The sequence below is a fragment of the Ceratotherium simum genome, chromosome 6, assembly GCF_057802395.1.
Source record: "Ceratotherium simum simum isolate JZ-2026a chromosome 6, ASM5780239v1, whole genome shotgun sequence".
Classification (NCBI taxonomy): domain Eukaryota; kingdom Metazoa; phylum Chordata; class Mammalia; order Perissodactyla; family Rhinocerotidae; genus Ceratotherium; species Ceratotherium simum.
The window spans coordinates 54,458,520-54,598,886 of NC_141905.1; the positions used below are offsets into that span (position 1 = coordinate 54,458,520).

The 140,367-nt window shown below is 40.3% G+C and overlaps 3 protein-coding genes across 10 annotated transcripts; 1 reads left to right on the forward strand and 2 right to left on the reverse strand.

Moving 5' to 3' along the window:
• Positions 1-254: 254 nt before the first annotated feature.
• On the reverse strand, positions 255-9,443 carry RBP4 (retinol binding protein 4). 3 transcript variants are annotated; one of them, XM_087432285.1, is made up of 6 exons: positions 9,325-9,443; positions 8,880-9,008; positions 8,634-8,770; positions 8,373-8,479; positions 2,244-2,456; positions 255-556 (listed from the first exon to the last, which is right to left on the reverse strand). In XM_087432285.1, exons 2-6 carry the CDS (start codon positions 8,988-8,990, stop codon positions 519-521), a joined length of 606 nt encoding a protein of 201 aa, XP_087288411.1. In that variant the 5' UTR covers positions 8,991-9,008; positions 9,325-9,443; the 3' UTR covers positions 255-518. The 3 variants fall into 3 exon arrangements, with proteins under 3 accessions (XP_087288411.1, XP_087288410.1, XP_004427902.2); XM_087432284.1 differs by lacking the exon at positions 9,325-9,443 and adding an exon at positions 9,281-9,296; XM_004427845.3 differs by lacking the exon at positions 9,325-9,443 and adding an exon at positions 9,084-9,151.
• Positions 9,444-17,570: 8,127 nt separating this feature from the next.
• On the forward strand, positions 17,571-68,685 carry PDE6C (phosphodiesterase 6C). 2 transcript variants are annotated; one of them, XM_087432286.1, is made up of 22 exons: positions 17,571-18,029; positions 24,311-24,463; positions 24,568-24,657; positions 25,616-25,756; positions 28,996-29,070; positions 30,079-30,143; positions 30,247-30,313; positions 35,394-35,441; positions 39,087-39,236; positions 39,827-39,970; positions 41,204-41,272; positions 46,009-46,155; positions 46,395-46,502; positions 46,895-47,004; positions 50,789-50,876; positions 61,490-61,590; positions 63,392-63,514; positions 63,600-63,663; positions 65,570-65,644; positions 65,760-65,843; positions 66,212-66,368; positions 68,620-68,685. In XM_087432286.1, the coding sequence occupies exons 1-22, from the start codon at positions 17,571-17,573 to the stop codon at positions 68,679-68,681; spliced, it is 2,580 nt and encodes an 859-aa protein (XP_087288412.1). In that variant the 3' UTR covers positions 68,682-68,685. The 2 variants fall into 2 exon arrangements, with proteins under 2 accessions (XP_087288412.1, XP_004427905.2); XM_004427848.3 differs by having other exon boundaries at positions 63,407-63,514.
• A 2,043-nt stretch (positions 68,686-70,728) lies between these two features.
• LOC101399812 (protein FRA10AC1) lies at positions 70,729-104,032 on the reverse strand. Of its 5 annotated transcripts, XM_087432289.1 has the most exons (16): positions 103,135-103,284; positions 102,954-103,023; positions 101,015-101,091; positions 99,602-99,697; positions 99,423-99,468; positions 96,700-96,776; positions 95,525-95,608; positions 94,858-94,942; positions 92,668-92,713; positions 90,510-90,623; positions 89,308-89,350; positions 86,712-86,830; positions 82,161-82,199; positions 75,801-75,879; positions 73,493-73,567; positions 70,730-71,131 (listed from the first exon to the last, which is right to left on the reverse strand). In XM_087432289.1, the coding sequence occupies exons 3-15, from the start codon at positions 101,089-101,091 to the stop codon at positions 73,525-73,527; spliced, it is 948 nt and encodes a 315-aa protein (XP_087288415.1). In that variant the 5' UTR covers positions 102,954-103,023; positions 103,135-103,284; the 3' UTR covers positions 70,730-71,131; positions 73,493-73,524. The 5 variants fall into 5 exon arrangements, with proteins under 5 accessions (XP_087288414.1, XP_087288415.1, XP_004427906.2 ...); XM_087432288.1 differs by lacking the exon at positions 89,308-89,350 and having other exon boundaries at positions 70,729-71,131; XM_004427849.3 differs by lacking the exon at positions 70,730-71,131 and having other exon boundaries at positions 73,393-73,567.
• Positions 104,033-140,367: the final 36,335 nt, after the last annotated feature.

A 140,367-nucleotide genomic window follows, 5' to 3' on the forward strand; every position in this document is an offset into this window, starting at 1 on the left:
TCTTTTGGCCTTGGGGCCTTGGCCAGGCTAGTAGTTAAGGTCTTCCCGGGTTAATGAGGAAACCCCTTTTTCAGGAAGTTGGGAGAAGCCATAGTCATTAATAATGGGGTTTAGGCACTACAATAGGCCAAAGGTCATAAAGAGCCGGGAGAGAGGGAAGAACGCCTCCTGGTACACAAACGTGCACCCTACCCAACCACCTTCAGGACTTCTCAATTTGACATACACGGGAACACAAATAAGAACCCAAATCGTAGGAAACGGGTGACTATATTTTAATAAATCAAAGTCTGGAATCCTAAGCCTCAAATGATTCCTTAGAAAACTCCAGTAAAGACATACATTTGAATGCACACAGATTCACTTATTCCCACATATATTTTTATGTGACTGAAGGTTTTATGTTTACCAAGGGAAGGGGAGAAGAGAGGGCCAAACTAAACTAAGATAAATAGAGTCGAAGTCTGAGTGAGAGTTAGTGGGAAGTTTTCAAATGAAACTTGACTTCCTCGATGTTGCTAAAAATAATTTCTGTCTGATTTAGCATCACAGTAACCTGAAAGACAGAAAACAAAGCCATTAATGACAGAATGATGGACCCAGTGTCTAATGTAGATAATGAATATCATGGTGCACTCAGCTTTACTCAAATGCTTTTTGTACGGTTACAACTGGATGTGGCTGTAATTTATAAACATCCCCAAGGCTGTTTTTAAAACTCTTTGAATTTCTCTGGGGGCAATAGGGGCTGAGAGAATAGGATCGGCTATATGAAATAGTGTTCTTTTTATTTGTATTAAATTTGCCCCACTGCATTTCAAAGGGTTGGGGGCACATCCTCCTATTTCAGGAAGTGGAGGCCAAGTGAGCCTGTTCTCAGCCAAGTAACCATTAAATTGACTAGTTGGTTACTCTGCTAGTAGTTTTATAGAATGTTCACCATGTCCTATATCATGTGTCACCAGGTGGTGCCACAAGAGGTTTCAGAATCACAAAAACCCTTGGTTTGCATCCAATTCGGCTACCTATTGAAAATCTTGGGCAACTTTTCTAATCTTTCTTGGCCTCCGTTTCCTCATCTGCAGAAAGTGGGTAATCAGAGTATCTACTTCATAAGGTATCTCTGAGGATTAAGTGAGATGATGCAGGCAAAGGGCTTGGCCTGGAGTCTGGCGTGGTGAAATCCTTTACTGGCCTTTCCCGTAGGCTGCCTGAGGGTAAAATATCTAAACCTTACTGATTTATGTTTTTGGTCTGGGTTCATATCGTTTGGTGTAGTGTGGGTCAGCTAGTTAGATGACCAACAGACAAATTCAGTTTTCTTCTTTTTTTCCTACATTTTAGCATTACCCTATTTGGATTTTGAAACTCAGTTTCCCATGAGAGTGAGTGAGTGTCAATTCAAAATAGACTGTGCACTTACTTCCAGAATGTTTCTGGTTTTTAAATCAAGATTAGACAAGGGTAATATCTATAAAAGGATCCAACAGTTGTTCCAAGGGATCTCAAAAAACGTAAGTGAGGAAAACCAACTAGTCAATTTAATGGTTATTTGGTTCCATATGAGAAGAAGAACATCTGTTGAAATCATTCTCTTTTGAACTTGCTATGGTGGTGTCTCTCTAAGTTTTATATCAATGGCCACATTTGCTGCCCAGCTCTTCATGGGGACCACTCAATCCCCAAATAATATTAATCCAGTTAAAATGGCTTTTGGGGCAGTGTACCTAGGACAAAATCATGTGAACAGACTGGGCCTAAGGAAGAAGAAAAAAAAAAAGAAGAGAGTACCCCCTGCAGTTTTACTTAATTAAAAGTGCCACAGTTTGTGGCCAGCCCCGGTGGCCTAGTGGTTAAGTTTGGAGTGCTCTGCTTCAGTGACTCAGGTTCAGTTCCCAGGCACGGACCTACACCATGTGTCCGTCAGTGGCCATGCCGTGGTGGCAGCTCCATACAAAAAGAGGAAGATTGGCAGCGGATGTTAGCTCAGGGCAAATCTTCCTCAGCAAAAAAAAAAGCGCCAGGTTTTGGAAAAAGGCCCTTGCACACTCCTTGAGCATCAGCCCCATGATAAGGCCAGTGAAACACGTGGTCAATAAGGACTTGGGCCCAGAGGGGGCTCCTAAGACTCCCTATTTTCTCTTACACGCAGATGAAGTGCATCTTCGTGGTATGCGGGCCCAAACTCTCTACACACTGCCCCTCAGGGCAAGCCAGGGGTGCCCTGCTCCTGCCCCACTCACCATTGTGAGTGATCAGCCTGTACTGCCTGGCCAGGCACAGCTCCTCCTGCCTCCGCCTCACGATTCTCTGCACTTCCGGGGAAAAGCCGTGCGGGTCACGGGCGAACACGAAGGAGTAGCTGTCAGCACAGGTGCCGTCGAGGTTTAGGAGGCGGCAAGAATACTGCACGGCATAGGTGTCGTAGTCCGTGTCGATGATCCAGTGGTCATCGTCTGCAAGCAGAAAGCCCAGAGCCCATGCCTCTCCCTCAGCGGGCTCGGAGGTCAGGGCAACTCACCACAGAGAAACCAGCGACTTCCTGGAACTGGGTTCATGTCCTTAGGAAGCAGGAGACTACAGAGAATTCTGAGAGCTTGTATAAAATCGGGAAAATGAGAAAAGATCTTTTTCTCCTTTACAGAAAAAAAAAAAATCCTGGAGTGGGGGGAACCTCATTCACTTCAATGATTCTCTTTCACCCTGACAACAAATGTGATAGCATCTTTCCAAAGAACAATGGAGAATGTGGGCCCATCAAAACCACAGAACAGAGCTTTCTACTGTCGTCTTCTCCATCCACCCTCCAAAAATATCTGTGCCTTTGTGGCTGATGTCTGACACCCCAACTTATGTTATCCCCAACATCAGGACGTATCTTTGCACTGATCTCTATTAGCTAGTCCCCGGTCATCTCACTAACCACGAGGCCCTCCCACCTCTCAACCCACTGGAGGACGCCACTCTGATGATCAGGTTCACGGCTTTTCTGGCTCCACCATAATTCCGGCTTAGTAACCTGACTCACTTCTCCATGCTGGCAAAAGAGAGTAGTGTTTGCCTCGGGGGCACAAGATGCCTACCCTCTGACATCAGATATTCTTTCTTAGAGCTTGTATTCTTGCCCCTGATAGAGGCAGAGCTGAGCCCGTGAAGAATTTACATTAATAGAATTTACATTATATTTATTCCTGAGGCTGGGATGTAAGCCATGAAGAACACGTGTAAATAAAGGTGGTAAAAATGTCAACAAAGGCAAGATTAATGGGAAATTATACTAATAAGAACATAGTGAGAGGTTTTCCATGGAGAAACAACAATGCTCAAGTTTATCCAAGTTTTTACTTCATATTTGGTAAAAAGTGCCACATCTCTACTTACTTTAAAATTCTCATTGACATACAACCATGACTAGGACTTTCTGAGCACTTAATTATGTGTCAGTCACTGTGTAGACATTTTCCATGTCTTCTCATTTATTCCTCACAATGACCCAAAAGTGCACACTATTTTACAGATAGGAAACCGAGCACAGAGAAATTAAATAATTCACCCAGGTCACAAAGAGCAGGACTGAAGCAGGATTCAATCTGACTCCGGAGCCCACGTGCCTCACCTCTACACCACACTGTCTCAAGGCAATCAGTAAATTGGGGGGAGAGTGGACAAGGAACAAGAAACAAAACGCCTTTGTGTCTCCATCTTACATCCAGGTCATGAGCAAGTGATGCTCTCTGCTCTATGGGGAGAGTATCTGTGCTGGAGGAACGTAGAGGAACCTGGACCCCCCAGCAGTAGTGGGTGGAAGGGAGATCTCTAATGCTCACCCTAAGTCACCTCTGGGGGTGCCTCTCGGCTCTAAGAACCCCCGGAGTGCCAGCCTAGGAGGGGTTCAGCCCACACCCCAGCCTTGCAGGAGAGCTGCACAGGAGTGGGTGCTGGAGCCCTCTCTTCAGCTCACTCCATGCCCGCCAGGAGGAAGAATGAGCCATCCCTGCATCTCCCAGGCTTTCCCACGGGGAGAGTGTCAGAGGCCAGGGGTGGGAGTGCCCAGACATGTGACTGCTCAGCGGTAGCCACCCAGTTAGTCAGCAGACAGGCCAAGAACAGAAGACGTGGGGCCACCTGCTGGGCCTCACTCTAACCACCAGCTTCCCTCACAGGCTCCCGAGCATCTGAGCAGAGTTTTCCTCCTCTCCGAATAAAGTCATTTCCTCCCTAGTTATGGGGCTCACTGTGTCAGTCACGGGTGACCCCTCAGACACAAAAGCACTCCCCTTTGAAATTCATGAATTCATGATCGAGGTGGCTATTAGCTCAGCAAATCTGCAGCTTAACTTTTTTTTCCAGAATTGTTGCCAGAATGTAAATTCTGACATAGGAACTGAGTAACTTTCAATGCTTGGTTTTAGGAAAATTCACTACTGTTCTTGACTTTAAAAGGGCTAAGTTGGTTTGGTTTATCTCCAAGCTCTTTTTGGCTAAACATTCAGACAAAGAATTTAAATCATAACAATCTTTACCAGACTCTGCCTCCTAAGACAAGAAATGAACTGCCTGAGCGCTGCGCGAAAGAATGAGCTCGGTCCTCCAACCTCCTCTCTCCCAGCAGCTGGGGTGGGTCCCTCTGGAGAGCCAGATACCCCCAACGTTTCTGGACAGCAGCTCCCTGCACGCAGCAGAGCTATGGCCAGAGAGTGATCAAGACAGTGGGCATAAGGCCAGGAGCCCCGACTCCCCTCTACCATCCCAGGAAGTGGGGTTACACTCTGCTGCATCCACTGTACCCACACAGAAGGGTTTAGAGGTTTTGATTGCCAGTCCAAAAGCCAAAGAAAATGCTTGGTAGAGGGATGTCTCTGGTGACATAGCTCCCTTGAAAATCTGTCACTCACTGTGGTGGGCCTGGAACGTGTCCCTTCAGCTGCCTACACCTGTGTCCTCCAATCATCTAAAGTGACAAAACCAGGTGACAAGCTCCCTGCCGTTCTCAAGTCTAACAGTCCAGCTGATCCAGATGGTGGGTGTGATGCTATTTCTGGCTAATTGCTCCCAAAAATCCAACAGGCCCTGCCAAAGTGAGTGGAGTGTGAGGCCTTGAAACTCAAGCAAGCCAAGATAACTTTTTGGATTGAATTATCTAGAGCAGCGGTTCTCAAGCTTCATTGTGCAGAAGGAGCATACCCAAGGAGCATACTAAAAATGCAGACTCTGCGGCCCCACCCCAAGAGTTTCTGATTCAATAAGTCTGGCTTTGGGCCCACAAATCTGCATTTTTAGCAAGCACTCCCCTGATCTAGATATAGGTGGTCCAGAGATCCTGACTTAGAGAAACTGATATAGACAATCAGGTCCACATTGTTACTGAGCCTGAAAGGGCTCTTAACCAGCAAAGTGAGAGACTTTATCTGGAAGGTGGACGAAGCAGAGCCTTTGTCCAGGTCTTTCTGGAAGAGCCCAAACAATGATGGTCATAGATAGTATTTGTTGAGTGATTATTGTTCATCAAGCTAAGCATTTTTCATGCATTACCTTAATTAGTCCTCCCAACAATCTTATGAAATAGGGACTATTCTTTATCCCCATTTAACAGCTAAGAAAATCGAAGTTCAGAGAGGCTAATCAATGGTGAAGCCTGTAATCAACCAAGATGGGCTAATGGCAGCATCCTTAACCCCTGAGACGTCCTGCTTGCTGCTGGTGGAGCTAGAGCAGAAGGAGGCCCGTAGAGAGCATGCCCAAGGCTGGAGCAGCAGCCATGTCAGAGTCTGTTAACACTGAAATTTAATATTCAACTGTAGAAATTGATTACATTTAATTTTAAAATAATTTCACAAATTTAATGAGCATTTGTTCCTGAGTTATTTTGTCTGCATAAGTGTACCTCATTTTAAACATATCTGTTTGGTGAAATGCAGAATATGAAGAAGGGGAGAGACCAAGAATGCAGGCCACTCTCTGAGGCCTTCAAATCCTCCTGACCAAGTCAGTGTTTAATGCTAGACCAAGCTTAAGGAAGGAAGAAATCAGCACAGAGGAATGAAAGCAGGGTTTGTAAAAACCCCCTAAAATCACGTAAAACACAGGAAGGTAGAAACATCAAATCATACAGGAAGGTAGAAACATCAAATCATACAGGAAGGTAGAAACATCAAATCATACAGGAAGGTAGAAACATCAAATCATACAGTTTGTGGGATGCCTGGAAAACAAAGAGACGGTTCACGCCCCTTTACATGCCCTGGGCAAAGAGGTGTCACTAGGTGCCACTAATTAGCTGTATGCCCCTAGGCTAGTCATTTCTCTAATGTGGGCCTCAGTTTCTTCACTTGTAAAATGAGAGATTTGAACCTGATGGTCTCTGTGGGTCCTCTCACCCTGGACCCAGAATATAAAGGTATTATTTCATGACTAGCAAGATAACTAAGCAGCAACAATATCATACACTTACAGAGAACTCATGTCTCAGGCACTGTTCTAAGTGCTTTCTGCATATTAACTCATTGCATCCTCATCACACAAGTCCATGAGGTGGGTGCTGTGATCACCTCCTTTTGCAGATGAGGAAACTGAGGCACACAGAGGCTAAGGAACACATCCAAGGTCCCACAGGTAGTGGGTCGAGTTAGGATTTGAACTCAGGCAGTCTAACTTTAACCCTGCATGCTTAACCACTATACAGCACCGCTTCTTTTCTGAAAAGCAACCTAAGAAGGAATTTATCTTTATGCGTTCCATATAGTAGTTATCTCTCTTAGTAGCTACAGCAATCACTTTCAAGATTTCAATAGTTTTTTCTTCCCTCCAAATGAAATCCTAGATAGAATCTCAACGTACAAGCAGTAAAAGTAGAACTAATCTAGTTTTGTAGGGGGAGGAGGAGGCAAGAGGCAAAACCCTACCCCCTCCTTGGGTCCTCTCCCACCCCTCCCAAATGCATTACCAACAGAATCCTAGTCCTAAAAGAGTGTGTTTCAAAACGCTATGGAGTACTATGTGTTTATGCTTTCTAAAAATGAGTAATCTTGTAACTCCCAGTATTGATTTTTGTAATCCGTCATCAGAAAAGTGTATCTTTTATGCTAAAAGAATCACTTTAGGAAGTTTTGCTGCATTATTTGAAATAATTTTTATTACTTCTAAGGATAAAAGTTTTTGCCCCTTGTTGAACAGCAACTCCATCTGTACAGTGTAAATCAATCCTGAAGATGCAATTTGATAAAAAAATGCAATTTCATCTAACACACAACTTTAGAGAAGTCAAGGAGTATGTGTCAAGTGTCAACGGGCTACATAAAGGACATTTCTGCCCTAGATACCAACCTAAGAGAGTCCCCTGAACAGCTCCCTGGGGCTTCTCTCACAGGAGAGCTTAAACAATACTTTGTAAAAGTTGGGCTGTATTAGGAGGCCCTGCTGTTCAGGGCCACCAAATCCTGGCCTGGGAGTTGGAACACCTGACTTCTGACACTGGCTCTCACAGACTTGTTGCATGACCTTGGGCAAAGCACTTCTCTTGGCCTCAGTTTATTCATCTGTATATTGAACCCCCTTTGTAGGGTTAACTCTCCTTGGTACCTAGAGAATAATGCAGGTTATTATTAGAAAATTATTAGAAAATAGAAAATCAAAAATTATTAGAAAGTCTAATATCCCATGATATATGCCCCCTGGCCTGCATTATTCTCTAGGGACCAAGTAGACTCCAGATTTGAAACTTAGGAGAAATGGGGAAAAAAAGCAGAAAGAGCATATAGATGTGTGTTCTCACCATCAGGCCAAATTTTAGGATGCTCTTCTGAGAGTCCTCAACACTTCTGTCCCCCATCTGAGTTTCAGTGCTTGGGAGAAAGGGAAGAGGTCACTGCCACCCAGAACACTGTGCCTGGCTCAAAATCTCAGCATTGGCAGGCAGGGCACCCAGGAGTGAGCCAGCCCCATGCACAATACTCCCTACATCCTTGGATGAGGGTCTCCCAGCCTCTGCTGGGGCCTCAAATAGTCAAGCTGTTGCAAGGATTTAAGATATGGAAGAAATGCAAACCAAGTTGAGTGGTGATGTGCGCTGTGTCTTGGGGAGGTGCGAGGTCCAAGCATGGAGTGGCTGGACAGAGAAAATGGCAGAAGGAGGTCACCTGATAAGCCCAAAGGTCCTTTTGAGATTGGCCCAGGTTTACTAAACTGGTGGGGGGAGCTAGGGCGGGGCGGGGAGGGGCCTAGCTACTCCCAATCTCACCCCCTAATCTCAAAACCTGCGGAGGTTTCCTGCCATAAGCAGACCATTCTTCCCAAAGGGGCCACTGGAGAAGAAACAGCGATTTGCCCAGGTATGCCCCCATCCCCAAGACAGTCCCACTCAGCTGACTACTCACTTCCTTTCTGGAGAAAAGACGCTACGCCCCAGTACTTCATCTTGAACTTGGCAGGGTCCTCAGTGTCTGTGAAGGTGCCCACCATGTCTGCGCACACGTCCCAGTTACTGCAAAATCCAAGGGGATCCTGAGCCGGGCCGGGCAAAGCATTTCCTCCCACCATCCCACCCCGGGTGCTGCCTTCCCTCTCCACTCAGCGTTTGGCGCTCAGCCCAGGGGACCCTGCAGCACAAAGAGCGCAGCCGCCCAGAGGCCACTGACTTCAAGAGACGAACTCGGCCCTTGGCCGTGGCGCTCATCTGGCCACTCTCGTCCACGGAGAACTCAGCGATGATGTTGTCCTGGAGGAAAAGGCCCTCGGGGTCCTTCTTGGCCATGGCGTACCAGGTCCCGGCGAACTGCGAGAGATGAGAGCAGGGTTTGGTGTCCAGCAGTGCTCGGCCGGCCGGCCGCTGGGAAGGGAGGAGGCGGGGGCCGGGGACCCGGGCCACCTGGGCCGATACCTACGCGCGCCTTGTCGAAGTTCTCCTTGACTCGGAAGCTGCTCACCCGGCAGTCGCGCTCCGCCCGGGCGCTGCCCAGCGCCGCCAGCAGCACGAGCGCCCACACCCACTCCATCTTGCCCAGGATTCCGCCCTGCGGGAAACGCGCGCCGTGAGCGCCCGGCAGCCGGACCACCCGGCCCGCCCCCGGCCGCCCGCCCCGGCTCACCGTCCGGAGATCGCGCAAGCCTGGCCGCGGCGTCCCGGCGCGCGTGGAGCGAGAGGCCAGCGCGCCGCGGGGCCGCCCGGCCGCTTTATAGCTCCGGGGGGAGGGGGTCGCGCTTTCGCAACCGCGCGGGGTGAAAGACCGAGGGGGAGGCGCCGGGGGCCGGCGGGCCAGCCCTTGCATAACGCGCCCTGACTCACCGCCGCCAGGACGCAGGGAGGGTCCCTCTGGGCGAGAGCCTCACCTCCAGTGCCGTCTGGGGCTGGTGGAGCTGCCGCGCGGGGTGGCCTCGGCGGAGCCCAAACTCTCCAGCGGCGACGAACCGCGGGAACAAGTCCTGGCCCAGTTATCCAGCGTTTGTGCCAGCGGCCGCCAGCTGCGGCCTGGGGTGGCCACGGGGCCCAGTTGCTCTGGCTGGAGGCTCAAGTCGGCCTGGCGGGAAGATCTACGATGCTGCCTGGTGCGTTGGTGCCCGGGCGCCGGCCGTGCCAAATTGGACCCTTCGCCCTCAGAGGGCCAGTTGTGCAGGGGTTTGGGAATATTTCGGCCAAGTAGTTTTTCATTTTATAAAGGATGTATTTTACTCTCTTTCAGAAGAGTTGTGGTGCCCTCAGGGTCAATATTTGTTCTTTAGTTTCAACATCCTTAGAAGCTTTAAAACCCTCCCTGTTAAATATTCTCCAGAAACGCAACCCTGGTCAGGACAGGAAATATTTTAGCAACCTTGGTGGTCGCCTACTTAACTCTGTGGCACCTCGCTCAAACCACTTCGAAACACACCTACCAATTGTTTATGATGCAATTTTATTTCAAAGCCGTAGTGGGATTTTGTTTTGTTTTCAAAACAGCTAAGGTGAGTTGGCTGAGAGCGGACGTGAAGGGGGAGGTGAACAAAATTCTATAACGTCAATGGTCAATTAAGTCAAAATGCTGTGACTAGTTACGTTATTTTGCTAGGTGATGGCACAATTTACTGACCGTATTTTTCTCTCTCCATTCAGAGTTAAAGAGTTCCTCTAATCTGACCAAGTAGTCAGAAGATGCTGCTTTTGACTGAATGAGAATTAGTGATATGGCAAAGAAATACGATCTTTTTGCAAGATTCCTTCTATACAATATCAGTTGTGTCTCCATGGCCCAAATGGGAAGGAACCGGATGAATTTGGACCATTTTGCTGCAGCCAGACCTGAAATAAGAGAGGGCAGAGGAAGAGAAGGGTGGCTGGCAAACAGCCAGGAATTGATTGGTCCTCAGACCAGCCCTTTACAGGGATTGGGGCTACTTCTGAGCCTCCTGAAAAGACACGTGTCGCCTCTGTTACCTCGCTGTAACTTTTTGGACATCTCTCTGCCTGGTTCTCTGCTTCTACTTTCCACCTTTCCCTCCTCTCCTGCTCCACATTTGAGTCTCAGCGGTGTCTCTGGAGTGCCAGTGATGATGCATTTAACTCCTTACTGTCCCAGAGCTGGGAAAGCTCTGTTTCTGACCATCCAGCTGACTAGGAGATCTTCTGATTAGGCCAGTTTTATGACAGGATATATAATCCCAAACAGCTCAAATAAGTTCTGCTCCAGAGCCACTCCTCCAGGAACCATGTGTGTGGCCATACGTCTGGTAGTAACTATGCACCCTAGATGGGAAAGGACTTGAGAGCATCTCTCTATCTCCTGTCCAATGCTTGGATCTCCTCTTCGACATTCCGGAGTGGAGAGCTTCCAGCTTCTGCTCAAATACTTCCAGTGATGGAGAGCTCTTGGCTGAGCTCAATTGCTTTTGGACAGTTATTACTGCCAGAAAAGCTCTCCTAATACCCTCAGCATTCCAACCATTTCTCCTAGAACATATTTTGGTGGTCCTTGCACACACCATATGTTGAATAAATGTAGGGCATTTCAATGCATGTTTATGGTGATTGTTTTTGCAGCAACATGTTTTCATTTATTTTTTAGATGCTTAAAAGTTGGTATAACTGTTCCTCCTCTTCTCTCTCTCTCTTTTAATGATAAATCGTGAACCTTGGTGTCCCAGATACCAGCAAAGCAAAACAGTTTATTTTGGCATTCTCTCCCAAATTTCTTCATGATGACAAATACGTGAATACAGGTCAACTGATGTTTTTAACTTCAATGCTTTGAAATTTATCCTCATAAAATAATTTTTCAAATATGCATATATATTATCAACAATTATATATATATATGTAATATCAATGGGAAAAATGTTCACAGTGATTACTTCTGTGTGATAGGATTAGGAACATTTAAAGACTTTTTTTTGCTTTTGTGAACTTTTGTGTTTTCCAAATTTTCCTACAGTGAAAATGTTTAATCAGAAAATAAAACAAATATTCTCTTTGCAAACATTTTTCTTTTTTTTTTCTAGAAGTAAAATTATGTTTTGAATTACATCTTATGGATTGTACATAAAAAAAATACACAAAAGTTCGTTTCCTTGCCATACTTCAGGGAGAGACAGCCCGTGTTTCATTCCTCCTGGTATCCATCCCCCCAACTTTTTCACGGGATTTATCAAGAGACTTTCACATAGTAGGTGCTTGATCAATAGATATTGATTTAATTTGTTTTACTAAAATTAATCACGTTAGGTAAGCTTTGGAAAATGTTTATTCAAAAAGAGCTAGTCAGAGATCACTGTTTCTGAAATATAATTTCTCAGGATTTAGCACTTGTTAACAGAGGTGGCTAGCTGTCCTTCCACCAAAAAATTTGCACCCGTCTTCCATAGTGTAGGGTTGTTGGGAAGAAGTTGCTCTGCCAGAGGGTACCTCCCCACTTCCTGCAGCTTTATAAGGCCACATGCCTAAGTTTTGGCCAATGGATTGTGGACAAAAGTGCTGTGTGTCACTCACTCCCAGACAGAGCTTATAAAAGCTGCCCATCCAATTGTCCTTGGTTCCTCTCTTCCCTCATCTGCCCGAAGTGGAGCCTCCATCAGCCTGGGACCCCACCAGTGATTCAGTTTATGTGAATGAGAAGTAAACTTCCATTGGATTAAGCTGCTGAGATTTGGGAGGATTTCGTATGACAGAGGTTAGTATTACCTTAACTAATACAGCAGCAAACAAGTCACTAACTCCTAGGAAATATTGAAAAATGTTTTACCATAACTGGAAGAAGAGTTAATGCAAGAAATTTATGTCCTTACCCTCATACAAACTAAACATCTCTAACCAGCCCCGTTTTGTACAAACTGACATTTACATCCACATCCTGACAGACAGGCCAAGAAAAATGAAAAACAAGGAAACTGGGTAGCATTTATCTTCTGACTGCATTTAAAAGATGCCAAAATAATTGGTGGAAAAACGAAAAGATTAGTTATTCAGCCAACGTTTTCAGGTACAAAGAGTCAAACTAATTTTTTCAATAAGGTTTTTTCAGGGGATACAAAGGCATCAGTCAGTTTCATCAATTTAGTTGAAAATGACATGGATCCTACCAATTGAGTTATCCCTAAGATACCTGGTCATACCCATCAGTTAGGTGCAGGCAGAGACTCTCATCAGAGCAAATTTGCAAGGTGAAAGGGCCCTTTGAAGTTGGCTGCCAGGATGTGCTTGAAATCCCTGCGTTTAAAGGATCCCTTTCGGTGATTAACATGGTAGGAACAGAGAATCTGGCTCAGGTGGAGCTGAAGAGTGGCTTCAATATAATGATCCAAAATGCACTGAGTTAATCCAGGATATTGTTGTTAGTTTCATGTCGGTACTTCAACCTCATATGCTCACTTTTTGGCTATTATGTAAGCATTACTTCCTGTGGAAATAGTTAACTGCAGCGGAAAATTTTAGCAATGATGGAATTGAATATTACATCTGTTCATTAATATAGTATATTACTGAAAAATGTCAACTCGTTAAGTAGAAATTTTAAGGTAGTTAAATCATTCTTTGATACATTTGTAGGCTTTTAAAAAGAGTTCTTGAAATTTCATTTAACTCTTCTATTGGTGTTTAACATTTTATATGTCTAGATTTTAAATTCCTTAAAGGAAAGGTCTTTGTGTATTCCCCTGTAGCAGTTAGTATGATGTCTCGGACCACTCATGGGTGCACTTTTAATTTAATCCTATTTAAACTGGTAGTTTGGGGGTAGGTCACTATTATTTACTAGCTGTGTGACCTTGAGCAAGTTACTTTATTTCTCTGTGCTTCCATTTCTCACCTGTAAAATACAGATAATAATAGTACCTACCTCATAAGGTTAGTGTAAGAATTAAATGAGATACCATATGTAAGGGTCTTAGAAGAGTTGCTGTCACAAATTATATATTATAATGTTAGCTATTTTTATTATCATTACCTTGTGGCTTATGTTTCTAAAAACATTCTGAGTAAATGGAATGGAGTTTTCACATCGACTTTGTTATTTTTTCAGAGATGTTTTATCTAAATAAATGATTGTCAATGTCTGTACCATCTAAGATATTGACCTTTTTCCTCATTCTCTTCATCAGTTAATGCTCTATTAAAAAATCTATGCTTTAAATGAGCTAGAAATGCTGACATAAAAATTAAGCAGTGAAGTTTAACAAAGTGAACAATTATTTTGTAGGGTGAAAAATTCATTCTAAGTGGTCTGTTTGGTAATTTTTTAAAAATACTACATTTTCTTAAATTTTGGGTTTTTTTTTAATGATTAGGACTGAACAGCCAATAAGAGACACAAAGGCCTTGTCAGCACAGGCCAGAGATTCTGCAAGGACCCCGAGGAAGAAGAGCAGTGGAGACGATGGGGCCCAGTCAGGACAGGAGAGGAAGAGAAGGATTTTGTGTATGTGCTAAAAGGTAGGCTTCCAATATTTCCCTTAAAAAAATCTTTGTCTTTATAAAATGTCATCCAATACTCAAAGCAGTCACCAGAGACCCCTCTTTCCTGCTTGCTTTTTCTAATCAATTGCCTAGTCCTGTCAATTGTTGCCTGGAATTATGTTCACATTTGTCCCTTTCTTTTTCATTCCCAAGCAACCTCACCCATAGCCTATGAAAATAGCCTTAAAAACTTGTTTATGAATGAATGAATTTCTTTATCACATAAATTTTGTATATGTTCATTGCAGATACTCTAGAAAAATCAGGTAAGCAAAAAAGAAGAAAACATTAATGTGTTGAGTCCCACCACTTTGAAATAATCACTGTTAACATTTTGGTGTATGCACCTCCAGATATGTGTGTGTGCATGTGAAATTGTACTGCAATACCATCTTGCAATTTAATGCATATCATAAATATTTGTTCATATCAATAGGCTTATGAATATAATAACATTATTAATAAGTGTATAGTTTCTTATTCTATGGATATAATGCCATTTATTTACTCAACCTCCTATTGTTGAATATCTAGGCTATTTCTAATCTTTCACTTTTATAATGATGCTTTTGATGAACATCCCTGTAACTACATTAATCACATACATTCTTAATTATTTCTGTAAGATAAATTCATAAAAGCAGAATTGCAGGGCAAAGTCTGTGCACAGTTTTAGGATATTTGATAATGAACCAAATGCAATATAACTTCTTAATCTGTATCCCAAAGTCCAATATTTCTTTTCTCCAATTCATCTTTCTAAGCACTATCAGATTAAGTTTGTAGAGAAGAACACTAAAAATGTCATTTCTTACCCCTAAACTTTCCAGGGTTCAAAATCCTCAGTCTAGCCTTTGAAGCCCCTATAATCTGGGCCCAACCTACCTTTCCAGATTCACCTTTCACTGTCCTCTCTGTTACTCTACACTCCATGCTATTGCTTCTGTTATCACCACCTGGAACACACTCGATTTCTACCCCATCTCCACCCACTGTAGGTATGATCCCATTTCTATATCACATGAACTCTTGTAGTCATATGTATGTACCTCACTTCTGGCATTAATCATACTCTGGTCTTTGTTTCATGGCTTTTTATATTCTAGTCTTATCTCCCTTACTACACTACAAGTGCTTGTAAAGCTGAGACAAGGCTTATTCACCCCCTGCCTCCCTGCAGTAGAAGTGTAACAGTCAGGATTGACTTGGTTATGCTGTGGGAACAAACAACCCTCATATTTCAGAGGCTAAAAACAAAAAAGATTTATTTCTCATTCATGCTACATGTCCATCTCAGGTCAGCAGGGGGCCCTCTTCTGTGACATCCTCATTCTGGGATTCAGGAGGCCCCTGCATCTGGAACTGACATGGCAGTAGGGAGAAGGGAGAGCTGGAGGGTCTCACACTGGCAGTTAATTGTTCCTACCTGGGAGAGACATTTATGCCTGCCACCCGTAGGCCAAAATTAGTCACTTGGCCCTACTGGGGGAGGAGGGCAGAGGGGAATAATCTTCCCACATAACTAGGGGGAGAAGAGAATCAGATAACAGGGAACATGAAGTCTCTACCACAGGAGCTGGTATGGTGTCTGCTTATAATGGACAATCAATGGACATGTGTTGAAAAAATGAGCAGATGAATGAATCTAGAAGTAGCTATAAAAACAAAAGAATGCTGACTATAATAGCATATGTTTCATTTTTAAATTAATTTGCATTTTTCTAAGTAGAGGAATGTTAACATATATGGGAATTTTGTTGTTCCTATTAAGTATAAATCTATATATGGAATACAGAGATGTGTTTTTCTCTCTGTTTAAAGAAGGAAGGATGGAATCAGGGAATTGTGAGCACACCACATACTTTTGGGAAAAGTAGGAACTGCACCAAAGTCACACAAAATAACCAGGTAGAAAGTGTCCAAAACTGTGTTAGAAGAAGATGATGGTGCTGCAGGAGGATGACTCAGCTGACTCAATTCCTTTCTCTTAGGAGATAAAGCTCTGCATTATTCTAATTGTAATGAGTTGCTAATAGGGTGTTATGAAGTAATTAGTAGTCTGAGGAGGACCCTCTTGAGACTAGACACGGGTACGACAGAGGGAGGTGGAAGACAATGTACGTGCTTGACAAGGCCCTTTGAGGTAGCAAGTGAACTCAGCCACAAGAAGTGACACAGCTCCACAAATGCCAGTTTGAGTTCTGTCCCCCCGGGAAAACCACGTTCTGACCAAGAATCTCTCATTTCATGACCAAGAACCAGTAACCTCAATGGATCTCTTTTTCTTTTCTAATACGATTATTATCACTCTAGCGAAGTAAGCCTTCAGCCTAGAGAAGTAAATGAAACCCATCGGGTTGCTGTTTTTGAAGTGGACTTAAATGTGGGTATAACAATAACTTTTAGAGTCACTGTAACATTTATGTGTTTTCATTCAAGAGAATTTGTCATATAAAGTTTGTAGGTTTATTGAAATGCTTAAAAGACCTTGACTAAGTTTGAAATCAGTATTTAAATATTCAAGGAAATTGGTTCATGAAATGTGTAGTTAGACTTATTAGTTGCATAATAGTGTTTAAATATTTGGGAAAATGTGCTTAATCGATATAAAAGCTTCATAAACTGAACATTAAACAAAACTAAGTAGTGGTAAGTGTTCTTTCCACTCCAGAAGCCCCTGAGACGTTAAAGATCCTAGCAACAGACAAAACAGGTTTTATCCAGTAGATTTAACAGACTGTACCTTGGAGCAAAACTGCATGAGGTCTGGCTATTACTATTGAAAACAAAATCCAAACTAATATGCTTAGCAGGAGAACCCAGTTAGCAGCTGCATGGGTTGCCTTTTACGATCATGTCTTTTGACAAGGATTATTGTTGAAGTTGTGGCTTGATTAGGCTTGGGCCACAGGCAAATTTTGCCACATTCGCCTCTCTAGAGTAAGCCTAAGGTTTGTTCCTTTAAAACACTTCCAAAGTCAACCTGTTAAGTGAGGGGAATGGAGAAGTGAAGGTTTTAGAGAAAGAGTAGGCCAAGCAACCTGGAGGATCATAGGACATTTAAGAAAATGAAAGATTAATATTCCATTTTGTGTAGCATTGATGCTAAACCCTTCCATCACCCCCAAATGTTCACTAAATTGCCATATAAACAAACACATTTCCGAGGTCTAAATGGTTTCATTACATAAAGCTATCACGAAAGAACAAGTCAAATTGTTAATGGATGCTAATGTAATATAACTAATGGATATGTCGAGGATACTTCTTGCTGCAGAGAGCAGCCAATGTTCAATTATTTTTCTGGAATAGTCCCTTCGACTTGCCACTTGCCTGACTGATCTAAGATGCTCTGAGGATTCTCTCAGGACTTATGAGCTAATAATGCTTAGAGATTTCGTGACCTGAAGAACTCTTTAATCCTATGCTTCCAGAATCCCATTCTAAGCCAGGACCTTCTGTCACATCCCAAGAGTTACAGGCAGTTTGAAAGCTCTGCTGAGCAACCATTCTGCTGGGCATTTGGGGATCCTATGAGGTACCACTTACGGTTTCCTCAGTAGCTTTGATGAGGATGTATTTGCTACTCGGCACTATGCCCCAGGAAGTGCTCTGAGGGTCTTCCTTTCTGAACAACAGCAGCAAAGCAATACACACCATGAGTGACATCAGCCAAGAGGCCGTGGAGAAATATCTCAAGGATAACCCTCAGTTTGCCAAGGAGTACTTCAACAAGAAGCTGCAGGTGGAGGCGCCGGGAGAAGTCTCTGAGCACAGCAGGGCCTTCCCGGGCCTGACGGCAGCGGAAGAGTCAGCCCTGTTCGCAGAGCTGCTGTTGGTGGTGCAAGAAGAGATGGGCAGTGCTGAGCTGGTGGTGCACAGGGCCCTGCAGAGGCTGGTGCAGCTGCTGGGGGCCGACCGCTGCAGCATGTTCATATGCCGGGCCCGCAATGGCACCCCCGAGGTGGCCTCTAAGCTGCTTGATGTCACCCCGACCTCCAAGTTTGAGGACAACCTGGTGGTCCCTGACAGAGAAGCTGTGTTTCCATTGGACATCGGAATAGTGGGTTGGGTGGCTCACTCGAAGAAAGTCCTTAATGTCCCAGATGTGAAAAAGGTAGGTGACCTGATGACAGTGGTGTGGAGATGAGGTCCTGGCCAGTCAGGGAAGAACAATGGGAAAGAGAATTGGTCCAGGGGGCCATCCTTGTGGCTTTGGTTTGGCCCTGGGGAGTGGGGGCAAAGGGGAAGAGGATCATCCAGGCAGTGGGTTACCAGATTTAGCAAATAAAAATACAAGATGCCCAGTTCAATGTGAATTTCAGATAAACAATGAATAACTTTTTAGGGTAAGTATGTCCCATGTAGTGTTTGGTGTTTTATTAGGCAACCTTACCTGGGCCTGGTGCATTCCACACCTGCTCTCTTACACCTCCATGCTCTGGGCACTATCCTTCTGAACGACACCACAAAGCAGGCTGCCCACTGGGGAGATCAGTCAACATGCCAGATGCCAAAACTCCTGAACCGCTCCCCACGCCTCTCATTCCCAACCCTTTGAAGACACTCATTTCTTTAGGATGGATTGGCTCATAAATGGATTCTTTCACCTATAGACCAAATGTGCAAAAAGAAAAACTGATACCGTTTGAAAGTTCAGATGTTCACATTTGGATCACTAGATGTGTGAATTTAGATGATGATTAAGTGCAATTGACCACCCCAATCGCCCATAACTCAGATCTATCAAGAATAAATTCCAATCATGTAAATATGACATTTGGACTCTTCCTAAAACAACAGCATATTGCACAAATACAAGGCATTGCCATGCTCTTTAAAAAAAAGAAAAATTAACTCTTTCCTCTTACCACCGCAATACATGTTCATTTTAGAAAAATTAGAAAATACAAATAAACAAAAAGGAGGAAATGCAAATCACCCAAAATCCCTCTACTCAGCAATAATGGTAGGTAGAGCCTGGAGTTTCTCCTGCCAGCCCTTTTTCTACACACGCATCCCATTATTATGATTTACTGTTAATAAAAGGGGAGAAGTCCATTATGATGGAACGGAGTTGAAATGCTTTCTGCGCGGGGGTTTATTGCCGGCTCGTGAAGGAGGGCAGCTGGAGGCGGGAGGATAATCCCCTACAGGCCTCCCGAAGCTGATTACGGAGGAGGGCTGCATGGATCCATAAGGCGCAGGAGTTGTCAAACATTAGCAACACTCGGCAAACAACCACAGGACAGCCCTCAGGGGCAAGGGTTGCCCTGGGCAGAGTAGGGTGCTCAGTCCTTTAGGACCCCTCCCCTCAGTGAGTTTAGCTAGTTGAAGTTGGCTTTTGAGGCTGCCCACAGTTACTCCAGGTGACTAAACTGATTCATGCCCTTCAGGCAAAATTCTCTGGACACCAGTTAGGAGGCTAAGCCCACACACCCGAGGTTTTCTCATGGGAATGCGCTTCTTGCCAGCCTCCAACTGAGGCCATCTCCAAAATTACTAGGACATCAAACTTAAGAAAGTGACATTCAAGATTTTTTTCTGAAAATTTTTTTTAAAGAAGAGTTGGGTAAAGTGATTTCTACCATAATACTTTATTAATGAGCCCAGTTCTCCAGGTTGAGGAGAAAATAATAGAATGGAGCTTCTTAAAAGCTCAGGTGGCCTTGATCTGTTGCTGTCCATGGTGAGTGTCACGGCATGGATGGGGCAGTAAGTGGGGGTGGGGGGCCACGTCTCTCCTTTCTCCCTTTTCCTGAGGACTCCTGGCTGTCACGGGTGGCACAGAGATGTATGTGTTGAAGACAGACACCCTCCTAAGCTCAAAGGAGAGACAAAGGCTTCATTTGTTCTCCATTTCTACTGCTTCTAGTCATCTTCTTTCTCCTAGAGTGGTGCTTTTCAACTCTGGATGCGCTTTAAATCAAATTGGGAACTTTTAAAAAAGTAGTGATGTCTGAGATTCTCAATAGACCAGTTACACCAGACTCTCAGAGTTTGGGACACAGGCATTAGCATTTTTTAAAAAGCTCTCCAAGTGATCCTAATATGCAGCAAATGTTGAAAACCACTAGTCTATTGGGTGAGCAGATGCAGGAGGAGGAAGTGAATTTCAGATCAATTTCAGAACATTAGCAATGGAAAGGGCTCCCCCAGTCTTTAGTCCAACTCTTTCCCTGGGCAGACAGGAAGTAGAGGTCACAGGAGCTGTCTCTCTCCCCGAGTCCATGGTATGGTCAGTGAATGAGGAGGGCTGGAATAGAATCGAGGACTCTTCACTCTGAGTCCAGGGCTCTTTCCACCCTCCCCCACATCCCTGCAGTTTTGCTGCACTTTAGTTTCTGCGGCAAAATCTGCAAAGAGAAAGGCGATGGAAACTCGTGTTTTAAATGAAATTTCTATTAATTCTTTACCTTTCCACTTGACAATGTATAAGATATTTTCTCATTCTTAATCTCATTTAATTCTGACAAAGACCCTGTGCAGAATGCAGGGACCATATTTTTATTTCCATGCTACATATATAGGAATCTTCTCAAAGTCAATTAGGCAGGATGTGGTGGGTCTGGGACCATAACCCAGGTCTCCTGTGGCTTCCCTCTTTCTACCACACCTCTGACTACACACAATTTGTCTCTGGTTGGCAGTGTGGGTACAAGTGAGGAAAGGACTTTGCACATCTAGGCAAAGAGGCAAAGCCAGATGCTCCTGATGTTGGCGTCTATGAAGGTGGTAACAGGGAAGCCACATGGTGTAGGACGACAGCTTTGGCATCAGACAGACCTGGGCAGAGATCCAGGTCTGAGACTAGGTAGCTGTGTGATGGATTGAGTTCCTGCACCTGAGAAACGGAGGTCACCAAAGGTACAGATCAGATGCATGTAAAGGGCCTGACTGCTAGTAGGTGCTCAATAAAGGACAGCTGGTAATATTATATTTATGCCAAAGAAGGTTTGAGGACTGGGTTTGGGCGGCCAAAAAAGGATCAATGATTATTGCCTGTTTTTAAAACAGGTTAAAGGCAGAAAAACTTTTAATAACAGGAAACTGAGAGAAATCCTTTTCAAGTTAATCATTTCTTTTTCTATTGGGAAAGCTGTTGATTAACTCTGTGAGTGGTTCTCACTCCGACTGTGGTTTAAAAGAAAGCCATGGGAGAAGTCCTAAGTTTTCAATAATTAACAGGGTGCTTATAGCTCCCTTTTCTCCCTCCTCTCTCCTTTCTCTCCTCTCTTGCTGACTCCTGATCGCAAGGGTTAACGGTATTTAATCAGAATTTAACAATGCTGAGGTTGGATGAGAGATCCAGGCAGCCTGCTGCTCTAAACAATGTTCTCTGCTTGCCTGCAGTGGCTTCTTTGAAGAAGGATCATCAAGGGAGTTTAATCCGAGAAATACGGGATTTACTCAAATAAACGTCACTAAGGATTGTTTGAACTAGTGAAAATAAAAACCAGAAAGCCTCACCTCGCCTGGTGGATGGTTTTATCCAGGGTTTTCAGATACAATAATACATTACATTTTGAAACTTATAAGCCATTTTCTCAAAACTTCCAATTGAACTTAAGAACATTTCCTTGTGTTTAGAATCTAGAATAAAATAGCATCGAATGTTGAAGCTGCAGAGTGGAGTATGTTTGCAAAGAAATGCTGCCTGGGGGCTGGCCCTGTGGCTTAGCGGTTAAGTGCGCGCGCTCCGCTACTGGCGGCCCGGGTTCGGATCCCGGCATGCACCAATGCACCGCTTCTCTGGCCATGCTGAGGCCGTGTCCCACATACAGCAACTAGAAGGATGTGCAACTATGACATACAACTATCTACTGGGGCTTTGGGGGAAAAAAAAAAGGAGGAGGATTGGCAGTGGATGTTAGCTCAGAGCCAGTCTTCCTCAGCAAAAAGAGGAGGATTAGCATGGATGTTAGCTCAGGGCTGATCTTCCTCACAAAAAAAAAAAAAAAAGAAAAGAAATGCTGCCTGACTCCATCCCATGTGTAAATGAAGGTGATCACCATCTGTAATGGGTAATAGAATAAGAGGAAAACAGAATGTGAGCTGGCCTGGGCAAGCAGTGGATTAAGAGAAAGAACCTAACAAAGTCTGGAGACATCCTGGCCTGAGAGTGAAGATGCTACAGGAAGCAGGGAGAAGGAACCAAGAGAGTAGTTGGGAAAGAAATGTGGCTGTTGATGGCAGGGGGCAGAGAGCTGGCCCTCTGGAGGAAGTGTCCTCCTATACATAGGAGGCCTCATCAGCTAAGAGCATCTAATTTCTTCAGTGATTAGAATTGGTTAGAAAAGCTAGAACTAGATGCAAAATAGTAATTGCAAAAGAGAACTGCTTCTAATCCAGGGAAGTGCAAAAAAGTCCCAGCTTGTCTTCCCAATATTTATCGAGCACCTACTCTGTGTCAAATACTTTAAGTTCTCTACTCATACTGTTATTTTATCTTCACGACAGGGACTCTAGACAGCAGATAATATCACTATTCCCATTTTCAGATTAAAAAATGAGGACTCAGAGGGAAGTAGCATGCCCAGGATCACACAGATAGTAAATTAGGGCCTGGTTTCAGCCGAGGAAGTCTGATTCCAGAACCTTCTTCACCATTATGTGATGCTGCCTCCTAAATAAATACATAGTTGGTTTGTGTGGTTCCACTTTGGGAAAGATATAGAGGAGATCTGGCATAAGGGGCTGCATTTGATGCCCTTAGTATCTCACGTTTTCTTTGTGAATGGTCCCATTTCTAGGGATCCTCCACTGGAGTGATTCACTTGCTAAAAGTACAGATTCCTGGGGAAGACAGATGCCACTTTAGGAGATGAGGATTCGGTGGGTCTACTGCGAGGCCTGTGAATCTGCATTTATCTGCAGGTGATTCTGACGCACAGCCTGGGACTATTGCTCTGAGCTGAGCTGTGAGCTCTGTTCGCCAAGCAGGCCTTATTCCCCAATAGAAATTCTGGCCTGGAAATTACGCACCAGTGGACTCTCACATTTTTACTTTGGGAAACAACAGAGTCCAGCTTCTAGGTTTTGTGCTGCTTCTAAAAGCCTTATCAACAGAGGGAGATGAAAATAACATGACTTGTGAAAGAAACACCACATTAATTTTGGCCAATGAGTCTCAGAGGCAGACTGAAAATTCAATTCTATTTGAAGAAGACTCAGGTTCAAAGGGGAGATGGTAAGGACCCACAGAAGGCTGAGTCTAACCGCATCTAGAGTGAGTATTCCTCTAAATTACAGCTAATAAGATAACTACCAAGGTTGACCTTCTTCTCAAACCTTCTATTTGTGCATCTCTCCAAACTCATCACTCTGCCCTTTCCATGGTTAGTGTATTAGAATCATCTCTTGCATCTACTACATGAGGCTAGCGTCTGGGATGATCCACTGCTCTTCCCCCAAAGAAAGAAATTAAAAATATGAATGAAAGACTTTAGCTTGGTAAAACATTGAAAAACTGATAAGTTTTTGGTGCTGGCAAGAGGGTGGTCCTCTCACACATGACCAGAAGAAGTAAGAATTTTCAATCTTTTGTAAAAGTAATCCATGTATATAAAAACTGCATATACCTGTTGATCCAGCAAAAAGGGTTTCCACTTTAGGGAATCTATCACATAAAAATAAAAGCAAGAATGATTAGTGCAGCATTGTTTGCAGTGGGGAAAACTATAAACAGACTGAATCAGTGGAGGGTGGTTGAGCGGATCATGGAGCTCCCACACTGTGGAGTAGTATGCAAGAATCTAGAAGATGAGGTCACATCCATGTGCATTGGTCCGCAGGGAAGTCCATAAGATATTGTTAAGTGATGAAAGTATTGTATAAAATTATAAAGGAAAATTTTATTTAAAAAGAAAAGAAAAACCTTTGTCCAAGCACAGAGAAAGACATAGAAGGAGTCATGCTGAGCACTTAACAGATTTCCTCAAGTAGGTGAGATTAGGAATTTGGGGATTGACTGGTTGCAAGTGCACATTTTACTTTGGTAATTAAAAAGAAGAGCTCTATGAAATATACCTGTAACCTCAGCTGTGCTCTCCATCCCAGCACACGCTTTCTGTCCATTGTAATCCTGCACCTTTCCCTCCCCTCCTCTTAGCACCTCACTTTCCACTTGGCCATAATATCACCTCTTTTCTCCTGGCGCAATCTCAGCCTGCCCTAGATAGGCCATAGCTCAGGTGGGAAACGCTCATTCGGAAACAGGCAGTTTCATTCTATGCAATCATAGGATGGGGGCTGGGTGGGAGTGCTTGGGACTGCTGTGCTGAGGCCCTGCTTGTCTGTTGGTACTGCTTGGATTAGAGAGAATGATCTGTTGCCATCCCTAGATCTACGCTCCATGGTTCTGTGCTGCTTTGGCAAACCTGTGGATGTATCTTTCAGAACAGCCATTTTTCTGACTTCATGGACAAACAAACCGGGTATGTCACTAGGAACCTGCTGGCAACTCCGATCGTGATGGGCAAGGAGGTTCTTGCTGTGATTATGGCGGTTAACAAAGTAAATGCATCTGAATTTTCCAAACAGGATGAAGAGGTAATGCTAACCCTGGGCATCCAGTCAGAGGCTCAGGAAGTTTATTTGTTGTATAACAGAAAGAAAGATGTCACACCTAATTCATTTTTCTGTGCCATCTATAGGTCTTTTCCAAATACCTCAACTTTGTTTCTATCATCCTAAAGCTTCATCATACCAACTACCTGTACAGTATTGAATCCCGAAGAAGCCAGGTAAAGAGAAGGTGACATTAATCACTCCACGTGGACTTATTCTGACAAAGGACCCCGAGAAGACAAGCCCAGACCCCTCTTACCCCTTGCAGGGCTTTAAATCACATGAAGCAGACCCTCCCACTTTGGTCCCAGGAGTCCTTTCCTGCTCTGACCGCCTCCCCCCCCACCTCCCTGCCCCTCCATCTGTATGTACAACGTGCTTGCCTTTCTTCGGTCTATATCCCTGGTAGCCATGGTTTCTTCATCTATGAGATGGCGATTATAATTATATACCTACCCCTCTTGGTTGTTGTGACTATTAAAAGGTCATTAGGTGAATTAGTTCATGTAAAGCTCTTAGCAGTTCCTGGTACAGAGTAAAGCTATTAATTTGAGGAGCAAATCACTTCTCTGAAGTCTGTTGCCTCCTTGAGCCAGAGGGATAAAGAACAACACTAGTAGCCAGGATACCTGAGCCTGGACCACTCTCTGGACCTCAGTTTCCTCATAAACACAAGGGTGGGAGAGGATTTGGGATGGAGGGTTTCCAAGGCGCCCTCATGTTCTAACTCTCCAGGTAAGGTTACCTTGACTAGCTAGGATGCACGGAAGGAGGCATGTGGCTTTCTCCTGGGGCCAGCAGGAGCCAGTGGGCCACCAACACTGGACCCCGTGCCTAGGGACTGTCTCTGCATCCAATTTTAAATCACTTGCCCTTTGGAGCCAAAACATTTGGACATGGGGACCAATTGTGGCTTCTCCCCCTTCATAAGCCTGCGCAGCCTTGCAAAGGTCTACTCGTCATCCCACTTAGAGAGTCTGAGTGGTTGTCACAAGTGTACGTGTTCAAAAATGGAATCACATTGTTTAGTGATATGCATTCTGTGTGATGCACCTTCTGTTTCTTCTGGCTAATGCTCTGTCTCTTCATAGTGTCTTTTGTTCTAACTGTTTTCTTTTTAATACCTACTTTCAGATCCTTATGTGGTCAGCCAATAAAGTATTTGAAGAGCTCACAGATGTTGAGCGGCAGTTTCACAAGGCGCTCTACACGGTTAGAACATACCTGAACTGTGAACGATACTCCATTGGACTGCTGGACATGACCAAGGAGAAGGTTCTCACTCTTCCGTACATTTGTCTCACCTAAAACCACCTATCAAACACACATCACGTGAAATGTGATCCATTAAAAAATGGATATACTATGTAAATAATTATGATAGATCACAAGAACCAGTGACAAGAAGGTATGGTACAGAGGCAAAAGTGTGCATTTTGGAGCAAAGAAGCTCTAGGCTTGAATCTTGGCTTTTCCACTTCCTAGCTGTATGTGTCTTCAACAAGTCTTTTTTACTTGTTTTTAAATTAATTAGTAGACTTTATTTTTTTTGATAAGTTTTAGGTTTACAGAAAAAATGAGCAGAAAGTTCAGAGAATTCCCGTATATGTCCTCTTCTCCCCGTGCCCCACAGTTTCCTCTGTTATTAACATCTTGCGTTGGTGTGGTACATTTGTTACCATTGATGAATCAATATATTATTATTATTAACTAAAGTCCATGGTTTACATTAGGGTTCAGTCTTTGTGTTGTGCAGTTCTCTGTTTTGACCAATGCATAACGTCATAGCTACCATTACACTTTCATACAGAATAGTTTCCCTACCCTAAAAATCTCTCTGCTGTACCTGTTCATCTATCTCTTTCTTCTCTCTAAACTTCTTGCAACCACTGATTATTTTACCGTCTCTATAGTTCTGCCTTTTCCAGAATGTCATATAGTCGGAATCCTACAGTATATAGCTTTTTCAGATTGACTTCTTTCACTTAGTAATATGCATTTAAGTTTCCTCTGTGTCTTTTCATGGATCGATAGTTCATTTCTTTTTATTGCTGAATAATATTCAATTCTCTGGTTATACTAGTTTGTTTTTCCATTCACCCACTGAAGGGCATCTTGGTTGCTTCCAATTTGGGGCAATTATGAATAAAGCTTCTATAAACATTGTGTATAGGATTTTGTGTGGACATAAGTTTTCAACTCATTTGGGTAAATACCAAGGAATGCAATGCTGGATAGTATGGTAAGAGTATGTTTAGCTCTGTAAGAAACTGCCAGACTATCTTCTGAAGTGGCTGTACCATTTTGCATTTCCACCAGCAATGAATGAGAGTTCCTGTTGCTCCACATCTTTACCAGCAGTTGGTTGTGTTAGCATTTTGGATTTTAGTCATTTTAATGGATGTGTAGTGGCATCTCATTGTTTTAATTTGCATTTCTCTGATAACATATGATGTGGAGCTTCTTTTCGTATGCTTATTTGCCCTCTGGATATCTTCTTTGGTGAGACGTCTGTTCATATCTTTGGCCCACTTTTTAATTAGGTTGTTTATTTTCTTATTGTTCAGTTTTAAGAGTTCTTTGTGTATGTTGGATACAAGTCCTTTATCGGATATGTGTTTTGCAAGTATCCTCTCCCAATCTGTGGCTTATCTTTTTATTCACTTAACAGTATCTTTTGCAGAGCAGAAGTTTTTAATTTTAATGAAGTCTATTTTCTCAATTTTTTTCTTTCATGGATTGTGTTTTTGGTGATGTACCTAAAAAAATCCCACCAAACCCAGCTCACCTAGATTTTCTCCTGTGTCATCATCTAGAAGTTTTATAGTTTTACATTTTACAGTTAGGTCTATGGTCCATTTTGAGTTATTTTTTGTGAAAGGTGAAGGGTCTATGTCTAGATTCATCTTTTTTGCACGTGGATGTTCAAGTGTTCCAGCACAATTGTTGAAAAGACTATCCTTTCTCCACCGCCTTTTCTCCTTTGCCAAAGATCAGTTGATATATTTGTGTGGGTCTATTTCTGTATTCTCTATTCTGTTCCACTGCTTTATTTGTCTGTTCTGTCACCAATACTGTACTGTCTTGATTACCATAGCTTTAGAGTAAATGTTGAAATCGAGTGATGTCATTTCTCTGACTTTGTTCTTCTTTTCAATCTTTTAACCTTCTTGACTCTTGGTTTACTCATCTGTAAAATGAGGACACCTCTCTTATCAGTGTGAGGGTTAAAGATTATTTAGAGATTATTTATATGTATGTATAGTATCTAGCACATAGAAGGGCATAATAATAAATGATAGTATCATTACCAGTTTGAGTATTTATGTTCTGAAAAGTTAAAATTATTTTAAAGTAGAAAAAATAAAATATTTAATATTATCCACACACAATTTAATGCTTATTTCTCATCTTGTTTAATTAATTCTGTTGGAGCTCTCCTAGTTCAACATAACTAATGAATACCATATCATTTATTACCCATGTGATTGGAAGTTATTTTTTCAGAGTAATTGTTCTAAGTGGATAAACATAAGACCAAGCGTCAGGAAAGCTGGGTTCTGATCCTGGCTCTGGGACTTTCTAGCTGAGCGTATTGGTTTGGATGTTTTTGGCTGTGAGTAATATCAGACCCAGATAAAAGCATCATAGCAACATGACAGTTATTATTGCATTTAACAAGAATCCCAAGGTAGAGCAGTTCTAAGGCTGGTTAATTTGGAGCTCAATATAGTCATCAAAGTCCCAGGTGCTCCACATTTTTTCCTGGCAAGGTGCCTGCTATCTTCAGCGTGCTGGTGAGGTCTCCTCTTAAGACGGCTGCTGCAGCTCAAGGCATAGCACACAGACACGACAAAATTGGGAGACATTTCTTATAAATGTCACTTTCATCATCTTTCATCTGAGGAACACCTTTCCCCAGAAGCCCCTTGGCAGACTTCTCCCCCTTCTTCATTGTCCACAACTGGGCCACATACCTGCCCTCAAATTAACCCCCGGCACCTCATACTGACCACTCATGGGCTGTGCAAGGCCCATCTTCTCTGAACAAATTACCACCTGATACCCAAATAAAATCAGGTTCTGTTAGCAAGGAAGAGGAAGAGAATGGATGTTGGGTAAGGCAGCCAACACTGTTTGCCACTCTGCATGACCTTGGCCAAGCCTCTTAACCTATCTGTATTTAGTTTAGTTGTCTATAAAAGAGCTTCTATCTATTAAGTACTTTTAATTATGTATCATGGTAGGTGCTCTGTATGTATTATTCATTTAATCCTCACAAAGACCCTTGAGTATAAGTACAGGATCCACATTTTACAGGTGAAAAAGGTTAAGTGACTTGTTCACTGTCATGAGTTCATAAGCAGAACTGCTGGGAATTATAGGTCTTTTCCAGCTCTAAAATTCCAGAATTGTATAAATTAACATAAAATATGCAAACACACAAATTCATATAAAATATCGTAGGTCATGGAACAGTTTGTTTAATAATGTTTAAATCTAATTGCCTCCAGGAGTTCTATGATGAGTGGCCAATCAAGCTTGGAGAAGTTGAGCCTTATAAAGGTCCAAAGACACCAGACGGCAGAGTAAGTGCAAATGTCATTCTTGATGATATCTGTGCATGGTGTAAGATGCTAAAACCAGAGGCGGCTGTCCATAGAGGAAAAAGCACTGGCCTGAGAAGGCCTTGGTTCTAGTCCTGCAACTTTCTGGGGGAACTTGGAGTAGTGGAAAGAGCACTGGACAAGAAGTTTGAGGTTCAAGTCCCAGCTCCGCCCCAAGCCAGCTGGGTGGCCCTTGTCTTAACTCATTGTTTAACCTCTCTGTTTCCTTTTCTGCAAAGCCGGGGCTTAGTGGATCCATGTTTCTCCATAGGGAGGGACACATTAGAGCCACCTGCACAGCTTTTTAAAGACACTGTGCCCAGGCCCTTCTTCTGATGTGCTGGATTGGAATCTCCAGGGAGGGGTTGGATTAGATTTACTTCCCCCCTTGACTGCAAGTTTCATTGGCAGGCACTGTGTTTTACCACTGTGTCCCCAGCTCACAGGAAAGGGAAAGTAAAGTGATGGAATATGTCCAGGCCTCAGGTTCTTCATCTGCCCAAAGAAGTACACAGACTAGTTGTCAACTCCCTTCCAGCTTTGACAACGTATTGGCTGAATCCTCTTTCTGAGGCACTTGGTCTGATAAGCCAGTGCTGGAAGGGGTGAATGCTCACTGTACAGCTGGAAAGAGAAAACATTGACTAAGGTTGAGAAATTACGGGATTTTTCCATCAGCCAGATATTTCTGGACAATAGAAAGAGATCAGTTAAAAGAAAAAACGAGATTCCGTTAAAATCTGTTTGGGTGAATTCAACTTGTTAAATTTAGTTCAACAGGCTTGTTCGTGTAGACAAACAGCTGATAATATTTCCAGTTTTATTACAAGCTTGTAATCAGGACATGATTAGTTTGGTAGTAGTTATGCAGAGAAATGTGGTTGGGAAATAAGGTTCTATTTAAATGAGTTTAAAAGTATAAGTTCGTCAATGAAAAATGTTTTCTTTGGAAAATAAGATTAGTCTCATAATTTCTCCCTTTTCTCTTAGGAAATCATCTTTTACAAAATCATTGATTACATTTTACACGGAAAAGAAGAGATCAAAGTCATTCCGTGAGTACTATCATCAAGTGGCTGCATTAGTTGCTATTGTATTTTTGTACACAGTGCATTTCTCTGTATAGTAATGATTTTCTTTCTTCTAATCTTCCTCAAGGACACCTCCCGCAGATCACTGGACTCTCGTTAGTGGGTTGCCAACTTATGTTGCTGAAAATGGATTTGTAAGTTGTTGAACAGATTCCAATCTTAAATAATATTGAATGAAACTCTTATTAGCTAAGAGACAGAAACAGTTGTGAAAGCAAGAATGTACCAGGTGAGGGTGAGATGGCCACTTCCTTTGGCCCAGAACATAGGAGAGAGGAATCTCGGCAGTCAAAAGTAGGTTAACTAGAGACTCCTAAACTCTACACAAAAATATTTTGTCAATGTGAGAGACTCATCCATCCCCCGATGTCTTATTCTGCAGCCACACAAATTTCAGACGTCCTTTGGAAGTCCGTGACTATGATTCGTGCTGGGTTTAGTTGATCTCAAGTACAGTTACCTTGGTCAAGACTTTTGAAGCATGGAAAACTATTGACAAAAGAGAAAAATAGAAAGAAAACTTTGCCACTGACTGCAATGCAAAATGTAGTGAGTTGATAAAGGAAGTGAAGATTTTTGCCCTGGTCTGGCAGGTGGGATGGGGTGGGGTGGACAGTAGGCCAGGTCTGGCTAAGAGAAGTCAGGCATGGGAAGACAACAAACAAGAGGTCTCTGGTAGGTCCCATAGGTCTCATGTCAGAGGACCAGGGTCACCATAGCTTTCCCACTTGGCCTCAACCACACTTTCCTTCCTTCTTATGGCTGATTTCTCTCCCCAGTTGGGTTTCTCCTCCATCTGTGTCGTTTTTTGGCATCCAGGTGTCTCCCTGCAAGAATATTCGATGCTTGCAACATTTATGTTGACATTTTTCTTTCTTCTCCCTTCAAATCCAAGTTTCTAAAATATATTTATAGCATTTATTTGCATATTTGCTTGTTCTTTAATGTTGTCCTTGTGTTTTTGGCAGTGTTCATCCATCTTCATTATTTAGTAAATGGGCATGTGAATTACAGTGACCAGTAGGGTCACCTGAGGATCATAGAGAAAGTGAAACAAAATCTAGATTGTCTAGTGTTCTCTTTTACTGTCACAAATTTGCCTCTGCTTAAAGTGAAAATTGCTGGCTTTAGAATGGTAACAGAGTGAGGAAAATTATGTATATAACTGCCGGATGATCTTTATATGTAGGGATGCTTTCCTTTGGGGTTTCAAGGAGGAGGCCTAAACCCTGGGCTCAGTGGTTATAGGACAAGGTAGCCTCAATCAGGTGACATGATCCCTTTCCCTAATGTAGAGACATGCCGAAGGGAAGAAAAGAAAAAGAAGAGAAAAACAATTTTATTCCTTTTAGGAGTAAACAGCAGTGTGTATTAACAAATACCATGTTTTCAACATTGCTCCAAAATAATTGAAATTTTTAAAAAATGTCAGTCTTCACTTGATAGTGACTTGGTGGTAATGACCAAACATTCCAGTTCCTTCCTAACTGAATCCACACATATCACGATTTTTCAGCCTCACTAAGTAGCTAAATAGCTTGACCATTGGCCCCATCCTTGGTTTCCTGGCAGGCCAGCTACTAGGCCTCTATTTGAGCTTTTATCACATTTGATACTCCCAAAGCTGCTGCAACCAGTATAAGGGAATTTATGCCCGGATTTTTCAGTACCTGTTCTCTCCTAGGGAAACAGTTTGGAGGAAGGTAATTCATCAAAAGCCAACTGATTGAATGCTTAATTTGCCATATAACCAACTTCCCAAGGGATGGATGGCCAGAACCATTGAGGATTTTTTCCACGTTTTGGTTCTGTCGCAGGTTCCCTGCATTTGCTTTCCTGCTGAGTTTCACGTCTCAGCTCCTGCCCTTGGCCCCACGGCTGCTCTTATCCCTTCTGCTGGTAGGGATGGTGGCCAACTGTTGTAAATAGTTTAAGGTATTTCTTTTATTATTATTATTATTTTTTATTTTATTGAGGTTACATTTGTTTATAACATTGTGTAAATTTCAAGTGTACATCATTATATTTCCTCTTCTGTATAGAGTGCATTGTGTTCACCATCAAAAGTCTAGTTTCCATCCATCACTGTACATACATGCCCCTTTACCGCTTTCACCCTTGACCTTGAGCCAGTTCCTGGAACTCCATAATTAGGATGAACATACATCCCAGTTTCCCTGGGACAGCCTGTCTTTATACCTATTGTCTTTGTGAATTAGTAATAGTCCTCCCTTTCACTCTCAAAAGTAAAATCCTGTAATATGTACTCATGAGAGGCAGGACCTACTAAAAACATATGTATTTTGTGTATAGGACAGGATTTCTCAATCTTGACACTATTGATGTTTTGGGCTAGATAATTCTCTGTAGTAGAGGGCTGTCCTATGCATTGTAGGATGTTTAGCAGCATCCCTGCCCTCTACCCGCTAGATGCCAGTAGCACCACCCTGCTTGTAACAACCCCAAATGTCTCAGACATTTAATGCTAAATATCCCCCGGAGGGCAAAATCAGCCCTTGCTGAGAACCACTGGCGTAGAGGATGATATCAAACATTTCAGCAGACTCAGCCAGAGTGACGCCATTCTGGTGGGGCCTGCTGTAACACGGTGGTGGGTTCTGGTGAAGACAGCAAGAGGCTGTGACTCAGGAGCCCTGGGTGCCTTGATTCGGTCCTACCTTGGCAAATCCCTTGGCAAATCCTTGACCTTGGGCAAATCCCATGACCTCTCTGGGTTTTAACGTTCTCATCTGTAAAATGAGGTTGTTGACCTAATTATTTAAGAGATGGGGTCTTCAAGAATTTTTAAATGCTATTTTCTGGATAATAAAAATGATCTGTAGCTTTAATTATAATTATTTGTAAGTATATGATGCTCCTCTAAACTGCATGAAAACTTTCCCTTTTAGCTTTTTAAAACTTTTCCCTCGGTGATTTTCTCACAAACCCAGAAATACTTCAGCTGGATCTCACTGGACTTAGGGGACTCTCTCACACAGAGTTCTCATTAAAGAAGTAAATCCTGATGGATGTTAACTAGATCATTTCACAATATTTAAAAATACCGAATCATTATGTTGTACACCTGAAACAAATATAATGTTATATGTCAGTTATATCTCAACTAAAAAAAAATTTTTTTAAGTAAATCCCAGCTTTGAACGGGGAAACAACAGACTTCAATTTAGTGATTTCTGATAGCTGAAAACATTTAGACATTAAAAGCAAAAATTAGGTATATTTCTTGAATTGGAGGCATTGAATACAGGATCAAACTAAGCTGGAATCAAGATGACATGTAAATTCAAGAAAGAGAGAGAGAAAGAGAGAGATGGAGGGAGGTGGGGAGGGTGGAAAGGATTTCTGGATCTTGAGTTAAAAGCTTGGCCTCTAAGACCTTGAGCCAGCTGTAGATGTTCTCCAGAGGCCTGAAAGTGTGGACTAAAACACATACTGTTGATGGAAAGGTGAGAAAAGAGGACTAAACAGCTTTTTGCCTCTTTAAAACACACCTGAAGGATGCTCAGCCAATCAATTCATGGTATTCATTCAAATTAGATCATAAAATTAATGAATGGTACAGAAGTTCTTAAATTCATAGGCTGTATATGCTAATAAAAACTTGGAAGGATTTTCACATTTACTTTGCAAGAGTAGCCCCAAAATAGCTGACATGGCTCAACCACCCTCAGAAAGGACTTACCTTGGGCCTGAGGGGCTGGCGGGGTTAGTGCAGAGGGTGTAGAAGCCCGCTCTTACCTACCTTCAAATCTAAATTGTTAGATTTTTCAGGAATTTTGAGAACAAGTTGTTCCATTTTTGGAAGCTTGAAATCCCCCATGGTGGGAGTATTTATACCACAGAAATTGGCAAATGATACAAATCAGGGCTTTCCCCAACCCCTCACCAGGAGAGCTGATTCCACCAGCACCCTCACTGGAGAACCCATTTCTGATTTCATTCCATGATTTTGAACAAAATCACTTAATCTCTTTGGGCTTCTATTTACTCATCTTTAAAAGGAAAAGCTGGGCCGGCCCCGTGGCTTGGTGGTTAAGTGCACGCGCTCCGCTGCTGGCGGCCGGGGTTCGATCCCGGGCGCACACTGACGCACCGCTTCTTCGGCCATGCTGAGGCCGCGTCCCACATACAGCAACTAGAAGGATGTGCAGCTATGACCTACAACTATCTGCTGGGGCTTTGGGGGAAAAAATAAAAAAAAAAAAAAAAAAAAAAAAATTTAAAAGGAAAAGCTTGGGGCAGGCCTGGTGGTGTAGCAGTTAAGTGAGCGCGCTCTGCTTTGGCGGCCTAGGGTTCTCAGGTTCGGATCCCAGGAGTGCACTGACACACTGCTTATCAAAACATGCTGTGGTGGCGTCCCATATGAAGTAGAGGAAGATGGGCACGGATGTTAGCCCAGGGCTGGTCTTCTGTAGCAAAAAGGAGGAGGTTTGGCATTGGATGTTAGCTCAGGGCTAATCTTCCTCACAAACACACACACACAAAAGGAAAACTTGAACTTAATTACTAATGTCTCTTCCAGCTTTAAAATGCTATGATTTTAAGAATCCAATATAATTTTGGTGGGAAGAAAGATATAGTCTCTTATTAAGACCCGTTTGTGGATATGACCTGATGTTCAGATAATTAACAATGACCCAACCTGGAATGCTTTCTTGTCCTTATGGATGTGAGCAATAGTCTCTGAATTCAGTACTTAAAGTGATGTCTCATAGTGAATATTTACTTTGGCATACCTAAAAGGTTGTTTCCTCCTGCTCCCTAGCCACTTTCTTCCAACAGGGATCCCACATCAGAAAAAAAAAAAGAAAAAGAAAATACAGCCTTCCCAGCATAGCTGCCACACCTGCCCCAACAGAACGGCCTTTCTGCTCAGCTGTCTTCTCTCCTTGGCCTAAACAGCTAGTTGCATTGAATTTGGAAGGAGAATCCTTAGAGCTTGGGAGAGTAGGGAGGAGCAGAGATAGATGGTGCTAAATGGCGACCAATGACTTAATTAGCAGAAGAGAAGCTAACTTCGAAATGTTAGCAAATTTGGCCTAGCCGAGGTCCAGTGTGAATAATTTGCTTGCGAGCAGTCGAGAGCTAGTCAAGAAGCCTTCACACCTGATGCGTTCTTTCTTGTTCTGCTTTGTGTGTTGAATGGCTGTACCACACGATGTTTCAGGACTTCCGTCTCTTCTTGCTTTACAGATCTGTAACATGCTGAATGCCCCTGCAGATGAATACTTCACTTTTCAGGTAACCTCACCCTCTGCCAGGCCTCACGGCTCAGTGCAGGGGAGGAGGGGAACAGCACTGTCGCCCCCACCGCCCGTCCCCAGAGTCCGCCTTATGCTCCGGTGTGGCCAGGAGGCACACACGGGGCTTATGTCCCCCTCACCCTGGCTGGGCCAGTGGCTGAGTAGCAGATTCTTCAGTGAAGGGAGAAGAGGCAGGAGGAAAAGAGGGGAGTGAGAGAGGAGACAGGGTGTGTCTCCCCGGCGTGCAGGGGGCCCTGCCCTTCTCCATTCTCCCCCGCTCCTGGTCGTCTAGTGCTAGAAACATGCCTGGCACATCATAGGTCCTCAATAAATATTTTCTGCATGAATCATTGGCACCCGAATTCAGCCCTTTGGGGGATTTTCTCGCAGCCCTTTCCTGCAGTGTATTCCAACTGTCATCAGGAAAAGAGAAACTTCTTATTGGGTGCTTGGGGGCCTCGCCTGCTGCCAAGGCTCTGGGTCTTATCCCTCCTCCTCTAAGATCCAGAGATCCCCCTTCCCCACCTGTCCCTTCTGCCACTCCCCTCCCCATCTGTCACCTCTGCCACCCCCTCCCCACCTGACCATCGGGGATAAACTGGCATTTGGCTCTGCAGCCTCTCCTTTTCTGCCTTCTGGCACTTGTTCTGTATCCTACGTTTAAGGAACATCCAGTTAGAGCCTAGTCCTGGTCAGGATTAGAGACTGCCCTCCCAGTGGGGACCGCGAGTGTCTGTCTTCCTGGCTCTCACTCACAGACACACACACAGAGCCTCAACTATGCGTGGATGGAGAAGCCAGCCTCCTTGGGGGTGAGGGGCGCCTTCTCAGCATCAGAAGCAAACCAGGCCTGGGGAAACCTGTGCACACTTCCTTAGTTATGTGGAAGGTTTCCCTCTGATCTCCCTGCTCATCCCTCTGCTCACTGACATGGAAAACGCACAAACACCATATGGTGCCTTTGCTCCAGCTCCTTCCTCCTTACAGCCAAAGCTTAATCATGACCACGCTGTGCCCAGCCCTGACTCCTATATTATGGCAATTGGGTGCCAGGAAAGAATGCACAAGCGGGAAAAAGGGGACAAGGACTTTCTAAAGTGTCCAAACCTTAAGCAGTCGTTGTCTAAACAGGGAGGGGAGGGCGCTGGCCCAGGAGAACCAGGACTGCACTCTGAGGTTTCAGGGCCTGTACTTTCTCTCGTGCCATGCTGTGGCTACCACAGGAGCAGCCACACAAATGCTCTGATGGCCCTGGCAGAGAGGAGGCTAGGGGTTAACCTCCAGCCCGTAGGAATTTCCCAGCTTTCCAAGAAACATCAGTGTGGTGCCCATGAAAATGTCTTCTCAGCTCTCCAACTATGGGAAGGATAACCATCCAATGGCTGCTGGGCTCAGAAATCCACTGTCACATTTGCACTGAGGCTGGGCTTCCCATGGGCCACTCGCAGCCACTGGCTGAGTGTGGCAGGGATGCTAAAGCAGGCCAGACTCCTCTGACAGCCATGTTGCCCTAGGAATCCCCAGCAGACTCTTCTAGAATGGCACTGCTATCTAAGAGGCTTCCACCCAACACTCCTCCTTTCCCCCTCTCCTTAGTCCTGGGTCAGAATTGCATCTTGATGGTGCTGTAGGCCTCCTCAGGCTCCCTCCCCATTTTTCCACAGGCATCGCTCCTGTGGATCATTCCAAAAAGCAGACTCAGGAGAGGGCGGCTGCCCTCCTCAAGCCTCCACCCTGCTCTGCCTTCCCATTCTCCCTGCACCTGCTCATGCCTCGCCTCTATTCTCCCTAGTCCCTTTTGCACCTGACAAGTTTAATGGAAAAACCAATGACCCAAAGAGAACTACAGTCAGAGCAGACTTGCAAAGGCAGTGGGTCTCAAACTATGTTCCTTGGGATCATGGTGTATTAGTTTCCTATTGCTGCTGTAATAAATTACCACTCAGTATCTTAAAACAACACAAATGTGTTATCTTACAGTTCTGGAAGTCAGAGGTCAGTAAAGCTTGTTTTGGAAGCTTTTAAAAATATACATAGGTGCTTACGGTTCTGAAGTTATTTTGCACACAGATAATATATTTTCTGTTATTGATTTTGTCCCTAGTCCATGTGAGGGTGTAAGTATATAAATATTTCACAGTATTTTCCAAGGATGAAGACTTTGAGAACCACTGTGCACTGCTTTTTTTCCCTAAAGCTTTGAAAATTAGGACACATAAATTGGGGTTTGGTTTCTCTGCTTTTCATTCCAAGTATAAAGATAAGATCTTCAACTAATAAGAAATTATTTATTCAGCACGTGTCATATGCCCAGGACCGTCCCATCACTTACATGGAATTCAACACTTTGTGGAACAGCTCTTTGGTAAGGTTAGAAAATAGCCTCGGAGACAAAAATCAACAATTCTGAAACATTTGGAAAATATCTAAATGCTAAATTGTATGGTCCAGGCTATAACTGCTGTTGGAATTCTGAAAAAGAGAAGTTCCACATGGATGAAAAAAGTTAGAGAAGGCTTCATGGGAGAGGCAAGACTTAACCTGGGCTTCTGAGATGACTGAATAAGCCAAGGGCAGGCTGAAGAAGGAATAACGTAGTATGTTAAGTGCTCGGCTGCCTTTGCCTTGCTGCAAACTGTGCAGGTGCCACACCATGGTTCTCAGACTTCAGAGGGCATCAGAATTACCTGTGGAACTTATTTATGATACGTGCCCGGAGATTATGGAACAAGCTAAAAAAAAAAATATCTCTTGCACGTGGTCCTTGGGCCACACCTTGAGAAACACTCCTAAACTTCTGTGTCTGCATCCCTCACTAGACTGTTATCATCTTGAGCTCAGGGCCTCTGATTTATTCATCTTTGTACCCCCAGCAGCTAGCCCAGGTCTTGGCACGTCATAGGGGCTTGACAGATGTTTACTAAACTTGCCTCATCACAGAACAAAAGACTATTTGGATGGATCAGTCAGGAAAACAGAAACCATATTAGGTATTTCAACAGAGAGAATTTCACGTAAGGAATTAGCTAAACTGGTGTTGGAGGACAGAAAAAGTGAACAGGGAACACTGAGGTAACAGAGGTAAGTGCTTCCCATCCCTAGGGCTGGAGGGACAAAGAGAAGAGGTTAGGGTTGTCACAATACAGACACTTCATTCTAGTACACTTAATCGCATATACTAGAACACTTTTATGGTCTTAGCCATGTTCTGACACAACGTAGGAATTGTGCATCTAACATCCAAAGATTATTCTTTCTTTAAATTAAAAATAACCCAAGTGGAGGGTGTGGCTATAAGGGGGAAGTGCAAGGGAGCCTTGTGGTGATGGATTAGTTCTGTATCTGGATTCTAGTGGAAGTTGCATATATCTACATGTGATGAATTTGCATAGCAGCACACATACGCATGCACAAATAAATATATATAAATCTAATGAAATTAGAATATGCTCTGTGGATTGTACTAATGTCTAGTTCCTGGTTTGGATAGTGTACTGTAGTTACAAGATGTTACCATTGGGGAAACTGGGTGAAGGGTACGTGGGACCACTCTGCAGATTTCTTTTGCAACATCCTGTGAATCTACAATTATTTCAAAATAAAAAGTTAAAAAAATAATCCTAAGTGTCTTTATCGTTTGTAGAAAGGACCTGTAGATGAAACTGGTTGGGTCATTAAAAACGTCTTGTCCCTGCCTATCGTCAACAAGAAAGAAGACATTGTGGGAGTAGCCACATTTTATAACAGGAAGGATGGAAAACCTTTTGATGAGTACGATGAACACATTACTGAGGTAAGTGCAATTATGAAATAATGGAGGTAAATGAAATTCATGAAATAATAGAAGATGCATAATTATTTGTTGTTCTGGAATGATATTTTGGAAGGGCAATTAAGACATGAGTCACACATGGTTGCAGTCAATATGTTGTTATAGTATCATTTCTATTTCCTGATTTCTTTAAACTGCAACATTTTCTACCAAAGTATGAACTTTTGGCTTAATCCAAATTCTTTACGATACTAGGAAATTGGGAAAAACTGTTTCTATCTCTTTTCTCCCCACTCCTTCTTCTATTCCCTCTCCTTCCTGTTATCATCCCCAGTCCTCTCTCTGATTATCAGGTCATACTTTATTCTACTGGATTTTTGTAATTCCCTCCTCTACTAAAGTTTTCATGGTGCGTGGTACACTTTGAAAAGCAAGGGCTTAGCCAATTTTATTGTCTGGGGCTGATTATTAGTATGATTTTTCTTAGATTAAAACAAAGAACTGGGTTGTTGATGGTGGAAGGGAGATTGATAGGAAAACATGCAGGTTGTTGCCTCCAAATTAATTTTCCTCTAATTTTAGAGAATTGAATTACATTTTATCCATTTCAGACTCTCACACAATTTCTTGGATGGTCTCTTTTAAATACTGACACCTATGAGAAAATGAATAAGCTAGAGAACAGAAAGGACATAGCTCAGGAAATGCTCATGAGCCAGACCAAAGCTACTCCTGATGAAATCAAGTCTATTTTGGTAAGTGGGTAATTCACTCCTGTGGACATTAGGTAGTATCTAACCATGGATTCTGGAATTTGTCTAATTATTCAGAGATCTGACAAATGGGAATAGGTTTAGTCCTGGTCTAAGGAAGGGGAGACAAAAAAAAGAGGAGTAGGGGGAAGACTTGGGTGGCCCAGTGTACACAGAGCCTTATGGGACTTCCAGGCTGCTTGGTTGGAATATCACTTTGTTAAAAAACAGCTCCTGGGTCTATAGGAGCTAGAGTAGTGACATCTAGATTCAAGTGTGTTAACAAGCAAAAAAAATATTTTCAGGAAGGGAAATGTATCAGTCAGCTATTTCTATATAATTTTGCATAACAAACATAACATCTCAATGGTATGTAACAATAAGCATCTTTTCTCACTTGTGCATTTGTGGGTTGACCAGGCTTCGATTGATCTTGGTTGAGTTTGGCTCCAAGCTGTGAGTTTGGTTTGCTCTATGCATCTCTCATCCTTCTGGACCAGTAGCTACCTTATAGATGTTCTTCTCATGATAATGACAGGAGTATAAGAGAGCAAACCCAACTGTGCAAGCACATTTTAAGTCTTTACTCACATTATATTCACTAAAATTCTCACTGGCCAAACTTGACCAAGACTAACATCATGGATGATGGGAGAGCAAGTAGATATTTGCTCACAGTGTTCTAATTTTCACTAAATGAAGTGCAAATATCACACACCCACTATTTCTACTCCTTTCATTTCCCTAGCCTTTAGAGTGTATGCATAGGTATAGTTTTGCTGGGGTGGTTTCTTTGTTTTTGACTTTGCTGGGTGATTTGAGAATTAAGAGAATTTGGTTTGAGAGTCTGTGATGTTGAAGATGAGAAGGTCAAGGGAGAATAAAGGGAAATTGCTATAAACTAAGAAAAAACAGATGTAAGCTACTCATTTTTCTCTTTCTTTCCTACCTACATACAAACAACCCACATCTCTCTTTTTTTTTTTTTAAGACAGCTACTGATACATTTTTGAGGAATAGAGAAATTCCCCCAAATTATGTTTTTTATAAGAGATTATTTCTTGGAGAAAACTCTTCAGAATCAGGTGCTTTAGGTCTTTTTTGTATCCAGAATGTATCTTTGTCATGTAACTCATTACAGCCTATTTTAAATATATTTTAACTGATTTTAAGATTAGAGGAATCAGATAGAAATCTTCTTTGTAGTACTTTCACTCAATTGCTTTTGCATTCTAGAAATATAAAGAGAAGTTAAATATAGATGTAATTGAAGACTGTGAAGAAAAACAACTTGTCACAATTTTGGTAAGTGTTTTACTTCTATCCTTAATGCCTTTTTAATAAGATATATTAGGACATACTTTCCCATTTTTCAAGCAAATGTTGAGTTTCCTCATCTCTGGTACCTTTCAAGGCTAAAAAGAAAGGGGATTTCTTCTAAAGAGTCATCTTCTAGCTCCCTGCTTTTCTTCCTCTTTGTCTCCTACAGTCCAGTCCACACAGATAATTTAGAATCATGGCTAAACTAGACTATGGCATAAGGGACTTCAGGCACAGACTCCAGAGATAGCACGGCCTGGTTTAGTTTAACAACTCTAGATTACACCATGGCCAGCCCAGAAGACACGTCAGGATTACAGTAGAACATAGACCCTTCTAGAAGTCACAATTATCATCTGCCATCTCTAGCTTCTCTCTGGGAGCCTGGAGGACTTCAGCTTTTTCCTATTGTTATTAGGCCACCCCTACTATTTCTGGTTGAAATTAACTTCTTTTCCAGTTCATTAATTCTATATTTTGTTGTGTCTAGTGTTAAACTCACACAAACCCGTTTTCTACAGTTTACTGTTAATCCCATCCAATAGATTTCTTAATTTCAGAGATTATCTTTTTTAGTTCTAGAATGTACAATTCATTTTTTTAAAGATTCAAACTCTACGTTAAAACTTTTCATCATTTTATCTATCTTCCCCTCTATTTTCCTGAATTTATTGACCATAATTATTTTAAGTTCTCGATCTCAATACCTGAATCACCTATAGGTCTGCTTCTACTGTCTATTTTTACTCTTGGGTTTCAGTCATTTAATCATTTTAAAACATAGTTCATATTTTTTTTCATTGAGAACCAGACATTGTGGATAAAAACCTGGAGGGGCTCTGGGTGATATTATCTCTCTGCAAAGAGAGTTTGACTTTATTCTGACAGGTGAATGGAGATGGCTTTAGATTTTGTTAGGGAGGTCTATTTCAGTTTGGCCCTTGCTACTAGGATAGAGCCCTTATTTCTAGAGTGTGGCCCTTCTGGAATTCCAACTGAAAGCCTGGGATATTTACCAAGGCCCCTAGACCTTGAATTTCAGAGGCTTGAATTCCATCTGCTTGAAATTGAAATAATATCACATTTATTTCCCTCACTAACTATCTCATCCTGTTTTCCACCGCCCCTTTCCAATCTGTGATGTAAGTCTTTCTAAGCTAAGATACACCGAATATCTCACCTTCCCTCTTCCCATCTTTTATGAACTCTGTCCTCCCATCCTATCCCTTGGTTCTGCTACCACAGAGCCATTGGCCTTTGACGCCTTCTTGAGGGTCCCATTCCCACTGTGCATATTTTCATGTCACCTCAGTCTCTTCTGCCTTCTCCTACTCTCCTTGGCTTCACCTCTGAGCACTTTCCTCTCACACTTGGCCTGGAAGACAATGCTTCTTCTGCATGTTTTACATGCATCTTCTTGTAAAACAAAACTTTAATTGACATCCATGACACTTAGGAAATTCTCTAGTTCTCTATTTAGAGGAGAAAGGACTTTATGCTGGAAAAGCAATAAAATGGACAAAGAACCAGTAGCTTTGCTAAAAGATAGCCTATTTTGAATGTAAAATCTGCTCTAGGCTCATCCCCAATAATTGCTGCAAGAGACAAATAAATATTTCAGAAGTGTTCTCCAAAATTATCTTGGCATAATTTCCCAGCTACATAATTATTTATGCATCTCCATTTACCAGGATTCTTTCTCCAGGTGTGCACTTTAAGTCTAGGTTCAGAGGAGGCCCGTCCTCTTTTCTAGGTGAAACAGCAGGCGCATGTCACTGGGAAGGACCGAGGTAGCAGTGCACAGACCCAGGCAGAGGAAGTGAGGCAAGTCCTCCTCCTACCTTTCTCCTGCTATCCAGGACATTTAGGTCACTCATAGATAGACGATCTGGAGAGGACTTCCCAGAGAAGTACCTCACTCACTCATCCTTTATTCATTTTTTTTCATTCATTAGGTAATTATTGAGATGTATTATAATACAAGGAAGCCTAGGTCCTGAGGGCAAAAGATAGTATGGTCTAGTTCTTATGTGGTTCAAGAAGCCCCAGTTTATTAGGGAGACAAAAATATAAGCCATGACACTGCCCTGCAAGGACGAGCTCACAGAGCATGACCACTAAGTGCCCAGGGGAGGCCAAGGGCCTGATAGAATACGAGATGATAGCCGTGGCCCTGAGACTTGAAGGGAAAAAAGGAGTCGACTGGGCAGGTTGATGATGGGGGCTTGGAGATGCCTGGAGATGAGAAGGGAAGCAAGACAGTACAGATTGGGGCCTGGAGACACAAGGTCGCACGTTGTCTCAGGAAACTGATGACGGCTGGGTGTGGCCAGAGCCCCGGTGAGCAGAGGAGAGGAGCAGCCTGTGAGGCCTGGCAGGGAGGCGGGACAAGACCAAGACAGCGTGGCACGCTAGGACCCGGGAAGTGACCTGATCAGATGTTCAGGGGGATCCTTCTGGGAGCAGATGGAGCAAGCCAGCCTTGAGGCAGGAGGCCAGTGGGGCCACTTGATGGCCAAGGGGGATGGCAGCAGCTCCCTACTCCACCCATTACACCCCAGTCGTGTGATTCCTGCAAAGAGGAGAAAAATCAGCCTTGGGCACCAGAGTCCCGACCTACCAGATCAATCAAACGCCTTTATTTTTCTCAACCTCTCTGTATCACAGACTGAAAAACAGCTGTTCTTCAAAACCTGTGATTTTAGTATTAAAGTATTATTTTATTGGTTCTCCTGTAACTGCAGATGGGGCCTGGGAATCATAATTCTGAGAACTCCTTACTTTGTTTCCTGCTAAAATGCACATTTACACTTTAGTGTGACTGACCCTGTGATGCATTAAAAAGCACTTTCACATTTTATCTTTGCATCACACTCTGAGAACCATAGGGCAGAGACGAGAGGCCATGTGGCACCCCCTTGCACCTCATAACTCTCTTCTCTTACTTTGATTTTTAAAAGATGTGCTTATTGTCTGTCTCTCCCCATGAAAATGTACGTTTCAGGGGCAGTGACAATGTCTGCTTTATTCATTGCTTTACCCATAATGATTAGAACACAGATGGGAATCAATAAATGTTTGTTGAATCAATAAATAAAATGAATAAGTGAAAAAGAAGAGCCTATATGGGCAAGAAATCTGGGAGGATTTGGAGAGAAAAAGAAAGTGATAAGAAGGAGTAGCAAAGGGCATAGGAGGGTCCTATGAGAAATGGAGAAAGGAGTTTTGTGAAGTGTTACTATGGGCCATGAGTTGAATCCCCTCTAATTTTCGAGACATACAAGTAAAATGGGAATTGCTTTTTAACTAAAACAATAAAGACAAAAATGTTATTACTATTATTCCCATTTCACAGATGAGAATACTGAGGCTTGTTCAGTCTGGGATATGTAGCTAATCCAAACCCGGAACTGAACACTAGTCTCCTGACTCCCAGCCATTGCTTTGCAGGAAAAAAATCTCTGCCTAAAGTGACGGTCTGAGAGTGGCATTGGTGAGAAGAGAGCCCCAAGGAGTGGAGAGGAGGGCAAGGGTGTGATGGGGCCAGCCAGGACTCAGGGGATAGGGGACCAGAAACTATAATTTTACTTAAAATGGCCATATACCATTTGGTGTTGAAATTTGTATAAATAGAGTGTGAGCCGTCCCCTGGGAAACTTTAAACTTACTGAGGGAAGTGACCGCAGCACATGGGTGAGCACACACAATGGGCTCAGTAAATCCCTATTGAACTGAATTGCTCATCTGGTCAATAGTCCAGATGTCTAGTCCTTGCTAACGCCTGCATCCGGGAGCTTTCTCTCCTCCCACTGGATCTACTCTTCTCTCCTCCCTGCCTCCTACCAAATCAGCTGAATGCACCCCCTTCCAGAAGCTCTCCTCCTTTAATTCCCCCCAGCCTGCCTTCAACTTCCCCCACAGTCATGGGCACTTACACCATGCTCTGTGAGTATTCTCAGCTCTCACTTTCACTGGTCTGTATTGTATGTATAACCATTTCAATAATTTCAGTTCCTTAAGGGCAAGATCCATATTTTTATTACCTAAGCCATGTCAATACTCACGTGCCTAGTTCACTGTTTTTTCACCTAGTCCTATATCCTAACAAGCTGTGGGTTAAATGAGATGTCTGCAATTGTACCAATACACTTCATTCATTCGTTCATTCATTCATCCAACAAAGTTTACCTAGCACCTCCACGGGCCAGGCCCTGCAGGGAGGATACCCCAGCAAACAAGACAGACGCGATCCCACCCTTGTCAGCTCACAGTCTAGTGGGAAAGCGCCACTGAGCATGTAAAGAAAATATGATAGATTGAATTAAGCCATTATTTACTGTTGAGGGAATATTTCTCAAATAGGAAAATAGAGAAGTTGAGTATTGAAAATGGGTAAGGCTGCTGCAACTAAACATTTTATTTTGCATCAAAGAAAGAAAATAGCCATTGGAGTTGGATTTGGAATTGAATTCCGTCACTTAGAAAGTTTTGTAATATAGCTGAGTCTCAGTTTCACCATCTGGAAACGGGATAACTGTGCAGGTTTGTTGTGAGGATAATACATGTAAACTGCAGAAGCCAGTGCCAGGCACTTGGAGGCTCAGTGAAGTGCGCGTGGTATCCTTTCATTGTCATTTTGTTTTACGCCCAGTGCTGGATATGTGCCACTAAAGGGAAAAAAGATGCATGTAATCTGAAAAAGTTCATCCTTGTTTCAACAGAAAGAGGACTTGCCGGACCCACAAGCAGTCGACCTGTATGAATTCCGCTTCAGCGACTTCCCCATTACTGAGCACGGGCTGATTAAGTGTGGACTGCGACTGTTTTTTGAAATAAATGTGGTGGAGAAATTCAAAGTACCCGTAGAGGTCAGATGGTATCTAATTTAAAATACTGTGAGATCCTGTTGCTGACTTCACTCGTGGTTCCTGTGGCTCAAAAGATTTAACCTCAGTTTGGATATTACATTATTATTAACTTTGTAAATATATCAGCTTAAACCCTGTAAACAAGACAACCTATCTTTTCAGATAAGATTGTCACAGACCTTCTGACCTTTAGAATTCTATTCCAAAGTCTGACGGGTGTTGTCTTCTTCTGGGGACAGGTCCTGACCAGGTGGATGTACACCGTGAGGAAAGGGTACCGGTCCGTCACTTACCACAACTGGCGGCACGGCTTCAATGTGGGGCAGACCATGTTTACCCTGCTGATGGTGGGTACAGAGCGCTGTCGCTCACCGTAAACCTGCGCAGGCCCCTCTTGAGCCTGGTGAGAGATAGATCCGGTCCATCATTTTGGATAGTAATTTTGGAATTCATGGCCACAATCCATACACCCCAAACTCCCCTGTAGAAAATGCCAGGGGACACGGGTACCCAGCACCTGGCTGGACTGTCACTCTGACATTCGAATACTTACCTCCTTAGAGGAAAACTCAGTTACCTGCTGGGTTTTGTAATCGCCCGAATGAGCTACAATATCCGCAAGAAATAAATCCAACTTGCTCTGAACACACAGCAGGTCCCCTTCTCCATTGCAGGCAGGCCTCTCTGCACGTGTTGCGGAGGTGTGTTAATCCAAGTAAATATACGTATGTATTTTTAGACAGGAAGACTAAAGAAGTACTACACGGATCTTGAAGCCTTCGCCATGCTCGCTGCTGCTTTCTGCCATGACATTGACCACAGAGGCACCAATAATTTGTATCAGATGAAGTAAGTCAACACATGCAGCAACAGTGACATGTACTGGTGATGTTTGAAAGCGCCTGGGGGGGTGAAGAAAATTTTTCCCTGTTCCTTAGCCCAATCGGTTCCTCTTAGTCATGTTGAGGAATCACAGGGCGGTGTTCTGTGCCTTCTGAGCTTCAGCCCTCATAATGTTCTCCCTTTCTCTCTGGCTGCTTGCCTCCCCTTTCCCTTCTGTTTCCGTCTCCAAATGTGCCCCTGCCTTATTGGTGAATGCTTTCACTCCTGTTTTCAACTTTGTTTAATCAGAGTATTGACTTCGTGCACTAAAGTGCATTGATCTTAGGCTGACACTTGTACATACCTGGGGAACGCCACCTAGCTCAAGCTAGAGAACATTTCTTCCTGGGCTCACCACCTCTCATGCCCCTGGTCCTTTTGCTTCTGTGAAACGCTCCTTGAGCCGGCCCTGCCTCTTAATATCGCTGCCATCTTCCTCTCTTGTCCCAAGAAAGGGCAGTAATAAGGGTGCAGGCTCTCAGCTCAGACAGATTTGAGTTTGCTGGGTTCACAAGTTATTTAAACTATCTAAGCTTCGATTTCCTCATCTGGAAAATAAGAATTATAGTAATGGTATCTAACAGGCAAGGCCATTGTATAGATTAAATGAGGTCATGCATATAAGGCACTCTGCTCATGGTAGGCTCTTGGCAGTTAACAAATATTAGGCATTATTATCATTACTGTTATTATGTCATTGGCGGTCTTCAAAATTCATCAGCAATGCCCATGGCCAGCCTAGCTGCCTGATAATGGTTTTTAAGATGCTCTGTCTGCCTTAGCCACACTCTATCCTCATCTCTGTCACACAACCTACCCCTCTCTGGAGGTAGTGAGGTGTTTTAGAGAGATTGAGCTTCTAGAGTCTGGGTTTGTGGGGTCCAACTACTTCCCGGTTGAGGGATCTTGGGAAAATCACTTAGTCTATTTGAGATTCAGTTTCTTGACTGTAAATTGGCTACAATATCAGCCTCTGAAAGACTGTTGTGAGAATCAAATGAAATCATATACGTGATACTACGTAGTAGGTGCTCAAGAAAAATTTATTCAATGAATGAAAAGAGCTTTGTGAGCAGTGGATTCTCACCTTCAGCAACTCTATCTGCCAGGCTTTGTCTTGAAGAGGATCTCCACTCTGGCTTTGGGCAAGGGACGTCTTTGTCTTGGGAGGTTCCAGCCCATGCTGGCCATTCCGCACTCTTGAACACAAGTCTCCTGACAGTCGTTGAGTTCTCTTCCTCCCTCCTAATCAGTAGTGCATTAGCCAATTCAGTTCCAAAGGAACTAACATTTATTGAGCATCTATTGTGTGCTAAAGACCAGGCTAAGAACTTGGTACCCATCACTTCATTTAATCCTCACAGCACTCCCACATGGGAGGAACTATTATCCCTTGCTTTTACTGATGGAGAAACAAGCTCAAAAACGTGAAGTCCACCTTGCCTTAGACTAAAAGAAGTAGCCGAGTTGGATGTGGCATCTCACCTCCAGGTTTGATGCAGCCACATCCCAGACTTCTGCTTTGGCCTGGCATTTGGAGCCTGTGTGGGTCCCTCCATTCATCAGTGATGGGCATACTGACCTTCTACCACCATTTCTGTCTGTAAACTGCACAGCAGGAACATGTAGTGATGGCTTCATTCTTTTACAGGTTTATAGATCTCTTTGTTCCTTTCATCCCCTTTTTCTCATTTAGTTTTTCAGTTCTCCTGTCTTTCAGTCTCCTTTACTCTCCTCCATCTTGTCTCTGAAGAAATGCAATTATCAGAAAAAAATCTGAGGAACTGTAGAATTTATCTCATCTCCCCATCCAGTGTAATCCTCTCCTCTACCGTATTCCCTCCTGTGTCCTCTAGTCTATTCGATTATCTTCCATAGTGGAGAATCCACTTGCTCACAAGGCAGGCCATTCTATTTTTAGATAATTCTAATGGTTGCATGTTCTTCAAGCTATTGAACAGAAATTGGTCTCCCTATAACTTCTGTTTGTCCTAGTTCAGGTCTTTGGAGCTGCCAGGATGCGTATAATTTTTCATCCATAGGCTATTCCTTCATATATTAAAGAGAATTATCATTACCCCCTGCCCTTTTCCTGGTTGAACACACCAACTTGTTTTAACTATTTCTTATATAACAATTTCCATACATATAATTTTGTTTGTTATTCTTCTCTGTACCCACTCTAGTGTTTTTATGTCATTCCTAAATGCAGGTCTTGGGTGTGACACAATAATGCAGACATGATCTGAAGTACTTTATATTTAATCCTAATTAAATTTCATCTTCTTAATTTGATTCTTTATTCCACTCTTAACAGAAATAGCCTTTTAAATCACACTCTGTTAGTCAATGGATTCATTATTTTTTTCAGTTTTTTATCATCTGAAAATTAGATAGTCATGATTTCCATCAATATTCATTTAAAATCTATAAAATTGTGCATCAGGACAAAACTGGATTTAGCTTTATTCATTTTTTAAAAATCTCCAGTGCTGACACAGAGTTGATATTTGAATATGTGTTAAAATTATGATCAATTATAATATTGATCAAACATAGTCTAATTGTTCCCTAACTGGAGTATTTGGTTTACCAGACCTTTTAGTGACCTGTTCATGACTCCTCCCCTCCTTAAAGTTCTTATTAAAAATGCAGATTCCTGGGCCTGAACCCCAGAAAGGCCAGTCAGTAAGTGTGAAATGAAGCCCAGGATCTCCCCAGCCTGCCCACTCGCCCTGTGAACTCGATATTTCTGACAATGTTCCTCCCCTCCTTAAAGTAAAGAAATAAAAGGAAACTTCTCTGCTAAGGCTGCCACCCATATTTCTGATTTCTTCCTTCCTTAAAATTATTTATTCCATATTTCCATAACAAAGTCTTCACATCATCTATGTAGACCTTCGGCCTCATCCTCTCTCCATCTTTTCTTCTTTTCACCTTATTTTCAATGTTGTTTCCCCTTCCTCAGACAGGAAGAACTGAAGAAAGGGTGCCAAAGACTGAGGTCCCCACTTTCATAAAGCTGTGACCTAATGTTTAACAAATGGAAAATTTAAGTTTAAATTTCTGTTCCTGTCTTGGAGGAGGAAAGCAATGTTACTTTATCATCATTTTCATTTTGGTTTCTGGAAATTTTTTTTTTTTTTTATCATTTTATTTATTTATTTTTCCCCCAAAGCCCCCGTAGATAGTTGTATGTCATAGCTGCACATCCTTTTAGTTGCTGTATGTGGGACGTGGCCTCAGCACGGCCGGAGAAGTGGTGCCTCGGTGCGCGCCCGGGATCCGAACCCGGGCCACCAGCAGCGGAGCGCGTGCACTTAACCGCCAAGCCACGGGGCCGGCCCACGGAAATTCTTAATAAACGCTTTCTATGCAAAGAAACATAGGGCTTCAACAGGTTTGCTACATGGTCTGTGAGTCATAGTCCCCCCACCATAAGCTCCAGGGAACTTAAAGACTTTAGATGCAGGGCATGAAGCAAACTTCCTAGTTTAAAGAATTCAATCATTTTATGCATTCAACAAATTAGGGACTTTTTTAAGGATTTTTTTTTAAAGAGCATATTCTCATCTTCTAAACCTAAAAAATCTTTTCCAATATGTTACTTTTGACCATTTCACAGGCATTAGGGGAGAGGGAGGAGAGGGAATAAATGAGAAAAATCCTCAGATAGTAAAGATTCTATATTGTATGGACTTATGTGTAATCTTTAAACAGCTAAAATTATGGCAAATCCTTTTCCTCTTAGATCCACATCTCCATTAGCAAGGCTTCATGGATCTTCCATTTTGGAGAGGCACCACCTGGAGTACAGTAAGACTCTACTGCAGGATGAGGTACGTGAGCCTCTCTCCAGGCCAGCTCACAAGCTCTGGATCAAAGTGCTAACCCACAGAAAATGCTTAGAAGGAGGATGGCCTTGAGTTATGGCGGTTGACAGTGTGTACCCTTATTGAAGTCAATTGAGAGAAATTGCTATACTGAAACAGTATAATTTTGAACAAGCAAGTTGGAAGTAGCTGAGATAGAGAAAAGAGCCGTGGAAAGTCATAGAATCTCTGTGGGTCTGTGGAGAAAGAAGAAAAAACTTAAGGTGGATGTGAGAGAGCTCTGTGCACCCTAAAGTATGTATGAATGTAGAGGGGAAAGGAGGCTACATAACCAATGATTTTCTTATTCATGGGGCCCACGCCGTAAGGCATTGTCCATATCTTTGAGAAAGTCAAGCTTTGGTAGTGGAGGTAGGCATGAAATTGGGATATAAGACAGAATTGGACAGCTGCCATCAGAGAAGCACTAAGTAAAGCTCGGAGAGTTCTGGAGGGAGATGCTGCATTCAGAAGTGGGCAGAGCATAGGGTAGCGGAGGGCTAGGATCCAGGATGGCTTTATGCAGGAAGTGGCTTGCGCTTGGTCTTGAATTCACTTAGCATGTACTGCTTACATTCCATAGAAGGTAGTCATTCTTCTTCCCTATCGATTTTATTTGAGGGTATATAGGCTTTCGGAAAAGTTGTGGATATAATCTAGTTATACTTTTAAAAAATCTCTTGAGAAAGTTCCAAACCAAAAATGATTAAAATGAGTCATTGTTAGATGGAGGACAACACTATTTTGTCATTACAGAGAACTTGTTTAGAATCACATGTGCTAATTAGGATAAACAAGCCCTCTGGAGAGTGGAGCTTTTCTCAGTTTCTAGAATAATCCTTTTATTAAAAGACTCAGAGGAGAGACTACACAGAAACATGTCCAAGTTTAGAGACAACATTACATTCTTCTAGGTAATGAAAAGCTAAGTGGGAAAACTTGTAAGGCAGAGTGATCAGGCAGAAAAGTGGAAAAAGAAAAAGAAGTACTTGAGTGTTTTTAATAGCCTGTGATTGAGGCTGTGCCCAGACACGGGGACCCAGACCAACTGCGTCAGACACATGGATTTCACAGGGCGGGTGGGCAGGCTGTTAAAAACAGACCCTGGGCTTCATTTCACACTTAGCTGACTGGGCTCTCTGGGGTTTGGGCCCAGGAATCTGATTTTTAATAAGAACTTTAATAATTCTGATGTATAGCCAGAACTTTTCCCTGCAGTCGGATTCACACCATAACAATGATGATGATATCTGTTTTATGAAAATTAGAAGAAGTAGACTTGAAAGAAGATAAGAGTAAATTGTTATTATCCAACTTGTTATGAGTCTTTGTTTTACCGGTTGGGACAATCTTATGTTTTTGAGTGAGAATTTTCTATACATCCCAGTGATTATGTGATACTAAAGGCAAGTAGTGTCAAATATAATTTATTATTTAATTTTACATTTACTTACTAAAGGAAAATATATTTTAAAACTACAGTTAAATATTGAAATGCTTAACATTGGAAGGCTCCTAGTGTCTCTTATGTTTTTCCTTCTGGGATTTGAGAGTTTATAATAGAGTTATGGTTTTCCATCTTAATTTTTTTTAAATGTTATTTACTCTGCAGTCTGAAGTGGTTTTGATGGCTTTATAAAGACGTATTGTTCTTTCTAAAAAGGAATATTGCATCTCGGTAATCCATGCTACCTTGGCGAGGACTTGTCTACAATGCTATTCAACCTGCTAATTGCAGACTTTTAAGGCCTGTAAATAGTGTCTCCAGGCAATGCAATTATAGAGCTTCTTATGAGCAGGCCACTTGAACACTGAAAAAACTGAAATTTTTAGCCATCAGATGTTCTTTTTACATTTTTGGAAGACAATCTAGTTCTTTTATTTATTTTTTGTATAAAGAAAATATTTACATTTAAAAAAACTTTAATTTTTTTAAATAAGAGAAATTCTTAGGATTTACCTAGCAATTTTGGCAGTTTGTGGGCATGACTCAGACATTTTGTTTGCATATTATAAGGCTTTGACCTCAAGTGTCCTTATATCGCAGCAGAGCTGGAGTCACTGCTTTGAGGATTAAACTACCTGGATTCTAACCAGACAGAAAACAACCCTTTAACCTGTGAACAGATGGAAAACCCTTGTTAGTCAAATTTGTAAGAGTGTAAATTTTAATGCTATAATGTACCGTAGAAATGACAAAATAAATTGCTCAGCATAAATAACAGAACCCGTTTATTATTCAAGACACTTCTTTATGAAGGTCACGAAAATTTTATGTTTTGTCATACCAACTCCATCTTATAAAAAGAAGGCATGAAGAAGAAATTTAATATCTTGTGTATGGTCACGAGTGAGCCAGGAACGTGTTGGCAATGTTCCCTTAGGGGCGTGGCGGGTACCACCCCGAAGACTAGAACCGCCTGTGCTTTCTCTGGCCTCACCTCACCTGAGAGCCCTAATCAGAATGAATTAGAGCCATTTCTGCCTATTTTCGTGTGCTACACAGAATTTATATTTTTATTGCCATTTTAATAGTAGGGGGAGAACAAAAATAGACTCTTTCTGTGAGCAAGTGAAACCAGCTGAGCAAGTGGGCACCCAGATGGAACGGGGCTGGGACAGGGGCCTCCTCTCCTGCTCTGGTGCACCTGTCTCTACATCATATTTTCAGCACAAACCTCAGGAAAACAAATGGAATATTATATACTTCTATATTTTTTAATTAATGACAACAATTTTTGTAAAAATTATACATACCCACGATAAAAATTCAAGCAGTAGGAACAATTTCAAAGACAAATATAAAAAAATCACTTCAAATCCTATCACTCAGAAACAGAGGGCCGGCCCCGTGGCTTGGCGGTTAAGTGTGCGTGCTCTGCTGCTGGCGGCCCGGGTTCGGATCCCGGGCGCGCACCAACGCACTGCTTCTCCGGCCATGCTGAGGCTGCGTCCCAAGTACAGCAACTAGAAGGATGTGCAGCTGTGACATACAACTATCTACTGGGGCTTTGGGGGAAAAAATAAATAAAAAAAAAGAAACAGATACTTCATTAACCTTTGATGAACTTCATTGCAGCCACCCTGTGAATATATACAGGCAGGATGGAGAGAAACTATTTTAGAAAAATGGGATCATACTATCCAAGCTATTTTTTTAAGTCAGAGTTATGTTTTTTTAATCAACTTTATTGAAGTATAATACGTGTACAATAAACTGCATCCCTTTACTGTGTACAATTCTATGAGTTGTTAGTTTTATACATCTGGAAAAGCACCACCACAATCAAGATACAGAATGTTTCTATCACCCCAAATGATTCCTCGTGCCCCTTTGCAGTCCATGCCTCTCTCTGTTCCCAGCCCTAAGCAACCATTGAAATGCTCTTAGTCACTATAGATTAGTTTGAATTTTCTAAATTTTACATAAAGACAATCCTACAATAAATACTCTTCCATGCTGCCTTCTTTCATGTTGTGTAATAGTTTTGAGATTTGTCTGTGTTGTTGTATATATCAGTGATTCATTCCTTTTCATTGCTGAGTAGTATTCCATTTATCTTAAAATATATGTAATTTTTACTTGAATTTAGCAGAAGAAACATTTTGGAAATAGAAGGAATTGCAGAACTTCAGGTAACTGTCTTTATCACAAGGGATATTAGTTCTTAAAGAGCCCTCTAAAATGAATAACAAAGGACTATGAGAAATTATGAAAAACTATAGCTGAACATTTAAACATTTGATATTTTTAGACTGTATATGTTGACTTTACACTATCTAACTCCCTGCTTTGAAACATGAAACAATTAGAATGCTTTTACTTCTTCTCACATCTCCACCTCTGTTTTGTAAGGTATTTATAATCATTAGTATTTCTTACCATTACCAGTATTTATAAAATTCACATTTTGCTCTGTAATTTCCACAATTGTTTATTCCTAATTCTACTTTTAAATGGGCCCAATACTTATCATTAGTCCTTTTATCACGGCTTCTCCACTCCTGTGTATTTTATTTTGATTCACATCTCGATTGGCTAGATTTTTGTCATCTGATAGTTTTTCCAGGAGAGGCTAATCTAAGTACATGATTAAGAATATCTGTTACATTTGTTTTTGAAGGTCAGCTTGGCAGGATGTAAAGGTTTTGGGTCATACTTTCTTTTTCTCAGAAATAGGAGGACATTGTTCCAATGTCTTCTGGCATTAATGGGTATATACGGGCAGTCTGATTTTCTCCCTAGCATGTATTGCTTTTCTGCATGGATGCTCATATGATTCTTTATTCTTCACATTTTAGTAACTTCACCTGAATGCCTTCATGTTGATCGTTCCGCTTTGATTTTTTTCCTGATTATGGGTGACACTTGTGATCCATAGATTCTTTTTTTTTTTTTTAATTTCAGGAAAGTTTTCTTTCATTGTATCTTTAAACATTTTTCTAATAGATTGGGAACATCAATTATGTATATGTTGAATCTCCTTTGCCCTTCATATCTATTTTATTCTTTATGCCATTTTTATATATTTCTTCTTTTCCATTTTGTTTTGTTTAATTTCTTCAATCTTATGGACTATGTCTCCCAAAATTTCAGTTGTTTATTCTGAGTAGCTTTTAATGTGAATTTCATCAATTATAATGCTTTTATTTTCAGTTTCATTTTTTTTTCATTCTAGTACTGAGCTTCACTAGTTCATTTTTTATTTTACTATTTTTATCCGACAATATCCTCTTTGAATTCTTGAGTTTTTGAGACAATGCAGAAGTATTGGTGTGAATTTTTCACATTTCATTGGATATTTCCTTTGATATGTTTTTCATCTGCCTTTTATTTGTGTTCCTTTCTTCCTTTGTTTTTTCTTAAAGTTTGGAGTGGGGAGTGTGTGTGTATGAATACACTACATTTGTTTATTCAGTCAACTAGGGAAAGACATTTTCTGGTTCAGGGCTATTATGTATAGTGCTGCTATGACTATCTAGTACGTGTCTTTTCATGAACACATGCATGCATTTCTGCCATATTCTTGGGAATAGAATTGCTTGGCCATAGGTATGCATATATTCAGCTTTAGTGGATACTGACAAACAGTTTTCCACATGGTTGTACTAACGTATGTTCCTATCAACAGTTAGTTCCAGTTGCTCTACATCCTCTCTAAAACTTGGTACCTTCCATCTTTCTCATTTTAGTCATTAGGGAATGCAGTGATATTGCATCAAATTTAACCTGTATCAAATCAAATAGCATTGATCAATACATAAGCGCTATAGTTCATATGTTTATTGGCCTTTTGATATTCTCTTTTTTGGGTGGCTTGACTTTGCTTTCAACTTAACTTGTAGGAATTCTTTATATATTCTGGTTTACATATCTTTTGTTGGATATGTGTATTGCAAATATCTTCTCTCTCTGAGTTGCCTTTTTACCCACTTAACGGTGGATTTTGGTGAACAGAAGTTCTTAATTTTAATATAGTCCATTTGATCAACTTGTTTAAGACTAGCTCTTTTTTTTCCCTCTTAAAAAATCTTTGCTACTCGAGGTCACAAAGATATTTTTCTGTAAAAGCAGTATTGTTCCACCTTTCTCATTTAGATCCACAATCCTTTTACAATTTATCTTTATACATGGTGTGAGATAGAGATCAAAATAACATTTTTCTTTCCGTGTGGACCCAGCATCATTTATTTAAAAGGCCACTCTTGGGCCGACCCTGTGGCTTAGCAGTTAAGTGTGCGCGCTCCGCTACTGGCGGCCCAGGTTCGGATCCCGGGCGCGCACCAACGCACCGCTTCTCCGGCCATGCTGAGGCCATGTCCCACATACAGCAACTAGAAGGATGTGCAGCTATGACATACAACTATCGACTGGGGCTTTGGGGAAAAAAAGGAGGAGGATTGGCAATAGATGTTAGCTCAGAGCCGGTCTTCCTCAGCAAAAAGAGGAGGATTAGCATGGATGTTAGCTCAGGGCTGATATTCCTCACACACACACACACACACACAAAAAGGCCACTCTTTTTCCACTACACTTCAGTGCTACTTTTGTCATAAATCAGGTAACTATGGGTGTGACTCTGTTTCTGCACTCTCCGTTCTGTTCCACTGATCAGTTTGTTTCTCCTTTGTCAATACTGTTATCTTATTGCTATAGCTTTGTAATAAGTCTTAATGTCTTATAGTATAAATTCTCCAGCTTTGCTCTCCTTCAAGATGGCCTCGGCTTTTATTAACCTGCGTTGGCTTTTATTAACTCTTTGCACTTCCATATGAATTTTAAAATCAGTTTGTCAGTTTACAAACATACACACACACACACAAACCTGTTGGTATTTTGGTTGGAATTGCATGAGTCTATAGATTCTTTTGTGTTCTTGTGGTGTTTTGCAGAGGTTTTAGCTGTTCCCTTTTGAAAATTACTCGTCCCTTAATGGAACCAGCTATCTGCTGAAGAATACCGTGGGAGAAGGGCAGGAATGAGCTGAGGAAACCCTGAGCTTCCTGTTTATTATCTCAAACACTCTCTCCCAATTCTATTTCTTTTGTCTGGGGAGCACACCTCTTTGATTTTGGCTTTCCAGAAGCTGTCAACGCTCATGTTGAGCAAAGCCCACGAAGCTACGGGCTCTCTGTGTTGGGATCTGGCCATTGCTGCCTGCCTGCCTTCCCTCCCTCCTTGTCACCCGCGGGCTTCTCTTGGGCCTAGGAGACCAAGTGGTGGTTGTCAATACAAATGTCTATCAGCGTAGCTTTTCCATCAGCTCCTCCTCTGCTGCTGTTCTGTGGTGTCAAACTGGGTCCTCAAGGGACATCCTTACTTCCCCGTGTGCTGTCCACATCCTAAGACCTCTTGGTCTAACTGAAAGATCACTTTGGCCTTTGCTTACTTAAAAAAAAATTTGCATGCGTGTGTATGTGTTTAAAAGAAATCCTCAATTTTGTCCAAAAAGGATTTAATGGAGCTTCCAAAAATACATAAAACATTAAAGAAAAAGAAAACAAGGGCTAATGGAAAAATAAGATGAAATATGGTAAATTCCCAAAATGTGCCAAAAATGTGTATAGTGGGGTAAAAACATTTATTAGACACGGGCCTCAAATTTAGTCAAGAGCTTTCTAGCAACTAATACAAAACAAAAGCAGGGTCTTTTATGTGACTCCTTATCCATAGCTTAAAAAGAAACCACTTAGAAGCTCTTCTTTTAAGAACCTTAGCTGTGAAAGGAAGAAAAGAGAACATATAAATAAATATAGAATTAAGAAAGGGTTTTTCAATTAGGAGACTTGTACGTGTTTTTAGACCAAAGTGAAAATGAGTGATAAAAAAAGGTAAGAGTGAAATTCAGGTATATTGTGCTATCAACAAAGGAAGCAGTACTGAAAAGGTGAATGTACACTGTTTTCCTAATTTTACCAATTTTAAAGGTATGTCATTATTCATCTTTTTTTTTGTTTTTGTGAGGACGATCAGCCCTGAGCTAACATCTGCCAATCCTCCTCTCTTTTTTGCTGAGGAAGACTGGCCCTGGGCTAACATCTGTGCCCATCTTCCTCCACTTTATATGGGACGCCGCCACAGCATGGCTTGACAAGCGGTGCGTCAGTGCGCGCCTGGGCTCCAAACCTGCAAACCCTCAGGCCGCTGAAGTGGAGCACGCGCACTTAACCGCTGTGCCACCAGGTGGACCCCGGTTTATTCATCTTTTTTTAAATCCAATATTGATTTACTTTGTAAAGTGAAAGACCTTTTGACAATCTGTCAGTTTTAATACAGTTGTTTTATTATTTTGGATTGGAAAAAGGTATGACTTGGGAGTAAAAAAGTATTAGTCATTTTTATTTTTATATCTCTATATATAGCTTTTTCTCTCTGACACACATATATTTAGCAAATAGCAACAGGTATCCAGGTTTACAAATATAAGCAACATGCATTAAAATAACTGGTGCATAAAAAAATAAGTATTGATTTATTTGATCAATGGTTGTAGATTATGTACTCTGTACAATCTGACACTTGCTAGAGGCAAGGTCTATCCTAAGGGATTATTTATTTAAATTCAGCAGCCTGTTTTGCCGCCCTCCCCTCTGTTTTTATTTGGTTCTTTTTTATAAACTTTTTATTTTTTTAAATTACACATATTTAAGGTGTACAACATGATGTTTTGATACGCAAATACATAGTGAAATGATTACTACAGTCAAGCTAATTAACAAATCCATCTCCTCACATTGTTACCTTTTTCTGTTTGTGTGTTGAGAACACCTGAGATCTACTCTTAGCAAATTTTCAGAATACAAGTATTAAAATGACTTCATGTGCTATTAATATTAATTTGTCTAGAAGTTTAAGGCATTTCCACACGTACCCCCCACTTTTTCCCCTAGTGCTGTCATCAAGGATGACTTGAAGCATTACTGGATCTACAAAGTATATGTGTTGAATCACATAATACTCATTACTTTTGGAACATAACAATGTACATCAGTGGACAAGGCAGTTACTCACTGATGTAAATATGCTACTTGGTCACCACCAGTCCAAAGGAAGGCCACCATTGTACCACAATCAGGGGCAGGTTAAGTGGGATTAAAATTGCAAATGCCTCACTTACTCTTCCTTCTTCCTGGCCAATCCAGCCCCGGTTGAAAATAACCTGTATCCAGATTTGGTTCACAGATTATGCCTAAGGGGCTGCTGTGAAGTGTCTCAAGAAGGAAATTGGGTTTGATCTAGACAAGCTTTCTTTTTATTTTAATTTGGAGTGTTCAACAGCCATTTTTTTTCATTCTATCCATCTAAAAAGACTAACTATAGTTGCTGTTATGAACCCATTACTTTGTTTATTTATTTTGGCAAGAAAGATTAGCCTGAGCTAACATCTGTCACCAATCCTCCTCTTTCTGCTGAGGAAGATTCGTCCTGAGCTAACATCTGCACCCATCTTCCTCTATTTTATACTAGGGATGCCACCATAGCATGGCTTGATAAGCAGTGCGTAGGTCTGCGCCTGGGATCCAAACCTGTGAACCTCAGGCCGCCGAAGCGCAGAGCACGAACTTAACCACTACACCACAGGGCCGGCCCCTGAACTAAAAATATCACAGCTTCCCTTTCTATTATTTATATCAGCTGTGTAAAATACCATCTTTCTTGTCCTGTTGTTTAAAAAGTTGTTAAAAAAAGATGACTTAAATGGAGGTTTGTATAATATATAGTATGGCATCTAAAACTTGAGTTCTTGTCCATTTCTTCCTTTCTAATATTTCAGTCTCCTGGAATGACAGAGAGCCATATTTGGTCTTGGGTTTGCAATTCTATTTTAACCTGGAGCTAGCCTCAAAACTTTATATAACAATAATAACGACACAGCGATAATTAAATTTCCTAGCAATTTATAGTTTTGAAATGCATTCCCAGTTATCGTCTCATTTGAGTCAACATTCCACAAATATTTAATGGTCATAGACTAAGCGCTAGGCAGTTAGCAGGGCAGCTGTTATGATCCCCATCTGAGAAAACAAATACTCATAGATGTTAAGTGATGTGTCCAGGATTATTCAACTACCAAGTGGTGACACTGGGAACTGAACTTGGGCTCCTCATTGAGAGGCAGTGTAGTGCCGTTGCTGTATTGGCTTAGACACCAACTCTGCCGTGTACTAGCTGTTTAACCTTGAGCAAGTTACTTAACCTCTCTGTGCTGTGGCTTGTTGTGAGGTTAAGAGTATTCATAAAGCGCTTAGAACAGTGCCTAGTAAGTAGTAAGCATTATGTGAATGTTTGCTATTATTATTTAGTGCTTAGTCCAGTATTCTTTTCTACATTTTGCTGCCTCTATCTCTACATAGGTTAATAGACTATTTCTTTTTTCTTTCCAGTGGAATTTTTCTGTATTTCATAACTGTCAAGCTCATTTGGAAAAACACTATACATCTGTCCTTTGGCCTGTATGCCTAAAATGGTCTATTTGAAATATCAGACCTTTTAAAAACCACTCCCAGATTTAGACTCTCATTTTCTAGACCACTAAGAAATGAAGCTGACCCATATGTGAAGAGATTATTAGTGGGCAACTCTTTGAAGAAACGTCTGGTTAAGTCTTTGTAAAATATAATTGCAAGAAAACATTTAAGAACAACTTGGAAGGATTTCATCATTTCTTCCTATGTACACATGAGTACTAGTGTAATTTGCAGGTTCTAAAAGTTTTCCAACGGTTTCTATAATTGCTCTGAAATTATCTGGTGGATGATTCAACATGTCTAACAATCTATTGTTATTTTTTTAAATGGTCCTGGAAGAAAACACTTTTATTTACTCCAAAAGCCTATACATTGATTACATGAATATTTGCTAATAGTATCTCTTTTTATAGTTTAAATTACCTTACTCAAAGTACAGTAGAGAGGTAACTTAACCCAAGAGAGAAAACTGAAAGCAAAAAAAAGTGAGAAAGACCTAGTTTTTCTTCTCTCTGTATTAGAATAATCTTTATTTTGTTAAGCATAGTTTGGTTTGTTTGTTGAATCCAAGGCAAATTAATGATTGCACTTTGTGAATTTTCATCTTACAGAGTTTAAACATCTTCCAGAACCTAAATAAACGCCAGTTTGAAACAGTTATTCATTTGTTTGAAGTTGCAATAATAGCAACTGACCTGGCTTTATATTTCAAGTAAGTACAGAACTCCCTTATACTTTGTGTGGTTCTGCCTTCCATAAACGATCCATTGCATTACAGTTAAAAGGCATTTATTCATTTTCCTTTTGGATTATCAATAGAATACCCTCAAGATGCTTGATAGTGAATTTACTAGACATCTGGAAACATATTTTAAAAAGCGAAGCCCCCTAATATTATTTAGTTTGTTATCTGAAGAAGTTTGAATTGAAGAATATGCAGCGAGTTGGTGCATTGTCAGAAGAGTGACGCCACAAAACCACACAAGGGGGCTATTTGTCCTGGTGAATTCATCGTGGTTCAGAGGCTCGTATTTAGAGTTGCAGACTCAGATACTTGATCCTGCCAGAATCTGGAGCTGAAAAATCTTGGTGATACTGATGCACGTTAACCAAACTCACAAAATTCTGAGTTATATACAGCAGAGCGCCAGCCTATTTATAATACTAATAATTACCAAGGAGACCAGATACTCCAAGCTTCTGTACATTTTCTTGTCAGTGAACTATAAAGTTGCTTGCTGAAAATAGATTAGAACAGGGTGAACTAGTTATAGGATCCAAATATTTAATGACCTGGATGGGCAGTATCAAATTGTGCCTCTCTGATCCTTCTTAAATAAAAATTTAATTATTACATACTTCAAACATGAAGACAGATACTTAGAATAATATAATTGATATCCAAATATCCATAACCCAGATTCAACAAATGCTAAGATTTTGCCACATCTGTCTTAAGTCCCTCTTTATTGTAAGAAAGATTGGTCCTGAGCTAACATCTGTGCCCATCCTAAGGAGGAAAAAAGTGATGCAATTGAGGCATCCCATCCCCGCCACCATGAAAAATCCCTTTTTCTCCCGCACAGATGTCACCGTCCTCACGTTGATGTGTGTTCATTCTTTCGACCCATGTGTTTGTATGGTACTACATGTGTTTTAAAATTTTCCATAAATGGTATCAGACTATACATACCTTTCTGCAACTTGCTTTTTTCACGCAATGTTATGTTTTAAAGATTTACCTTGGTGGTAAATGGAGATCCAGTTCACTCATTTTAACTGTACATTCAACTGTATGATTATACCATAATTAACTTAGCCATTCTTCTATTCATGGACATTTAGATTATTTCCAATTTTTCTTCATTGCCTACAATACTGCATTGTCTATCCTTGTATATATATATGAGAGTTTCTCTAAAGTACATACCCAGAAATGGGATTGCAGTAGGGTTTGCATATCTTCCATTTTATACCACATAGCAAAACTGCACTCCTGACTGGTTGTGCCAATTTAAACTCCCAGCAGCAGTGTTCACATTCCTGTTATCCTGTATCTAGATTACTCTTGATCTGGGCACATTTAAATCTATTTATTTATTTTGTTAATCTGAGTATGAGATGTTATCTTGTTGTTGTTCAAATTTGTATTTTCTTGTTTACCAGTGAGATTGAGCATCTTTTCATATATCTTGGGTTCTAATTTTTTTTTTGTTTTAGGCATTATAATATCTTATCACAGCCTGTGGCCTTTATATTATGACCTCTTTTGTCATATGTAACTTTTAATTTTGCTGTATCCAACCTTATCAATTTTTTCCCTTTATGACTTGTGCGTTGTCTGTCTTAAACCCTTTCTATCCAAGGTTACCCAGTCATTCCCTCTTCTCCTATCCCCTGACCCCTTAGATCCACTATGTGGATTTGATGCAAAGCGAGAACATGAAATCTGAAGAGCACATATTAAAGATAGCTTTTTATCTCGGGTTTTATATGCTAAAATTGTTGCACAGCTGTATCTTTTTTAGGAAGAGAACCATGTTTCAAAAGATTGTTGATGCTTGTGAAAAAATGGAAACTGAAGACGAGGCCATCAAATACGTAACCATTGACCCAACCAAAAAAGAGATTATCATGTGAGTAGTCAGAATTTTATTCCTCTTCTGGCAAAAATAACTCATTTCAGATTTCTATTTTAACAATTTTTGTTTTCTTCCAAAGGGCAATGATGATGACGGCGTGTGACTTGTCAGCTATAACCAAGCCCTGGGAGGTACAAAGTCAGGCAAGTACAGTTATGTGTCCTTTTCTGTCACACTCTCAGGTACTGTCTAGGTCCCATGGAAAAGTGAACATGAAGGTATCTGGCAACCTCAGAATTTTATTATTACTATCAATTATATGGCTATGTATTTTGTAAGCAACTATCTTTCATTACCCTGGACTTGTCGACAACTCTCAAACAATTGGTTTATAATTTAAAAGAAGAAAAAAGGAATTTGAGAAGTTAAGACAAAAATAAAATGTTCCCTGTTGGGTTTCTGCTAATGAAGAAAGGCAAATAGCTTTCGAGAGCTCACAAACATCAATAAGATAAAAAGTCATTTGGTGATGCCCCACAACAGGCCAATAGAAGGAACCTTGGAAAAAAATGCTTTCTGGAAAGAATTCCTTATCATTGAACAGGCTGTAAAAAGTTTATATAAAATTATTTAGGGAATGTCTGAGTTTTTAATAGAGGAGATAAATCAGCACAAGACAAGGATGAATCATTAGTGCTTTCCTCCATCAAGGGTGGTTTTGCTCCTACCATCTCTGCGTCAGTGTGCTGTCAGTTATCAGGAGGCACCGGCTGTGAGTTCAGGATGCCCTCCCAGGGAGTTCTTCCCCAACCTTGGGGAGTGAGAGTGGGCAGCCACTAGTTTACCACTTGATTTCTTACTAATTGGATGAAAGAGGCTTCTCCTTTTCCCTCAGTAACTTCTAGGGATAACCCTAAGCAGAAGAGAGGCCAGAATTGACTGGCTTCAACTATGAATGTGAGTTGTATCTGTAAAGACAGAATAATTAGAACCATCAAGGCCAAAACCAAACATGTGCTGCTTTCACTTGACATGCCTGCTCTTCCTCCTCTAGTCTTTACACAATCACTCAAGCCAGAAACCTGAGGTCTTGCTTGAGTCCGTCTCCCCCATTTCAAAGCCAGTCCTGTCCCTCACCCTCGCTACCACCTTAGTTCAGGCTTTCCTCCTCTTTCATCACAGCTGTGGTGGCAGCCTCCTAAGTGATCCTCTCTCACCATTATCTCCCCAACCTTCCTCTGAACTGCTGCTGGGACTGTTTATAAATAGAGCTCTGCTCAGCCACTCCACCACTAAAAAGCCTTCTAAACTCCCCATTGCTGGAGGTTTTCAACCTTTCTTTAAATGAAGAAAAGCCCATTTTTCCCCTACAAGAAGTTGCACAAAGATCACTTTATAAAAGAGAAAAGAGCAAAATTACTTCAGCTTGTATCTCTCTTGGCCTCCACCCTCTTGGGCTACTAGTGCACTCTAGAGGAACCCTAGGGCTCAAGGAAGGAGAACCACTGGCCTAGACAATCAAGTTCAAACTTCCCAGCAAAGCTCACATGACCTGTCACTACCTGTCCTTCTCACCCTCTCTGGTTTATTTCCCATCACTCTCTCCCATGTCACTACCTCACACTCTAGGCTCCTATTATCATCTCTTATCCTGACTCCATTCTCCTTGATCCGTAGCACTTCATACTATTACTGTTACAGCACTTACATTGTTTACATGACTGTCTTCACTAGACTGAGAGCATCTTAAAAAAAAGGCCACATCTTATTCCTCTTGGCAAGCCTGGCTCACGCCAGTGTAAGGCAGCTAGCAGATGTTCAATAAACTTGATAGATATTGGGTTTTTTAAAACTATACAAATTAACCCTCAAATATCCTCATGCTGTAATCACATAAAGTTGTGTTCTAATCTGTGTGTGCATGCGCACATGCAGATATATGGATGGTCCCCGACTTAATGATGGTTCCACTTTACAATGGTGTGAAAGCAACACACATCCAGTAGAAACCGTACTATAAACTGTATCCTTACATGTCACTCATAGTAATAAAATGCCTATTCTCTCTTAATAAGTCACTTTCATGAACCAAGTCTTTCTCATTTGCAGGTAGCACTTATGGTTGCAAATGAATTTTGGGAACAAGGAGATCTGGAGAGAACAGTGCTGCAGCAACAACCGATTGTAAAAACCTTGAGATAAAAATGCACTACTTTTTACAAATTATCACTACAGATCAGTCTATTTTGTTCACTGAATCTTAGAAATCTATCTTTAAAGGATTTGTTTCTCTTTCTAGCCTATGATGGACAGAAACAAAAAAGATGAACTACCTAAACTTCAAGTTGGATTTATTGATTTTGTTTGTACTTTCGTATATAAGGTAAGTAAAGCAATTGATATTGGAGTGAAGTATATAATCATCTGGATGGGGATTTTTCTTTCAAACTGCAACCAGAATCAAAAAGTCACCCACATGGAAAGCCATTAGGGGTGTCCTTGTTTCTCCAAAGTAGTTTGAGATATTCCCTAATCTCTCATTCAGGGGTAGAATAAGGTGAAGGAACTCAGATGTGAGCAAACAGAACAGACTTACTTAGGCCAGCAGGAAAGTTCCCAAGGCACAGAGTGAAGCTCATTTCAGCAGCTCTGAGCACTGTAACAATTCCTTACATCTCCTTCTATACATATGAAAAGTATTGAAAATCAATGATATGATTTAAGTAGTTTCTGACCTAAGGTTCTCTGTAGGAGTTCTCAAGGTTTCACAAAGAAATCACACCTATGCTGAGTGGTCTTGAGAATAACAGAGTGGAATGGAAATCCCTAGCTGATGAGTATGATGCAAAGATGAAGGTAATTGAAGAGGAGATGAAAAAGCAGGAAGAAGGAAATGCGATCGAAAAAGGTTAGATGGAATCTTGTTTTTGCTTCTTGTAAAGTAGCCAGAAGTTGGGCTGAGCTTAATTTCACATCACAATAGCATAAAAAGTGAATGCAAACTGGAAACGTGCAGTACTGCACACAGACTGGTAATTATAAGAAGCTGATTAGTGGTTTTCATGTTTTTTTCCCCCAAACAAGATCTTATGTATAGTTCCAGATGCAATTGACTGGTCCAGTTGAAGCAGAGGTTGGGGTTAGGCTACTTCATCCACCTAGAAGGTGGTTCCTGGGATACCTCTGCAGAATACTGAGTTTTTAGAAATAGTATGAAAACCACAGAATCAGTGGGATCAGGTTAGGTGAGAAAACAATTTTAGTCCTAACATTATGCATTAGCTGTGAGACTTTGGACAACTTGCTTAACCTCTCTGAACTCAATATTCCTCTCTACATAATGAGGTTTTACAGATCTCCAGCCTCACTTCCAGACTTCAGGAAGCCCTACATGTAAAGTGAAGCTATCCAGCTGAAAGGGGTGACATGACTGGTACTCCCAGACTGTGCTCGTGCCTCAGATGGCTCCACACAGTGCTGTTTTTCCCGATGAACTATCTACTCCTAAAGTCTGTTAGGTTTAACATTATCTTCAGAAAGCCTCTGTTAAGATGCTTAGAATCAAATATTAGTTCATCCGATGACTCAAATGTCATCTTGAAAGTGGAATGCTAATGTCATGACTTCCTATTTTGTCTTGAGAGTTCAGCACTCAAAAGGTTTTTTTAAGAAATTCTCGTTGTTTAACAAAGAAATCATCTCGATCTGGAAAGGCCTTGTAGCACAGAAGATACAACATTCCTTGTAGATGGTTCTATTGTGTTTAGTGGTATTTTAAAAAATTCAGAGAGGGAGAAAGTATTTTGCTTAGAAGGTTAAGGATGTCCTTCAACACGATGAAAATACAAGTTTCTGACTCCTTGATATCCATTCACTTCTGTATTTGTTGAGTGTCTATTCTGTACAAGGCCCTGTGTTAGACAAGCCCTGGGAAAAGATGGGGTCCTTAACTACAGAGCTTACCATCTGGTAGGGGAGCTAGACATGAAACCAATAAATGACGAATTGATTATTTAACTATCACTATCAGAGAAAGCATGAGGTGTGTACCTGGGGCATTGGGGAAGGCTCACCTAAAGAGGGAGGCTTATGCTAAACTCTGAAGACAGGAGGCTTTGCCTAAGAGAGGAGGAGGGGTTGGAGAGGAAGGGAAAGAACAGAACATGCACAAAGGCCTTGAAGTGGACATAGCTTGGTACAGTTGAAGAACTTAAAAACTGGTATAGTTGGAGTCTAGAGAGCAAGGAGGCAAAGTACCAGACGACGCTGGTAATGCTGGCAGCTCTGCCAGATAGGATGTTGCCTTGAAGGCCTTGCTAAGGATTTGTCCTCCAGAAGAGCAAGGGGAAATCATTAACGGGATTTAAACAGGAAAGTGATAAGACCTGGGTTGCACTTCAAAAAGATAACAAAAGTGGTAATTTTTACTGAGCAAGTGAAAAGCAAAGGTATTTATTAGTACAATTAAATTTATTCTTTATCTCAATTTTCTGATGAACAGGGTATCAGGTCCTTTGAGTGGCTCCTGACATTTGCTTTTAATCTTCAGTATATTGGATACAGATCTTCTGTACTTCATTTGCATAAAAAATACTTCTGAATTTTTTTTCCTACTACACTGAAAACTCTCTGTAAACTAGGAACATTATTTTGTATTTGTGCCTGGCACAAAGCAACAACTCAGATTCCCAGACTGTGTAGTTCAGTGGCTCTCTTAAGAAACAGATGTTAACAGGCTAATCACTTATTAGATTCTGTTTTTTTTTTAAAGTTTTATTTATTTATTTTATCCCCCAAAGCCCCAGTAGATAGTTGTGTCATAGTTGCACATCCTTCTAGTTGCTGTATGTGGGACGCGGCCTCAGCATGGCCAGAGAAGCGGTGCATCAGTGTGCACCCAGGATCCGAACCTGGGCCACCAGCAGCAGAGCGCACGCACCTAACCGCTGAACCACAGGGCCGGCCCTAGATTCTGTTTTTTAAATGGACCAATTCTGAATATGAATTCAAGTTTTTAAATGGTGAAACCCTTAGTACTTGCTATATGTTAAAACTATTAATTAGGCTATAAAGTTGATACTAACATCATGAGAGTATTAGAATAAAAACACTACATATCCACTGACTCCGAGTAATCCTGCTTTTCTCCTTTTTACTAGTTGCAGAAGATTCGGGAAGTGGTGGTGATGACAAAAAGTCCAAAACATGTCTAATGTTGTAATAGTCCAACTGGTCGAAATTTCTAATATTGTATCTACTGAAGAAAAACAGAAAACATTCAAAAGAACATCTGCAAATTGCATTCAGCAAACCATCCACTAACAGAGTAAGAGGACCTTCAGAAAAGCTACCCTTGTGACAACCAAGAGAAAATATACCACTAGCCTGAAAACCCTGAGGGTAAAATAAAGTTCAACAAAAGTGCAAAATAAGATGAAAGTAAGTGCATTTTTTTGTGCCAATTTGTTTTAAATTAAAAATATAAAATCCTAAAATTAGTCACCAATTCTTTTTTTAAAAGTTCTTGTTAATTGTATCCATTTTCTAGGGCTACTATAACAAAATACCACAGACTGAGTGACTTAAACAACAGAAATTTATTTTCTCACAATTCTGGAGGCTAGAAGTCCAAGACCAAGGTGTTGGCAGGGTTGGTTTCTTCTGAGACCTCTCTTTTTGGCTTGCAGATGGCCACCTTCTCCCTGTGTCTTCACACGGTTTTCCCTCTTGTGTGTCTGTGTCCTAATCTCCTCTTCTTATGAGGACACAGTCCTACTGGATTAAGGCCACACTCATATGACCTCATTTTACCTTAATTACCTCTTTAAACACCCTATCTCCAAATAGTCACATTCTGAGGTACTGGGGGTTTGAATTTCAACATATGAATTTGAGGGGGGACACAATTCAGCCCATAGCATTAATAATTGTGATTCATACCTCAAATCCCTTACTAAACCAAAAATCTCTCATCAACATATCTGAATGTCAGAGTAAATACAGTAGAGAATGTATAATGTATGTAAATATATAGCAAAACAAAGAAAAAGGATGTCAAATACAATTCCATCTGAAATGCTTATGATCTCTTTTCTCTACTTTTCATCCTTGATAATGGAAGGGTGAAAACCACACCACTTTTGGCAGCTTATAAACTATGTCTTTGTCCTATGCCCATCCCTCTCCCCAGGTCTGAAATCAATTACTTCACATGTAACTAAGAATATTTTTTTATGTTCAGAACTATTCTTCTCATTGAAAGAATTATGAATTTATAAGACACTACCTGGATAATCCTAATGCAAGTTAAATCAGCTAATAAATAGTACGCAATATTAAGAAGCACGTAATTTGATTATGCGAGAACTTGACTATCAAAAGCAATTTTGAAGGACTTCAACAGAGGTTACTTTTAAAAAAATGATTACTAGAACTACCTACCAGGCATTCTAACTATTGACTTGTCAAGAGAAACTAAAGACAATTAACTACTTCTACTACATGGTGCATGTCTGAACATCAGAGAAATTTAAGATTTCTTCCTTTACTTCTCTATAATCATAGACCAAATTAAAAAACAGACCAAATAATAGTAATTATGCCACAGATTTTGCCGTAGATTTTCTTGTCAAAAGATACCTATATTATAATGAATCAAAGTGACGATCTATGAACCTCAAATGCTTTGTTATACAGGAGATATTGTTCAATTTTAGCAGCCAAGAAATAAATCACCATTTGTTATATTTTGACAAGTAAGTTAGTACTTCGAATCATAAGACTGCTCCTCTCATGTTAGAATGTAAGGTCCATAAGAGGAGAGACTTTTTGTCTATTTTTGTCTGTTTTTCTCATAGCTCTATCCTGGCACTTAGAGTAGTGCCTGGTACGAGGTAGGTGCTCAGTAAGTATGAATGAATAGTACTTTGAATCAATGTCATAACAAAAGGTACAAATGAGAAGTGCCTGTAAGTTAAATTTTTAGATTTTTTTTTTTTTTTTAATGTTATGTATATTTTATCACAGTGTTTTTTTTTTTTTTTTTTTTTTTTTTTAATTTTTTGTTTATTGCAGTAACATTGGTTTATAACATTGTAAAAATTTCAGGTGTACATCATTGTACTTCTATTTCTGCATGGACTACATCATGTTCACCACCAAAATACTAATTACAACCCATCACCACACACATGTACCGAATTATCCCTTTCACCCTCCTCCCTCCCCCCTTCCCCTCTGGTAACCACCAATCCAATCTCTGTCCCTATGTGTTTGTTTATTGTTGTTATTATCTACTACTTAATGAAGGAAATCATACAGTATTTGACCTTCTCCCTCTGACTTATTTCACTTTGCATTATACCCTCAATGTCCATCCATGTTGTCACAAATGGCTGGATTTCGTCGTTTCTTATGGCTGAGTAGTATTCCATTGTGTATATATACCACAGCTTCTTTATCCATTCGTCCCTTGATGGGCACTTAGGTTGCTTCCAAGTCTTGGCTATCGTGAATAAGGCTGTAATGAACACAGGGGTGCATGTACCTTTGCAAATTGGTGTTTTCAAGTTCTTTGGATAAATACCCAACAGTGGAATAGCTGGATCATATGGTAGTTCTATCGTTGATTTTTTGAGGAATCTCCATACTGTTTTCCATAGTGGCTAGTGCCTGTAAGTTAATAAAATATTGTTGGGGAGAAAAAAACTCACTCAATATGTACACCCAAATGAGAGCTAAGTCACCACCTTGGGTAAGTGATACATGTACACTTTATTTCCATTGCTTAAAATAATTTTGAAACTCCACTTCTAGGATTATTTTAGGAACCGCATGAGAACCTCTCTTCTTTTAGCCTTACGTAATTTTGGACCCCCAAATATAGGTCAGCTCAAAGAACTGCCCCCTCCCCATTCACTAGAAAGCAAACTGAGGGGTGGAGATGTGCTACCACTGAAGGTCTGCAAAATTAGGAACATTGCTTAAGAGCAAGTATAAGAAAGCATAACTCATATCCCAAGCCAATGGTCCGCTGAACACCACTGACTGCACTGTAGCCAAGTTTGAGTAGGTATTTTGGCGAATTAATCTTTAAACTCATCATCTTGAGGCCTTGTCAAAGACTTCTTAAAAATATGATTCCCATTATCTGCCTCTGTGTACGAATGGATTAAGTGTTGTGATTATATATAATGATCTAAATGAACTTTATAAATGAACTTGATGTCCATAAACCATACTTGCAATACCAAATATATAGATCTATATTAAAAGGATCTTTAGCTATTCTTCCTAGTCATCATTTAATTTTGCAGGAATTCTGTTTTCTGATGACCACTAAACTATGAGTGTATTTTTATCATAAAAGTGTTTTAGCTACATATATTCGATTACTATATTGCTTTTGCTGTCAGACATTTCAACACTTTTTCCCCAGAAATCACAATCCTTTTTATTTGTTATAAGTAGTGACATGAAAAAGACATTTCTTTAAATGAGGGGACTTTCAAACCATGTTTAACATGAAAAACCAATGCTGATGTACTGTCTTCTGACAGTAGAAATGACTGCATAAGTGTTTCCTAGATAGTTCCTCTGTAGCAACGTCCAGCACAGTGCCTCACCCATAACAGAAGCCTGATAGATATTTGTTGAATTAATGAATAACAACTATTTAATAAAAGGAAAATCTCTGATACTAACCATTTAAAAATAAGATACTAAATTACTTATTTTGCAGTTTAATGCCTATCACTCCATGTTTAAGTCATTTAAAATAGTGTATTTTCAACAAAATAATTGGAACACTATGATCATTTTACAGGTCCTCTCTTTTATTCACAAATCACGCATCTTCTCCTCGATCCATCTCTTTGCTCTCTAAAAAAATGGGTCTTACCTTTTTTAAAAAAATAAATACTTTTGAATATTTTATGAAAACTATGGACTCTTTCCCCCAAAAACACACATAATCACAGAAGTTTACACATAGACTTTAGGAGTGCTTAGATCTCCTGAAGCACATCCACTGACTCTTGGGGGTAGAGACCCCAAATTACGAAGTTAATGATTTATAATATATCCCTGCATGTAAGTATATCCATATTTGCATAACTGTATCTGAGACAAGCTCTATGCACACAGTATTATTCAATTAAATTATCTGATTGCATAATCTCTGTTGGAGAGTCAACTTTTGTGAACACATCCTCTGTTTTCGACTACTGGGACCTCATCTGGCCCCCTGTGGTATAATTTACGCTATAATAAATTACCTACACACTGGGAAGTCAAATCGGTTATGATAAACTCCCTTAAGTGGCAGAGGTGAAAAGGAAGCAAGAGAAAGTTAAACTAAGAAAAAAAAGGGCAGCTAGAAACAGGTGGTAATGGGAAAACAGGTGCTTACAAGAGGGCTGACAGTGTATCAAAGGAAAGTAAAGAAGCTGAAGACAGGGGCCTGCCCAGTGGCGCAAGCAGTTAAGTGCATGCACTCTGCTGCGGCGGCCCGGGGTTTGCCGGTCCCGATCCCGGGCACGCACCGACGCACTGCTTGTCAGGCCATGCTGTGGCGGAGTCCCATACAAAGTGGAGAAAGATGGGCATGGATCGTAGCCCAGGGCCAGTCTTCCTCAGAAAAAAAGAGGAGGATTGGCAGACGTTAGCTCAGGGCTGATCTCTTCACACACAAAAAAAACAAGTTGAAGACATACTTAATCTACTTTATAATTTTTGTGAGGCCCAAATAATCCTAATAATTTCAATTAATTGAGGCAAGGAAAGATAAATATGAATCAATAAAAAAACCCTACAAAATATAGGAACAATGGAATCTCTGTACAGGGTACTAGCTCCATCCTTTAAGCAATTAAAAAGATATATAAGGGATGGGAAAAGTGTCTCCCATAGAACTAAAAAACTTCCAAAGCATCTGACATCCTCAGAGTAGCTGGATTTTTATTTCCAAAGACAAACCACTCAAGCTACAACTTGTAGATAAAACTTCTGCGAAGAGTTTCAAAGTATACTTGCACATTAAGGAATGTCGGCTTCTTTCTTCCATCTCACAGAAATAAATCTTGAAAATACTCATCAAATTCTTCTTCCCTATTTAAAAGAAAAAGTATACATATTGATTAAAATCAATAATTAGAGGAAAAACCTACTAGGTAATACATTATATGAGATTAATAAAAATAAAATATTTTATTTCAACATATTTGCTGATTCTTCTGTATATCATTGTATTTCATAATTCAGCTGTCGAATAATTCTTAGCCTCTAGAATAATCATAACTATACCCAGATTGATTGAATTTAAAATGTTTTATGTGTTGGCACCTCTCCCTAAATGTATTTATTACCTAAGATTTTAAAGTACTTTGTGAAACGTCATTGCTTCTCTTGACTATTTTGGTTGACTTTATAACTTCTCTGTTCATTCTCATTTCAAATTATGTTCTGATCAAGAAATGATTGAAAAGGAAACTATTTTAAGGAAAAATACAAATCTTACTCCTAGGAATGGGGAAAATCTGCTTAGGCTACAGATTTTTATTACTCTGAGAACAATAAATATGTATTTATATAAGCAGTAAAGATTGTGTTTAAGACAAAGAACAGAACTCTGAAAGGAGATCTTCTTTTATAATGTGTTAAAATACTATGAAAATTGTAAAGTACTAAATAAATATTAGTGCTAGGAGCCAAAGTGGTACAGGGGAAAGAGCAAAGGTTTTCAAGTCAGACCGTGTCTAAGTCCAAGCTCTGTCACTTGTTAGCTGGATGAGCAAGTTACTTAACTTCTCTGGGCTCAGTTTCCTTATCTGTAAAATGGAGAACGTCTCATCTCCTCAGAGGGCTGCTGTAAGGATTAAATGTATGCACAGTTGCTTTTCTTCTGTCTGGGAACAGGGAATCAAGCTGGACAGTCAAGTTCAGTCTACCAGTCCCTTTAGAAAATGTTCTTTTAGATCAGAGATTCACAATGGGACTCCATCATTTGGTTTTAGATCATGGTGAATGCATAAAGCCATCACAACCATGTTCAAATTAAAAAAAAATTAATTACAGAATCAGATAAAGCTGATTTAAGAATTATCTGCAATTTGGTATTCCCCATGCTACTGTCCCTTTTCCTCAGCATGACAGCAAAATGCAGAATTTTTAAAATGGTAGTAAGAACCTAAATATACAAAATTAGCTGAATCTGTGTGGACTCAGATGTTCAGTATTTGATCAATGTCAAGTTTTTTAAGGTTGCAAAGAGTTTTGGATTATAAAAGCCTTCTTAGGATTTACTCATTCCTGTATCTTTATTGTCTAAAAAGGTGAGTTGACTCTAAGACCTATTCTGTCATTTTCAGCTGTAAAGCTCTTCAAGGGGAAGTTATACAGTTAAGTTTAGTCAACAGTTTAACTAGGATAGCCTTATTTTATTTATAGCAACAACTTTTTTATAATCTGATCTATAATGACCACATATTTTAGAATTCTTTATTTGGCTGGGGAAAAAAAAGGTTAAAGTCACAGAAAAAAAATAATCTTGTTAAAAAAACTTCTTTCCAACATACCCGAAAAACACTGAGAACATACCATATAATTAGCAAGATGTTTTGTAATCAGCTTAAATTAGTGAATTATGATTGCTTCAACAGGTCTCTTCCTATTATGAACCAATATGCCTCAGGACTAACAAAATGGGACTAACATTTATTGAGCACTTACTATATTTGTAGGTATTGTATCAGGTACTTTACAATCTTTATTTCATTAAATCTTCATAATAAAGTCTATGCAGTAGGTATTATTTTATCATCTTTCAAAAGATAAAATTCAAGTGGTGAACATCCCAGTACACGACAGGAGCTCATAACACTCCAGCCCACGTCCAGACAGCTCTTCCAACCCACAGCAGAGAACAATGCAGGCACTGAGGTATCCGCCTATGGGGTCTACGGTGAGTGTTGGCAAGTAAACTTTTACACCTGTATACATCTTCAAGGCGCTTCCCTATACAGGTTTATGATAATCAGAATATCATGGATAGGCTGCTCTGGAAGCTAGTAAACAGCCCTTCTCTGAACGAATCTAAGCAAAGACCACAGGGTCACCTGTTAAGGCAAGCTGAGGAAAGATTTACTCACCAAGAGGAAGCTGAACAAGTTTGCTGTTTATGGTCAAACAATGGTTGGGAATAAACCAGGCTAGGTGGTCCCTGGCATTAAATTGACATTCACGACGCTAAGTTTTTTCATTAACTATTATCAAGAATGGCTGTGGTCACAGCTTCCTAAACTGATGTTAAGGGCATGCAGTATCTATTAATATGAGGACTTACTGTGACTTTTCATCTGTCTCTGGTAGTGGGCCCTTCCAAAGTTCAGATTCTGAAGTACTTTCTTCCTCATCAGAGTTTTCTGTTCATTTAAAACAAGATTTTTTTAAAGATGAGGATTATATTTAAAACACATTTTGAGCTACTCAACAATGCAATTAAATTAACTTTGGATTTAACTGCAGTTTAGTGTCAACTTTTATGGCTCTCTGGAAATTTAATTCACTCTTCCAGACCAATAAATTCTTTTAAAAAATAAATAATAAGCTGAGACATACCAAAGAGTTCTCAGCAAAGAGACCAAGGATTTAAGGGCTCCTGGGAAACTTCTCTAAGTTACACTGAGTTAAGTAGCAATTTCAATATTAACCCTTACAAAGGAATTACCTCTTGCAGTATAGTTGTTTTTGATTTAGTTTCTTCTTTTTCTTGGTCATACAAAAGACATGCAAGTTAAGATTTTTGTAGAGTATACCGACATTAGTATCAAGACCTCAAGAACTGAACTAGTATGTAGGAGCAGCTAGTTAAATTATGAAAAAATATTTGTCAGACAGTTTTTTAAATTAACGCTGATTACATTAATTAGAAGAAGCCTGTTTCTGTGAAGAAACAAGCATTCTCGTACATTGTTAGGAGTAAAAATTCTCTAAACCATAAACCTTTTTCTTCAGGAAAATCTGGCAATATAGATAGTTTAAAACATACGTACCTTTGACCAGCAATGCTGCTTCTAGGAATTTAATTATTACTTAGAATAAATAAGCACCTCAGATATATGTGCAAAGATGTTCACTGTATAACAACACAATGAAAGAAAACAACCTAACGCCCACCAACTAGGGATTCAAGACTGGTTAAATAAATACAATACAGCTGTTAAAAAATATCTTAGTATATCTATATGTATTACCATGAAAAATAACAGTGCTGTATCAATTTTTTAAAAAGTTACAGAAAGTATGCATAGTATAATCTGATTTATGGTTGAAACATTATATATATATATACACACACACACACACACATAGATATATATACAGTAGTGTATATGTATTATGTATATATGTATTGTAAGTTTGTAAGGACCAACCAAACTTAACGGTGATTATATTACCTGTGGGCCTGGGATATTTTTACTTTCTACTTTAAGCATTTGCAAATTTTTTGTATTTTAAACAATAGTCATGTATTACCTTTAAAAATCAGTAAAAACAATAAAGACATTTCTATTTTAAAAATAGACATGTTTCAAACGAATCACCCTATATTAGTCAACTAAAAACTATCAAATACTGAAAAATGTATTATAAGACAATAAAATTATATGCCACAAAGTAATTACATTAGCAAATAATTCCTCTCCAATGACCATTAGTCTAAAAAAGAACGGACACAAATTTGGCCTGTCAATACAGAATGTCCCTTAGTCAAACACAACACAAAAATAAAACAGCACTGATTTGCCACCATGGTTCCAGCCTGTCACCTGTTGGACTTTGATCCTTGGATCAACATGTGCGTCTGAACTTTGGTCCTAACTGAATCTATTCTGGCACAAATTTTTAAAAAACTGCAAAAAAAAAAAAAAGGGGAGGGGTTTGTGTGTTGTATTTCTAATGATCTACATACAGACGATAAAATTATAAAGCCTTGGGACAAGATTCCTGCTCAACGACAGCCAGCACTGGAACTGCCAGTGTCCCAAACTGAATATGACAGAAGAAAAAATACAAGTCTTTTACTCTTATTTTTATGAAAACTCAATAATATGATAAAGCACAGAAAAACTAATTAGTCCTAATGAAGTTATCATGATTGTGTTACCCTGTTAATGATGTCAGAGAACAAAACCTACAAGGCCTTTGAAAGTGGGCAACTGATTTCAAAAGGCCTTACAACCACCTGTTGTCTTGTTCCCCCTCAAGAGTACTCCCCACGTGCCAGCTTTCCTACACCAGTTTTCTGATACCAGACAATCCAGTTTTACTAAAACATATAATCAGTTTAAAGTTGTTTTTTTTTTTTTTGTGAGGAAGATAAGCCCTGAGCTAACATCCATGCTAATCCTCCTCTTTTTGCTAAGGAAGACCGGCTCTGAGCTAACATCTATTGCCAATCCTCCTCCTTTTTTTTTCCCCAAAGCCCCAGTAGATAGTTGTATGTCATAGCTGCACATCCTTCTAGTTGCTGTATGTGGGACATGGCCTCAGCATGGCCGGAGAAGCGGTGCATTGGTGCGCGCCCGGGATCCAAACCCGGCCCGCCAGTAGCGGAGCATGCGCACTTAACCCTTAAGCCACGGGGCCGGCCCCTATAATCAGTTTAGAGTAACATTATAAAATAACTTTTTGAAAGAGCACATGCTGAAAAAGTGACCAAATATTCTTAGAGAATCAAATCTACAAGATTGGACCACATGACCTTTAAGGTCCCTTACAACCCTATGAATCTATAGTATCCTAGTTCCCTGAGGATGAATGTAACTACAAATCATTCCTATGATAACTGCTACAACCTGCTAGGGATGGGAGGGGTGTTGCTTAGGAAATAACAATGAGAAGAATGGGCAATACAAAATGATGCCCTTGCCTCAGTGTCAAATCTAGGCAGTAATTATTGGCAAGTGGGGATCCGAATTAAAGTACAGACTGTGTTGGAAGGGGATCTGGGAGGTCTTTAATCCAATCCTAATCCAATGAATGAATCTCTTATTGCAACACCTCCAGTAACAAGTGACTGTCCAATCTACACTTGAACACCTCACTACTTCCTGAAGCTGCCCATTCCTCCATTCCTTCCTTCGACGAGTTCTAATTGACAAGCTTTTCCTTATATTAAGGCAAAAATCTGTCCTTGGACAGTTTTTATCCATAGACTCTAGTTCTGCCAACCAGTCACCAAAAATACGACTCCTACATTGTAGCAGTCTTACAAATATCTACAGTTTCCATGTCTACCTCCTTACCCTTTCCCTCCCATCCCTTCACCTTTCTCCAAGCTAAACATCTACAGTTCCTTCAGCCTTCTTCCTACGACATAATTTCAAGTTCTGTCAGCATCTTGGTGGTTCTATTCTTGACCTGCTTTAAGTTTTCAATGTTAGAAAGTGATGCAAATTGCTCACAATTTTCTCTATGCTTTGGATAATGAAAACAGGTCTATCATCTTGGTTTTTCTGGATATTATATGATACCTAAATAACTTGGCCTACTGAAGAAGTGGCAACTCTCCAATTATGATAACAAATGGACAGGTCAGACTTCTACAGACTTAACTTTTAATCTGACCAATTCTAGAGAACAAACATCTGTTTAATGTCTGGTATTTTTCTTTTTCTCTGATATAAAATAAAACACAAAAATAAAACAGCTACAGGTTATCAAAACTTACTTTGTGTCAGACACACGCTTAACACGTATATGATCTCATCTGACTCTGACAATAATCCAACAAAATTAAGTCTCTTTATACCCATTTTACAGATAGAACTAGGACACAGATCAAATCATTTAATGTGGATTTGTATAATGTATCTGTCAAAATTGGAGTATAAAGAGTGGACTCACATTTGATTCAGTGATGAGTTATTGATGATATAGGTAAAAGGGCATAGACTTTGGAGTTATAAACCTATGTTTAATCCCAGCTCTGCCATTAACCAACTATTTGACCTCAGGTAATTTATGTAAATTCTCTGGGTCTCAGTCCTCTTGTCTGCAAAATGAGATATTATATGCCCATTATTAAGATTAAATGAAGTAAGACAACTAAACCATTTGCCATTGTGGTCGACAGAGCAGACAATCAACAAATGCAACTTAAAATTCTTTTTCCTCATAGAAATTGGGTTTTTCTTCATGGATTTGGCTTTGATAATCCCTATGTTAAATAGGGGTAAAAGCATAACTGAATATTATCCAAATGGACGTGAAAGAAAGAAATAGCAAAATTTGAGTTCTGAAATTGCCAAGACCATCTGAAACAGATCACAAACCACCTGAGAGGATATCTGGGGTTGGCATGCCATAACGAGGTACTTGTCTCCTACTCGATATGGTAAATGGTTTTCTGGTTGCCATATGAACAGAAGGTCACCTGGAGGTAGATAATTTGTTTCTTCAAGAACTAAACTAAGCTAGAGGTTCTTCAGGTTGGGTACAGGCTGGGTACTTCTCTACTACTAGAAGTTTGACCTAGCTGAGGAGAGGTAAAGAGACTTAGGGCTATTTCTAGGAGATGGGAGAGGCTCGAGAGGGCTGCGGGGAGGACAGTGGGAGGGAGAAGGAAGGAAGAAGAAATGAAAGAATTAATATAAATGAGTAGTCAAGACCTTTCCCCAAAAGATTTTTTAATAATGAAAAATTGGAATTGGAAAAGGGCAATGCTTTTCTTTTCCTACATTAAATAGGCCTTCATACCTCTCATTGCAATGTATTGTTGGAAATAAGTAAAAACTAAAATAAAATTTCCCATTTTAACTTGTGTATGCTTTTTAAAAAAAAACATATATATATATATATCTACTACTTCATTCCCCAGATAGCATAAGACTATCAGTCTCATGCCTGGATATGTTCTAGAAACTGTCACTACACTTCACCTAATTTAAGAGAAGGAGCTACTGATAAATTAGGATTCACATGGAAGAAAGGAAGTGTCATTGCTTTAGGACACTTCCAATATGCTGAAAACAAAATTGGTATGAGTAAAATAATTTATAAGGAATATGTTGTATTTCTAAACTAGAGGAATGCCTCCACTGACACCTCTATTGCCATTAAATTTTTAAACAGTAAATATCTTAAAATTTCTATTTTTCCCAGGGCAAAATTCCTGATTACTGAACACTTAAAAATTCTCCTTAAGAATTATACTAAAATGAGAATAATGTTTATATTTGAATGGTGGGATTTGGAATAATTACTATATTTTTTCCTGAGTTTGCCAAAGTAAATATATATTACTTAAAAATCAGAAAAAAAATTTAATTCTTAAGTTTATAAATTTCCAAGTCAGCCTAGAAGTCTCAAATTTCTAAATTTCTATAAAATAAGTCCAGATATTATAAAATGAATTAGATATGCTATTGAACTACACTTTATTGTTAGGCTCTAAGCCTATATTGCAAGGTCCTTAAGAAGTTCGACATGGTATTACTGTGGAGACGCAAGGCTACTTACATCACAAATGGATGCTCCCTTTTAAGAACCCACAGGGGATTCTGCTCTCAAAACTCTGCTTGCCAAAAGCTGAGCGCCCTGTGAACTCTCTTTATTGTCACATGGATGCTATTAACCCTTCCACTGGTGGTGTCCCTCTGTGGTTTGGTTGTTAGGGAGAACCGTGACAAATCTGTGATCTACCTTTGTAATTATGCAGGACTTTTTGGTAAACATTTGTCTGTATTAATTTTACCTCTAGCTTTACTTTGCTACTATCTTATTTTTCCATTATTCTGAGTTCACCTTTAAAAAAATCTTATTTTAGGGGCTGGCTCCGTGGCGTAGTGGTTCAGTTTGGTGTGTTGCGCTTTGGTGGCCTGGGTTCGCAGGTTTGGATCCCAGGCGTGGACCTACACCGCCCGTCAGCCACATTGTGGCAGCAACTCACAAAAAGCAGAGGCAGACTGGCACAGATGCTAGCTCGGGGCTGATCTTCCTCAAGCAAAAAATGAGGAAGACTGGCAACAGATGTTAGCTCAGCGCTAATCTTCCTCAGCAAAAAAAAAAAAAAGAAAAAAAGAAAAAAAAATCTTATTTTATTGTATATATTTTTGTAAGTCATTGTGAATACTTTTTGGAATGTTGCAGGGAAAAAATAATAAAATTTGCAGCAAATATTCAATGAAATCCAATCTGGTTTAATCCAATCTGGTGAAAACCACAGAACTTACTAAAAACTAACCAGTAGCAACCAGCTGCCAACATTTTGCTTTTCAGGTACAAACCACACACTTCTTTTGATCAATCAAAATCACCAAATGATAGCAATAACTCAGTCTCATGCAATATAAGAAACATTTCTTAAATCTTAATCCACCTCCCCAATTCCTTTTCTATTCCAACTTTATCCCTATGTTTCTCTTCCTTCATATTCTATAATGTGAAATTGAAATGTGTATCCATTGTATTTACTGAAAAAAAAATTTTATGCTCTTCTATACTTAAAATAAGAAACATTTAAATGTTCTAAATTGGGGAAGAAATCATACACATTTGGTCTTCTTTCTATGATTTTTCTCATTTGGTACAAAAAAAAAATAATTTGCATCAGAGCAAATCACAATTCATGGGAAACTCAAATTGCAAATAACTTGAATCTATATATTTTTATTAAATAAAGAAAATACTTGATACTTACTGTTTGCAGAATTTTCTGATTTCTTTGAGGATGAATGTCCTGAAAAGGAAACAGCACTGTTTTAAGAATCATCTTGTAGTGGTGCAATGGTTGTAGCTGTAACCAGAATTCTTCCCAATAGTCTAGTTTACCTTATAGTCTTACAGAAAAGCACTTCACTGTCTTCTACTCTTTCATGTTCCTTAGACTTATCTCCCTAATTAAAATGTTAGGTTCTTTTAGGCAGGGATATTTTATACTCTCGTAAAGCCTGGAAAACCTAGCACAAAGCTAAAATAATAATGAACATCTGAAAAAAAAAATCTCATGTTGCTAAAAAGAAAACACAAAACTTCATAGATTAGCTGCAATATAACCAATATTTTATCTATAGAGATACTCAAAATCTGAAAACAGTTTATGAATAAATACTGATTTTTCACAATATCTTTTCAAAGATCATATACGGGTGAGAATTAATTCTCAGTCACTGAAAATCACACAAAAAATTATGTCATAAAATAAATATCTTCAGTTCTACAATGAGGTTATCCAGTGAGGAAAATGGAAAGAGAAAAGTACTGAAGATCTGTTAACATAATTTTAAAAAATCATCACTATTCAGAGTCTCCTGAAATAAGACCTCAGTGGAAATATTTCTGAAGGCTACTAAATCAAAAAAGGATCGATAACAGACAGAGAGTAACAATTCCTCCAACCTCCCTGGATAAGAGGTCTCATAAGCCAAAGCTGAGGTATGAATGGCCCCTTTAAGGCCAGACCAAGACAGTGCGAGAACTACAGGGTAAAGACTCCAAAGAGAGCAGCAACTGCTTTATATTATTTCTTCACTCCTCCTTATTTCCTAGTCATCAGAGAGAGCATATAAAAACATAGCTAAGCTTCTGGTGGCAAAAGAAACGTATTCTGTCATCTCTGTCATATGAGGAACACAATACCTGCTTCCAAATGTCTATATGTTAAAAAGAGGTTAGGCTTACTCTGGTGGCCTAAGGACATAACTGGAACCAAAGGGAAGAAGTTGTAGGTTTGGGCTGAATGTAAGAGAAACCTGCTAGCAATTACTACTATCTAAAATGTAAAGGAATCTTTTGGATGGTAGTGGGTTCCTTGTCCCTGGAGGTGTTGAAGCAAAAGCAGAACAAGTATGTGATGTAGAGCAGCGCATCTCAAACTTAATTGTGCACACGAATCATCCTGTGAACTTAGAGTGCAACTGTAATTCAGGAGATCTGGAAGGGTGTGAGATTGCGCATTTCTAACAAGCTCACAAGTGACAATGCCAGAGGACCAAACTTGGAAGAGCAAAACCATTGAATATCTTTTCGATCATGACTCCAGGGCTGATCTCTGATGTTCCTTTCGACACTGAGAAACTGGTTGATTTCACTGATTCACTTATTCACCTAACATTTACAGAATGCCTTCTATGTGGAATAAGCTCTGTGCTTAGGAATTGGAGATAAAGAATTAAACGAGTCACACAGTCCCTTCCTTAACAGAAAATAAACAAATTATTCCAAGGGTGGTATGTATTTCTAAAGGAGAAGTGCAGGGTGCTATTGGAATGTGTAACAGGGACTTAACCTTGCCTGGAAGAGTGGGGTGAAGGGTGTCAGGAAAGGCCTTCCCAAGGAACTGAGCTGGGGGATGGGATGGGATGGGGTGGTGGCAAGAGGGCTAAGATCCTGAACTTTCTGCTAAGACAGTCTACCTAAGTACCTTGTTCTGCTCATACCTGCCAAAGCAGACTGGTCCTCAAAGTCAAGCTATTGATCTTTCTTACATTTCCTCTCCATCCCTTCGTTCAGCCATCTAGCGATCCAATTATCTATCCATCCATCCACTTATTTAACATTCTGTATGAGAGTAACCTGAAGCCATGCAAGTAGATGGGATCACACAGGGAGAACAGAGAGAGAAGAGAGGTTCTGTAAGAGCCTTGAGCAACTCCAACACCCTAGAGTGAGACTGAGGATGAACTATAGTCAAAAGAGGCTGAGGCGAGGCTAGAAAGACAGAAAAAAAATCAAGAGAGTAGATTGTTTTGAGAAGGTGTGTCAACAGTCCAAATGCAGCTGAGATATTAAGCATTTATCAATTACTATACAAGTTTGGGCCAAATTAAGGTGCTCTGGCAAGAGTATCACATCAAGATCAACCTAGTCTCAGATGATCCCAGATAAGAAGATATTAAATAGAGTTCCACGTGGTTTTCCTAAAAGTGTGCTAAAATGTTGTCATTTTCTGTTTTATACCATAGAAGCTGAAAAAAAGAGAACTATATCTTGCACTCTCTGCTATCAAAGGTGCTCTGAATTAAGAATAAATAAGAAACAGATGTCTCAATTCCACTTCACTTTGGTTTTTCTATCCCTGAAGTTGCCCTGAAACAATCTTCAAAGTCTTTCATTTTCTCATTCTTTATTTTTATGCCTAACACGTGCTAATGGGGTGCTGGGAATACACCAATGAACACAGCAGACAGAATCCTTGCTCTCCTTGGGGTTTTATGTAACTGTCGTATGTGTAATAAAAGAAAAGTTCCTTTATTACATTATAAAGGATAATATACTATGTGATACCATTATAAATGGGACTCCTAATTTAGATTTGTGGTCGGGGATGGAGTCAGGAAAGGATCTCTGAGGAAGTAACATTTAAGCTCAGACCTGAAGGATGAGTTAGGATGGGACTGGGGGTTTTAGGAAGAGAGGCAGCAGCATCTATATAGTCCCTAAATGGAAATAAGCTTGGCATTTTCTAGAAATTGAAGGGTTATGTGGGTGGAGTGTGAAAGTGAGGTGGAGAGTGGGAAGAAAGAAGCCCTGTATGTCAGATCTTATAGAGACTTTGAGCTCTGTCCAGATTTTGGTTGTATCCTAAGAACAACAGGAAATCATTGTTTTAGCGAGAATGGATTAAGGAGAGGGAAGGCGGGATGACAAGACAGTGGCAGAACCAGTAAGGAGAATATAGAGGTAGCCTAGATGACAAAACATGGTGGTTTGAACTAGGGTGGAGAGAGAACTTGAGAAATATATATTCTGGAAGTAAAAGTGATAGAACTTGGTGACAAATTAAACATAAATAATGAGAAAAAAGAAGGCATCAAGGATAATTCCAAGATTTCTGATATCAGTTTTTAGGCTGACAGAGGTGTCATCTACTGAAATATGGAACACTAAAGGAAAAACATCTAGAAGGAAGATCACATGCATATATATGTATAATCTGAGGGGTCCAACCCCACCCTTATCCCAAGTATCCAGCTACCTAATTACCTGTTTTGAAGGTACTGAATTAACTTTTACAAGGTTGGAATTAGTTCTTCTTTAACTTGGAATATGCAATGATTAACACAGTATCATACTATGATATGAAACTAACAATATTATATCATACAATAATGAATGCAACAAAATTCTCAAACATGATACATTAAATATTGTACTAGCACATGAGGATAAATAAAAATTTTTAAAACTTCAAATTAGATTTTCACATTTAGTAATTAAAATTTATTTCGGAGGTGGGAAATGATTAAGATAGAGACAAAAAGGCATTCTGCTTCAAATACTATTTCCCAATAAACAATAGAATAGCAGTATTTTCCTCTCATCATCTATCAATTTTACCAAGTCTAAAACTTAGTGCTACTATATGCTTGAATATATTATGATATGCAAGAGGAAAAAAAAATGCACATAAGAATATAACATAGCTAATGATCTTCATAGCCGGAGCAAGGGAGCCCTCTCCTGTCCAAGTATTATGTTAGCATTGGCCTGAATCTAATTCAGTCTATTACCTACCTAACAGTCTGATTCAGTTTAAGTTATAGCCAATTTGACTCAACTCAATATGGACTGAAAAAACAACTAGCAGTAACCTTCATGACAGATAACTATGTGCCAAGTACCATGTAAACTGCTCACGTGCATCATCTAATTTCAACTTCTGAACAATCCTATGAACTAGGTATTATTATCATGACCATTTTAGACATGAAGATTAAGGCTTAGAGAGCTTAAGGACTGCTGAGGAAGAAGTTAAGTGGTTGACTGATGGATTTGAATCTAATAATTATTTATGAAAGGTATGTGCACAGCACCATGCTAGGTTCTGAGGACACATATGCATCAATATCACTTCAAGAAGGTCATAAGCTGGTGAGAAAATCACACAGACCATGACAATTGAAATCATAATGTTGTAATTTTATACTGAATTACAGATTATGTACTGTTTTACAGTGTTCAAAGTGTCCTTCACATTTTTATTTGATTCTCCACAATAAGCTCAAGTAGTACAGAGGCCAGGTATTCATATCATTCCTATTTACATGAGGAAAGTAAAACTCAAGAAGTTCAGTGACTTGCTCAAGGTAACAAGTCTATAAGTGACAAAGCCAGGACTTAGTTTCCTTTCAACTACTATAAAACAGTATTCTAAATGTATTCACCAATTAAAGTCTACATTTGCCACATATGGAGATTACACCTCATGTTCAGAAACGTGAGTAGATATTATATCTTAATTTCCTTTTACCTTTATCCTTTTTCTTGGAGGTCTCTTCTGCAGCAGATAACCTGGATTTTTTATGTGATGACTCTTCACAATCTTTTTTGGTTTTACCCTTTCTTTTTTTTGACTTGACTTCTTTTCTCCTTTATGTTGAACAACATAAAATTAAAGTTAACTTTTTCAACTGACCTTTATAAAAAATAAAACCAATGAGCAAAAAAATCAAATCAGTTAAAGTACATATTTTAAGAGTGTAATTTACATAATAAGGAACCCTTAAATGAGTCTGTAAGTATTTTAGGTTAGTAGGTAAATTAAGACAATTCTGTAAGATAATGAAGCCTGAATACTGAGACAAAGAATTATTTTTCATAAGTTCTGTATACAAACCTTGGAAAATATAAATCAGTTTTACTCATTTCCTCCTTTTTATAGTCTATCATTTAGCCATTTAAAAGAAAATTACAAAAAAAAATTTTATTTCTTTCCACATAATTCATATCTACCTATACTTTGAAAAAACAGAAAACAAGAAGAAACCACTTTAACAGTTCTAAACTACCAGGAAATAGAAAACTCTTCTCTTAGGGATAAAAGAATATAGTAAAGGTATAATGGAATGAGGACGGGTTATTGTTAACTCATATGTCCACTTTAGACCATTTATCCTTTTACTGCTATTGCTTGCTTTCTTCTAGGCCAGGTTTACAAGGTTGCTAGTACCACGATTGGCAAGCAATTGATTTGAATTGGTTAAGAAAACTCATACTAAGTCGGAAAAGGTGATAAGGCTGAAACTGGGACTGGGAAGGAGGATGAAGAGACAAGAGAGGATTACTTTAAGAAACTTGCTGGGGCCGGCCCGGTGGCTTAGCGGTTAAGTGCACGCGCTCCGTTACTGGTGGCCTGGGTTCGGATCCCGGGTGCGCACCCACGCACCGCTTCCCGGGTGCGCACCCACGCACCACTTCTCGGGCCATGCTGAGGCCGCATCCCACATACAGCAACTAGAAGGATGTGCAACTATGACATACAACTATCTACTGGGGCTTTGGGGGGAAAAAAAAAAGGAGGAGGATTGGCAATAGATGTTAGCTCAGAGCCGGTCTTCCTCAGCAAAAAAACAGGAGGATTAGCATGGATGTTAGCTCAGGGCTGATCTTCCTCACAAAAAAAAAAAAAAAAGAAGAAAGTGAAAAGGCAAGAAATGGAGTGAAAAAAATTAAAAAAAAAAAAAAAGAAACTTGCTTATCAGACCTTCCAAATTAAGGCACTTAGGGGCTGGCCCCATGGTGTAGCGGTTATGTGAGCGCACTCTGCTGCTGGCAGTGGGCACGCACCAATGCACCGCTTGTTAGGCCATGCTGTAGCGGCGTCCCACGTAAAGTAGAGGAAGATGGACATGGATGTTAGCTCAGGGCCAGTCTTCCTCAGCAAAAAACGGAGGATTGGCATGGATGTTAGCTCAGGGCTGATCTTCCTCTCACACACACACACACACACACACACAAAAGGCACTTACACCAAATGCTATAATACTATTTATGATAACAACCACTTTTTGCCTCTCATAAGAATCATTTCAAATTTGAAATGAAGCTCAAAAGTCAAGGTCAAAAAAATATCTCTGGGATCTTTCAGTATGATTGATGGAGAGAAGAAATAAGTTTAGGCTATTCAAGTAATCTAAAAATTCTGCTAATTTTAAGAATTAAAAATTATTAATTATTTAATATTTATTTTTAATAGCTAAAATACTAGGTAGGGCACATCTATGACAGAGCTGATTTTAAAATTAATATACTAACATATACAAAGTTGCAGAACCTTACTGTTGCACTTTCAACTGTTATTTGGACATGAAACCCAACCACCACAATCACACAGATCTTGTCTGAACATCTTCAAAGCCAGGGACTCCACTATGCCTGACTTACCATATGCCAGACACTATGTCACACACTTTACAAGCACTTTCATTTAATCCCCACAATAACTTTAGTATTCTCATTTTTAGAGATGAAAAAACTGAGTCTTACAGAGGTTAAGTAGCTTACCCAAAAAGATAACTAGCAAGTGGAGTAGCTGAGACAAATAGAAAGGTGTATGATCTCAAAGCCCATGATCTCACATATGCTGCACATCACAGAACACTGATACTCCTCCCCCACTCAATATGGTAGACACATTCTAGCTCATTCAATAGGAGCCCGATTTCAACATCTGAAATGAGTACAGAGGTGTATAACCCCTTGTCAGATGACAAACTCCAATTAAAACACTGTTTAAATGAGACCTAAGAGTCACTTTATGAAGATCTGCTTTATAATATAGTTCCTAAGAATATTATGGTATCTGAACATTGACTCCAACTAAAAATTCTAGCATCTATTTACCACCCTGCACAGGCCTTCACATTTAAAACTGCTTGGCTAGAGTAAGGCGTGGCAAACTTCCAGTTCCCTGGTTTATGTGGTCATACAGTAATGCTAGATACTCTATACAATCAACTAATTAAACCATGAACCATTCAAATCTACATTTACACATCCAGTGCAGATAAGTGACTATGTCCAAGATTATTCAACATTAACAACAGTATTTTAGAAGATAATATTACCTGTGACAAAAATTTAATTTAAAGGAACATTCTGGGCACAATCCTGGAAAAAAAAATTTAACACCACTGAATCACTAAATTTGAATAACTGCTCTGCTACTCTACTTTTAATAGCACAATTTCTCAATTTTACTTATATTCCTTTATTATAAGACGGGAAATAAATAATCTGAAGAAAACAATCTGATCTCCATCTCAAAAAATGCATATATGTAATAAAAATGACATTACAATGCTTGAAGAATTGAAACTATTCTAACATTACTTTAGAAAAATGTGCTGTCAATTTATTCTAAAAGCAAACTGTGTTTCATAGGCAGCATTAACGTGCATCTCACATCCAAGATATCTAATAACAATAGTGTGGGTTCAGTCATTTCCTCTGAAGTGCTCTAAGAGTTTTCAAATGGAAAACAGCTTTTCAAAAAGTTCCACAATTGTGGCCTCTTCTTTCATCTTAATTTCAGTTCACACTAGTTCACTTTTCCTCATGAGCACTGCCAGGAGGAACTCAGAAACCAATCTGAATTGGTGTGCGTTAAGTAGAATATGGGGAAATTCTTGACTTCTATCTGGAGTGGGCAGAAAACTCTGAGGGCGCATTTATTCAGGTCTCAGAGAAAGTTGTTAATGTACTGGAGAGAAGAAGTCGACATAAGACGAGCTTAGGAAAAAAAAAAGAATGAACAATAGATTCTAAAACATGCATATTACGAGAAACCACTGTATTCTGGGGTATCACCCTAAGCTTTTAAGACTGATATCAAGAACAATTATGGCCCCTGAAAATTTTTTCTTTATGGACACAATCAAAGAGAATGTATTTATTTACTATCCACACCACAACAACATTGCTATCAGCTAACCGGAGATTTTACATTGCCTTTTCTGATACTCTGAGTCTCACTCTGCATTGGTGACATTCTCAAGTTAATGAGAAGAGGGTTTCAATTTACAAATTACTGTTTTACATTTGGCATTAGAACTGTTTCACCTATACATCACCATAACCCTGAGAATATGAAAATTTTGGGCTCAAAAGTTCTTTGCAACTTTGGGAAGCCCTGAGAAAAAAAGAGCATTTCCAGGAAGATACATTAAAATTTTTTAATTGAATCTTAAATTAGACTATATATTTTTAAATTTAAATTATTAGATAAACTTTGAAGAAATCAATCATATCCCACCTAAAGTTAACTTACTTAATTTAACAAGGGCATTTCTCTTTTCACCATGCTCAATATAACCAAAATTAACTTCCCAACTCTTTAAGCCTTCTTTTTTATCACAACATTTATTTCCACAGAAAAACTGGCCTGCAAAACAGGAAGGAATGTTAGCTATGATAGTTGGTGACAATATGTATACAATTTGGTATTATCTCTGAAATTTGCCCTTAACATACATAAATTCTTAGTTCTATAAAGTCAGCATTAAAAAACTGACCACAATAATTACAGTATTCTCAACAAATGTGTATGCAAGTATCATCAGATCAAAGAGCTGAATGAACTATTTACAAAAAAAATCAGTCACAGAATTCTTGCTTGATAGATTGATTGTTTACATTTAGATACAGAGTTTTAGTGACTCCCTGTTGGGGAATCTTATACTTTGGAAAATGGGAGTACTAAGAGTATACTCACTAATCCCTAAAAAAAATAAAACTATTTTCCAAAGTACATGCACCTACACCTGGGTGAATCCTTTTCAATATTGAATAATACTAAAATTGATTAAAATTGACATTTTTAAGTATTAACATGATGGTATCTACTTTAAGTACCAGCATAAAACGGCATTTAAAACACATTTTAAAATGCGGGTACTTTAAGTAGCTCTAAATTTTAGAATCACTTGACACTAAAATCAGCCACATTACCATGTCCACTGTATATTAAAACCTGCAAAATAGACTAACATTGATGATCCACGAGAGAAAAAAGGAAGAAGAAACTACTCAACAATTTTTAACTTTGACAGAAAGAGACAAGATCAAACTTTTATTTGTAAAAACAAAGAAAAATTTATATCTAAATAATTTGTATCAACAGGAACCTGAATTTTTCTGAAAAAGAAATTACCAAAACGAATTTTGAAAATTATCAGTCCAAAAGGCTGATAACTTTTTTAAATTGGCATTTTTTACTCATTTCAAATGAATACTTCACTAAATCTGTATATGTTTAGTAATGGCTCTATTGTTAAAACAGCAACAAAATTATAACTTTATAAATCACAATAATAGTTTCTCTCCCCTTCCCAACTAATCCTTTTTTCAGTTATATAAACTTAGAGAATGTCTATCAATTGTTTTTAAAGGCAGCATTACTTACCATCCTCTGAATATTCCATTGAATAAGAGGATAAAATTTTAAAATTGTGATAGACATTTCAATATTTCTCATTGTTTTAGGTAAAACACAAACTAAAGTGTAATCCTAAGAAAAGTTAAAAATAGCTTTAAATTTCTTGTTTTTCCTTCTCCTCTAGAGTAACTTCAGGGCTGATCCTTTATTATCTAAAGAAAAAAATTCCCACTATTTAATTTTGTTTTATTGCCTATCCAATTTCACACCTGACATAGACATCCAATTTATGGAAGATGTTTATGAGCCACACTGGTGGCATAAATGTTTAATCATTTTAAAATGTAACCTTTATTTTAGTTTAAACAATTTTTTAAGTTATTAGTTTAAAATTATTTCCTAAACGCTCCTATATATAGTTTTCAGAAACATTAACACTTAAAAATGCAATTATCAATCAACAGCTAATTTTATAGCATGAATACAGTATCTCTATACTAATAGATATTAAATTTTCAGAAAAATTTTATGAATAGATTAAACAATGTATAGAAAAAGCATTTAGTGACTGCCTACCAAATGCCTGGTCTTTTGTAAGACTAAATATTTGGGCTCAATTTCAGTGACTCCCCAAAATAAGAACTAGCCTGGCCAAAAATTCTATTAGGTTCAAAGTGATATCTAATTTCTACTTTCAAAACGTGGAGTTGACTGGAATACAGTAATATCAACTCATTATTCCAAAAATTGATGAGAAAAACTCAAGTGCTTATCTACTGATAGTCTCCTTGCTATGAAATCTTTAACTCTTAAAACATTTTCTACTTATCCTCAATTGAATGTCCTAAAAGCAAAAATTCTAAAGGTAAAAATCACTAATGCATTATATTTTGACCTTTGCTAGTAATATATCATGAATACACTTTCTCTAATTTTACTTTTGTAAATAATCATTTATCATATATTAGGAATAATCTTACTCAGTGACTTCAATTCAATAATATAACAAAATAATCTTATCCTATTAAAAAAATTAGAAAAAAAGAATTACCTTTTCCGGAAATTACCTCTTTTTCTACTCGCCACCTAAATCCAAACTGATGAGAAAAAAAACTACATTTATGCCAGAGTAAATTTAAACATTATTTAAGTTGTATATAAATCTAAACTTGGAGCCAACAATTGATATCATGACATGTACCAACCTAAAAAGTAAAACTAATTCCCTTCATGATAGCTTTTTCTCTCGCTATCGGAATCAGGTACTTAAAAACACATTTGAACAATTACCAACTTATCTGTTAAGGAACAATCTTCTTTACTTTTAAACTACCTATTAAAAGTTATAGGTGCCAGGCCACAAGATACCTAAATTAATATAAAAATATATCCTGTTCTATGACATTGACAGGAAAAAAAAAAAAAAGAGGGTATGGTCCAGTAAAGAGGCAGTATACTATAGTGCAAGAGAGTGCAGCCTTTGGAGTCAGGCTGTTTGGGGTTATGTCTTAGCTCCACCACTTAACAGCTGTTATAATACTGGACAAGCTATTTAACCAATTTGTGCCTCAGTTTCCTCACATGTAAAGTAGAGATAATACGAATACCTACTTCTTTGGGTTAAGAGGTTTAAATGGAACAATACATATAAAGTACTTAGACTAGTACCTGGTACATAGTACACAAGGGTTAGCAAACTATGGCCCACAGGCCTGCTGCCTACTGTTATAAATAAAGTTTTACTGGAACACAATCACACCCCTCCATTCACGTGTGGCTTTTTTCCCACTGTCTTTGTGTAAATAAAACTAGGAGAAAATGCATTCTAGTAAGGAAAACAAAGGCACTACTCTTTCTCCAACACCTCAAACATGGTATGCCAAAAAACAATTATATTTCCCCACAAAAAAGATCCCCCTTGTATGTGTGGGGCAGGGGGTATATGGGAAATCTCTATACTTTCCCCTCGATTTTGCTGGGAACTTACAACTGCTCTAAAACAATAAAATCTTAATTAAAAAAAAAACCCCCTCCCTCCATATTTCCTATTTCTCTAGTATTCATCTTCAAAACCTGCTAGTCATATCTGATTTCTTACTCCCACTTACTCTTGTATTTAACTACTCATCATATCCTAAAAAGAAAATATAATTTGTTTCAAGATTATCCTCTTCAAAATATGACTTTCAGTCATATACGGTGTTTTCTTTAAATGGACAATACAAATATTTAATTATTTATTTATATACACCTTCTCCCCTCAACTAGACTATAGGTTTTTTTCAAAGGGAGACACCATGTTTTAATCCACAGCACCCAGCCCAGCCTCAGTAAATACTGAAGAACAATGAACAAATGAGCCAGGGTTGGAAAAGCTGCTCTGTTACACGCTCCTAGAGAGACACACTGCACGTCAACTTGCAGTGGAGTAACTTGAAGTGACTCCAACTGCTGTGGTGCTTTCTGGATTTGATATAGTCAATATGTGGTACTGAGATGAGAGCTAGCTCACAAGAAACAGAGGAAGTCTTTGGGATACACCACAGGCATGGTCTTGTAAACAGGGTTATAAAAATGGACACTACTATTATCTATAAGAATATTATGAATATTTCTTAATACAAACGCATACTACCTAAAACATACAGATTTATGCAACTTCAAACTGAGATCCCCTCTCATTTCAAACTGAGATCATCCGTTTCTGGGTCACCTTCTCTAGCTACAAATGCAAAATTTGAGACAGGAATAAAAATCATTTTAATGTGGGAACGGAAATCTGCCATTACTAATTAGCACTGATAAGTGTTAATTTTACTAGAATAGACACTTATATAACAGATGTGCATCTGCCTTTTTATAAATGGTACTCAATCTGAAAAAAAAGCCTATCAATTTCAAATATCGTCTGTGGAACAAGACATCATTCTGCAGTGTCAAATCATTCATTATAATCACTAGAGGCTCTAGAAAACAGAATGAAACAGGATCCAGCAGCCACTTGTGTTTAATTTTAGACTTTTCAGGCCTCAGCTCATAAAGAAGCATCCTTGTCTAAGGACCCCTTTGTAAATTCCATAGCCGCAGATGTTAAATGGTCCAAATGATACTTCATAGATGTAGGACAACTTAGATTTGAATTAGCATCTTTAAAAGAATAATGTGGGGCATGACAGTATAATAAAAAATTAATACTGTACTTGAATCAAAACCTTCTTCTATAAATATTTGGAAGGCATACCTTATTTTCTTTGTATCTACTGAGATCTGCTATGCAGTATTCCTTGAATAATTTATCATAGTATTTCTTTGCAAGTTTCTTCTCCCTAGATCCATTAAAAAAATAAAAATCTTATACATTTAGAAATTCACCCATAATTTGCTACTTGGAAGCAATGTCAAATAACGCATATGATATAAATGTTTTAAAAGAGGCCTATTACTCACATGTGCATAGAGTATCTGGATATTAACTATCAATAGTGGTTTTCCCAGGGAGGGAAACTGGAAGACTGACAGTCAGAAATGAGAAGGAGATTTACTCTTCACTTTTTACCCTTTGTATTGTCTGGATTTTTAAAACCATTTTCAGGTATTACTTTTTCCCAAAATGTTTTAAAAATTTACAAAGAAGTATATTACAGGACAACACAATATTGTAAAAATGTTATAAATTATTTCTTAAAGACAAAGTGAAGCGACAAGAAGTCAGTTAAAACGGCTAAAAGTCACCAACAGAACCAAACCAGATTCAGTAATCCGAGGCATGGCTTTATGTCCTTGATTGAGAACTGTTCTATGCAGGGGCTGAATGCCTCGGACAGGTGACAACGTAAGACAACACTCCAAGAGCAGGAAAGATAGGACTAAAGCATCTGACGCCTTGTGCCTCAGATGGCTAAAATTACCAATTCATGTCCATTTCATCCTCCTCATTCCATAGGAATCTATGATTTTCTCGTATAACATCCATGTCTGTCTTGTCATTTTCCCTGGAAAATAAAACTATTTCAATGTAATATAATAAACATAAAATTAGTCAAATTTAGGAGGTGAAACAGTTCTATGAGATTTTTGAAAATCTGAGTAAAAATACAATACACAAAGATAAAGATAGTTTTATGTGTATGTATATATGTACATATATTTATAAAAACTGTTTCAGTATTTTCAAAAGGCACTTATAAAGAGTGCCGCCACAGAAGCAAGTAAATGGATAGGAATCCATCCGTCTCTAGCAGTGGTTTCAACTATACAAACGGTGCTAAATTACCAGAGCTTGGATGAGAAATCTGAATAAACACTAAATGGATAAGGAAAAAAGAATGAAAATAAGTTTCAGAATCTAAAAAAAGTCAATAGTAACACCATCCTATTAAGATCTAATGTAAAAAATATGTGAAGAGTTTTCCATACCTCCTTTTACTACAGCGTGCTAGGAAGACTGAGTAAGGGAGGAAGAGAGTTGAAGGGGATGATTTTTCAAGATGCTAACAGTTTGAGGGTAGAACAAGGGATTGTTGGGGAATATAGGCTAAACTGAGAGAGGAGGTAAGTTTGGCGTAGATGAGAAGGTATAAAATTTTTTTAGGGCTATACCACCTCAGAAGATTGTTAAGTCAGAGAAAAAAAACCCACACAAAACCAAGAGGCTCTGACAGAACAGCCTCAAATATAGAAAGGAATTTCACCTGCGGGAAATATTAGAGTGAGTTTTCTTGTTGCCCTACCTTTTAAAAAGCATTGTTAAAAAACACTGAGGTCTAAAAAGTTCACTATTTCAAAGATCCTTGCAAAAAAAAAAAATTTACTACATAATCAGGCGGATGAGCATTCCTCACATATCCTATTATTGCCAGGGGCAGATCTGGCTCAGCGAGCTACCTGAGGCCTGTTGCCAGAGAAAGAGGATTCACAACGGATGAGCTACTTAGCCAGAAGCTATGGATGGCCTCTCCACTTTATGATATAACAAGGAAACTGGATTAGAAAGCAGCGGTGAATGACAGGATCAAAAGGCACAGTAGGTATAGGTCTTTAAATACCATCCCCTCCCATTCTGTGTAAACCTCATGACACTTACCCCGATCGCCTGAAGTCTTCTTTTTTGCCACCATAGTATAAAATATAGTCATTTACAAACTTTGTATGCCTTTGATACTGAAATGCAAAAAATTAAGGATTTTATTTGCTCAGGAGTTCATCTGTGTCCATGATATATCAGTAAGCAGGAAAAAGAAGCATAGTACGAGTCTATTTAGTTTTTCTAAATATGCAAATATATACTATATATGCTTATAAATTCAAAAAGATCTAAAAGGGTAAATATTAAACTGTTAAGAGTGAACATTTTAGAGTAGAGGGGCTTTCACTTTCTACAGAATACCATTTATATTGTTTTGAACATTTTTCAAGCACATACTACTCTTGAGATAACATATATCTCCACTCAGGGAGAAAGAGAGCTTCCTATTCTATTGCTGAACCACATACAGCCTCATACCGCCAGTCATCTTCATCTTCACAATATGAAAAATAAATTATAGTTTCTAAGATTAAAGGTAAGGAGAATTTACCCTTCATTATTATAAAATATAGTTTAGCTATTCCAGTAATGATAAAGCCTCTAAAACAGAAGACACAACTTTTATGATATTAAATCCTAACATGAGCGTTTCAAAAAGAATATAAGAAATCAGATGTTGTTTTTATACTTTCTTTTAATATTAAAAGAATCCACAGTCATGTTTATTTTCAATGCAGTATAACAAGATATATGAGCATTTTACTTTTTGTTTTAAAAAGTTCAATGAGGGGCTGGCCCTGTGGTGTAGTTGTTAAGTTCGGCACACTCCGCGTCAGTAGCCCAGGTTCGCGGGTTCGGATCGCACGCACGGATCTATACCACTCATCAGCCATTCTGTGGCGGTGACCCACATACAAAATAGAGGAAGACTGACACACATGTTAGCTCAGGGCTAATCTTCCTCAGAAAAAAAAAAGTTCAATGGTACTCTCTCCAGAGCTGAACATGCACATAACAGAACTGACCTCATCTATAAGACTGTCTGTGACTACACCCTATTACATTAAAACTAAATAGTGATTTAATTGATCATAATGTGTCCTAATAGAATATTGAATCAGAACATGATACTTCCAAAGCTGGCAACAAAACAGTTAACATTTCAGAAAGAAAAAAAAAGAAAAGACAGATATCCCAAGATCTGGGTTCTAGCTCTTGGTCTATTGCTAACTGGTCATGTGACTATGGCAAGTCACTTAAATATTTTAGAGCTGGGGTCAGCCAACTTCTTCTGTAAATGGTAAACATGCAGGCCATATGATCTCTGTTGCAACTGCTCAGCTCTGCCATTTTAGCATGCAAGTAGGCACAGCTAACATCTAAATGAATAAGCAGAGCTGTGTTCCAATAAAACATTATTTACGGAAATAGGTGGTGGATGGGACTTCACTTCCAGGAAGATGGAGTAGACAAAGATGTACTCCTCTCTATTCTTCCCAATAAGAACAAGTAAAAACCTTGGAAATTATATATAAAACAAAAAAAAGAAGCCTCAGAAAGGTGGAGAGAAGAAGGCATACCAGCTAGGGACCTCAGGACCCATGGTATGACATGGTGGTGCATTCCCCAGGTTTTCTTTTCGCCTCATACATCCTAGACTTGGAGGTGAGGACGCTGGCAACCTCGAAACGCCAACAAGCACAGAAAAAAAAAGTCCCAACAAAAGCCTGCTCTAACCGAATAACCAAGAGAGAGGAAGCCTAACAAGACAGGTAACTTTTAGACGATAAGTACTCTACTCCAGCCAGACAATCCAGAAAAAACTGTGGCCCCACCTCCACCCCTTCCAGAAAAGGGGACCTAGACACTCTCACCAGGCTGCAACTAGACGCGCCAGCACCCCCAACTGAGCAGTGTCAAAGAAGGCAGAGTAGACGTTGAAATGATAAAGGAACAAGTAGCAGATGAGATCCACAGGAAAGCTAAGCTATTGGGTTAGGCTATAAGAGGAATAAATAAATTGGTGACAAGACAGAACGTCTATAACTTAAAGAAAAGAATCAGGAATGATAACAAAGTGAAACAACTACACGTAGGAGGTGTATCTAGTTGACATTGTCTCCTTCTCCCAATCTTGACCATGGTAATTAATATCCAGAAATACTTCGGGTCTTGCTTGGCCTCTCTTTCATTCTCCAATATCCTAACAGTAATATGGATGGCCAGTGGTAGCAGTTAGTGTAACGAGCCACAGTCTTATCAAAAAATTGAGCTGAGATATGACTACAACAGAGCAGCAAGGTATAGCTTTAAAGACAGGCCAAGTCACGCCTGAGAGTTGAAGCCACAGCAGGCCTGAGGACAGTCCACAGACAGACCTACTTTTAAATACAAGTTTTACAAAGATCTTAAATAGCCAAGAAACAGGTAGGAAGAAAATAAGAGTTAAAATAAGACTGAAGATAAGAGTAGTATAACATAAGAAACATTGAGAGCATGGCAAAAACACGTTGGAAAAAATATTTGCAAGTTTGTGGACTTTGTAAACCAATTTTTAGAACATTAGTAACGTGGTTTATTATTTTTTGTCTCTAAATCTGTCTTACATATTAGTAAAAGAGAATTGTACTCAAAAGTATAAATGGCAAAATTCCACATCAATAAACACTTATCTTTAAAAATAAAATATAGATCTATCTGACTTCACAAGATTTTATGAAATAAAAAAGATTTTAAAATATTCTATTAGTTATAAAAATCTAGAAATATAAAAAGGATACAGCATCCATAGCTATGAGATGAAACCTTCTATTTCTTGCTTCTTCCCTGTTAAGACAAATTCTATTTTAAGCAAATTCAAATGTCTATATTCTAATTAATATAATCAAATCCCCAGGTCTCTGAGTTTACAAAAACATCTTAAACCAAAAAAAAAGGAATGCACATTGAAATACTATACCTATCCAACAATTCTGCTGCAACTTGTTTATGGGCCACTTTTCCATGTTTTTCTTTCTGAAATGGCTTTTTGAGCAGTAAATCATCTTCAACTGTCCTAGTTTGTCAAGAAGAAAAATTATTAAGAGTGCATTTTTCCCAATCCTATTTCTTTGTATTTTCATAACTGAAACGTTTTAAAGAATTCAAGTCTTAATTTTAAAGACTCACCATCTTTAATGAGACATTTTATGTCTCCTTAAACAGTTTCATTAATATCTTAACTTCATTTAATACCTATAAAATGGAGAAGATGAAACTAACAAATGCACGGGTTCTGGTGTCAGATCACCTAGGTTCCTGGGTTTAAATTCTGGCTCTGTCATTCACTGTCTTAATTTTAAATAAAGATTAAGTTACTTAATTTCTCTGTGCCGCAATTTTCCTGTTGTAAAGTAGAGATAATGAAGCTTTTGGTAACTGATAACATGGAAAAAGAAGGGCTGATTATAGATGATATAGACTATAGATGATCAGCTATAGCTATGTAGATAAATATAATCCTAGAGCAGAGAAGACTATCCAACTAGATTTGCTCAAATTCTATTCCTACAAAGTAGTATTTCTGAATGAAAAATCTAGAAAATGTAAAGCATCATAAAACGTAATTATAACTATTTCTGTTCTTTTGGTTATTCATGAAGACTGAGTACCTGACGAAAATGTTCAGTCCCCATCAATATACCTAATTACACTCAGTGTAAAGTAATAAACCAAGTTTTATAAGTTTGGTTAACATGAATCAGTCAACCATTCCTAAGTTAATGAATAAAATCAAGTTTCTAAGCACTGAAAGCTGAAAACACTGCCCCTAAACACAGCAACTCCACCGAGATGTCGCCTCCTTCGAAGGTCCAGGCTTTATCTGCTGACAGTTCTTGTCCCTTCCAATTCAATAAAAACTTCCACAAGCTCCTTCCCGTGACTACTTAGTCTGCTCATTCACAAAACCGCAGGAATTGTGCTGCATCACAGTCTCATCCACCACACTAACCTCATTTTGAAGTCAAGTACCAGCAAAGAGACCACCAACTAAGCCCCTTCTTAACTCTGACAATCACAAGTAAAAAGTCCTTGATGGTTAAATGAAAAATGGATGCAATAGGGAAATGTAACCGCTTTAATTGATTTTTTTTCCCCTGCTTCCCTTTCCATAAGCCCCTTCACAGTACAAATATTATTTTCTTATTTTGCACACAACTGTTGTCAAATTTTTGAGTCAAATTCATTATAGTTTATTGAACAAAAATTCGTTCAATAGAGCATCATTGTCTTCACAAGCAAACACAATCCCAAAACTTTCAATGTTATTTATTTATATTTCATCTCAATCTAGAAAGAATCAGAAAACACAGATCAATAAAAAATTACTTACCTTTTTTTCCTTTTGCTAGATTCTCCACCATGTTCATCATCACTAAAATCAGAGTCATAGCCTCCATGACCATGCATCTGTAAATAAGTATAAAACCAGTTACTTAGAACCTAAGTTGCCCATAGTTCAGGAAACAGAATAGTCCAAAAATAAGTTATATTTAAAAGCCACAATAGCTTTAAAGGATCATGATGAGTATATCACTGCTCATGGGCTATCCAGCCCTGTTATTTCATTCACTTTGAAATAACAGACATACTCTTTAGAAAATGAATCAACATTTTTCACCTTAATTACCATTAGGCCAACAAGGAAATCTGCTCTTTGACCTTTCCATTGAAAACCAGGTCTGGAAGCTGCCATGTGACTGCACACAAGTTTTAGTAATGCTTCATTTTTATTTCACTAGAATATTAACAGTTGCTGTGCACTTATCATCAACTTTGTTCCAGACATTATGCTATGTACTTTACTGTACGTATGTTACGTACTTTACTGGAACTTTGTTCCAGACATTATGCTACATAATTTAATGCTTCTAATTCTGCAAGTTAGGAACTATTATCTCCATTTCAGAGATGAAGAAATCAAGGACAAACAAGATTAAGTAAATCAATTATACAGAGCAAATTAGTGGCTAAGCTGATCTACTGGATTCTTAAGCCCATGATTTCAACTACTCCAAACTGCCTCTATGGAATATGCTAACATTTTGATTATTATATTCCATTAGACTCACTGTATTTGTGAACAGTGCACTACCAACTGATGAAAATTTTCCTCTTTTTTTCAACTCATGAGATTTCCTTTTTCTTTAAAACCTAGTTTTTTCAAGGTAAACCACCTTGTCCTCTGGCCTACTCAACTTTATCTTGTTTCAATTCATTTTTTAACTGAAATTCTTAAAAACACTGAAGGATCTCAACTGTCATTCAGTTGTGTTGGAAGAAGCTCTTGGTTTCAGCACTACATTGAATTTGGGACACATTTTAACGGGGGACGGATGGATTATTTGACTATTCGATGTCATAAATACCCAATTCATATAGCTAAAAGGCACCAGTTCGGGTCAAATGATATATCAATTTTTTTAAAGTTTAATATTCACTATAGCAGGTACAGCAGGAAAAAAAAGAAAGATCTCCCAGAACCTCACTATAATAGACCTAAGACAAAAGATGTTTCTAGTCCTGGCTAGACTTGAATAAATTATATCATCTCTTTGGGATTCATCTGCTAAATAAGGGGGCTATATCATATAATCCTCAAATCCTATGAGTCTGTGATCTCACTACAATTCTATTTTCAAACGCAGGTGTGTGGGTGTCTAGCTCTCTTCCTGTCCCACAGAATTCGAGGGAGGAAGGCGCTAGCCAAGGTTACAGGTGAAGGTTGGAAGGCCTCAGTTCCAATTCTACCCTCGCTTACATTTGCCACCACCTTACAGACACACCTGGATCTCACACCCTTTATCATGTCAACCCCTTGCTCCAGCTGTCTTAGCACATCTGTTCAAGCCACACTAGCCTCTCATCCCTTCACGTCTTGATGAGGGACAACCACCCTGCGGAGCTTAGAGATATGTTCTGGGATCAGCCTTCCAGAAAGCAAATCGTGGCTCCGCACTTTCCATTTGTCTTTCTTTGGGCATGTTCCTTAACCTCTCTGGGCCTCAGTTTCCCCTATAAAATGAGGCTAAGTAGAGTACTGGTCTCATAGGACTGGACATTAAATGAGTCACCTAATATAAAGAGTTTTAAAAAAGTGTCTGGTACAGCAAAACCCTGTAAATGTTAACTCTCATCACCATCTTGTTCCCTCACCCCGCGACACCACCTCCCACCCTTGCTCCCCTGCTCCGGTTTCTTTCTTCTCTGGCGGTTTCATCCATCCCATACCCATCTCAATTCAGTAGTGGCACTAAAAAGCTCTCACTCACTTCGGACTACGAATCAACTGGCAAGGGCCGAGAGAAATTCGAGAAGGGAGACGCCGGGTGTCTCCAGAATCTGTCACCAAAAAAAAAAAAAAAAAAAGATAATCAACTAGTAGCATATGAGGAACAAGTTTCGAGGTCCTGCTCCCCGACCCCAAATACACTCATAGCCCTTCTCACACACCCCTTCCCTCCTCCCGGCTCTGCCAAGTTGCCCGCTGAGTCGTCGTTTCCTCCTTTCGCAGCGGCTGCAGCGACGACCCCCGGCCTGAGCGAGCCGCTGCAGGGCCAGTCCGGTCCGCGCCGGCCGCGCAGCGTCCCCACCGCCTCCGCCCGCTCGCCGCCTCTCCCGCTCTTCCCTACGGATCCCGACTGGGCTCTGCTTCCGGTCCGGCTCGGCCGCGTGTCACACTTAAATGACACCGTCCCCGCGCGCGCCGACCTTGTGCTACAGCCAAAAGAGCCCCGGGAAACAAGGGCAGCGGGAGAACAGGGCCGGAAGGGGAGGCAGAGGCTTCGTGCTTTCTTGACGTCGCCGCCTTCAGTTTTTCCCTTCCGTTCCCTTTTCGGGAGCCCGGCATCTAATATCGTGTGGCACTGCTCGCACTAAGCCCACGCCCCTTGGTTGAAAATGTTTTGTCTTAGAACAAAACCGTGCCTGCATATCACCTTCCGTCCTCTTTCTAGTAACCTTAGTAACGCCTCCTCGGAGCATCCTGCCTGAGCGCCTCAGTCCCCGCTCTGCCTCTCCTCCCCCTCCTCCCCTCTAATAAAACAGTTCTCATAATTAGAACAAAAATAACTTTCCTTCGTTTCACCACCCACACAATAGATACCGATCCAAATGCAGTGCTGATGGCAGAGGAGCACATGGAATATGTGAGGAAAGGAAGAACAGGAGATGGGGGGATTTCACAGGGTCGCGGATTCCCTGCACACGGGCGACCTGGCACGTGTGAAAAAGGATCCAAAATAGTTCCTTGACAAAGAAAAAGAAAAGAAAGCAGGCAGGAAAAGTTAAATTATTTTAAGCTCCACCGCGTTCTCCCTGTGTTTTACCTTTGCCACATTATGATGCCCCATCCTGCTGTTAAGTCTTGTCTCCCTCCGGCTGAAGCTATTCATCTGTGCCTCCCCCTCAGTACCCAACACGGTTCCTAGGACATCTCAAGCGCTGATTAAGTATTCGTTGAGTTGAACTGGCACGCCACTGACTTTTACAGCAGCCCCATTTTAGGGAAAACCTTGCCACTTATACACATTCATCATTTTACGTCTTTTGCACTAAACAGTAGATAACAATATCCTTATAGGTTCAAGGCCCCCTTCTATCCCTGACAGTAAATTATAGATACACCCTGCTTTACCCAGTGCAGTGAATGTGATCTTAAAAATCTGTAAGTTAAATTATTTTAAATTCAATTATTTCAAAATGTAATCGGATTATACTTCAATAAAAACGTTTATTCAAAAAATTCAAAGCAATAGGAAGCCTGAAAATTTAACATTATACTATACTGAATTATTTTGTCAAGCAGTTCCTTTTTTAATAAATATCTAAAATATACATTTAGTTCTTTTATTTATTAATAAAACCAAACACACCTGTACTTTGTGTTCAATTTACTTTCTACCAATATTTGACATGTAATAGCATTTTTCTTACATGTCAAAATATGCCATTCTTAGTATATTTTTGTCTGTTGCTTCATTTTACTCTTACAACAAGCCTGTGCTGCCATGGTATTAGCCCCATTTTGCACATGAGAAATAGAAGCGTAGAAGTTAAAGCCACAGACGGGGTGACGGTGTAGAACTGGGAGTATTTGTCTGTTTACAAGACACTGTTTTCTCTCTGTCTCTCTCTGGGTCTCTCTCTCTGTCAATTTCGGTCTCTCTCTCTCTCTTTTTTTTTAACTCAATGATTGTGTGGGAAGTAGCTTCTGGTTCTAACATCTTAAGAATTTCCGATATGTTGCTACCAGATCATTCAGCCAAAGATTTGCATTTTTCCCCTTGAGGCAGCAATTATTGAAAGAGAAAAAATAGAAAATATATGTTAGGGATAGATCACATGATCTGAACTAAAAAGAATTAATACAGGATAGAAAACTTACCTGATCAGGAAATCTCAAGTTAACAATTATAGCTCAACTATAAGAAACACAAATATTAAGTGCCTGCTCTGCCCTGTCCTAGTCATCAGGTGTTACAAATACCTAAAAGCCACTCCTTACTCTTGAAGGTTGACTAGTAAGAAAGAAAGAATATATAAAATAATAACAACAGTATATCCTATCATATGCCAAATGCCTAGTAAATGGCATGAACTTGTGGTTCCCAATCTGCAAAATGTGTTAATTCAGTGAATATGAAAATTTAAACATGCGCCAATGCTGTGTAACTCAAATAAAGCAACAAAATACTATCATAGTTACGTGGTGGGGGTGAGGGAAGTTGGTCCCCACTCCTGTCCATCACCTTCCCCCCAAACACATCCAAAAAAAAGATGCTCTGGGAAATGGTACAGTAAACGGTATAGTAAAGAGCCACACTTCAAAGTCAGCCAGACCTGCGTTCAAGTCAGGTTTCTGCCACTCACTAGCTAGGAGATCTTGGGAAAGTTATTTAATTCTCTGAGTCTTAATTTCCTCATCTATAAAATGGAGATAATAGTAGTACCTATCTCATAGGCATTGATAAGGTTTAAAATGAAATGATGAAGCTCAAGTGCTTAGCATGATGCCTAGTTTGTAATAAGTATGTAATAAATACTACTTGAGAAAAGAATCAGATTACAGGCATTCTTTCTTGAGAATGAGTTTAACAATTAACAGCTTCTTGAATATGGCCCAGAAACAGATCCACACATATATAATCCCATGATTAACGGCATCGGTGTAGGTATGGACTTTTCAATAAATAGTTCTGGGTCAACTGAATAATATGGTAAAAAAAATCTTGATTCCTACTTCACACCATCACAGAAGTCAATTTCAAAGAAAACACAGGAAAATATTTTCATGATATTTCATGATGTCTTCCTTAGGGCAGGAAAAATTTTCTTAGGCCACACAAAGAACTAACCATAAATGAAAGAACTTAATTAAGGATTTCTGTTCATTTAAAACACTTTATTAAAAATGAAAAGTTAGGTCACAGAGTGGGAGAAAATATTGCAGTATGCATATTCAACAAATTATCAGAATATATAAAACTTTAAAAATATATAAATATAAGAAACTTTGAAAGTCATTAAGTGAAAAGCAGAAACCCAATAGAAAAATTGGCCAAAGACTTGAATAGACAATTCACAAAAAAAGATATTCAAATAGCCAATGCATAAAACAAAATGCTCATCTTCACTAGTTATCAGAGATATGGAAATTAAGAATACAATGCACACCATTACACACCCACCAGAATGGCTAAATGGGAAAGACAGATCTAGTGCTGATGAAGATGTGGCATGACTATAACTCTTATATGCTGCTGGTGGGAGTGTTAATTGGTACAACCACCTTGAAAAAGGTGTTCGATAGTACCTACTAACGCGGAAAGTATATATCCTTGGTCTCATATATTCCACTCCTCAGTGTATTTTCAACAGAAACGTGTACACTGGTTCATTGAAAGACCTCAACTACAGCGCACTAGTTAAAAATAATAGCACTCTATGTCAAAAACTGGAAGCAACCCACATGTCCATCAGCATTAGAATAGTTAAATAAATTGTGATTTATTCACACAATGGGATACTATACAGCAACAAAAACAAACAAACTACAACTCTATGCAACAGCATAGATGAATCTCACAAATACAATGCTAAGCAAAAGAAGCATTGTATATGCAAAGGAATACATATGACACGATCCTATTTCTGTAAAGGACAAAAGCAAAAGTAATCTGTCTGTTACAAGTCAGGGTATTGGTTTCCCTGGTGGGTGTAGGGGAGGGGTCTAGAAGGGGGCACAAGGCAGTTGGGGGGTGCTTTGGGGAAAAGGTGATATTTTGTTTCTTGATCCTGGAGTTCATTACATGAGTGGTTTGTTTACACCTATGATTTATGCACTTTTACGTATGTATGTTATACTTCGATAAAAGTTTGCATTTAAAAAAATTTAACTATTCCTAGAGGTTTTTAAAACTTTGACTCTAATTGGTTAATTGAAGAGCTGGTGATTAAAGCCATTTCAGGCATGACAGAATAAATTGGGGAATGGATAGGTGGGGTTTCCTGGGGTCTCTGAAATCATGCCACATAAATGCTTACATAGTCAAAGACAAATTTCCTATAGGCACCAAAATGGAGGCAGACGGGGGCTCTGTAAGTGCTGAGCAAGACTCTAGTCAGCACCCAAAGGACAAAAGCACCCAGGCTCGAACACTTGGCAAGGTCAGCATGTACTTCCCGTGCATTTCTAAGCCAGGATCTGGCAGAAGGCAGCTCCGCAGCTTCCGTAGTCAAGCTCAGTCTGTGAAGAGAGACACAGTGCAATAGCTCTCTTTTGCAAGCTGCCCCAAGGTCAGGCACTTGCCTGTGTAAGTGCCTGGAGAAGGCTGCCAGAGCACCAATACTATGGCTGGACGGATACTGGGACACAAAGTGGAGAGACAGCAATATACCAACTAGCCAAATGAATTGATTGTCATTTTTAGGCCTGCTCCCAGGGGTTGAGAACAGAGACAGGATGTCTAGGAAACCCCTCTCTGAGACAGTCATGGACAAGGAGCCTTGTGATTGAGAGATAGGGAGACACTTATCGGGTCAGATGATGAGAAGCAGAGACCGGGAACACTAAACATCACCGGGAAACTGATGCACTTATTTTTTGTCGTATAATATCTATGAGTATAAAGATTTCATGCCTCACTCAGGAACGTGCAAAGAGGAAAGACTCACTATAATAATGAAGGTCAATGGGTGCTGTATCTCTGGATCCTTGCTCAAGGGCTGGCTAGACCTGGGCCTATAATCATGGAAAAGACATAATCCCCCCATCAAGACTCAAGCTCTAGGTGGGAGACAGACATAGAAAGAGGTCATTACAGTATAGCTCTGTGGGCAATGATAGCAATAGGTCCAGAAGGCTATGGAAGCACCAGGGAGGGCCCCCAGGGCTGCGAGAAGGAAGACAGGAAACGCCCGGGAGGTGGAGGACTTTATGTTTATGTTCAAAATGCTTAAACCACAGGTTTAACTCTGTGTTACAAATTGCCCTGACTTTGCGACCAAAGGAAAGGGTGGTACGTTCTCCCAGGCCTCCCACATTCACCAGTGACCCCCAACAGCCTCTCTCGCTTTATGAGGTGTAAGCAAGCACCAAGTAGGAGTTGACCCTATTACATGATTTCACAACTTATGAACACAAGTTGACCATGTAGAGAGTGTGCTGGTATCATCAAGTAAAATGTCCAGTGAAGTAGGTCTGCCGCATATTTAAGGATATATGTCATTATTATTATGTGGTTAGGCAATTAGACGTAAATAGTAAGCAATTTTCCCAAATGATGCCTTAATTAACATATTCTCTGAAAGTAAAACTTCTTTAACTAGTTGTCCTGAAGGTGATAATTGGTGGTGGGAAATGGAAATACTTAAACACACACAGATAACATAAATGACTGAATAGGTTCAGAGGAGCAGTGGTAAACAGGAGATGGAGAGCTCGTGCTCTCCTTACTTTGGCTGTCTAGCACCAACAGCACCCAAATACAGATTTCTCTCACTATCCAAAAGTAGAGCCTTCCTATGAAACCTTTTGTAAAGTGAAAATGCTATTTTCACTTTTCGCCTTTTTTCATAAAAGTGAAAATCTCCTTCGGATTTCTTTCAGTTAGAGAAAAGAGATACTAATATAGGTCTGTTGTAAAAGCAAAGTTGTATGAAGTAAACTTTTGAAAATCAGAGTATGCCTGTACTTGGATCCATAAATAAAACTTTTTCAATGACACACGTTATTGTCAGGAATGTTGCTAAATAGTGTAGGAGGTATACAATAGAAATGCAGGCCAGAATTGCAAGAGCGATCCATTTTTCCACAGAAGTTGAAAATCCGGATTTTTAAATTCAATATTCTGATTTTTAATATTGGCATCTAATTCAAGTTTAAAAATCAAAGCAAAACACCACTTGGAAAAAATCACTCCTGTGAGCTGAATTTAGCCCATAGGATGCAAATTTCCAAAGGGGTGGTCCATTGCCCTCAGAACTGCACTTCGAAGGTGGTGGTTTGGAAGCAGAGGTTATGAGACTGTCTTGGATGCATCTCTTGGGGATAAGACAGGCTCCTGGTAAGTCAGGCGTGAAGACTGCTTCAAGGGAGGAATCAAAAGCCTTAAACAAACACTCAGAAAAGGGGGCTCAGAGATGTCACAGCCTGGGCCACAGCAAGGGGTGGTCCATTTGTCCCTGGGCAGGAATATCTATGCTGGCTGTGAAGACCAGGGTGTCACCCAGACTGGGGGGATGGAATTCACATCCCAGAGCATGCTGACAATGTTGAATTTTAGCTGAGCCCTTCTCTCCTGGAAAACAATGACGATTAAAGGAGTCCTTTCATTTTTCTGTTCTAGAAAATGGCTTACTGCAAAGAACCACTCTTGACCATATGACTTAGATAAGACTCAGATGCCCCTTGTTTGACCTATGACAAAGCTACACATAGACCTTCCAAATCCTCATTCTTTGCCTCATAAATGATAAGCTGAACTCCTTGTTCCCACTGATCAATTGGAACAAAATGCTTGTTAACCAAACTTTGGTTAGGCTTCCTTCCTTCCTCCAAGCCCCTGAACTTTGGCCCACCCTAGCCTGACCAGCATACAGCCCCTACTGAGAACAAACCGGCCTCAGCATAAAATACTATCTGATCATATCGCCGGTTCATTCCATTTCCCCTTCATTTCCCCACATTCAGTTTTTTCTAGCCTTGTTCACACCTCTCTATAACAGAAAACCTTTGTTTACCTGACCCTTGAAACACTTGCAGGTTCTGCCTGTTGTAATAGTCCCTTTTCCTCCTCGCCATGATCTTTTTGAATAAAAGTTTCTCTTAACCAAGTCCGGATTTGTTTTTTATTTGACAATGTCTTTATGGATCTTCTACTACTTAGAACAATTTCCGACAATAAAATGTGTTATTGAAAATCTTCTGTTTACGACCAGAAATATTACTCTATCGGATGATGCCCTCTCACACAACAAGAATTAAGCAGCAGCTGAAGTGACCCCAGGTCGCTGGACAGTGAGTTGCTAGGCATCAGGAGTAAGGTCACTAGTCTCTCCTGACTTCCGTGACACCACACTCAGTTTTCCCTCTCCCTCACAGTCTGTGCCTTCTCAGGGTCCGGGCGCTTTACACGGCTGGGGTGTTCTTTTCTACCTGCACTATCAGCCATTCCCATGGCTCACAGGACTGTCTACATGCTGATGTGCCCCAGTTCATATCCTTTTAATGTCTGAATAACACCCATTGTATTTGTGCGTGTGTGTTTGTGTGTGTGTGTGTATATATATCACATTTTGTTTATCCATTCATCTGTTGACAGACACTTGGGTTGTTTCTATCTTTTGGCTGTTGTCAAAAATGATACTATGAACATTGGCGTACAAATATCTATTCAAGTCCCTGCTTTCAATTTTTTTTTAATGTATATCTAGGAGCAGGATTGCTGGCTCCTATGGGAGTTTTATGTTTAACCTTTTGAGAAACCGCCAAACTGTTTTCCACAGCAGCTATATTTTACATTCCTACCTTCTCCACATCCTCACCAACACTAGTTTCCTTTTTGTGATTTTTTTTTATTATAGCCATTCTAGTAAGTGTGAAGTGGTATCTCATTGTAGTTTTGATTTGATTTCCCTAATGACAAATGATATGGAGCATCTTTTCGTGTGCTTATTGACCATTTTTATATCTTCTTTGGAAAACTGCCTATCCAAATCCTATTTTTGAAGTGCATTCTTCACTTTTATGTTGTTGAGTTTTAGTTCTTTATAGATTCTAGATATTAATCTCTTATTAGATATACAGTTTGCAAATATTTTCTCCCTTTCTATAGGTTGTTTTTTCGCTTTCTTGATGGTATCCTTTGAAGCACAAAAGTTCCTGATTTTGGTGAAGTCCAATTTAAAAAGATAATTTTTTTAAAAGGCTAAAATTATGACTCTTGTACAAATATAAAATTAACACACATCAGAGATTTTCTTTACCTAATTCGTGAGGCAACCAGCAAGATATTACCACCAGTTCAAAGGAGAATTCAAGAACACACGTATAAAGGCAATCAGGAAAGTGAAAATGAATTTACAAATGGATGCAAAACTGGTCAATATCCGCAGGGCAATAATCAATTGCACCTCCACCAGACAAAATTCATTTGCATTCCTATTGACAAGAATCACTTGTATTGCTATCAGTTTTATACAACTTAAAAAATTGTAAAATAGCTCGAAGACAATGAAGGTCTCAGCAACTCAGTAGGGTGCTAGACAGGACAACTATTAATCTTTTTTCCTATTTCAAAGTCTTTCATAGTTTTTCCTGGTGCCACCCTCAGGCCACCACCCACTGCTATCCCAGCTGTGAGCTGAACCAGCTGCTCTCAGACTCCCTCAAGTCTTTCATGACTGGGATAGCTACTGGAGACAATTAGTTCAGCTCAAGGACTATTCATTAAGTGCCAGGTGGTCGAGGTGCAGCTCTCCAGCCATTCCTGCTACAAGTACTTAATATCTACTGCAAGCCGACATTATGCTATGAGCACAGTGGGGATCAAGGCAGACTCGTCTCTGTCTGTCCTTACTGTCCAAATGGGAACACGAAGAACAAGTAAATAAACAAATAAAGTAATTACCAACTGCGATAAATGCAATGAAAGAAAACAGCTGCCGACACAGAGAATCACCAACAGGAGCCTACGTTAGTAGGGTGGCCAGGACCGGCTGCTCGGAAGAGAAAATTTAAGCTGAGACTTGAAAGATGAAGAGGAGCCAGCCATTCTGAGCGTGGGGGGTGGCAGGAAGCCAGCTGAGCGGCCAATTCCGCAGTCTGTCTTCCCCCTCTGCACTTCTAGGGACAGGTCTGCAGCACCCACGGTTATAGCTTTTCCCTGCCCGGCGTGTGCAGGAAGCAAGAAAGGCCAAGTCCTGCCCTCCCAGCGCTGTTACTGGCTGCCTTTGAGGCTAAGCTTCAAACAATTTCAAGGGAAAGAGAAGGGCCCCTCCCAAACCAGCTCACCTTCCTTCCTCTTCGGTCTCAGTTCTCTCTAAATTCCCCCTATCTGCTAAGTGAAACCTGAAATGTCTTCAACATGTGAACAACAGTTGAACCCACAAAAAGAGATAAAAGGCTTTAAAAATGCAAATGAGTGAGAGAATTAACACATCAGTGTGGCTATGTAAAATGATCAGCTCTTTTGCCTAACTGATTTGATTAGAATGCTGCAAAGTACAGCGATCTTATGAGCAAGAGGAAAGACCAAGGGTGGTATGGGGTGACAGGGCACCAGAATCAATGTCACCTGCCTCACAGTTTTGTCCAGGACCTGGGCAATAATTCATCACTGTTCCAAAATCATTTCGGACTGCTCCATGACTCTCACCAGGAGGTTGGCACCAGAAGGGCAAGGTTGGGAACCATCTGCCGGAGTTGGAGCACTGCAACTGGATGGGCTCATGGGGACAGAGAGCAGAGGGAGGATAAGGCGGAGGGCAGAGGCTGGGGGCATTCATATGGGCAGGAGAGGAAGAAGGAGATGGAGAACAGACTTAGGGAGCCCACAGAATCAAAAAAAAAACATTGTATCATAGCAACGGAGGAAAGTGTTTAAAGAAAAGAAGTGGCCAATTATGTCAATACAGAGGGACAGTTTCTTAAAATGTGTGTGGCTCTGGGAACATCCACATCAGAATCATTCAGGATATTATTAAGGATTCAGATTCCTAGGCCTCAGCCACACCTGGTTTGGAACCTCTGGCACTGGAACCAGGAATTGGCATTTTAAAAGGTGCTCAGAGATTCTGATCCGTGTTCTGGAGCAATGTTTCAACACGTGAGATGTGGAATCAGAGCCAGGTCTGATTCTGGTTCCTTCACTTGAGTTGTTGGGCAAATTATTTAACCTCTCTGAGCCTAGTTTTTTGTTTTTTTTTAATCTGTAAAATAATACCTACTACACAGGGTTGATATAAGCATCATCTTCACATGAGATTATATTTATGTGTATATATAAAATATATGCAGTGCTTAGCACAATGCTTAGAACACAGTTGGAATTCAATGAATAGTGACTGCTATGATTACATAATAAAGAAATGTCACTGGATTTGGGAGGAAAGGGGTAATTTTAAACTTTCCCGTTGGTCAATAGAGCAGCTTGGAAAATTTCTGGGAACTAAAAAGGAGGGCCGGCTCCGTGGCTTAGCGGTTAAGTGTGCGCGCTCTGATGCTGGCGGCCCGGGTTCGGATCCCGGGAGCGCCCCGAGGCACCACTTCTCCGTCCAACGTGAGGCCGAGTCCCACGTACAGCAACTAGAAGGATGTGAACCTATGACATACAACTATCTACTGGGGCTTTGGGGGGGAAAAACTGAATAAATAAAATCTTTAAAAAGGAAACACATAGATAAGAAGTAGAGGCAGCAAGTGAAGATCACAAGCTCAAGTGCAGGAAAATTTGCAGCAGAAGGAAAGACATTTGGGTTGGTAGTTAGAACTGGGTAAAGCTGGTAAGAGAAAGGTTATTATTAAAATAGCAGTGATGGAAGGATGCTTGCAGGACGGAGTAAGGAAAATTTCAATGGTGCCACCATTGAAGGCACTAGAAGAGAACAGGTTAGGAGAAGGAGCTCGGTCCCAGAGAAGATGGGAAGGAGGCTCAGAGGATAGGTAGGCTGGATAGAGTTAGGGAGGCTAAACTGCTTCCCCTGACATCAGAGGAAGGAATTAGAGCAGGAGTTCACCAAGGGTAGACCCTGGTCCAGCAGCATCAGTATGACCAGGAACTTGTTAGAAATGCAAATTTCCCAGCTCCAACCCATAACTACTGTGTCAGAAACTCTGGGGGTGGGGCCCAGCAATCTGTATTTTAACAAGCCTTCCGGACAATTGCAACGCACCAAAAGTTTGAGAACCACTGAATTAGGCAAGAGTTGAAGAGGCAGGGATCCTTGAGACAAAGCTATGTAGAGCCCTGGGCAAGGCGGTCAGCTGAGTGTGAGGGGGGCAGGGGGAGTAACTGGAGGCTGAAGGAGTACAGAAGGAAGTCTGGGAGGTGAGTGCTAAGGAGTCAGCTAGGATACATGCAAGGATTCCCAAACTACAATGTGCTGTGAGATAGCATGAAAATTTATGTCATACAATAACAAAACCCGAGTTGACTAGGAAAATAATTCAAAATATTCAAAAAGCTGTAGGTACTGAGATATTTACAATATTGAAAGATTGAACACTTAGTTGTCTAACATTTGGGAAGTGTTAACAGAGTACTAAGGTATTCATTAATGCCTTATGAAGACTATGAGACAATGAGAGAAAATATCTATGATACAATGTTAAATGAAAAAAAAAAGCCTACAAGAGTGTACATAGGTGTAATGATAATTATGTATAAAAAAAGTACTCTTGGGGAAATGATAGGAATTTTAAAATAGATAGATTGCCAAAGGCCACTGGGTCCAAGGACATGGCTATTGAACTTGCCACTGTGGAAGGCGTGGCCATTGTTAGGTGTAGTTAGTCAGCGAGGGCTCCTGGATTAGATGAGCTTTAATCTGGGAGTTGACAGCCGTGGGATGGTGTAGGGGATCAGGAGCTGCTTTCCAGCGGGGGCAATGGCTTAGAGCCAGAGCAGATAGGTTGGAAGCATTTAAGTGTGTTCAGAGCCCCTGAGGCCACTGACTTGTCTGGAGCAGAGGAACACTGTGGAGAATAACAGAAGATGGCTTTAGAAAGCTAGGGGGATGACATTTTAAAACCAAAATTTAGGATTCAAGGCCTGCCAAGTTTATAGATGCTATTGGGAGCATGGGCCAGCGTATTTGAATCTGGGCATTCCTGAGAAATGTGAGACCAGGGCTGTCATGTTGGATCAGCAGCTCCTGGAGATCATTTACAGTTGGAGACCCCAGTCCCCGGTCATGTTATAGATAAGAAAAATGAAGGCAAGAGAAGTTTAACAACTTGTCCAAAGCCACACATTTAATGCTACAAAGGCCGAGGCTGAAGCTAGATCTCCTGTTTTAATACCATGCTTCCTGGATGAAAGACCTCAAACCCTCAGCTGAAGAGTGGAGATGAGATGACAGGTAACAGGGATTCGTGATAAATCACTGCCTGGGGAGAAACACGGTGAGTGGAGCATTTGGTGAACGCAGTGATGTGTGACCCGGACAGGAAGAGTCTGAAGGGAGGGGATCATTGGGGGACCAGCAGCAACCCTGGGGCATGTGGTTAATTAGAGCCTGGCCCAGATTGCTGGCTGTGAAATTAGACAGGAAAGAACCACGGAGAGACATGGCATTCCTCACTCTCACTCCACACTTTCCCCAATTTCCCTCGGTTGGTTCCTTAGAACTCACTTCATTTACCTTCAAGGCTTGTTTGCGGACACAACTCAGCACAAATTTTAGCCAGCTTGTAGATCTTTTAGGTATTTTTTTTGCTAGGCAATGGTCTACATTTTTCAGAGCCAGTGCTATACCCACTGGTAATTGAAAGGAATCAAACCCACTGTAAACGGTGAGTGGCTCTGAACTTACGGCTTTCTACAAATGACGTGGTATTTAAAGAGGAAGCTGAGAAACAGAGAGTCTGAGAGTGTCTCACCCAAATACCACTCTTTCTTTCCCACTTCTGACACCTCTGATCCTCCCGCTAGTTTCTAGTTTCCTTTGCTTCTGTAGGACAGCTGCTGGATTCATTCAGGATGAGAAGGGAGGCATCACACTGAGAACATTAGGTCTGAAAGGACAAGCTTCCAGGCTAAGCCCCCAGGAATACAAGTGGCTGAAGGTGAAAACAAGACCAGAACACAGGTGTCCTAATGTCCTCGCTGAACTACAACTTTTCTTTCTTTACTCCTCCCTCCCAGAAATGCAACCTGAAATAAAGTTCCAAAATAAAAAAAAATTTTTTAGTCAAAACTGTACTAATTATATATATATATGTATATATATATCTCTCTACAGACACCACAGATTAGAGTCAATAGGAGGAGGGATAAAGGTATGGTAAATGCATAGAAATTCAAATATCACCTTAAATACAGTAATTGAATAACATTATTTAAGTTGAATTACTTTAAGAAGGGGGAAAATGAAAAATTTTTTCTGTATGTGAGATCTGCCATCAGAAGTGATTGGTCTACATGTGCTCTTCTTTAGCGTATCGCTGTTACTGCCCTCGGAACTGCGTTATGTAATTCCTCATACTTGTTTCCCTTTTCTTTCAGGACCAAACCTGCTTCGCGTGCCTTGTGGTTCTTTGCATTGTTTTTGGCACATTGCTTATTCTTCATAAGGTTTTGGCACAGTGTTTACTCTTCATAAACATTTGTGGAATGACAATGCATAAAATAACTTGCATCCAATGTTTTTGCAACTTTTTCCTTCGCCACTTAAAAGGGCAAAGTCAAACAGGAAAATGAGTATGCCACATCAACCGGAGAATTTAACAACTTGCTTTTTAAACGAAAACACCTTAGGCAGCTATGGGTTCAGCCATACAATTCTGAAGTCCAAATCACACAGATGAGTCTGAACAGTTAAATCAAGTCCTCGGAAACAAATTAAAAATTCAAACCATGGCAATGTGGAGAGAATCAAACAAAATGTCAAATTGCATCTAAGCCAATTTCCCTTTCTATAATCAATGAGTTGTTTTGAGGCAAAAAAAATTAAAAATCCTCAGGATTGTGTGTACTCAGACAATATTTGTAAGAAGACTGCCTGCTTGCTTTCCTGTAAAAGTGAGAGGAACAGAGTGGGTTCCTAGACTCTTCTCAGATGCTTCAGCTGAAAAGTTAAATGAACACGAATGCCAATAAAATGAGGAGGAAAATTATGCCAAACACTTGGCACCAGCTGCAGCAATTAAGTAAGCACCTGCTTTAGGCTTCATCCCCTCCCTGCTTCATTTAGACAGGTTTCTGGTGTTTTTAGAATAAATGCACCTCATTGCACAGGCACACAAATGTGCTTTTTTTCTTCTTTTTCTTTATTTTTTCTTTGGCTATCATTACCAGGGCAAACTGAGTGGCAGGAAGATCCAGACAAGGGCAGGGTAGTAAAGACACTTACCTTTCTAAAATCTAGGGTTTTAGAGAACGTTGGGGGCAGATGTAACCATAGCAATCAGCTCTGGTATGCGAGTACTGACGTATGCTGCTTCTACTAAGCAGCAGATTACACCATTCCAGGGAGACCCTGCAAATGCAGATGTAGATTAGATTTCTGGAAGCAAGGTTTCTGTTGGCTTAGTCTTGAATCTCAGCTGTACAACAAAAGCAAGTTCCTCTGTGGAAATTTAGGCTCGAAAAGAGATGCCATCGAATAGTTCTAGATGGTTATCTACACAGGGCTAGCAGGAGCATCAAATGAGATATGAAAGAGGTGACAGTGCTTTGAAAAGCTGAAAGGATTATGCAAATGTGAGGCAAGTATAAATATTAAAAATGTTCATTGAAATCCATCTAATAGAAACTAGATAGTAAGCGTATTCATCCACTGGAAGTGAATTAGCACTTTTCAGAGCCCTGAAAATTGGCTCTCTCTTTTCATCATGTCTGTAAAAGCTGGCTAATGATGCCTACAACAGAGGCAATTGGGAGGCTTAAATGAAACTAAAGGAGATAATGTATGTGAAGCACCTTGCTCCATGCCTTGTGTGTAAGAGACACAATAAATGTGAATTGATTTCAAGCACATTATCCTGAGAATTCTTCTCACTTGCAGCCCACCAATAGATGGTTCACATTAAATTACACATTTCCAAGAGAGAAAAATGGAAAGGTCATCCTCAACAGTACATGATCAGTGAAGCTGACTGCTTCTCACCTGGAGAAAACAGACATGAAACAAAGACATCCATCCTTCAATTCGTAGGTGTCAAAGTAGCAATTCCTCTCTTCCCATACTGATTACTACTGCTGTGTTCTCTAGGGGGAAATGTTAAAGCTGCTTTTGAATTCCCTCTAACACAACCAGACATGCAAAAGAGAGACTCTGAGAATGGAGCAAGAACTTCCAGCTATAGACAAGAAGCTCCTGGAGGGCCCAGACATCTCTACCCTGCTCCCTGCCACGTCCCAACGCTGACTAGAGTGCCCAGCACATAACAAGCACTCAGTGACCATTCGTTGAATGAGTTCACCACATCGGAGATAGGAGGAAGAAAATGAGATATCAAATTAAAGGTGCTTTGTTTCATCAACTTAATTGGCTATTCATTTCATCTGCCTTTGGTGTAAAACGAGGCCACATTTGATTTAGTGGTCAAACCATAAAGATTCTGAAGCTTCATCTTGTTAATCAGGAGAGTTCATCCTACTCTTACTAGTGTCCTTGTCTTGTTAATAAGAGCAAGGGCTCCAGGGGTAGATAGTCCAAAGTGCTTAACCTGTTGATTGCTAATTAGTTAATATTGCCTCACAGAAGAAGAAACCAGAAAGTCTGGTCAGTCTACCAAAGGGCTCTACTGTCTGCTATTTGTACTGGTTTACATGAGCGTAAAAGAAGTGAAGTTCAGCTGTCTAGAACAACCTCTATTCATTTTAGATATTGATATTAGATATTTAGTACCAAGACAGACAACCATTGACAGTACTAAGAGATTCTTAGGGAGTGTTGGGAGATGGTGGTTTTCTCTCTCTGGGAACCCACCCTTGGAACCTCTGCACCAAACAAGTCTGTCCCTCTGGTGTTACAGCACCCATGTGATACAGAACTTCTAGTTTACATACACTCACACACAGAGCCACTTCGTCCCTAAGGCATGTCTATGGTGCCTGGGTGGCTGGATCAGCAGGTCCAGCATCACCCTTACACTGTCCCCAGAACCTTTTTCTTGACTCTCCTTTCCCCTGGAGAGCCTAGAAACTCTGAGCTTGAGCTCAAGGAGGTAACATTCAAACAGAACCTCAAGGATGGGAAGGAGAAGAGGAGATTAGTGTAGTAGGAAAGCAAACAATATCACCCAAGACAGAGTAGCAGAAGATCCAGGGTTGCAAGCAACCTTTATTTAGCTGGATGCAGAATTCATGCAGGGTTCAGGAGGTGGGACATGTCATAGAAAGGCAGGGCCATTTGGGGGGTCTAATATTGGGGGAGGTGGGTGGAGTACAGAAGGGTCAAGATTTAAAGAAACAGTCATTCTTTCCTTGGAATATGACCAAGATCCCTGGAAAGGTGCTATTTCTATCACATTTTAGATGGGACAAGGAACCAGAACCCAACACCATCACTTCAGTGTCCTGCAGAGCAGTGGTGGCCCCAGGGAGGCCCTAGAGAGCTACAACAGCACAATGGGAATAGATAGTCTTCTAAATTGTTATAATATATCACATAACATGAACTAATTCGTTCTATGATGGCAATAGGTTAAAGGTGTTACAGGAGACCTTGAAAAGACACTCAAGTCACTCTAGGACAATCAGAGAAATAATCCTGGTAATGAGAGTGGACTCTTCAAAATCTTAACTATCTTGATTGATAATGAGTACATTAGTTCATTGATCTGGCCAAGGAGAAGGTGATTGGCCATGATTGGCTTAGACCAATCCTCTCATTGATCCTCTCCCCTGGCTATAAAATAGAACCACCTAGGGAGCTAAAAAAAAAAAAAATCCCAATGTCTAAGCCCACATCAGTGATTCTAGACCCATCTGGGCTTAAGGAAAAATGAGTACAAAGGCCTGGAAAACAGGGTGAGCTTATGGGGATATTCATAGTTCTACATGCCTGGAACATAGAATAGGGAAACGAAGGCATCACCTGAGGCCTCAGGTCACACACTGGGGCCACCACTGTTCAGTGGGACACGGAAGTGGGGGCATAGGTTCTAATTCCCTGTCCCCAAGTCTAAAATGAAGTAGATGTCCCTGCAGCCACATCACAGCAGATACTATTAAACAAGGGAATCTTACAGAAATCTTTGAGAAAGGGTGCAACAGTTAAAGGTGCAGATTTTACAGCAGCACAAGACGAGCTCAGTTCTATCATTTAACACCTGAGGAGAAAGACAGGGGGCCAGACCTGCACCTTTGGGAAGAATCAAGTACATAATGGAGGTACCACCCTTGTTGACCTTGTTCTTGCCCTGTTCCCGATATTGTCTTTCCATTATAGTCTTGAAAACTCTAATGTCCACATGTTACCTTGCAAATTCCAGGAAATTCCCAGGGTTGGGGAATGTGCTCAGAAGTGACAGTTTCTTCTCTAGCTGCAAAGCCCAATAATCTGCAGTCATGTTCTTGGGCTCTACCAAGAACTTATCATATGGAGAACTTATCCCGGTTCTACCACTTACTTGCTGTGAGCTGTTAGTTAAGTTACTTCTCCTGTCCAAAACTCAGATTCATCTGTAAAATGGGGGTAATGATGAGTTGTTACGGCAGAAACTATGTGTTCACCAAACCTTGTTTCCTCTTCCTCCTGATCATACACCTAGTGGACATTTCCTAGCCTCTCTTGCAGTTAGGGAGGGCAATAGAACTGAGTTCTGGCCAATGGAATGTGGGCAGAAGTGATGCATGCCACATCCAACCTAGACTGTGAGAAACCTCCCATGGGATCCTTCCCACCTGCACTTGCTCCTCTCCCCTCATCCACTGGCAGGATGCAGAGTCCAGTGGAGGACTCCAAGGTCGACATGAGTAAGCAATCAGCCTTTACTGTATTAAGTGACTGAGATTTGGGGATTGTTTGTTATGGCAGTTACCTACCCTGACTAATACAACAATTGTGAGGATCAAACAAGATAATTTATTTGTAAGCACAGTGTCAGAAACATAGTAAATGTTTAGTAAGAATTGCTGTTTATTATTATGTGATATCTGCCCTGCTTTAGGTACAGAGACTTTTTCCTTCCCATTTTTCCAATGCTATTTCTTCCCTTTGATCCAGTGACCAAGGCATCTCTGGATGTCCACCCTTGCTTTGCCTTTAAGCCTGATCACAATGTTAATGTGCTGCTTCTCTCCAGACCTTGTACTAATAGCATTTCCTTGCAAATGATATGGGGGTATAGAGGGCGCTTCTATTGACATGATAATGGTTCTGAAATGAGTCAGAAGCATGAGGCAGTCCAATTGGCACCATTCATCACAGCTCCATTTTTGCTTTCCCTGCCTTTCCATGTGAAGGCTACAGGGCTGAGAGTTAAATTAGTTTGAGAACTGACTCAAACGAGCAGCACAATCTGCTCTCCTGGAGACAACATTTTGTAAAAACTGTTCCTGCCGAATTTTCATGAAACTTCCAAATTTTAATTAGAAACTGGAGAACCAGATGGATGGCAAAAAGAATTTAAAGTAATGAAGGAGCAAGTGCTCACACACTAAGGTTAAAATCAATAGCCATGTGACTAGGTGGCCACTTAATCAGCATGATTTGAGGAGTTCTAGGGGCTCCCTGTGGCCCCCAAATATCTCAGTGCAAGTCGGCAATGCCTGAAAAGTTGTTCACAGCAATCCTTGACAATCACATGTCACTTTACACGTTCTCTCTTAATGCTGTCAATTCACCTGCAAGGTAGATTATATGTATGAACCTCAAGGCTCCACGAAAGCAAGTGGTCTGCACAAGATCACACAGCTGGTAAAAGGCAGAGCAAGGACCCTTTGCATCTCCTGGCTTCAGGGTTCTTTCCACCATACCACAATTGCCTCTGCCATTATTAAAGCTTCATTTCTTTGGGTTAAATGCATTTCCTAAGTAATTGATCATTCAATTGATCATTCATCTTAGTGTATAAATGGAGTTGTTCTGGCTGAAGTATATTTATAGGGAGGAGAGACAGGGAGAGGGAAAGTTTGGGGAGATAGACATAAAACCCAAGAAATACAGTCTAAAAGCCAGTAGTAGGTTAAAGCATCTGTCCCCTATTTCAATGTAAATGGCCTTGGAGGAAGCACTTGCTGTCATTCATACCTTGTGATCTATCAGATCATTTCCTACTATCTGAGATAAAACCATAGAATAACAGACCCGGGCTAAAGGGCCCTGTCAGTATATGGCAAGGTGGGAAGGAGAGAAGAAATGGAATAAAGGATAAAAACAAATTTTACTGTTTACTTTAGGTTTGCTCTACCTGTAGAGGAATCAAATTATTCTATAGCTAATAAGTTATTGTGATTCTTGACCACTGGTGCTTTAAAGCTACTAATACAGAAACAGAGAAGATCTAGAAATTAAAAAAAAAAAAAAAAAACCATCCAAAAGGCCTTATACCACATTACAGTGTGGTCTTTACATTCTAGAATTATTAGAATTCCTTGTACTTGTCAAAGTAGACTTTTCAAAAAGTTAAAAACATGACCCTTATACAAATATAGAATGAACAGATGTTAGAGATTATTCAACTCATTAGTGAAGGATGGTAAAGCTGATTCCAGAGAGAATTGGAGGAACTGGAATCATTTAGGCGTTGGAGAAAGAATGAGATGGTAGGATTAGATACAAATTTGGTTAATGTCCTATAGGCAACAGAACTATAACTTGAGGGTTAAGTTTTCTACCTTTCAGAATTCATTTCCATCTCTACTGGGCACAAGTCTACAAGTGCAGATGTAACTTTAAAGTGGGCCTTTGATCAACAGTAAGCAGAAACTCAAGCAAAGGTCCAGTCCTTAGCCCAACTCGTTGTTTAACACTTGGGCAGCCTGTAAAGCGTTCCACTCTGACACTGAGAGGACATGCGGACCTCCTTTTGACTTCTTTCAAAGTTTTAGTCCCAATGGCTCAAGTTGGGCTCAGGCAGGTCAAAATTTTTCCAGCTCAAATTCTGAGTTGCCTTTGGATGTGTGAGTGTGTTCAAACCACAAGGAAAGAAAAGAAGTGGGATTAACCTTTGTATTAGTCTGCTGGGGCTGCCATAACAAAATATCCCATACCAGGTGGTTTAAACAACAGAAATTTATTTTCTTACCGTTCTGGAGGCAGAAAGTCTGAGCTCAAGGTGTCAACAGGTTTGGTTTCTCCTGAGACCTCTCTCCTTGGCTTGTAGATTGCCAGCTACCCACTGTGTCCTCACATGGTCTTTTCTCTGTGCATATACCCCTGGTGTCTCTTCCTTTTCTTATAAGGACACCAGTTCTATTGAATTAGGGCCCCACCCTTATGACCTCATTTAACCTTAATTACCTCCTGAAAGGCCCTATCTCCAAATATAGTCATATTGGGGGTCAGGGCTTCAACATATGAATTTGGGAGGAGACACAATTCAGTCCATAGCAACATTTATTTAGCACTTTCTCATGCTCAGACTTTCAAATGCACAATCTTCTTGAAGGCTCACCCCAACCTGCAGAGATGGGTACATTTTACAGATGGGGTCCGGAAGTTAAATAACTGCCCAAGATCACCCAAGTAGCAAGTGGCAAGGCTGTCGTCTGACTCTGGGGAGACCATGTCATAGGAAGTCAGGAGCTAAAGGCAGGCCATTTATGGAGGAACATGGGAAGAAGGTTCCACAACCTCTATAAATTCCTTATATTTGCTATTTGTTGTAATTCTTGACCCTTGAAATGAAAATGTCCTGTGGGCTTGTCTTCCAGGCAGCATCATCTGCAGAAGCCATGGAAACTGAATCCTAGGCACAGCCAGTGCTGTAAGAATCAGGTTGTCAGAGACCCGAGGGGGTGGGGGAAACCAACCACCAAGCTCCCCAAATTCCTGGGAGCTGCAAGATGCAAGAGAAGAGGGTGCAGGCAGCTGGGCTGTGACTGGGATTAGTAGGAGAAAAGCCTGGATGGGTCCTGATAAGTCAGGAGAGACTGTCTGAGGGGCTTCACTCATTCCTCACTCCCTTCTTCACGCCCTCCCTCCCTGCTTTACTCAATTCGTATTTATTGAGCTCCGCCTGTGGCCAGCACGACCAGATGCTGGAGGATTTATAGCTCCTGCCAAGGATCCCTTTCTTGATTCTCCCTAAAGGCCCATTTTAAGGAATGATAGTGTTTCCTACCTCCATTTCTGCAAAAAAATTACCTCTACTAAGAAATGATCAATTCATTTTCTCATTTTCCTGGGCTCAAATCCTAGCTCTGCCATTGGCTAGATTTATGACCTATTTATTTCACCTTTCTGGCCTCAGTTTCCTACCTGAAAAATGGGCATATCAATAATACCTACCTCACAGAGTTGTTAAGAGAAATAAATGATATAATGTAGTATAATGTAGTATAAACATTCTTAGCACAAAGCTCAATACCCAAGCAAGGCCCAGTGAAGGGGATCAGAGTATGTCACCCCGAAATATGTCACTTTGGTGTAAGGATTGTTTTGAGCTGAAAGCAATTAGCTCTCTGCCCTTTCCCTTCCTGTCTAAAAGCAAGGCATCAATTTCCCTTTGTAAAGGTAACATAAATTTCCTTTTGTAGATGACTCTCCCTCTCCAGTACCAAGAGGAAAATTACTCGGGAGACAACTCTTACCACCTGAAAGGACTTTTCTTACTAAATGACTCGTATTTACCATACATTTCCCAGTCACCTTCTCGTTACTTACCCACCCCTGGGAAGCCCAAAACCACTTTTCCTTTGTCTAGCCTCTTCCCCATACTTTATCACCCTTTGTTAAGATGATATATAAGCCCCAAATTCTACCACCTCCTTCAGTCACATTTCTTTGTGAATTCCTATGCATAAGTATATAATCAAATCCTGTTTTTTGCTCTTCTTAATCTGCCTTTTATCAGCTTAATTTGCAAGGCCCAGGTACTGAAACCAAGAAAGTAGGGGAGAAAATTTTTCTTTCCCTACAGAGGCATGAAAACTTTTTCTTCTTGAATTTTTTTTTTGGTGAGGAAGATTGGCCATGAGCTAACATCTGTTGCCAATCTTCCACTTTTTGCTTGAGGAAGATTCTCCCTGAGCTTACATCTGTGCCAATCCTCCTCTATTTTCTATGTGGGACGCTGCCACAGCATGGCTTGATGAGTGGTGTGTACGTCCACACCCGGGATCTGAACTCTCGAACCCCAGGTCACTGAAGTGGAGCGTGCAAACTTAACCACTACGCCACTGAGCCAGCCCCCTTCTTGTACTTTTTTTCTTGTTTGACATTAGTCTCTTTGTTCCCTAGTTTTCCTTAGAAACCGTTTCTCAGAACCCTTGCCATCTTTGTGAAGATTCGAAGGCAGAGGAGTGAGGAGGTTTCCCAGATCTTTAGGAGAAGAGGAACTACAGTGGGACACTCTGCTGCTGCAGCCACCTGACATCCACAGGGAAGCTGGGGCCCTTGGCGAGGCTGCCAGGGAGGATCAAGGCAGAGTTGGAGCCCTTGGGGTTTAGTTTAAACTTTCCTGACACCTTAGTTGGGATTCTGTGCTGCTGTTGCTTCTCTACCAGCTTGACTGTCCCTTGACACAGCCTTCACCCACACTTTGTTTCGTCTTGTTTAATTCTCATCTTCTCCTGTGGGCCATGTGATGCTCTAAGGCAGGAGCTCTGTGGGTCTTGCCCTCTACTGAATGTCCCATGCTACACTGTGCCTCACATGGAGACCACACATTTGTTGAATGAATGAACTGAGACGGCTATGCTAAATAAGAAATAAGATTCATTTGTTCACATCAAACTAAAAAGCTTCTACATAGCAAGAGTGAAAAGATAACTTTCGGAATCTGAAAAAATATTTGCAAGCCATATACCTGATAAGGGGTTAATATCCAAAATATGTAAAGAACTCATACAACTCAATAGCAAAAAAACAAATAACCGAATTAAAAAATGGACCAAAAGACCTGAATACACATTTATCCAAAAAAGATATACGAAAGCCCATCAGGCACATGAAAAGATGCTCAATATCACTAGTCATTAGGGAAATGTGAATTAAAACAACAATGAGATATCACTTCATGCCTGTTAGAATGGCCATCATCAAAAAGACAAGAGATGATAAACGTTGGCGGGGATGTGGAGAAAAGGGAACACTTGTGCACTGTTGGTGGGATTGCAAATTAGTATAGCAACTATGGAAAACAGTATGGAGGTGCCTCAAAAACTTAAAATAGAACTACCATATGATTCAGCAATTCCACTTCTGGGAATATATCCAAAGAAAATGAAAACACTGACTCGAAAAGATATCTGCACCCCTATGTTCATAGCAGCATTATTTACAATAGCTAAGACATGGAAACAACCTAAGTGTCCATTGATTGATGAATGAATAAAGAAGTTGTGATGTATATATGTGTGTGTGTGTATATATATATATATGTACACACAACGAAATATTTTTCAGCCATAAAAATGAAGAAATCCTACCATTTGCAACAACTTGGATGGACCTTGAAGGCTTTATGCTAAGTGAAGTAAGTCAGACACAGAAAGACAAATAATGTATGAGCTCACTTATATGTGGAATCTAAAAAAAAAAAAAACGTAACTTGTAACAAAAGAGATCAGACTTGTAGTTATCAGAGGTGGAGGATGGGGGGAGGGGGAATTGGAGGAAGGTCCTCAAAAGGTAGAAACTTCCAGTTATAAGAAAAATAAGTGTTAGGGTTGTAATGTACAACATGATGACTAGAGTTAACACTGCCGTCTATTATACAAGAAGGTTAAGAGAGTAACTCCTTCCACCACAGGGAGAAATTTTTCCTTTTTTCTTTTCTTCTTTCTTTTCTTTTTATTGTATCTATACAAGATGATGGATATTAGCCAAACCTATTGTGGTAATCATTTCACAATATATGTAAATCAAACCGTCATGGTGTATGCCTTAAACTTATACAGTAATGAATGTCAATTATTTCTCAATAAAAGTGGAAAAAATCCATTGTTTACTTAGTTCTAATGTGAGCAACATCATTACAGTCAAATCTTGGGTGGTGGACACTCCACTTAAGCAAGGCCTGTGTCCATCACAACTCACTTCAATGTTGGTCCAGAAGAGTCACAAAAGGGGAAAGTGTTGTTTTCCTGCAAAAACTTTAACAATCATCTCAGAATGTTGATGCTGTCATTTGAGAGCGCCTCTGAAATTTGGCTCTACTCTAGGATGGAGACAGAAGGAAATGCTATCTCTGGGCTGTGTTTCTTCAGGGTTCTGTGATTTACCCTCAGACTACAATGAGGGTACCTATTGTACAGGCCTGGGGTGAGGGGTATAGTCTGGGTCAGAAAGGCGGCCATTCTAGTCTATTCTCGCCCCTCCTCAGGCCTGGGTGCTCCTCTCATCCCCCTCCCTCAGTCATTCTGACAGCTTCAGAGGGGGGCTCTTATAAGGGTACCTTGGATATCTAAAGACAGATTGGAATAATAATAGCTTACTATATGCTAAGCACTTTCTTACATTATCTCATTTCCTCTTCATAGCAATCTTGTGAGGTGAGTACTAGTATTATCTCCATTCTACAGATGAGGAAAACGAGGATGAGAAAGTGTAAAAATTTTCCCAACGTCACTCAGCTGATAAATGGCAAAGTCAAGACTTGAGCTGTAACCGCCACACTAGACTGCGTCCGACTGGATTGGCATGACCCAAGGGGTCCCCCAGGTCTCCCCAGAGAGTCGCCAGAGCCAGGGCTGGGTCAGCCTCAGTTGTTTCCGTACCTCAAACACCAAACAAACAAATGAAACAGTATAGGCATTTTACACAATACTTGCCTCACAGAGACAAGGCCTCAAGCACTGTCCATAATTTCACATACATCAAAAGTAAGGAATCACGTGATAAACATTTTGAAAAGAGACAGAAGTCAGTTTGAAGCCAAACTGTATGGTCTTGGGCAAGTCATTTAACCTCTGTGAGCTTCTGTTTCCTCATCTGTAGCATAAGGATGATAATGCCTCACATGCAGGGCCGGTAAGATGATCAATTGAGCATCTGGCCTGTAGGAGGCCCAGCAAGTATGGGTTCTTCCATCTTCCTCACTCCACTGTTGGGAGCAGTAAGTGTCAGATGTGGAGCCAGGAGGGGAGCTGCGCAGAGCCTGATGCTTCTCTGCTGTTGCTGCCCCTTCCTGCCTGGACCAGCAGGGCACTAATCCCATGATCATAACCAGTTCCATCATTCCCTTGCCATTCTCTGGAGTCAAATTCCAAGCTTCTTGGGTCATCATTTCTACTGAAACCAATGGGTATAATACAGGCCACAAGTCACGGGAAGCAATGGGAAGCTCTTAGTTCTTCCAGAATGAGAGCACAAAGCCAAACAAAACAAAACAGTGCCTTTCTAAAGGGATAAGACAAAAGCAACAAGCCTGAGATCCAACATCATGAGTTCAAGTTTCCAAAGTGTGAGCAATCTAGTTGCATATTTTTCCTTTTAATTTCAGAATCTTAAACCAAAACAAACAAACAAAAAAGCAGTGAATGGTCTTGAAATGGTGAAGGAGTGTCTCTTTTAAGAAAAAATGACTGCTAATAACTATCTTGGGAGTGATTCAGGCATAAAGTAGAAGAAGAAAGGAGAGTAATCATATTTTTAACTTTATATTCCAATAAACAAGGCCCACTCTGTGGCAACCCCTCTCAGAGCCACTGCTTTTCCTTAGGACCACCCCAAGTTATATTTCTGGCTTGGTTATGTTCCCCTTGCCCATGACTTAGAATTATGCTGGTTTTGTTTTTTTTTTTAATTTTTTTGGCAAGGAAGATTCGCTTTAAGCTATCATCTGCTGCCAATCTTCCTCTTTTGTTTGCTTGAGGAAGATTAGCCTTGAGCTAACATCTGTGCCAATCTTCCTCCATTTTGTATGTGGGTCACCACCACAGCACAGCTTGACAAGTGGTGGAGGTCTGCGCCCAGGATCCGAACCCATGAACCCAGGCCGCCGAAGCAGAGTGTGCTGAACTTAACCACTACGCTATGAGGCCGACCCCAGAATTATGCCTGTTTTATTCCTTAGCAAACCTTTTTTTTTTTTTGCTATTCAAGTCTAGCCAGTAGAAAAAGTAGCCTAGCATGGCCTTGCCTGCATTTTTGGGTGTTTGGCTCAGAAAAAGTTCAAATATATTTCCAGAGAAAATGCTAAACAGCTAAAATCATATTTTATCAAAAATATGCTGGGATCATTTGCTTCTGTATACTTTTTAAAAAATTGAAGTCTAATTGACATATAACATTATACTTGTTTCAGGTATATAACATACTGATTCGATATTTGTATATACTGCAAAATGATCACTACCAAATGTCTAGTTAATGTTTGTCACCACAGATAGTTGCAAAAAATTTTCTTTCTTGTGATGAGAGCTTTTAAGATCTACTCTTTTAGCAACTTTTAAATATGCATGCAATATAGTTTTATTAACCATAGTCAATATAGTCAATAAAGTATGCTTCTGTATGCTTTTGATTTAAACTTTGCCATACACATTTTGATTAACTGCAGTACATATATCTACCATACACAAAATGAGAAAAGCAAAGTCTTTCCAAGCCTCTATTTTTACAGGGTATATTCTCTTTTCTGAGGAGAGAAATTAGGAAGTTACAGAATGCTGGTGCTGTAAGATGGAGAAACTGAGGCCTAAGGAAATGAAATGCCTTGTCCAAGGCCACACAGCCTCGACACAGTTCTTGCCAGAGGACATCTGTCAGTTTGTTTTGGATTCTGTATGAAGAGCATTCAGCTTCCCTGAGTTAATGGATTATTGATTAATGTTCAGAAAAATGCACAAAGAAGTTTTTTATGTTCCCCACTGTGAGAACTTCTTTTATTCCTTCTCAGTAGGAATGCTAAGAGCATTTGGGGCAGGACAATTCTTGGTTGTGTGTGGAGGTCCCAAGCGTCTCAGGATGTTAGCATCTCCAGTCCAACAGTTGCAGCCAGGGTACAGCACAAATGCCCTCATGCATTTCCAAACAGCTCCTAAGAAGGCAGTACCGCCCTTAGTTGATACCCACAGCACCTGATGGGATCCTGGGACCGAAACAATGAGATGTCCTCACCCTCCTCCCTACCCTGCCCTCCCCAGGGTCTTCCACTAAATAATCATTCCTGCCTTCTCTTCAAGTTTTCTTGGATATCCAAGAATAGCCCCGTGTGATGTTTACCCATTTACCGGCTTCAGGCATATGGCGCAACATAAAGCAGGAGGCAACTAGGCCCAGTGTTTTCAGAACTCCTCAGGACACCCAAATAGCTATTAGCAACTTACTTTTGGACATGCAAGAACCTGCTCAACACCGTCCTTGCCTTTCTAATAATCTACTCTCTGATAGGATTTCTGGGAGGGGCAGTTTACATGTACAGGATCTTTAGAGATCACCTGGCCCAAGAGCTTCTTTTGTTTTCTTTTTTTTTTTTTTTTGTGAGGAAGATCAGCCCTGTGCTAACATCTGCCAATCCTCCCTTTTTGCTGAGGAAGACTGGCCCTGGGCTAACATCTGTGCCCATCTTCTTCCACTTGATATGGGACGCTGCCACAGCATGGCCTGACAAGCGGTGCATCGGTGCGCACCTGAGATCCAAACCAGCGAACCCTGGGCCGCCGCAGTGGAGCGCACGCACTTAACCGCTTGCGCCACCGGGCCGGCCCCCAAGAGCTTCCTTTGAAAACCAGAGCCCAGGTGTTGAGAGCTGTGCCCAAAGCCATACAGCTCATCCATGACAGAACCAGATTTTGGCCCATTCTCCTTCCACATCCCAGAGACAAACTTCCCGTATGCCACAGCTTTTCCAAGGACCAACTCTGATTACACACCCAAACTAGCACAAGGGGCCATTACCCATCACTTCATTGGGGTTCTGCACTCACACAGTTCTTGCCTGCTCTTGTGCGAATAGGTGAGATTACCTTTTTTCCAGGAAACCACTCTGAAGCAAGGAGACAGTGGCGTGACTAAGTGCTGTGGAGTGATGAAGAGTGTGGAATGCCTCAGTTTTAAGCGAGATAAACCTCTTATCTTGGGCAAGCTGCCTAGCCTCTATGCCTCAGTTTCCTCACTTATAAACTGGGAGTCAATAATAGCCAAACTTTATTTATGATTAAATGGGGCAATGGTTCTAAGGCACTCACAAGGTGCCTGGCACATTATAAACATGTTAAGTGTTGGTTGCCATCGTCATAGTCATTGTCGTCGTCGTCGTCATCATCATCATCATCATCATCATCATCATCATCAATTACATCATTTTTCCTCCCCTGGAAATTTAATGAAGGAAAGAGAGCAGAATTGGTTCAACTTCCCCCAGCATGAGCCAGAAGAATCTCTTCCTTTGGGGACATAAGCAATGCCAATCCATGGCTAATTCAGTTTCTACACAACGTTGAAGACAGTTATGAAAATGAATAAATTCAGCATGTTTAACTTTGGTAATAAAGATTAAGCAAAACAAAGTTTATTTTTTTAGGAGTAAAGAAAAGTACCAGCCCACACCTCTACACTGTCTTTTCTCTTTTACAATGCCATTTTAGCTGTTCCTCCTAGTTAATGATCATTCAATCACAGGAATAGAAAGATAAATATGGGTGGGTCCTGCTTTCAAGGAGGGTTATTTAAGCAGTACAGCTTGCTGCCTTTCATTCCATGCACTCTAGTTTTGCTCTGTGATGGGCTTGGAATCTTGGTAAACTAAATAGGGACAGAGCTGAAATCCCACTTGATTCACTGACCCTTCTACTCTCTTCTTTGCAGACCATACTCCTAATGGGGTCGTTCCCCAGGCTTCCATGCTGTTCCCAGTTCTCTTAGAGCCCAGTCATTTGCTTCCTATTGAGGAGTGGGTGTAAGGGTGTATTAAGCATATCTTCTTATTTTCTTTACTTTGATGGTTTGACATCTGGGGCCCTGCTGACCCTTGAGGGACTGCCCCTCCCAGGGTTAGCCAATTCCTAGAGATAGTAAATGACTCACCTGTGAGCATATCTTTCCTATGCAAACCAATCAATCCAGAGTCCATATCCCCAACCACCTCCTCTAATGGACTCTCACACTCCAGGCCGCTGTGCACCTGCCCTAATCATCCAAGGGCAGGTACCAGATAATTAGGGACAGCTCCTACGCCCCAGATCCCACTGAGATTGTTCAAATTAGCACAAGAAAGGCTCTTGTCCACATTTTCTCCTCACTCTTTCTGCCTCCTGGCCGACCCAGGTGCTTCCCCATGCAGCCCCCCTGCATGGTGCTCCATGCCTTATGTTTTACACTCCAGGAAACTGAGTATAATAACTTCCTCCTTCATGATGTCCATTTCCATGCCTGTGTGTCTTACCACACCTGACTAAAACAAATCTTGGGTACCCTTACAACAAAGGGAAATAAAAAGGGAGAAAGAATCAGAGACAAGAGCCGGTCGGGGAAGGAGAGTAGAATTCAATGCAGTAAACATGATTAGAAGAACAGAATAGTAACTCTTCATACCTGTAAAAGACTAGAGTTGATGAAATGCTTTCATAGACACAATTTCATCCAGCCCTTGGCAAAAGCCTGTGAAGTCAGCATTATTAATCTCATTTTACCTGAAGCAATTGAGACCCAGAGAGGTCGAATGATTTGACTAAGATCCCACAGCCAGCAGGTGGCAATGCTAGGATTGGAACTCAGATCTATCAGATTCTACAATTCTGTGGCTGCCTCCCAAATAAGCAGAGAGAAAATAAGAATGAAGAATGGAGCTATGATCTCGTAATGTGGGTGTTCACTCCATCTGCTTCCAGTCCATGGGGCTTACAGGGCTCTCTGAAGACAGAGACTTTGTCCTGTGCACTTGGTATTCCCTGATGCCTTGTGTATGCTAGAGTATTCAGAAGTACACATTGAACCAATGAATGAATGAAGAGCGAGGAGGAGTCCATCAAAAGGGGGCAGGTAAACAGTTCCAAGGCCCCTAGGAACTCACTGACGCTGCCTGTCTTGTCCTTGGCTCCGACACACCAATGTGGCATTGGTATATTGCATTGACGAAGGAGATTTTGAGATGCTTCCTACAGAAGACACTGGAGCTTCTGTCAGAATGATTTTAAAAGAAATGGTTAAAAAACCTTTCTGTATGGTTTTGGAAAGATAAAGTCCAGAAAAGCTGTTCTGGTATGGCTTGCATCTGGCCTTGTTTTTCTTAAGCAACTCTGATTGCTTAGAAAACTCACTTCCGGGAGTGAGAGGTTTGGTCTAAGTTTCTCAGAATGTCTAACTACTCCTCATCACAGATGGCTGGACCTAAGATTAACTACTAGTTTCTTTTATTTTACCAAATAGATGTAATCTACCAACTTTAGCTGTAACGTGAAATCTATTTTTCCATTGACTTTTATCCTAAAATTGGAGATGCATTCATGTGCTAAAACAGTGCATTTTATTTACAACCAATGGCAGATAGTAACTCTTCTCTGCTACCACCCTTCAAAATTGAGCTACCCAGAGGGTCACTATTCAGCATTTCTGAATAGTTTGGCCGTCCTGTGTACTTCAAAGCTTGAATTTGGGAATCAGACAAATATGGGTTGAGTTCCAATTAATAGTAACTGTATAACTTTGGGCAAATAATTTAACCTCTTTGATTTTTTATTTCCTTATCTGTAAAATGGGGTAATACTAGCACCTATCATACAAATTTGTTGAGAGGAATTAATATATAATTCAACATATAGAACATAATTATATACTATGATTATATAATATAGTATATGATTATATGTATAATTCATTATGTATATTCTAAATATATAATAGCCTGCCCTGGTGGTCTAGTGGTTAAGATTCAGCGGCTCTCATCACTGCAGCTGGGTTCATTTCTCGGTCAGGGAACCACACCACCCGTCTGTCCGTTGTCAAACTGTGGTGGCTGTGTCATACACTGAAAGCTATGCCACCGGTATTTCAAATACCAGCAGAGTCACCCATGGTGGACAGGTTTCAGCAGAGCTTCCAGACTAAGACAGACTAGGAAGAAGGACTTGGCCGCTCACTTCCAAAAAATTGGTCATGAAAACCCTGTGAATAGCAGTGTAGCATTGTCTGATAGAGCACCAGAAGGTGAGAGTATGGCCCAAAAAGACTGGTCAGGGTCCCACTCTGCTTTACACAGGTTCACTAAAAGTCAAAACTGACTCGACGGCAAATATATAGTATTGGTTGTTGAGCATTAATATAGCAAAAATGTTTTATCCATATGCCTGGCAAGTAATCAGAATTAAATATATGGTAGCAAGAGTAAGTACCTTTAATTCTTCTGTTGTTGGCTGGGCGTTGTGGGCCTTTGCTGTCTGGGCTGTGGGTACAGCACTATTGGCTTCTAGTCAAAATTCCCTTCTCAGCCACCCTCATCATCAACTGTCTAGTATGTCCCTGCTTTCTTTCTACCTCCTGTGGGGAGAGGCCATGTTCTAGCCCCATGTCCCTATAGCACTTTCACCCCTTACTTCAACAAGTATTCATTGTTTAACTTTTTCTGTTGCTAATTAACAAACCACCCAAAACTTACTGGCTTAAAACAGCAATCATTTTATTTGCTCACAGCTCTTCCGTCTTGTCTGGGCTCAGCTGGGAGTTTCTTCTGCTGGTCTTGCGGGTGCTCACTCTCGTGGCTGCATTCACCTGGCAGGTCCATTTGAGGCTAAATTGGGCCTGGATGCTGGGGTGGCTGGCATGGCTGGCAACTTCTTACATGGCAGCTCAGGGCTCCTAAAAGTGCAAGAGCAGAATCTGCCTGGTCTTCTTAAGACTCCAGCCTGGAACTGGCACAGCATCACTTCTGCCATATTTTGTTAGTTAAAGAAGACCAGTCCAGCTCCCAGGGGAGGGGGCGCAAGGGCATGAGTACTGAGAGGTGTGGTTCCTTGAGGACCATTAATATAACAGACTCTCAAAAGCACATTCTACATGCCTAACACTTTGCTAGGCTCATTGGTCAACACATCAGACCAGGTTCCTGCTTCCACGAAGCCTATGTCCTAGGCAGTGGTTCTCAAAACTTGAGAGTGCATCAGATCACCTGGAAGCCTCGTGAAAACACAGATTTCCCAGCACCACTCCAGCATTTCTCTTTCTGTTTGTCTGGGGTGGGGCCCAATAATTTGTATCTCTAACAAGTTCCCAGGTGGGGCTAATGCTCCTGGTGTGGGAACATACTTTGAGAACCACTGTTCTGGGATTGCTTCAGGACTAGAATACATCCCCAGAGGTTTTAATTCAATTGGTCTGAGGTGAGGCCCAGGCATCCGTATTTTTTTAAACATTTTCCAGATGATCCTAATGTATAGCCCAGACTGAGAACCACTGCTTTAGAGTCTATTCTGTTTCCTCTTTTTTCTTAAAAGCTTCGTTGAGCTATTCATAATTTGATTCATCTTCATGAGCCTACTTGAATATAATTAATCTTTCCCTTCTTTAAAACAAGGGCTCTCAAATTTTGCTGCACTTTAGAATTTCACAAGACTTATAAAAGTCTGGGATGTCCAGGTCACACTCCAGACCAATTAAATCAGAACCTCCAGGGATGAGACCAAGCATTAAGTATTTTTTAAAATTCCCCAGATGATTCCAAAGTGCAGGCAAGTTTGAGACTGAGTGCTTTAAAACACCCTTATTGATGATGTCACGGTATACATTTCTAAGTTAAAAAACAGTCTTTCCCATGGTAATCTCCAATGTCTTCCTCTGAACACTGAAAAATGCAGAGGATATTTTGACCTAGACTTTTACTTTGTCCTCTGTCTATTCCCATTTACATCTGCATCCATGCCTCAGTTGCATAACTATCCTTTAGGGAGACCAGATTTTGCCAAATTTGCCATTAAAAAATTTTTTTACCTGAGACAGTGAGGAACTTTTGGTAAGGACGGGGTTAAGATGTTAGCCCAGTTGCATGCTGGGAACTGTAGTTCAATAGCAGTGCCTAGCCAGGGAGGTGCTATGGGCTTCCAAGGTAGCACCCAGGAACCCACATCCCACACAGCCCTTTGGAGAGGCAGTGTCCAGTAGTACCTAACACCATGGGCATTAGAGTCAGAATGTCTGGGTTAATCCGGGTGCTGCTCCTCACTAGCTGCAGGACCCCGGGCAAGCTACTTAACCTCCTCTATAAAAATGGAGGCAATAATAACAATAATATCATCTAGCCCCTGGGATTGTTATGAGGATTAAATGAATTAATATACATAAATTGCTTAGAACAGCAGCTTGCACATAATATGTATTCAATAAGTGTCACTTTTCATTATTATTGCCTTCTCAACTTCTGTCTTGGCCAAAGTTCTGTTCTTTTGGACCTTAAGAGTTGAAAATCCCCTGATTCCACAGTCAGGACACAAGAGTTTAGCTGTCCTATGAGAAATTATCCATATCTGTTTGTCTAAATTATCCTCTGGTCATTTCTCTTTAAAATCATGGGTTGGGTTTGGGGTGATAGGCTGGGACAGAGGGAAATGATATTGGCTAACAGATCCTGGCACACCTCCCATAGTGAGTGTCCCTTGGTTTTGTCTGCCCAGCACCCATCCTCTCTGCTTCTGGTAGTAGCACCAGAGTTTTCTTTGGGAAGCCACTCCTCTCCCATCACATGCACTCTTGTTGGGATTGCCAGTCAAAGTGCCCTGCCTTCCCATGGCAAATGGGTGGGGACCTGACCCCAGCTCAGCCCATCAGACTCTCTCCTTTGGGGAGAAACATGGGGATAAGAACTGGTTGGAGTGGATTCACCTGAGGACATTGCTCATTAGCTCCTGCCACCCAGATCCCAAGCTCCCACAAGTTTCTCCATTTCTGATGCCTGCTTGGATAGCCCTTCTTTGAATTCTGCAAGTCACTCTATTACCATGGCAATAATAAGGTCATTTTATGCTTAGGTCAGCAGAGTCAATGTCTGTCACTTTCTACCAAAGAGTCCTAAGTGACACACTACTTCCAAGTAATCTTTGAAATCTGGTCCTCTGCTCCCTGCCCTCTCTCCCCTTCCTATTTAATTCTGGTAGAGTTATCAGAGGTTGAATGCCTTCTTAGTGATGTGCCTTCCACGTGCATTATCACTAACAATTCAACAATTCAAAGATGGTATTACTTCTACTTTATCGATGTAGAAAAGGAGGCACAGAGAAGCTAAGAAACTTGCCCAAGGTCACACAGCTGGTAAATAACAGAAAGGATATTCCAACAGGTCTAACTGTTGCCCTCAACCAGTAAGTGAAATTTATAGGAATTGAGATCAACATTTCTCTGCCATTTCACAGACTCCTGGGATGGGTGAAGATCTTTAGCATCCTCTAATGTAGTGTTTTCTTCCTCCCTTTCTTTCTTTCTTTCTTTTTTCTCTGTTGTAAACCCATTGTAAGAAATACATTTTACATCACAACCCTATACCTCCCACCACACACACATACCCAAAGAATGGAAACAAAGGCTTCACAAGGCAATGGTTCCTTGTATAGGTGCCATACAGTCCAATCTTGGATTCAAGACTCTTTCATTCTTTAAAATTCTGCTTATACCTACTAGACTGATTTTACAACCCACTTTTGCAGCTGACTTGCAGCTTCAACAACCCTGCTCTATTGAGAAAGCTGCTTAAACTGACACCAGCTTGCATGTCTGAGTGTTTGTAAAAGGAGGCAGGGCCAAGCTAGATCTTTTAAGGCTCATAATAATGATTTGTTTACTTGTACAATGCGTGTTTCCTAGGCCACACCAGCCTGAGGGGAACTGGGATCAGAACCCCAGCACATGCTGTTCCTCTCTCTCTCTGCTTTCATCGGCTCTCCCAGAATTGCCAGCCCCTCCACAAAGACCCTTCCAGTTTCTGAGGATGCCCAGGGAACATTGCACATGCGCTCCTAAACATCACGCCATACCCCTCATTTCCCTTCTCTTCTGCTCCAGCTCCCTGCTGGGATCATTTGCCAGTTCCTCTGATGTCTATAAGGCTGTCACTGCTGCTGGGCCACTAAGGTTGAGCTGCTTCTGGTGGAAAATCCAGCAACTTTGGTAATATCTGAGCCATGGGCTTGGAAGTGACACTGTTGGCCTGACATCTCTACGGCTGCTCCTGGTGCCACAGCACTGTGTGTAGTTCCTCATGGCACCCACTGCAATGCCATGGTGCCCACTAAACTAGAGAGAACCGCCTTTGTTACAGGGATCCCAAAGTAGATTCCTCTTACCCCTTCCAACTTACATACATTCAGGTCAAGGTCAGTGGGCTGCAAACATCTCTGTCCTGTGATCATAACCACCTTCTTTTTCTCCAGCTCTGGCCCTTGTCCTTGAACCGAGCTTGGGTGCTCCTACTCTCACCCCAACTGGTGAGTTCTTTCTTTCCCAGGAGGCTCCTTGGTTCCTTCATGTGAATAGACTCTTGGCAAGGCCACAGTCTGTCATCCTGCCCAGAAGTGCCTGCTTCCTAGAGCAAACAGAGACTCAAGCTAAACCCGTTTTTATTTGAGAGCTTTGCTTCCCAGGTATCAGGAGTCATGTGTTCAGAATTTAAGTCCTGTTGCAACACTGATGATGATGATGATGACGACAAATCTTTCCCGTAGATCAGATCCCACGCTAAGCACTTTAAATGTATTATTGTATTTAATTCTCTCAACAACTCTATGTGTTATATTATTATAATCCTTTTGCAGAGGAGAAAACCGTTGCCTAGAAAGGTTGCATAGCTAGCCCAAGGTCACACGACTGGCAAAGTGCAGAGCCAGAGCCGGGGCCCGCTCAGCTACTGCTCCACAGCTGGGACTGGGCGGTGAGCCTGCCTGCCTGCCCTCCCTGGGCCTCCTTCCAGCCCTGCTTTCATGCTTTCTAAGCCCCCCTCCCAAGGGCCCCACTGTAATCCACAGGTGGGTTGCCAAACCTTATCTAAAGGCCCCCAGGTTGATGGAAACTCCTAAGCTTCCATCCTCCCACTTCCCACATCCTCTCTGTGCCCTAGCAGGGCTTCTCAGAGGAGGAGTCATCGGGAAGAGAAGCTTTGTCAGCAAAGGAGCCCCCTCCTCTCCCTAGCCCCCTCCTCAGATCCAACTCTGGAACCAGGGTGTGGTTTCTCCTCCCTAAAAGGCCATCAGCATTCTGTATTACACGGTTAAAATTTTGCCTGATCTTAGTGGGTGTTTTAATTGAATAGGGAATTCAAGTCTGGGCTTTAAATGCCATAGAAAAAGAAAAAGTTACTGTCTTTTCAGAATGGCCATTGTAATTCGTCCGAGAGTACCCCCCTCCACTGTCCTTTTTCCACTTGAACTGACAAATTGAACTGCCAGATAAATACAGCTGCGAAGTGAATAGTTATGGATATGATTTCTCTCCCTTATTCATTTGCCCTCCCAGCTTAACCAAGTCAAAAATGAAAGACGGCTCACCCCTTCTTTGTGTCTACAAAGCACAAAGCCAAGGCTGATCAATGAATCTTGATAATTTGATACGTTTAAAAGTGAATTATCCTGTTTGACTACACCAATCAGTTTAACCAAATAACTGCCAGAGTGTCACCCCATGCAGAGTGGTGGCTCTACTACTAGGCATCTGTGTGACTTCTCAGTACCTCAGTTTCCCCTTCTGTAACATGCAGGGATTGGATCTGAGAACTCTGAGAAGTTCTCAGGGTCTTTATTTTATAGTTTCAAAATGCATCATTTTCAAGTCAGATAATTTAGGAGTGGGTGACTGTTTGAATAAAAATGATCTTCTATAAAATTTTCACCACATAATTATTTTATGGAGCAAGTTTCCACTGTGCACTTGAAGCAGGATTCAATTTACAAAAACCTGACTTGCAGCCAACCTTTAAGTGACACTTTTACTGTTTCAAGTAGGGCTTGCCCATAGGTCACGGTGGTTTCTATAAACACTGTGATATACTCCCTGCCTCCATAGAGTCCTTCACGGTGAAGCATTAGTAGAATCCATGCTAAAATCATTACATCTCTTGGATTGAGTGTTTTTTCTTTTATGTTAAAAATAACATATTTACATACCCTCAAAAACTGGCTTAATGATAATAATCTACTGGTCCTTTGGAAACACAAACCAGATTATATCACTCCTCTGCCTAAAACTCTGCAGACGTGTCCGTTGTTCTCTGGGTCATGGCCAAGCCTTTGCATATGCTGTTCGTTCCACCTGGAATGCTCTTACCAACCCTCTCTTATTCCCCCTTACCTTGCAACTCAGCTCAATCATTACTTCTTCAGGGAATTGTCCCCTGACTTCCTTGACAAGATCAAATCCCTTTATTATAACCCTGAGGTGCGATTTGAAGTTTCCTTGGATGAGCATGTCCTGACCCTGAGTAGCCTCTACGCTGTG

Excerpts from the sequence above, each read along its gene's own strand:
- LOC101399812 (XM_087432287.1), bottom strand. The coding sequence starts at position 101,091 with ATGCATGGTCATGGAGGCTATGACTCTGATTTTAGTGATGATGAACAT. Across the intron at positions 92,714-94,857 it reads GTAGATACAAAGAAAATAAG|TTTGGATTTAGGTGGCGAGT; the intron begins GTATGCCTTCCA and ends TTTTCTCATCAG. Across the intron at positions 75,880-82,160 it reads ATCAGAAAATTCTGCAAACA|AAAACTCTGATGAGGAAGAA; the intron begins GTAAGTATCAAG and ends TTAAATGAACAG.
- RBP4 (XM_087432285.1), bottom strand. The coding sequence starts at position 8,990 with ATGGAGTGGGTGTGGGCGCTCGTGCTGCTGGCGGCGCTGGGCAGCGCC. Across the intron at positions 8,480-8,633 it reads GGCCGAGTTCGTCTCTTGAA|TAACTGGGACGTGTGCGCAG; the intron begins GTCAGTGGCCTC and ends TGGATTTTGCAG. Across the intron at positions 557-2,243 it reads CAGGCTGATCACTCACAATG|GTTACTGTGATGCTAAATCA; the intron begins GTGAGTGGGGCA and ends TCTGTCTTTCAG.
- PDE6C (XM_087432286.1), top strand. The coding sequence starts at position 17,571 with ATGAGTGACATCAGCCAAGAGGCCGTGGAGAAATATCTCAAGGATAAC. Across the intron at positions 30,314-35,393 it reads ATGTTGCTGAAAATGGATTT|ATCTGTAACATGCTGAATGC; the intron begins GTAAGTTGTTGA and ends CTTGCTTTACAG. Across the intron at positions 39,971-41,203 it reads ATGAAATCAAGTCTATTTTG|AAATATAAAGAGAAGTTAAA; the intron begins GTAAGTGGGTAA and ends TTTGCATTCTAG.